Consider the following 116,196-nt stretch of genomic DNA (forward strand, 5'->3'; position numbering starts at 1 on the left):
GGAGATAACTTTTATCTCAGTTTTAAAGGATTGTTTAATTTATGGAAGGAAGACTGAAGAAAAATTGACTCCTTAGAATTATGGTGTTGGCAAAGAATATTGAATGTGTCATGGACTGCCAGAAGAAGGAAGAAGTAAGTCTGTCTTGGAAGAAGTACAACCAAAATGTGCCTTGGAAGTGAGGATGGTGAAACTTTGTCTCATGTACTTTAGACATGTTATCAGGAGGAACCAGTCCCTGGAGAAGGATATCGTGCTTGTTAAGGTAGAGCGTCAGTGAAAAAGAGGAAGACTTTGGATGATACAGATTGAGGCAATAGGCTGCAACAACAGGCTCAAACATAGCAAGAAGAATGGTGTAGGACTGGACAGTGTTCCGTTCTGTTGTATATAGGGTCGATATGAGTCAGAACCTACTCCCCGGCATCTAACAACAACACAGAGAAGGAGGAAGGATATTTCAGGGAGTGGGGAGAGTGCAAGATGTGAGCAAATAAATATTCTGAGACAGAATAGTGCAAGGCCTACTTGGAATGGTTTTAGATTTGCATGATTAGAGCAAGGGATTTATACAGGGCAGGGAAGAAAGTGAAACTGAATAATAGGTGAGGACTGAAATGTGGACAAATTAAATGAAAAGTAAGGAGATTGGACTTTCTCCTAAAAAAACATAAGGAATTATTCTGTTCAGTTAAATTTTAAAAAATTTAAAAAATATGTAGCTTCTGATATGTATAAAGCAGTGTGGGGTGTCCTGGTGGGGAGTGGGAGATACACATGTAGTATGGTTAAAATGTCCATATATTATAACAATAAAAAAAAAGAAAAAAGAAATTTTTTTTTACGTAAAAAAAATATAATTAGTATTTATTCAGTGTCTGCTATGGACAAGACTCTGTTCTAAGTGCTTTAATGGGTTATCTAATTTAACCCTCACAACTCTAGGAGATAGGCACTCTTATCTCCATTTTCTAAATGAGGAAATTGGGGCACAGGGAAGTTAAGTTACTTGTCCTTGGTTGTAGGGCTAGGAATGGTGGGGTCAAACTGGCTCCAGTGCCTGGGCTCTGAACCTATACATTGACTCCCCTGGAATATTTGATTTGGTGCTGCAGTCAGAGGTGGCTGTGTTCCAAAGATTCTCACTCTGGGGGTATTGGTATCTCTGGAGATGCCCTGGAGTTTACCAAGTTTGTGAAGTGACAAAAAAAAAAAAAAAAAAATTGCACATTTTTATAAACTAGTGATTTTATTTAAATATTAGAAAAAATACTTATGAAAATAGATGTGGCTATATGATGGACTAGGTTGTAAAAAATCACATAAATTTTTCATTAATTTATTTTTGTTGTTGAGAATATACACAGCAGAACATACACCAATTCAACAATTTCTACATGTACAATTCGGTGACGTTGATTACATTCTTCTAGTTGTTGCAAGCAATCTCATCCTCCTATTCAGAGTTGTTCCTCCCCCATTAACATAAACTCACTGCCCCCTGAGTTTTCTACCTAATCTTTCAAGTTGCTGTTGTCAGTTTGATCCCATATAGATAGATCTTACAAAAGCACAATGCTCAAGGCAGACATTCTTTACTAGTTAAGCTAAACCTTTGTTTGGTTTTAAGAAGACTTCAGGGGATAAAGTTCAAAGTTCAAAGATTATTTCAGGGCAGCAGTTTCAGGGGTTCATCCAGACTTCATGGTTCCAGAAAGTCTGGGTTCTATGAGAATTTGAAATTCTGTTCTGTGTTTACCCCCTTTTGAGCAGGACTCCTCTATAGAACCTTTGATCAAAATGTTTAGTAACGGTAGCTGGGTACCATATTTATTTTTTAATAAATATATTTGTATAACACGCTTATAGAAATATGTACAAAACATAAGCATACAGCTATGTAAGTTTTAACAGAATGAACGTGTCAATGTAACTACCACCCAGATGAAGACAGAAAACTACAGCACTCTAGAGCTCCCAAGTGCCCCTTCTCTAACACTATTTCTGAAAGTAACAACCTCTATCCTGACTTCAGCTACCATTAGTTAGTTTTTCCTGATTTAGATCCTTTTATAAACGGAATCATGTTCACTTTGCAGCTGGCTTCTTTTCTTTAACATTATATTTATGAGATTCATTCCTATTATTGCTTGTGGCAGTAGTTCATAAAATTCACATTCACTATTAAGGTAAAGCATCACACCATAAAGAAAGTATCTGCTTTTCTTGGGAAACATATCCCAATTTTTTTGAGAGTGTGAATTTACTTTTCTCTTTCCTTTTAGACATCTTGATGAAAAAGTTTGAAGAAGCCCTGAATTTAGGGCCAGGAGAATTAGATTCTGGTTACTCTTTCACTAAACATTAGCTGTATGACCTTGGGCAAGTCACTTAACTTCTCCAAACTTCAGTTCCCACGATTATAAAATGAGAAAGTTAAGCTAAAAGGCCTCTTTGGTCTATTTATTATGAATTGTCTTTGCTTCAACTTCAATCTGACCAAGCTTATCTTATGGAAAGTTTACAAAGAAAATGAAATTTTTCCAAAATAAAATTACTTTTTTCTATTATAAAAGAAAATCATATTTGTTGGAACAATTCAAACAGTGCCAGGTTGCTTAAAGGAAACTTTAACAACGTACCTGTCTTTTTGTTCAGTCTTACCATCCCTGCCACATAGACGAAAATAATGTCAGTTTGGTGTTTATACTTCCATAACATTTTCTATACTGTTAAAACTCTGTGTTCCTTAAATGATGTTTGTTATTGATGTCTTTTTAAAAAATGAAATCATACTAATATATTTTATTCTATGGTTTGATTTTCATGGAATTTTTCTCAAGGTTGGTACATCTGCTCCTCTTCATTTGAATTAATGTCTGCACAACAGTCTGTAGTATGCATGCGTTGTAATCAACCAGTCATTCTCTACTGATTGCTGTTTAGATAATTTCCAATTTTGGGCTATCACAAAATGCTGCAGTAAGCACCCCTGTACATATATTATTAAACTGTAACGTTTTTATCCTATATGATAGATTCTTAGAAGTTGTATGTACTTCAATTTTAATAGCTAGATTGTCTTCCAAAAAGTTGTTCTAATTTGCATGTTGGTAGTTAAGTTTTGAGTAGGTTTGAAGCAAAAGAAGAAATGAGATCTTAAATAATTTTCATGATTATTCAAAATATTCATAGAAAATAGAAAGCTGAAAGATCACTAATGTATTGAGTATATTTTTACAGGTTTGTGTTTGAAATTGCTGAAATTGAAATCAGATATGTGGGGAGAAGAAAAATTTCCAAAGTAAAACAATAACAGAAGCATGATTTTAGCTCCCAAAAATGCAGTACCAAGAATTAAAAGACAAAAAAAATGAAATCATCTCAAAATAACAGAAAAAGCCATTTATGTGATTCTATAGGCAGGCATCTGAGTTGGTTATTTAAATTCTGTTTCAACACCAATCTGGCAAAGCTTACAAAAAGTTGTTAAAGCCTAACGTGGCATCTTCTCTGTCCTGCACTACCAGGCTGGGGAGGCCCCCTTACCGACTCTTTCCTGTGGCTCTGCATCAAATGTGCTAGGATAGCAGACAGAGGTCTTCGGAAAGATGGGCAAAGATTTAGAGTTAGGCTGTTTGAAGTGGTCAGCATTATATAACAAAAGATATGCTTGTCTGAATGATGTTTCACTTTGAGGCTGGTTTGGGAAAGGTAATTTCCCTATATGCAGTAAGATCTGAAAATCCAAAACCCAACAACCTCCAAATTCCTCAAGAGCAAACCAGAGGGCGGCTATTGTCTGGGATTACAAACCAGTGGCCAAAAGAAAGAAGAAATAGATTGGGGTTGGAGTCAAGGAGGGTAAAAGATCTAAGAGAACATTCAGAGCAGAAGCAGAGTGAGGGAACCAGAGAGAAGTGACCCTTTGATATACATCCTGAATCAAGGGGAAAAGCAAAGACTATTTTCACCATGTCTGCTGTCTGCATGCATATTTAAGTTTCTGTTAGTGAAGTTTATTTCTGGTGGTGGACTGTTCTTTCCTGTCCTTGCAGGTTTTAAGGGCATAGCTAAGAGGTTGCATCTACAATGTGTGTGGCATGATTCTGCAATAACGTGCTGTTCTTTGCACAAGAAGATAATGCTACTTATTCATCCTCATGGGACATGCTGTTTTCTACTCACAGGGATTGTTATACACTAATCCTCCCACTCCATTTCCTTGGACTCCATGGTGACCAGCTGGTCCCGTGTGCAGGCAGCTGGTTGTGACTGTGGAATGGCTAACTGGCCAGCAGTGGGGATGACCCTCTGACCTCCACCTCATAGTCTGGAGGTCTTGAGTCACTCAGAAATGGGTTTCAGTCAGGGCTCCAGCACATATTGGTTGTCAGACATCATGCAGCCCACATGTCTTCATTCAGCCTCAATTTTTTTTTATCCATGAAATGGGAATAATAACTTCTCTCTCATGGTATTTCTGAGAGAATGAAATGAGCTAAAAATTTAAAACATTTCCTTCAGTAACTAAACAACTAGACACTCTTTGGCCCCCCAGCAGAAACGATAATACTATGCCTTTCCTTCATATGTAATTCTTTGTGTGCCTACTTGGGTCAGGAACAGAAACGGCTGGTCATATTCTAGTCATTCATTGGTCAGTGGCCAACAGAAAAGCTTCCTTCACTTCCATGTGTCTGAATATGTGTGCAGGTGTTTAGGGAAAGCCTTACATAAAGTTTAAGGTAATCAGAGAATATCCCTTTCCCATCCCATCCTAGAGAAACCTGAGAACGCCTCTGATAAATTCTTTGCCCGGCTCCATATTTCAGAGGAACTCGGAAATGGGAAGTTTAAATAACCTATCTAGTTTGAGTTTGAATTTAGAACTATCTCTTCATTTCCAGTCTAGTAGTTTATGTTTGATAATCTGCTCTTCCTTTTGAATGACCTATTTATTTGTTTAATGGCACTGTCAGAGGCACTAAATATAGCTATGTCCATTACCAGTTGATGGACAGTCTAGCTTTCATTCTTAATTACTTTAATCATGTTAAAGGTTTACATACTATGATACGTCTCACAAGACTTTAAGGGAATGATAAGAAACTTTCTCTGAGGAGATAAAAATAATGACACTGAATCATTTCCTTTGTTGCTCTTGGATTCCCATATAAAGTTATCAACTGAGCAGACCTTGCCTAGTATAACAAGTGTGCCTGCTTAACATTGGTTAATGCTGGTGACATTAGTCACTGTTAATTGCTCAAGAGTTGAGATCAACTAGGAAATCACTGAGCTCATCTGTAAAAAAAAAAAAAAAAATGACTGTAGTCATTAAGAAATAAAAGGCTCTACAGGTACTAAATGACTGCAAATTATTTTGACAGAAATGACAGTATCTCTTTTCATAGTAACATATTCTGATGCAGACTTTGAAAAAGCCAAAAGGCAGGCAGTTCGGGGTTCGTAATTGTTTGCTATACCCTACAATTGGTCATTATTTTTCCATTTGTGAGGGTTTTGTTTTTTCTTTTAATAGAGTCTGTCCTACACCAAATTCTAGATTTGTTTGAGTTTTAACTAGAAATTGTAGTTTGAGGTAAATCCAACTTTTTGGAAATTGATATTATTTGAAAAAGATTTCCCTTCAGAATTTAGCCTCCACTAGCATTCACTTAGTTTTAGCATTCACTTAGATAAAAGCGGTAAAGGAGCCAAATGGCTATTTTTTTGATATAAGTACCTCTTTCAGAAAAACCCTCTTTCTTTGCATCTTGGGGGCTTTGGTTATAGGAACTTGCTTCTGGGAGATCAAGGACTTTGAAGGTAGTTTTTCTGAACTTTAGGCATTAAGCAATTATGCTTCAACTACACTCAGGACACATGACCTTCCAATTTTGTAGTTTGTCAACTGCAGTGAGAAACTCTGCGGAAATCTGTTGAGGTGTCATGACAGACAGGGCCATATGGAAAGTGTTGGAAAAATTCCGCCTTAGACTAAAATTGCCTTGATGGGCAGAGACTCTACCTTCTTCAAATTCTATTCAGCTATGGGCTGTGTATGCTTCACAGTGTTCGAGGGTTTACTGTCCAAGGCACCATCAGTCTCAAAGCAAAATTAAAACGGGACACTCAAAATACTCTGCTTGCCTGTAGAGCCAACTGTATTTTGTTTCCTTTTGTTTATAGGGTCATTTCTTTAATCCCCAGGTATGTAACGTGTGCACAAGTCCATTATATAGGGAAAAAAAAATTGTTACTTGGTTGTTTGTGGTTATACAGATAAAATTGCTTAGTGGATAAGTTGCTTCTTTCTAGTTAGCCATCTGGGTGCCATGTGGACACAGTATTTGAGCGTGGGAGTCAGCAAGACAGCACAGTATACTGGTTAAGGTCCAAACTCTGGAGCAGACTGCTTGAGTTTGAATTCTGGCTCCATGATTTCTTATCATCTCTGGGCCTCAACTTTCCCATCTGAAAAATGAGTATAATTGTACCTAGCTTGTAAGACTGTTAAAAGGATTTAATAAATCAACACTCGCATGTTAAAAAGTGCCTTAGAATAGTACCTGCCACAGAGTAAGCACCATTTAAGTCTGAATTGTAGTTATTATCATTAAGAATCTAAAATTTCATGCCATTAAATATGATTCTCCATAACAAAAAAGTGGATTGCAAAGTTAGCATATTGGGAAATCTCTTTCTCTCCTTGTCATTTCATTCCCTTCCTCTCTCTCTCTCTCCCTACTTCTTTCTTTTTCCCTTTTTCTTTTGTACTCTTCACCTGGTTTTCTGGCTTTATACCCACATTTTGATTCTTGATATTTCCAGTCTTTCCTTATGTTGAGTTTCTAACAGTAGTGCTGTGGGGAGGAAGCAGTTGTGGGGAGGATAGCCGAGCTGTTCAGTCCGTATCCCAAATACAAGAAGGTAGATCCTTCAGCTTTTAGTGGGCTCCCACTCCATAGCTACCCACATGCATTTCAGAGGAAGGAAACATGTTTTCTGTGTGGGGGTGGCATTCATGTTGCAAGGGGATGGATAATGGTGTTATTTTTGTTCCCCACAAATGTGGATGTTTAAAATAGTGCTTTATTCAATGGCGTAAGTGACACATAGACTATGTATAGTGCTGGAATTGGGCCTGGCAGGTGATGAGGCCAGATCTCAACAAAATCAAGAGTCGTGGGTCCCCACTGAGACTGGGATCTGCTCTGAGGACGGCCAGTACAGAACCCCCATCTCGGGCTGCCTGGCAAATTCGCTTGCACAACTACTGAATTGTCTGAAATGGCTGTAGCTCAGAGCCAGTGAACGGAGATTTTGGCTTCCTTTCCATGGGGCATGCCAGCAGGTCACATTTCCTCTCTGAACCTCCCTCCAAGCCGCACTGTACTCATGAAGGGTAAGCGCATTCGTTGTTCTTTGGTGCCTTTGACTCGGTGCCCTGCAGGGCTGGAATTCAGCCAGGGAAACTGAACTGCGGGGCTGCAGCTGAGGCTATATTTACTTGGGGGTTTATTGTCTTGCCACGGTTTTACAAATTTAGGGAACTTTTTTTTTGAGATTTACTGGCTATTATAGGGATTGGAAGCAGTGTCATTTTTGCCTCAGATATGCTCCTTTTCAGTGACTATAAAAGTTTATTCAAAGTTTTAGGTTGCTAGTCTTTGAAAACTGCCCTTTGTTCTACTTTGAGTTGACACAGTAAGGATTCTAGAAGGGATTCTTCCTATTTTTGTAGCAAAGAGATTATGTTTCATAGAGTGTCACTTGGGGGGGGGCGGAGCTGAGATGGAATATTTTATTCCTATGAGAAGTTTTTGGAAACCCTGGTGGCAGTAGTGGTTAAGTGCTATGGCTGCTAACCAAAAGGTCAGCAGTTCGAATCTACCAGGAACTCCTTGGAAACTCTATGGGGCAGTTCTACTCTGTCCTATAGGGTTGCTATGAGTTGGAGTCAACTAGATAGCAATGGGCTTTTTTGGTATGAGAATTTTTATTGTCAGAACTCATCAAATTTGGTTTTCCATGGAGAAAGAAAATAGATTTCTGGGCGAACATAAAGCTACTACCTGTAAAAGGGAAACTTTAAAATATTTCCAGAGTATCCTTGATTTGAGATACAATGCAGAACTTAAATGCTACCTAAGAACAAGGGAAAAGACCCATTTAGTCAGAGAATTGGAAGTGCAAGATGTCAGGGAGTAAGGAGTAATTTCAGACTTCCTAGACATCTCTCCTATAGATTACATAAAGCATGTGGTTGATCTGAATCAAAACCCACATGCCTCCTCCACCCACAACCTTCTTTTTTCATCTCTTTAGAGCCTCCTCTCTCTACCCTCAAGTGTGGTTTTGGTATGACTAGGGAATGGACACTAAAAATATTTCTGGAATGACGTGACCCTCTCTCACCCCACCAGGAAAGGAGCAAGGCTGCACAAGAAACAGCATATGCTTTCCCTTCATTTCTGGGAATCCCAGGGTCGACCTGCAGATGCTGCTCCTTCCGTGGCCAATGGCATTCAGATTCATAGCTGCGGACAGTGCCAGGCAAACAACTGGGCAAGACAGCTCGGCTACCGGACGCTGGCTACAGTCTCGGCCACCGCAGCAGCCCCCCAGCCATATCCCACCTCTGCCACCCTATCCAGGAGCCTTCCCATCTCCCTCAGGCTTGTCCCGGCCCCGCCACAGGGGCTGAAGAACTTGGAGGTGGTGGCAGCGGCAGCTGTGGTGCCTACAGCCTTGGGGCCAGTCCAGGCACGTGGGACCCTGCTTCGGGCAACTCTGTGGCCCCTTCAGGGCCAGAGAAAGACCCAGGACAGCCCCAGCGCTCACCACTGCCTCTTCCTGTCGGTGAAACCTGGGCAGGGGCTCAGAATGCAAGCCGCTACTCCTGAACTGATGTCGCAGGTCAGACTGACGGAGGCGGGGGACCGGGTGAGCGGAGCTCCAGACAACCCAGAGCTAAAGCAGCAGCTGCGGCCACTTCCCGAACTTTCAGCTTCCTCCCAGCGAGAAGCGAAATATGTGGAAATGTGTGCTTCCGCTGGAGTGCAGAGGCAGAGTCCTCGGACCATGAAACTTACCCTGGAGCACCGTCCAGGGGATCAAAGGGCCTCTAGGAGCCCCAAGGAAAATGCCAGTGGAGCCCAAGATGAACCCGGGGACCAAGAGTCCAAAGCTCCAACCCCACAAAAGAATCTTGCTCTGGCCGAACTCTCCAGAGCTCAGCTCTCCAACACTGACGAGACCCGCAACCTCTCATCTTCTCCGTCCTCCTCCTCCCCGGTGGACAGAGCAGAAGAAGGTGGCCTTTCCAAAAGGGATGATACCATTACATCCCCGGAGGCTCTGGCCACCTCCTCTTCGTCCTTAGGCTTTGAGAGTGACAGTGGTGAGAGCGAAGTGAGCTGCCAGCCCAGGGAAGAAGGGGGGGAAAAAGCAGGAGGTGGGGGGGAAGGAGTAGGGGGAAGAAGGGGAGCAGGAGATGAAACAGAGTGCAGGAACATTATTGCCAAGTCCCAAGGCAGCAGGGACCCCCCCAAAAATGAAGAAGCTCACTACATCACCACCCACGAGATCCAGCTGAGTGAGGTGGAGCAAGACATGGATTTTGACGTGGGGCTGGCCTCCCGCTGGGATTTCGAGGACAACAACGTGATCTACTCGTTCGTGGACTATGCTTCCTTTGGTGGCAGTGACGAGACCCCAGGAGATGTCACCACCCCAACTGAAGAGGACGACGACAACAGCTGCTACCTCAGCACTACTCCCAGCACCAACGCCACCCGGACGCCCAGCCCCACCAGCAGTGATCAGGCCCGCCCCAGGCCAGACAGCAGCGGTAGAGACACGAGCAGCACGGAAGTGGGCAGCGGCCCCTTGGACAGTGATCCCACGCCCCCACCCACTGGGTCTGGCACTGCCATCCTGCGTGAGCCCTTGCCGGAGCCCCCGGAGGCAGCTTCAGGGGCAGCAGGCGCTGCGAGCAGCTGTGGGAGTGTAGCAAGCCAGATCCTCCTATCAATCAAACCGACTTCCCGGGCTATAAATGAGCCTAGCAACGTGCGTGCAAAGCAAAACATTATTTACGCTGCCAAGCATGAAGGCGACATGAGCCTCCGCGTCTCTACAGCTGCTGAACACAAGTCAAGTTCACAGAAGCAATTCCCGGCTGCAGCCGTGGCTCAGGACCATGCGAAGAAATTCATTGCTGTCCCTGCTCGCCTGCAAACCAGGTGCGGGGCCATCCGAGCGAAGGAGTTGGTGGACTACTCCAGTGGAGCCTCCAGTGCCGTGAGTGAGCTGGACGATGCTGACAAAGAGGTGCGTAACCTGACTTCCCGGGCCTTCCGGAGCCTTGCTTACCCCTACTTTGAGGCTCTGAACATCAGCTCCCGGGAATCCTCCACCACGCTCTCCGAAGTCGGCTTTGGACGCTGGTCGACTTTTCTGGACTTAAAATGTGGGGGTGTTGGAGCCAGGGTGGAACAGAGTCTGCTCAGGAGCAGTGCAGCCTCAGTGGCTGCAGGTCTGAGGAAGGGCAGTGGGGCCAGAACCACCGCAGACCAGCTCTACATCCAGTCCAAGAAGTCCCAGACCAAGGCCTTAGAGTTTGTGGTCAGCAAAGTGGAGGGGGAAATCAAACATGTGGAGACACCCCTGTGTTTCCAGAAGCCCATCCAGACTGGCTCACGTGTGGTCACCCTTCTCGAGCCTGTGAATTTATGCAGTGAGAGCAAAGCCAGTTCATCTGCTGGACCTTGCAGAGGCACCAAAGGTTCCAGCAAGGGCCAGGGGTCGGTGTACATGGATGATGGCTCTGAGACCTCTGAAAGCAGAAAGTCTGTCTCCCGGAATGAGGGCTCCCAGAAGAAGTCCAAGTTTGCTTCCAGCCTACTCAAAAATGTCATCTCCAAGAAGATGCAGCGGGAACACGAGTTCAAAATGGAGAGGGGGGAAGTGAGAGACACATCCCACAAGAGCCTTCCCAGCAGCTCTAGGGAGGCAGAGGGCCCTCCCGAGAAGCCACGGGAGACAGGCCTACAGAGGCAGAGTTCCCGCCACTCAGAGGCGGGCTCCGAGTACACAGTGGTCAGCGTGTCTGATGCAGCTGGGGAGGGGTCCGTGGTGGAGACCAAATCCCCCATTTTCAAAGCCAGTGCTCCCCGGGAGAGCAGTGTAGGCCCTGGCAGGAATTTTGCAGAGGGAAACACAGAAGTGTGTGAAATTAAAAAGAGCGCCTCAGAGACTGTCAAGGGTATCTTCCTCCGAAGTCAGAATAGCGCATTCCGATCATGGAAGGAGAAAGAGGCGGACAAACGAGAAGAGAAAGCCCCCATTGGCAAGCTGAAGTTGCCCAAGGGGGGTGACTGGAGGGCTGACCTCGGGGAGATCTCTGCCAGCAAGTCCACCATCATGTCTCGCCTCTTTGTCCCCAACATTCAGCAGACGCCCAGGGACAAGCAGCAGGGGAAGCAGGCCACCAAGTACCCTGCTGCCCAGGCCACCTCCACAGCAGTAATTAGGCCCAAGGCCCCTGAAATCAAGATCCGACTGGGGAGTGTGCAGCAGCCAAGCTCAGACTTCAACATTGCCAAGCTGCTCACGCCCAAGCTGGCCAGCAGCAGCACCTCCAACCTCTTTAAGACCATTGAGGACAACAGCAGGGTGCAGCACAAACTCTTCCGTGGGGACAACCTGGAAAAAGTGCCTCAGTTCCAGGTGAGAGATGTTAGAGACAAGTCCAAGGCTCAAGGCCCCCTCCACCAGGTGAGAGATGTCAGGAAACTAATCAAAGGGTCAGGGGACAGCAGTGACAAGGGCAGTGTTACCCCAGAACAGGGGCTGACTGGGCCAAAACCCAGACACCTGGCCGCTGCAGCTGGTGGGTCCAGATCTCTGTCCCCGATGGTGATTACATGCCAGGCTGTAGTGAACCAGAGGGAAGGCAGCATGGATGGAGAGCAAAGGGAGAGCGTGAGCAAAGGTGGCAGCAGCAGGGTCCTGAACTCCTCTTCCCCAGAAGGGACAGTCTTGGTTCATAGGGCATCTGGCAGACTGCCTGTGGCCACCATTGCACCGAACAAGTCAGAGCAGGGCTCCTACCTGCCTGTGCTCAAGATTGTCTCCAAGGCTTCTGCCCAGAAGACCCCAGAGAAGCCCAAAGAAGAGGAGGTCAGGGAGGAAGGGAAAGCCCCAAAGCCAGCCCGAAACGCCCTGGAGAAGCTGACCGCTGCCGTGAGGTCCATGGAGGAGCTGTATAGCTTCAACAGGAATGAGTGGAAGCGCAAAAGCGATCCTTTGCCCTTGATGACTGATAGCCATGTCCTGTCACTCATTGCCAGTGAGGAAAGGGAAGGGACAGGGGGTGCTGAGGGAGACACCGACAAGCTGGCCAAACGGCTGGGGGAGGTGGAAGAGCGGGGTGCAGGAAGCAAAAGCGGTGTGGTCCTGCGTGGGGCCCCCATAGAACGTCTGCAGCGGAGAAACTCCAACCCAAGTGCAGAGAGTGTATCTGCCCGAGCAGCTGCCTTTGAGAACCTCGCCAGAGAGAGGCCACGTTCCCTCTATATTCCCCCAGTCCACAAGGATGTGGAGAGAACACCACCCCTGCAGCCCCTCCCACCACTCCCCAGCAACCGGAACGTCTTCACAGTAAGTGCCAGCAGCACCCAGAAAACTGGGGGTGTCGCCGGCAAATTCCCACAAGGGCCTTCTCCGGAAAGTCCTTCAGCAGCAAAGGGCATCAAATCACAGGGACTCCGGTCCCTCAGGATCTCTCCAGCCACCAGGGCACCTCCTGATGAGTCAGCCAGCAGGAAAAGTGGCAGTAATTTGGAGAAGGGCAATAGTGACTGTGAGAATTACCTGACTATCCCTCTTAAGGGAAGCCCTGTGGTGGGGGAGCTTCCTGGCAGGCCTAGGGCTGGCAGGGAGGGGCCTCCAGCTTCCTCGGCTACCACTCTCTGCAGCTTGCCCCCACTGAGCGCACGCAGTCAGGTCCCTAGTAGCCCCAAAGGCTCCCAGGTCAGTGGAACCAGCCGGCCAGCTTGGCGTAGCAAACCTGACACCCCTCGGGAGACAGTAGCTGCCCCCACAGGGCCACAGAGCCCTGAGCATCCCCCTACCGCCATTTACCACCAGCAGACACTGCCCTTTGCCCTGCAGGGTACCCAGCCCCAGGTCATTTGCTTCTCCCCTCCTGGCATGCCTGCCCCAGCACCTGCAGGTCCAGCTCCAGTCCCCACAGACCCCTTCCAGCAGCCACAGCCTCAGCAGACCCAGCGCAAGATGCTCCTGGACGTGACAACCGGTCAGTACTATCTCGTGGACACACCAGTACAGCCCATGACCCGGAGACTGTTTGACCCTGAGACGGGGCAGTATGTGGATGTGCCCATAACCTCCCAGCAGCAGGCCATGGCTCCCATGACCCTCCCCATGCCCCCCTTGGCCTTAAGTCCCGGTGCCTATGGACCCACCTACATGATCTACCCTGGGTTTCTGCCCACGGTGCTGCCCACCAGTGCCCTGCAGCCTACCCCAATTGCTCACACTCCAGGGGGCAGTGAGCTCTCTCCCATCACAGCAGAACCCCCCGGCAAAGAGGCAGCTGTGACTTTAACGGAGGCCCCATACTTCATGGCCTCTGGTCAGTCTCCTGCCTCCTCTTCCTCTTTGGCTCCAGCAGCCACATCCCAGCTTGTGGGGGCCAAGGGCTTCGCCCAGCTGCATGGCAAACCTATCATCAGCATCACTTCACAGCCACTGGGGCCTCGGATCATTGCCCCGCCTTCCTTTGATGGCACTACCATGAGTTTTGTGGTGGAACATAGATGACTCGCAATCACCAGAGAGCAAAATGGAGCAGCTGCTGGTGAGTGGCTTTTACTTTGATAAAGTTTAAGGGATTAAGAGCAATCCTGTTGCTTCATGTTTGAAGTGGGGGATTTACAGCAAGGGTGGCTGGTCTCTAGAAATGGGCATTTTGGAAAACTAGAACAAAAACCCATTCAAATGATTAAGAAGCTAATTTTCTTAACAAGTTTCCTTCTCTTCCCACCCCTCAGTCCTCACAGCCAATCTTTCCCCTTTGACCTTTGCAAATTGCCTGAGTATTTTTTCCACCAGAGTATTTTTCCTAGGCAGTCAGTTTCACCTTTGGCGATAGGTTGGTGAGGAAAAAATGAAAAGCCGGTCTGGATTTTGTGGAGCCTCACTCCTTGTTCCAGGCCAGACCAGCGACAGGAGGCATTGAACATCCTAATAGATCATCGGAAACATGGCTAATCTGTTTGCTCCTCAGAAGTAAGGGAAGTCAAAGATAAACATTTTCTTGCTAAGGAGGTTTTCTAAAATCTGCAGAAATGCTTCTCTCTCTCCACCACCTCTCCTTCCTCTTGAAATGTCTTGTACAAAGAGACTGTATATTTTAAGCTCTCGTTTTTCAGTTTTCAGATGATCAGAATACTTTTTATTAGGGTGAGTCCAAGGTCTTTAATGTATTGTGTACACATACACACACACACACACACACACACACACAGCCTGACCTCTACTCCAAGGGTAGATACCTGAGCTGTAGCTGCTCCTTAGATGAGACGGCTATGTCTGACCCAGTCTGTTCACACTGAACCATTGCAGTCTGCTGCTAATCCCCTCTAAGAACTCATTTTCATATTTTCTCTCTTCCTTTTAGAAAGAATCAGCTTCTATTCTTGCCCTTCTCTAAAGGAAACCAGATAAAGTGGATTTCTGAGTTAGTCTATATTCACAGACAGGAACCTCTGCTATAAATATAGTCCATAGAACTTGATAGGAAAAGTGAGTTTGGCTTGTCTGAACCAGGACACATGAGGTCAACTGCACAGGACAAGGGGGAAGGTGGCACAAAGGTGTCAGTGCTGTGGGGACAAATCTGCTCCTCACACTCCTGATCTCTTCAGACTAGGAAAGGTTGAGATCACAAACACTTCTAGGGCCTTTTCCCTCCTTGTAAAATCATAATGAGCCAGGAAAGGAAACAGGGAGAAGAGAAACCCTTTCTATGCTTATATGAAAGAAAGAAGCTGTTTCTCTTGCCTATGAATTCCCTGAAAAGCAATAGACGAACTTTTTCTTTGTACAGCCCAGAGCCTTAAATTAGGAATTAGGATGATTGGATTAGAGTCACAGCTTCTTCTTACCAGCTGTGTGATCTCTAGTGACAAACTCTCTAGCAGCACTCATTGTGTCACCTCTAGTGGGGACAATCATATCTACCCTTCAAAGTTTATCTGAATGTCACATAATGTAATATATGTAAAAATATACTGCAAAAGATAAATATATTTTTTCAAATGTAAGGAATTGTTACTGGGTATTACATTTGTTGGACTGCAAGACAATGTTAGACCACTGTTCAAAAACCCTTCAATTCTTCTCTCAGAATTCAGATGAAAGCACAAACTTCATTTCACTCGCACTCTAGAAATGGGTTATTTCAACTCTTCCTCTCCGTAGTGCAACAGGCTCTGTGATGACGACGATGATAAAAGAGACAGAAAGAGAGCATGAATTAAGGATAAATAATACATCTTTTGTTTGGGGCAGAAAAATACAGAAAAAATTCAATGTGCGCATAAAGGAGACTCAGAGAATTCGTTTTTAGGGGGAAAATAGTAGTCTACAGGCAAAAGAGTTTTAATCTTCTTGACAGGTGGTATGCTTACCTAAAGCTATTTGGCACCAGCTAATCCTGTGGGGCCTCTGTGTAAGCTGGGGAAGGTGCAGAAGCAAGGTGAAGGGAGGACAGGGAGGAACCGGACACAGACTCCCTTAGTGTCCTCTTAGCAGCTGCCTTTGGCCTTTCTCTGGGCTGCTGAGTCTGGAGAGATTAGGCTTGGAGTAGTTTCCACCAGACACAAACATAAATCTGAGCTTTTAGCATTCAAATCTGCCTAGTTTTTTAAATAATTTTTCCCTTTTGAAGGCACAACCTTTATTTTAGTAAACAACCTTAAATGTGGATGGAAAGGGAAAAACTGGTTTCTGAATTTCAGGAGACTGGTCAGAAACTAAAGACTGTTTGTATGTAGGCAAAATTCTAGCTATCCAAACTCAGATAACTAATGAAAATCTTTTAAAACTCACTTTCCTAAAAACTCTATGCCACTTTCCAAAGAAAACCCAACATTCATAAAAAAGAAGTGTGTCGTTCTTTTCCTGGTGTGAAAATCTTTCTTCAACGCTGTTCAGATACATCGGAAAATTAAATTGTACACGCTCGTTAATCAATTGATGCTTCTGAGGACAGTCAATGTGAAAAGTCTTGGAAGATGGCTTCAGTTCAACAGTTCCTTGAAAACCAGACTTAACCCAGAGAATTCCCATGAGGTGGGGTAGGGTTTTATGTGCCACTTCAACTGAGAAGTCATATAAATAAATGATTCGGTCTAATCACATTTATTGGAGGAGAAAAGTGGAACTAAGAAAGAAACGGTTTTCCTGAGGGCCCACACCATGCTCCCTGTGGGCTACTTTTTATGCTTCTTAGTGGGATGCGTGGAGCAAAGGAAGGCTGGCTGGGAAGGCAGAATGGGCTCTAAACTGGCTGCCAGGTCACCTGGGATCTACTCCCTGGTTACAACTGGCTATTAACTATCAATATTTCAATTTACCTCTATGAACACTCACAAAATGAATGTTTGAACTGAATTTGAACCCGTTCATTCAACAAATATGAATTGCACACCTACACTGCGCTAGACACCGTGGACTCTGTAGTGGAACAATAAACCCAAATATGACCCGGCACGGTCCCACAAGCCAGGAGCCCACATTCTCGTAGGAGGAACAGAAAACTGAAAAACTAGCACTCAAGCCCTGTCATAACCTTTAAGATCCCTTCCATCATCTATTTTTAGCATACGGGGAGTTTTGCTTCCCCCCTCCGGTATATCCTTGTGTGTAAACAGCTACTGTGATCTCTTTCTGATCATTCTCTTATGAATTTTCATTTATTTTTTGCATTTATAGGTGATTCCAGCTTCTCTCTTCCTGTGTTCAGTATTCCAGTACTTTACGCATTTTGCTACATTACAACCCATCTAAAAAGATACTAGTGTCATTTTATTATTATTTAATAATGACATAGCATATCTCTATAAATGCAAAAGGCTGTTCATAGTCAGATGCCTAGTGACCCTTGGCCAGACAGCCACAACAGTAACCCATTTGCAACAAATTGGTGTGCTAGCCACCCAAGTTGCCAAATATCATTACTTTCCCCTTTTGTGAGATCCTACTCTGTTTAATTCATTAGGCCCCTTTTGTTTGCCTGTTTTTGTTTTGAAAGTCATTTCTCTACAAGATTATTGATGTCTTAAAAAAAATAAGTTATTTTAGTTTTGTTATTGTTGTTGAGAATATGCTCTGCAGGACATACACCAATCCAACAATTTCTATATGTACATTTCAGCGATATTGATTACATTCTTCAAGTTGTTCTAACCAATCTTACCCTCCTTTTCCAACTTGTTCCTCCTTCATTAACAAAAACTCACCACCCACTAAGTTTACTATCTAATCTTTCATGTTGCTGTTGTCCATTTGATCCATATAAGTAGATATTAAAAGAGCACAATGATCAAGGCAGACGTTCTTTACTAGTTAAGCTAAACTATTGTTTGGTTTTAAGAAGACTTCAGGGAATATTTTTGGTTTAAGGTTTAAGATTATCTCGGGGCAATAGTTTCAGGTGTTGGTCCAAACTTTATGGCTCCAGGATGTCTGAAGTCCATGAGAGTTTGAAATTCTGTTCTGTATTTCCCCCCATTTGATCGGAATTCTTCTATAGAATCTTTGATCAAAATGTTCAGTAATGGTAGCCGGGCATCATCCAATTCTTCTGCTCTCATGGCAAAGGAGGCAGTTGTGTACGGAGGCAATTAGGCTCACATTCCATTTCCTCTTCCTATTCCTCACCATTGGTGCCTTTTTAATGAGATTACTTTTGTTTTCGTTTTCTGTCATTCTAGGCGTGTGGCTTTATCTTTCCTTCCCTAACACAATTACTCTTGCTTTCTTCTTCCCATTTAGATGGCATATTTTTGTCCTAAAAGTTTGAGACTTGACACTAAATTCCACATACAGGTGTATAAAGAAAAAAATCAGTATGTAACAAACGAAAACAATAACCTTTAATTAGCATAGTATCTGCTACATAGCTGATACCAGCCTAGTAAGAGAACTGCCATTATTTTGTTCCATTTGTATGTGCACCCCCCTTTTTTTCTATAAGACCTTATACATTTGATTCTCAAATTTCTGAGTGTGCTTCATGTCGCTTCTACATCCGTGCTCTTTCTTTTCTCCTCACACCCCCATAGTTATTTCTAGCCCTGAACAGAGCCCCATACATCATCAACTCAAATGGAAAGAGAAAGGAGGCTGGATTCAGGGAAAGCTATTTTCACCTAAGAACCATAGCATGTTCTTGGGGGCCCTAGAGGGACCATAAGATCATTACACTCAGTCCCTCTTATTTAAATGGAGGAAACTGGGGCTCAGAGAGGCTAAATGACCATTCTTACATCACAGTGTCCCTTTGGAGCAGAATTGGAACTCAAAATCTGAGTTGTCCCATACCAGGGTCTTCTTTAAGTTTGTTTTTCTCCCCCTCTTTGGAGGTTCTACTTCTCTATGTCTCTCCATTAAGTCTACTTCTCCCTTTTTCTTCTTGCCATTTATTTGAGAATTTATTTTCTCTTTTTTTTTGGTGGTGGGGGAGGGGGCTTGTTTGTTTGCTTTTTTAGTGCAAATGGTTAATGTCCTCTGCCACTAATTGAAAGGTTGGAGATCCAAGAACACCCAGAGACATGTCAGAAGAAACGCCTGGCTCTACTTCAAAAAACAGCTATTGAAAGCCCTATGGAGCTTAGTTCTATTCTCACACACGGAGTCATCATGAATCAGAATACACTCCAAGGCAACCGGTTTGGTTGATTCCTTATTGTGTTTTCTCATTTCCCATTCACTTCAAGTTCATTTAGTTCAGTGCTCCCCTTATTTCTTCCCTTCTCCTCACCTTAGTTTTTTAGTTTGTTTTTATCACAGACTGAACAGCTTAAAAGGCAGGACTGGGAGGGTCCTGTCAGTTTCCCTACCTACAAGTTCTTTGAGCTTCATGCAGCCCTGGCAAGTCAGGGGACAGACAGGATCTGACTGCCCCTCCATGGCCCTGACTGGGGTAACTAGGTGGGGTAACTAAGCTGCGGGCTCTAACATTTCATTTCCATTACATAAGTACATCCCTAAAGCAATTATTTTATTTCTATTTTTTTCCTTGTTTGGTTGTGGTTTTTTCTTCCAATTACTGTAAATAATAATATATAGTATACTAAAAAAAAACATAAACCTAACTAGTTGCTGTCAAGTTGATGCCAACTCATGGGAACCCCACATGTGTCAGAGTAGAGGGTTTGGAAATAGATTGCCAGGCCTGTTTTCCAAGGTACTTCTGGGTGAACTCGAACCACCAATCTTTCAGTTAGCAACTGAGTGTTAACTGTGGCACCATCTATAGACGTTATATATAGTATAGCTATTTTATTTTATTATCTTTTTAATGTCTATTTTTGCCTTTCCTTTCTTGGCTGGTAGCTTTCCTCTAACTTACAAAATATTGTGCCTTTCTCCACAGTCTCATTGCCTTTACATTTTCTTCCCTACCCGGTCTAAAAGTAATTTAAAAATGAAAAAAGTAATACCTAACCTGTATTAATCACTTATCACATGCCAAAGCTTAACATCATGACATTTTGATTCTTAAAACAAAGAGGTACTTATTTTGATCCCTATTTGACAAAAATAACTTTTCGTATATCAACAGCTACTGAATAAGAGAGCAGGGACTGAATCCAGGCCCTCAAGTTCCATAACCCATGCTCTTAACCCCGATCCCCTTGTCCTGCTATTTCTTTTACTCTCTGCCCTCTGGTCTCAGTTCCTTGTTGTGAACTGGCCCTCTCCCCTCATCTGTCCTTTTTTGTGTCAGGCTTTCTTTGCTACCTAACTCCTCCAAACTTTTTCAGCAGTTGCCTTTTGCCTCTTGGCTACATTCAGCCTGGAGAAGAATTAATTTTATGATCCATTAATGTCCTTGTCGGGGGGAGAGAGCACAGCTGGGATTTGACTGCCTGCCCTGCTAATTTTCCTAACTTCTATTTTATTCAAAGGGAAATATAAATCTGATTCAAGAAGAAAAAAGCCTAGCCATTTTACTGCTCTAAGTGTGTGTGTGTGTGTGTGTGTGTGTGTGTGTGTGTGTGATTGATTGTGGAATGGTGGGAAGGGCAGGAGAAGGGACTAAGACAAAAAATTGGTCTTGAATCTGGCAATATCCAGTATATATTAAACTTCAATTTATGCTTTTTGTTTTTTTTAATTAAAAAAATTAGCTGTCTTTGGTCATTAGAACATGTTATGCCCCAAAGGGAAATCTGAGCCAGTTTCAGAGCTTTTAGGACTATGGCTGCCAGTGGTAGAGGTAATTCTGTGTGTATATGGAAAGGGGCAGGATGTGGGATGTCTTATTTGCAGGACAGTAGGAAGACAAGGTGAGAGTGGGATCCCTTAGATGCCAAAAGTTAATACATTTTAGGTGAAAGAGAACTACGTGTAACTACATGTCCTTTGAAATCTAGCAGACCTAGGCTCAAATCCTAATACTGCTACTACTCTAGGCAAGTTACTTGCCCTCTCTGAGCTTCAGTTTCCTCAACTGTAAAATGCGGATAACTTGCAAGACAGTTGTGAAGACTGAATTGTAAAACCATTACAAAGGACACAGCATAGTACATGGTATGTAGTAAATGTTCCATCTCCCCTGAAGGCTACCAATACCAGTCATCATGGAGCTGAGTCAGTTCCAACCCATGGAGACCCCATGAGTGTCAGAGAAGAACTGTGCTCCATAGGGTTTTCAATGGCTGATTTTTCATGAGTAGGTCACCAGACCTTTCTTTTGAGGTGTCTCTGGGTAGATTCGAACCTCCTATCTTTCAGTTAGCAGCCTAGTATGTTAACCATTTGCACTACCCAGGGACTAACCCCACCTTGGAGATTAGAATCTCATAAATGCCTAAGAACCCACTCATCTCAGAGGTCCTCTTCAGAGCAGATCTCCTAGGACAGCACCAAGGGGCCTGCACCCAGGGTTGTTCCATATGTCCCCAAACTAGAGGCAATGCTCACACTTCTGCTGTCCCCTTTGAGCTGGCTGATCTCTAAGGGCAGGCCAGTGGGCTTTGTGCCAGGGTATTCTAGTATACTCCAAGGGCTTCCAGAATGTTATACAACCCCGGACATAGTTTGCCAGCTACATGTGGTGATTTTCCCCTCTGTCTGGGCAAGGCCTGTGTAGAGCAAGGGAAAATCTGACCCTGTATCCCTGCTGAACTTTGTCATGTGTTTTGGTCCTGTAATCATGGGAAGTCATCCAGGCCAAACTCCCACATGATGTAGTCAACTCTTTCATCTTTACTGACTTTTTCATGATCCACTACACTAAATAAAATGTCTGTGGGGCCTCTGATAGGTTATACCAGCAATTTTAATATTTTATCCTTAATAGGAAATGGAACATCTTAATTACTTTTGAGATTTCAAACAAAATTTCTCTGAAGTGTAAGCAAAAGCAATATCTGAAGATCACTGTGAAAAAGGTGGTATCTCAACTATAAGCACCTAAAAAATGATTCCAGAAGATTGTATAAACAGGATTGCATAAACAGATTCTCCATTTCTCAGACTGCTTCCACCTGCTATATCCCCCTTGCCCTTTTCTCTCTCTTTGTCACTGTCGTTCTCGTTTTTACTCTCACTTTCTCTCTGTCTTGACTCTGCGTCTTCTCACTCTGCTTAGGGGGTCTTTACAAACGTTGTCTTGTAATGGGACTTAGCCTAGGTTGTTGTCAAATTTTTGCATCCACATTGGAGTTATTCTTCTCAGTCTCCTATTTTCTTCTGCTCCCCTATAATTAGCATATTTTCTTCACCTCTATGTGTACTAATGTAAAAAAAAAAAGGCAAAAATCTAAAATGTATTATGTCAAAGTCTTTAATATGCAGTACTTAAATGCAAAGCAAAACCTAATTAACCCCACACAGAGCAAGGAAAGAGTTCCTCCAAAAGTCCTTTTCATCTTGAAGGTCATTCTTCAATATGAATTATAAAAGAATAAAATAAACAAACATGAAATATATATATATATTCTTACAGACTTCTTTTTCTTAAACACATATTTAGACAGGTCAGTTTCTATATGGCAGGATTAAAATATCCCTTGTCTCAGGACTCTGATAACAAACATATAATTGGTTAAAAACTAGAGAGTTGTTATTTGATATGTCTTAGACATTGTTTTTTTACATGATAGTCTTCTTAATCCTTACCAAATATTACGTGTAAGCCTTTTTATTTCTGTCTTCATAATATTATTTTCAAATATCAACTCTAAAATGTTTTTAAAAAACTATTCTTTAGGCAAAGTTCTAGTAATTACACCAGATAGTATGTTACGCTAGTAATTATACTAGATAATAATTATGCTACCACTTTACATAGAGACCAACAGGAAAAAAGGGCTAATTTTCAGTAAGCTTTTGAACATGTGTCGATGTTTGTCTTAGATTGGATTTAAGTGGTTTAGAGCTAGCCTGCTAACCAAAAAGTGGGCAGTTCGAATCTACCAGGCACTCCTTGGAAACCCTGTGGGGCAGTTCTACTCTGTCCTGTAGGATTGCTATGAGTCAGAATTGACTCAACAGTAACATGTCTTTTTTTTTTTTTTTTGACTTATGCACTCTAATCGCTGTATCTCATTTTACACAAAACTTCAATATGTGAAATTACAGATCATTTTAGTGGTCATTTGCTTTACAAGAATTTTCAGATTAGAGTTTACTCATTTTTAATTACTAACTTATGGTAAATTCTAAATGTTTTACTTTAACTTAAATATCATTTCTACATGCTAATTTTAGGAACAGATCTATTACACAGTTTTGTCTCTGCTATGAATGATTTCAGTGAAACTAAGCATTTAACTAAGGAGCCCTGGTGGTACAGTGGTTAAAACAGCTTAGCTGCTAACTGAAAGATTGGTGGTTCAAACCCACCAGCTACTCTGTGGGAGAAAAGTGTGGCAGCCTGCTTCAGAAAAGATTACAGGCTTGGAAACCCTGTGGGGCACTTCTACTCTGTCCTATAGGGCTGCTATGAGTCACAATTAACTTAGTGGCAATGGGCTTTGGATTAAGCATTTAACTTTAAAGTAATTTTTGAGTAGTTGATTACATTTAATTCTGTTTTCAAAGAAATGTTCCAATTCGAGAACTTTCTTTAAGTCAGCACAATACCCAAATGTTCAGAAACTCGTTTGTTAACTAAACACATTTAAAATGTGAACTCATTATTATTAACAGTGAAATTAGCCAAATAGTTAAATATATTTTAACAATTTTCTTAATTCTTTAAAGATGAGATTTGCTTTTAGAACTAACAATCTTCTCTTTGACTATGTTCTTTCATAGGAGCAAGACAGAAAGATGGACTACTCTTCTTTAATCTAAAAGTTGCATTGTAACAACTTTAAAAATTCACCTGAAAAACTTCCTCTACATTTGTTACTTTTAGTTTGTGCTTCTTATAAACCAAGTGTGTGAGTTTCTAATATTTTCCTGAACAACCATATTAGGGCAGTTTGTGTTATTTTATTTTTACAAAGCTAATTGAATGGTTGCATTTTTCCCCTTGTAAAACTGCTTTTTATGCTTTAATACAGGATGTAAGCTATCTTTTTGCCTCTTTCCCTCCTGCACTTGTGACTAGGCAAAAGTCCCTTAAGCGTTCACATAGTTCAATCAAAACATACAACAGAATGAGATTGGTTCTGCTCTACTATTGTAAACCAAGTCAGCAAAAGGATAATTTGGATCACAACTCTTCTTATTGTTTCTTGAAGTATATCAGGACTAGTTGGCAGGGCTGTAGCACATATTTGGATTTTAAACATGATGAGCTTGCACTTTGAAATATATACCAGCCAAACCTAGTCATTCTGTTGGTTATGTTCTTCATGTTCTTTTATTGGGTTTGGCCTGATTTCGAATGTGATTGTGAAGAAGAGTGGTTTTGTCTTTTGTGCTTCGTTTTAATTTTCTCACTTGTTCAATGTCAAGACAGTGTTTGTTGCCTTAAAACAGAATGGCTCAAAATACTGGAAATCCAGTGGTTGCATTTAAATTTAATTTCTTAGTCTCAAAAAGGTACAAAATACCTATTCCCCTTTAAGCATCCAATCTTTGTTACAACTGTAGAGCATTTTTTTTCTTCCATAATTCGCTCCATAGCTGCATACTTTTATCTTTCAGATTGTTTGGAATCTCAGTAGTGAACTGTTTGAGGCAGGAGAGTGGAAGGTAAACATATTTCAGTGGCTCTGAATCACTCTAGCCCCACCGGTACCCATAGCAGTAGCCTGGAGTTACAAGCACTTGTTCCTCAAGAAGCAGGTCTTAATAGATGTAGAGAATCCAATTCATGGAGCTTTTCATTGACATTCAATTCTGCCTCACTTGTAACCCAATTCTGAAGGTTGTTTCGGTGAGTGTCCACAGTGGGTCTTGGAGAGTTGATTTAATGGGTAGATATTTAGTTTGTCATAATAAGTGCGTTAGTACATTTTCCACAAATGCTACATTGATATGTTTCTTAATTACTCTGTTAAATTAATAACTTGAAGGTTCTCCCAGGCTCTCTTTAAGGAATCCCCTTTTATTTACTTGTTCAAACAGAAAGCATTCTGGTGATTTTAAAAAGGGCATATCTTGATTTTAATGATAGCAGTATTTGGTTTCTGCTTAAAATTGCTTCTTGAAGCCATAGAATTACATGTAGTTCATGACAGAAGGTATGAGTATAAAACAATGAGGTTTATTTTTGTAAGATTTATGTACTCTCATTACTTTGAAGTTATGCTTCCCATTCAGTTAGACTCTTTACAAATAACTCAATTTCACTTTCGAGGCCTTCCTTAAAGGTTTCATACTCTAGAAAGAAGTTCTGTTGAGTAAAGGGAAAGGATTGAGGCAGGAATACAGCTCTGATCACAGTTCAGTCATTGGGCTGATGAACCATGAAATGCAATTATAGTCTGTATGAAACATGTGTGGAAAAGATTTCCTTGTGCTATATTGGAGAAGGAAAGAGTTGTACCTTTGTCATAGAGGTCTTCTTAGCCAGATTCATCAACTGATCTACCCCAGGAGTTACTTAATTTTTCACAACTGGGAAATTTCTCTCATGGCTGTAGTGCTTTCTCTACTCATATAACTGGACATAAGGCCACTTAATATTGAAACAAGAAAGTAGAATCCATTTCAAGGATCTCAAACCTGTAATACTCAAGTGCACCATGATATCTCAAGTACTCGAACTTGTCTGGTTAAATTTATGTAGGATTTGGAATGGACAGCACCAGAACTTATGAGACTGGTGTAAAACAACGTGTGACTTTTAGGAAAGCCTAGTGGTCATTTTACTTGGATTTCATTTTACTTGGATCCACATTCAACACCCATGGAAACAGTAGTCGAGAAATCAAATGATGTATTGCGTTGGTCAAATCTGCTGCAAGAGGCTTCTTTAAAGTGTTAAGAAGCAAAGATGTTACTTTAAGGACTAAGGTGTGCCTGACCCAAGTATTTTCAATTGCCTCGTATGCATGCAAAAGCTGAACAATGACTAAGGAAGACCAAAGAAGAATTGATGCTATGGAATTATGGTGTGAATGAAGAATATTGAACATACCATGGGCTGCCAGAAGAGCGAACAAATCTGTCTTGGAAGAAGTACAGCCAAAATGCTCCATAGAAGCAGGGAATGGCGAGACTTCGTCTCACCTACTTTCGGCATGTTATCAGGAGGGATCAGTGTCTGGAGAAGGACATCATGCTTGATAAAGTAGAAGGTCAGAGAAAGAAAGGAAGACCCTCAACAAGATGGATTGACATAGTGGCTACAAGGATGGGCTCAAGTACGACAATGACTGTGAGGATGGCACAGGACTGCACAGACTTTTGTTCTGTTGTACATGGGGTCACTATGACTTGGAACTGACTTGATGGCACCTAACAACCTAACAACAAGTTGTCAACTGCTTACCAACTCTTCAAAAACACAAACACCTCCTTTTGTAGAAAATTTGGTAGAGTTCTTATCTACCAAGACCCAGGTGGCCCCATAAGCTATTCATCAGTATTTATAACAGCAGATCTGAGGCTTAAATTCTCACAGTGAGGTCAGATAGGACAGAAACTGGGAAAAAGGGAGAACTTTCCATCTCAGAGAAGCCATATCCTCTGAGAAGCAGCCAAGGATGTAGTGAATGTCCAAGTGGTTAAAAACATAACTTAAAAGTAATGATCTATGAAAACCACATCATCTATTGATAATTTTATGGTTCTGTATTTCATCAAATCATACAAAGCTGCTAGGCCATTTACTACCTCAAGTGTTAGGGAGAACATTTTCATAGGAATGAGGTAAATCTAAATCTTTGTTTTTGTTGTTTTGTCATTTTTGAGGATGCACTTATATCTGAATGCAGTGGTTATGCCCTTCCTTCTTCAACCAAAGTTAAGTGGAATAAAAGAGTCTATGAAACCTTCTGACCCATTAAATTATTACTCTAACAATGTCTCTTTAGCTACTGAACTTCCCCCTTACGTTTTACGTGCATAAGTGAAGCATGGTGCCTTGAGCTAGAATCTAATCAGAATTGCAGAGTCTGGCTTTTGCCATTTCCTCTCAGGCTTATACCCGTGGCTCACTTTACCAGAGCAACCACACAGCATTGTGGGTAGAAACCTTGACCCATTTCCTTTTTTCTCTGTTGATAAAATGGTCAACTTGAAATACGCCCCCACTTGAATTGTTTCCGGAAAACCGAACATATTTGTAACCAACATGAATTTTTAATTCACCAGAATATATTTTTTAAAAACACTCACTGACATTGCCCTCGGGATTAAATGAGGCCCCCGATATACAGATGACTGAGTGAATAGGCTGTCTGTATTTCTGTTTGTCACTGAGTAAATAAGCTAAAAAGAATGACACTTTGACATCTTTATGATAAATCTCAAATGTTAACATACTTTTCAAATGCATCCTTATCTCAGTAGTAAATGTCTAGTGATATAAACTTCCTTTTTTTCTTAATTTCTGATTTGATTTTATCATTCTTGCCTCTGAAAGAGATTTAATGCATTTTAATTGTTTTCATACTTCATAGAAACGAAAGTCTGTGTTTGCTACAAACTGAATGCTCGTGCTACCTGAAATAAAATTTTGGACTGCAGGACAGTATTAATTCCTAAATAGATTGACTATAATCTCATCATAAGTATGTATATATGCATGGGAAAACACATATAATAATAGTCTCTGTGTTTAAAAACTATCATGGTATACATTTTCCTATGTGGTGCTTGAGGAGTTTCATTCTATAGTTTACAAGGTGTAGGTTTGCACCCCCCAAATTCTCAGGGTATACTATTTTACCCAAATACTTGAAAGAAAAAGGTGCCCTGTATTTTATCAGTACTGTTGAGGGGAGAATTTTTTGTGTAAGTTTGTTGTTTTAGAAAACTGCTTATAAAAATCAAGTTCCTAAAATGTTAGGCTTTTATATAATTTCTAGGGTGATATATACATACATGTGGTATATATTTTCAATAGATTGCTTATATATTCTTAACTAACTTCTGGGTCCTAAGCAGACTTCACATGTGCAAAACATCATTAGTAAAGCATGTAGCATTTCTTAAATGGTGCCTTGGGTTTGAATTTAGTCAGAATTTCAGAGTCTCATCTTTAGGGGGAAAAAATGTCCATCTATGACACATGTGATTACAAGGTGCAGGTGAGGATTCTGAAAACTGAACTTGTTTGTGCAGTGCCCCATGTTTCAGAACAAAACTAAACATTCATATTAGCGTTTGTAAGCTGTTAACATTTAGTGTTTCATGTTGCAACTACACCACGTCATTGGATTCCTATTTAATTCAGAATGGTGCAGAATTTAAAACACGCACACACAGATCTAATTTTATTTATTTTTTTCTTTTTTGAAGTTGCATAATTGCTTTCACAAGCTAGTATTAATGGCAAAAAGCCTTTCCCAGCGCTCCCTGAAAATACTACCATTCTTGGATCTATTTCCTAGCAGGTGGTCCTTTCTTTTCCTCCCCACTCTGAAGATGTGGGTTTCTATATTTACTTATAATTCATACTTTGTACAGTGAAGACAGTGGTGGTGAAAACAATGTAAAGACTGTGCAAGTCAGGTATGAGCATAGGAGAGAAAATTGTGTGATAAATGAGAAGGATGTTGAATAATGCTGAATTTTATCCCTGACTGCGGACAAATGTCAGAGGTAAATGAAAAGAATGTAAACACTTAAACTCTTCTCAATATAGAAATCTTGGTGGAAGTATTCCAACCTGGATCTGATGTGATTAAATTATAGAATGCAGTGAGCTTGGCCAAGGCGGATTTCGAATTCAGCTTAACAATTCAGAGAATCGCATTATCGGTCTATTGCATATGGAGAAAACCACTTAGACAAGGATTCTATGAGGCTAGCTTAAAACCAAAACCAAACTCACTGCCGTTGAGTCAATTGTGACTTGTAGCAACCCTATAGGACAGAGTGGAACTGCCCCATAGGGTTTTCAAGGCTGTAAATCTTTACAGAAACAGACTGCCACATCTTTCTCCCATGGAGCAGCTGGTGGGTTCAAACTGCCGACCGTTCAGTTAGCAGCTGAGAGCTTAACCATAATACCACCTACTTAGTTTAATCGCCAGCATTTGTAAATGATTGTGCAATCTTGTGTAATCGTCTTTTATTTTGACTGTTTTGAAAGAAATATTGTTGTTGTTTTTCCATTAAAAGTAACTGCAAAGAAAACATGCATTGTTTGTCATTATTTTAAATAATAAAAAAAAAAGCAAGCTTTGGACATTTTCACTTTCTTCTGGCTTCTAATATAAATGCTTCCTTTAACTAAAATACTGTTTATTGGAGGCATTGGTGGCTCAGTGGTAGAATTCTTTCTTTTCATGTGGGACCCCAGTTCGATTTGGGCAGACACCACTGGTTTCTCAGTGGAGGCTTGCATGAGATGTGATGCTGAATAGGTTTCACTGGAGCTTTCAGACTAAGACAGACTAGGAAGAAAGGCCTGGCAATCTACTTCAGAAATTCAACCAATAAAAAGCCTATAGATCATGATAGCTCTATCTGCACCCTATCATGGGGATAGCATAGAACTAAGCAGCATTTTGTCCTGTTGCGCATAAGGACATCTTGAGTTGTGGCTGACTTGGCAGCAGCTAATAACAACAACTCTTTGTTAATGTTTAGCATACAGGTTTTGTTAGTTTTCTATTGCTGCCATAACAAATTACCCCAAACTTAGTGGCTTAAAAAGACACAAACTTATGATCTTTTAGCTCTAGAGGTGAAAAGTCTGGTCTGGGTGTCATCGGGGTATTTTACCCAGTGAACTTAAGGAATCTGACCTTGCTGGTTTTCAACCTTCTAATTTCCTGTTAATTTTTTATGTGGAGCAATTTAATTAGCTAATGATGCCTTGCTAATGCAGACCCACTATGTCCAGAATGCAGACCCACTATGTCCTGAAGATCTCACCCTCATAACTAACCATGCCCATTGTTCCAGTCATGTGTTGCCTTGTAACAGTTCACCCCAACACTTGTTAGCTGCTGCCGAGTTGGCCCCTGACTCATTGTGATGCTATGTGTTATAGAACTGCTCCAGTGGGTTTTCTTGGCTATAATCTTTATGGCAGTGATTCACCAGGCCTAGGCCTTTCTTCTGCAGAACTGCTGGCTGGATTTCAATTGCCAGCATTTAGGTTAGTAGCTGATTGCCAACTGCTTGCACCACCCAGTCTCCTCCCCAAAACTTAGTGGCTTAAAACAACAAACATCATGTGTTTCGCTCATGAATCTGTAATTTGGGCGGGACTGGGGAACACTGGCTCTGCTTCATATAGCAGCTCAAGTGGGAACTGGAGGATCCACTTCCAAGATGGCTCACTCACATGACTAGCACATTGATGTTGGCTTTTGGCTGAGACTACAATCAGGAGCTTCAGGTCCTCTTCATGTGGGCCTCTCCATAGACTACTTGGGCTTCCTCAAAACATGGTGGCTGGGTTCTAACAGTGAATATTCTAAGAGACAGAATGAATATGCTGCCAGTTTCTTAAGACCTAGCTCAGAAACTGACAAAGCATCGCTTTCACCATACTCTATTTGACAAGGAATCACAGAGCCCAGATTCAACAGGCAGGGACTTAGACCCTGGCTGTCATTGGAAACACTGTCAAAGAATTTGGGGGGCATGTTTTAAAACCACCTTACTCATTAAGATATGTTTTTAAACAAATATATTTTTAAAGAGAATTTGGAAGTCATCTAGCTTACACTTCTTTAGGTAGGCGCAGTCAAACATTCCAGCAAGAATCTAGAATCTGGAATATACAAGGTTTGTTGGGAATGCTTTTTGTTGTATTGGCCAATATCTGGAACTCTGGTAGAGCAGAAATCACTGTTGAACTTCCAGTGTTGAGGGAACCAATTTTCTTCAGGAAAGAAAGAGTGGCTTTTATACGTCAGGTGCTCTGATTCATGAGAGGTTAGGATTTCAGGAAGCTTTAAATACGGTGGGAATGCCTGATATGCTGATGAAGCTATCTAGTCTAAGCCTTGCCAAAAGCAAGGAGATTGAAAGAGGAAACTGGCTAAGGGCCACAACAAAGATCCATGTCAACCACCCAGCATGTGGTAGGCAGAGGAGCAAAGAGAACTAGGTGTGAAGAGAACCAGGAAAAGCAGGACAACAGCAAGAGACTGAAAGGAAAGAAGCCATTCAGTTGTACAGGGTACGGGGAAGCTTCTGAAAGGCAAGAAGGGAGGAGTGTGGGGACAAGTGGCACGGTCAAAGCCCTTTGACAGGAAGGTGATCCAACAGAAGTGGGATGAAAAGACAGTCATTGAAAGACACAGCAAAAACTAATATTTTTTTTTTCTGCACCTTGAAGTTCTAACCACATTAGTGGATTGTCCATGAGTATGGTATTCTCTGAAATCTTACATACCTTCAGATTAATTCAAGCTGTATGTGCCTGGATTCAAAATTCACTTCTACCCCTTACCATCGAGCAACTTTGTTTCTCTAAGCCTCCACCATTTTTTCCTGTAAAATTGGTTTAATAATAATAGAAAAAAAATTTTTTTATTATACATTAGAGTATTATCATATGTATAATACACATCCGATCAAGTATGTGCAGTATTACGTATATATGCTATATTATTGGAGCCCTGGTGGTGCAGTGGTTAAGCACGTGGCTGCTGATAGGTCAGCGGTTCAAACCCACCAGCTGCTCCACAGGAGAAAGATGTGGCAGTCTGTTTCCACAAAGATTTCAGCCTACCCTATGGGGCGGTTCTGCTCTGTCCTATACAGTCTCTACGAGTTGGAATTGACTTGACAGCCATGGGCTTGGGCTTGGGCATACTATGTTATTAGGCATTATATAAGTTATATTATTAGAACGTGAGAATTATAATGAGGTAATATGTATTAAACTCCTAGTCTGTACTTAGCATTCAAGAAATATTGGCTCCTACTATATGCCTCTCTATTACAGCATTTCTGCATCTGAAAAACTCAAATTCACTGCTTTATAGGTTGTTTAAAAACACTCAATCCATTTTTTGAGATACCTTCTATTTATAACAATAATACAAACTCATTTAAAGAAATTAGGAAAATGTTGATATTTTAAAAATTGAAAAATATGAAAAAGAAAAAAATTCTTAATCACTCAGAGATACCCACTACACAAATTGCTTCTGGAAAATAAATGTTCGTAAATATATTTAATACTTCACGTGATACTTTGTAGCCTAATTTTTTTGCTTCACCATATCCTAAACCTAGCTGTTTATCTTCTAATATTCTTAGAGAACTTTGTTTTTAATGACTTCATTTCATTTTTTCATATGGCCATATCATAACATGTTTAACCAATCCCATAGTTCTAAGTATTTGGTCTTTATACTTTTGAGCTATTGAAATAATGCCGTCACGAACTTTTTTAATATAAGTCTTTGAAAGCATCACTGATTATTTCCCTGAGATAGCCTTCTTAAGTAGAATTGCTGAATAAATGACATGTGCATTCTTGAGGCTTTCATCGTATGGGATTCTGAGACATCTCTTGTCTCCGCCTGTTCCTTCCCCTCCCCCTCACTCCAGCACACCTAAATTGTCCATTCTAAATTGTCTAATCTAATGAGGAGCTACCAAGAAAATACCCCACTTAGAAGCCTCATATTTTAGCACTTCATTTGTTTCAAATTAACCTAATGATGGAGGAATGAGAAGCTCCTTGTGATTTCACAATTTATATTTCACAGCAGACAGTACAAACTTACTCTCATACCTTATAGGGATTTTTCCCAGTTTACCTAAACTTTCACCTGAACCACACACACACACACACACACACACACACACAAAGATGGGGCTTAAGAAATATCACTTCTCACAGTTTTCCTATGATTTTAAAGTCTTTTTTTAAGTCAAATTTAACTCCCAACTGTTTACTATATACAGACAGTACGCAGCATTAATGTACATATCATTACATCTTCATTTTGAAAAAAAACTTTACAAAGTTTTTTTTATTATTTTTATTTTTTACTGTACTTTAGATGAAGGTTTAGAGAACAAACTAGTTTCTCATTAAACATTTAGTACATATATTGTTTTACGACTTTGGTTAACAACCCCACAACATGTCAACACTCCCTCTTCTCAATCTTGGGTTCCCTATTACCAGCTTTCCTGTACCATCCTGCCTTCTAGTCCTTGCCCCTGGGCTGGTGTGGCCCTTAAGTCTTGTTTTGTTTCATGGGCCTGTCAATCTTTGGCTGAAGGGTGAACCTCATGGAATCTTTCTTATTCCTTCTTACTCTTATTGTTATAGAGTCGGACTCTTGAAGTGTGGGACCCAGACCAGCAGCGTCAGCTTCATGTGGGAAAATTTTTTTTAATGCAAATTCTCAGCCTACCTCTGCCAAATTAGAAATTTGGGGGGGAGTGAAGAGAGGGGCAGCAATCTGGGTTTTAACAAACCCTCTGGGTGGTCCCGGTACATATTCAAATTTGAGAGCCACTACTCTGGACTAGAAAGCACAATAATCACTGGTTGGCTGCTTTTCCGGAGGGAAGCAGAAGACAGATGGTCTTGAAGAGAGAATTTGCTCGTGATCCATCACGTTAGGGCACAAGTCCCCAAAGAAATATTCCATCAGCAACCCTCATTTTCCTCAACGATAAGATAATGGAGACAATGAATGCCTGTCTCTCAGGGGTTTTGTTAGCATTTTAAAAAGATGGTGTTTGTGCTCAATTTGGCAACACATATGCTAAAATTGGATCCATACAGAGAAGACAAGCAAGGCCCCTGTGCAAGGATGACACTCAAATTCATGAAGTATTCCATATTTTTTTCCTGAATGAGAAACTAATTTGCTCTGTAAACTTTCACCTAAATCACACACACACACACACACACATACACACAAATATGGTGCTTAAGAAATATCACTTCTCTTCCCTTTTGGCAAAGTTAATCTACCCTGAATTTTGATCCTTTGTTTTCTTCTTTTGAGCAAAGTGTAACAGCACTGTACCAAGAAGGGAGAATAAATTGCTTTGCTATAGAAACCCGGACTGAAATCTTTTCCCTTCAAATATCCCTTGGCCACTCTGAAAGCAGTTCAAGTTGTAAACACCCTGGCAATCATAGAGAGTAGCTCAATAGTGCTGCATGGAGGATACAAAGAACATGCCCTGTGCTTGAGAAGCTCACACTTCATTTGGAATGATAAGATAGTTACATAAGAAAAACAAATTTAGAAACAAACAAAAGAAAGCAACAGAGAAGGACACTCTTCAAAGCTGATACGGTTAATTCCCAAGTAGGTGGTTGTTACGGATTGAATTGTGTTCCCCCAAAATGTGTATCGACTTGTGTACCCCATGATTCCCAGTATTGTGTGGTTGTCCACCATTTTGTGATCTGATATGATTATCCTATGTGTTGTAAATCCTAAACTCTATAATGTTAACAAGGCAGGATTAGAGGCAGTTATGTTAATCAGGTAGGACTCAATCTACAGGATTAGGTTTTATCTTGAGTCAATTTCTTTTGAGACATAAAAGAGAGTTGAATAAAAGAGCCAGGAGTGGAGCATGTCCTCTGGACCTGGGGTCCCTGCATTGAGAAGCTCCTAGACAAGGGGAAGATTGATGACAAAGATCTTCCCCTAGAGCCAACAGAGAGAGAAAGCCTTCCCCTAGAGCTGGCACCTGAATTCAGACTCCTAGGCTCCTAAACTGTGAGAGAATAAATTTCTGTTTGTTAATGCCATCCACTTGTGGTATTTCTGTTATAGCAGCACTAGATAACTAAGAGTGGTCTGTGTAATAAGAATACCTCAGAAGCAGGCATCTCAACAGATGGTAGCTTCTATGTGGAGGAAATATGATGGGAGCTGGGAGGAATGAGAGCAGATGAACTGAAACACAGAGTGCAAGTCTGTTTGGGAGCCTACGCTGCAGGGGCAGGAAAGGGTGTCTATGTAGAGTAGTGCATACAGGGCTGGAATGCAACATTGAGACTGACTGTGGAAAGAGTATTGAATTCCAGGTTTAGGAGCTCAGACTTGATCTTGGACAGGTAACACAATACAATGGTTAAGCACTTGAATTTAGTCAGATTTCTAGGTTAAATCCTGGCTCTGCCTTTTACCATCTGTGAGAGCTTGGACCAGTCACTTAATCTGTGTTTCAGTTCTCCATACAAAAAAGATGTATAATAGTAGTTCCTATTTTTTTTTTTTTACCTTATAGGGTGTTATGAGAATTAAATTATTTAATACCCTCAACATGCCTAGAGCAGTGCATGGCACCTAAACAAGTGCAGAATAAAGTGTTTGATAAATAATTAAGGTCGAGGGATACTTTGGAAGACTCTGGTTAAGCAGCAACAATTTTAATTCTTGGAAATTATCTACTCACCCAAGTGCTTTATATTCAATTCACCACACCCCCTCAGATTTCATTAAAAGGCTAATGTCTTCTTTCCTAATTGAGGAATATAGCAGAACTGCTCCACCTTTAAGCATGTGTATCTCAACAACTTTGAAATCTTCATCTCACACTGAAATTTTACTCTGTGATTATGTTTACATGATTAATCTTCAGACAAACTGAGCGTCAGAAGAATAAATAAAAGTGGAAATAGAGTACCCAGAAATAGAATGGAGGTACCTGACTTTCACTAACAAAAGGAACCAGGTAATTAAAGCCTAAAATCTATTCTGGAAAGAGAATGCCCAAACTTTTATATGTAATCCTAGAAGATTATGGCAGGAATCTTTCCAGTAAAAATAGAAGGGTGAAAATAGCTTACAGGTTTCTGTGATGTTCCAAGTCAACTGTGAATAAATTAAACTTTTATTAATAGGAGGGTAGCAAAGGATTACTAATGTCATCCTAGATAAAAAATAATCCCAGGATGGAAGGCAAATGATTAGCTAAGTTATCTCAAATGGTTTCATTTTATTGACCTAAATTTTGATATTCTTTTCTAATCTCATCAGATAGTATTTGCAATTGCACAGAAGCTCTCTGAGAATGCTACTGCACCCTCAAGCTGAAGGCAAACACCAAACTCCACCTAAGGGTTTCAGATGTCATGAACATAAAGGAAGCTGACACATAGCCAAGAAAAGAGGCTGATTCTGGCTAAGTAGTTATACCAAAAAAAAAAAAAAAACAGGTGCTGTTGAGTCAACTCCAACTCGTGGCAACCCTGTGGACAGAGTAGAACAGCCCCATAGTGTTTCCAAGGAGGGGCTGGTGAATTCGAAGTGCTGTCAACAGTTAACTACCGTGGCCACCAGGGCCCCAGTTAAGTAGTAAAACCAAAACACTAAACCTGTTGCCATCAAGTTGATTCCAAATCATAGTGACCCTATAGGACAGAGTAGAACTGCCTCTTAGGATTTGCAAGAAGTGGCTGGTGGTAGCTGGGGTACACCCAAAACAAAAAGAGGTAAAGAAATCATTTGGCTAGGCTCAAATGATGACATTTGATGAAGTTTTATCTGCGCTCCCATTACGCTCCTTTAGGACTTTGAAAACATTTCTTTTACAGCATTTATACCCTATGTCCACACAAAAATTTACGCCTGAATGTTCATAGCAGCGTTATTCATAATAGCTAAAATATGCAAACTATTAAAATGTTCATCAGCTGTAAATGGATAAAATGAGGTATATCCATCCAATGGAGTATCATTCAGGCATAAGAAAGAATAAAGTACTGATACATGGTACAGTATAGATGAATCTTGAAAACATTGTTAAGTAAAGGAGGCCAGTCACAAAAGACCACTTATTATATTGTTCTATTTGCATGAAATGTACAGAATAGGCAAATATATAGAAATAGAAAGCAAGTTAGTGGTTGCCTAGGGCTGGGAGACGGGGAGATTTGGAAGTGATTGCTATGGGGTTTTTTGGGGAAGGGGTGATACAAATGCTCTAAAATTGATTGTGGTGATAGTTGTGCAACTCTGAATATACTAAAAAACATTGAATTGCACAGTTTAAATGGATGAATTGTATGACACGTAAATTATACCTCATTAAAGCTGTTACGACAACAACAACAAAAACTTATATTTTGTTATCGCACATTCAGGCCTGCCTCCAAGAATGAAGAATCCTGTATGGAGGAAGGGGTTCTCGGAGTAGAGAAAAACAGGAGTCTATGAGTGGGCAAGAGCTTCTGATAGCATCAGAGAAAGAAGATCAAGAACCACAGAGAAAGGGCAATGACTCCCACAACATTGTAATATAGCTTAAAGTTTGTAGCTGCTGTCTCAATGTTTTGTCATTTTCATTACTTGTTGTCTGTATTCTCTTAGCAGCAAAATCTTTAAAACCAAAAAAATCTGGGAAATATGGTACAGTAGGTGTAGAAAGTAGGTTCTGGAGTGAGACTACCTATATTTGACTCGTGGTTCTAACATTTTCTAGCTTAGAAAACCTTAGGTAAGTTAAATGTCTTCTGTGCCTCAGTTTCTCCATCTGTAATTGTACTGCACAATACTGTAGCCATTAGCCATCTGTGGCTACTAAGCACTTGAAATGTAGCTAGTTCAAATTGAGATGTACCATATGTATAAAATGCATATATGACTTTGAAGACCTAATCCTTCACTCAAATATAATATACCTCATTAATTGTTTATATTAGTTGCATGTTAATATGATAACATTTTCGATATCTTGGGTTAAATAAAATATATTAAGTTAATTTCATCTATTTCAGTTTACTTTTTTAAAGAGATTACTAGAAATTTAAAGTTACTGTGTGGCTCATATATTTCTATTGAACAGTGCTGACCTGTAATATAGGGATAATAATTCTACCTACTAAACATGGCAGTTGTGAGAATTAAATGATTAAATACCTGGTACATAATAAGCAGTCAGTGGGTGTTAGCTCTAACAATATTTTTTATTGGTCAGGTTCAGAGGGTGGTCAGGCTCAAAGAAGAAGAGTTTGTCATGGGCAGAACACCAACAAGTGTCAGAGAGTGACAGTGCACTTCACAGAAGAAAGCAAGCCATGGCTTCCCTCATGGCTTGAGGGAAGGAACTGACTGGGGAGTGGTGTGGTCCATGCTTTAAGGTCAGAGGACCCAAGCAGTTCCCAGACAGACAGCTTTGCAGAAGACAAAGCCGGTTTGGAAACCGTTTCCAATAGTGAAATGGACGGTCAGAGCCAGAGGATTTCAAGTGAGGTTTACAATTCTATTTCTGGCTCCAATGTCTCATTTAAAAATGTGGACTACTACTCCATCCCTCTTAAATTTCTATCTTATTTGTCTATGAAGGAGTTAATATTTGTCCTACGCTTCAGGTTTCTTGTTCCTTTGGAACATGCAAAAATTGCTAAGTACTGTTTATTGATCTATATTCTCTAAATAGGAGTCCCTGGGTGGCACAAATGTTTAAGCACTTGACTACTAGCCAAAAGGTTGGTAGTTCAAAGTCAGCCACAGGCACCTTGGAAGGTAGGCCTGACAATCTGCTTCTAAAAGGTCACACCTTGAAAATCTTCTGAAGCAGTTCTACTCTAGAACACACGGGGTTGCCATGAGTTGAAGTTGACTTGATGTCAACTAACAACAGTAATATTCTCCAAAAGAGTAGCAGATAATGCCACCACGTGTGATTTTTCTCGCCACTCTGGTTTTTGACTCCTCCCTGCCTTTGCACTAACTTAACCGTAAGTGTGCTGGTCCAGGGCTTTATGAAAATGGATTTAAAGCTTGTTTTCCAGGTCACAGATCCTTAGACATCCTGGCTATTGTTATTTTCAGCGACCCCTTTTTGGGTTTTTTTCATTTTCCAGAAGGCCCTGGGCGTTGACCTCCCATTGAGGGAATTGGGCCTGTTCTGCAGAGCTGCAGAGGCTTACATGTGTCTAAGCTCAGAAAGTGGCAGGAAAAGAGAAATATGGCACTTGAATTAATGAAAGACAAAACGAATACAATAGGATTTCCACGTATTTATTTCATCGCATTTCATTTTCAATTTATAACCAATGGTGTGTTACCTAAATTTTATATTTTATGTATGTGGACAAATGAGAACCTGTTATTGGATTTATCCCTATAAACACACGTGTCTGTTTAATGATAAATATTTGAAAATGTTTGAAATGGCTCCTTTAACTTGTACAAATAAAGTTATTCTTTTCCTGATTTTTTTTTTTTTTTTCCAGAAATCCACATCTATCAGTTTCTTGAAGTACTATTAAGTTATCTAAGTGATTCTGGCTATTCTGCAGATGGTAGTCAAGTAGACTAGAGCTTCCACCACAAAATAAATGAGGCAGAGATAAAATGATGACTACATGGAGATGTCCCTCCCTTATAAAGGACAATGTACCACATCACAGTCTCAAAGAGACACAGAACAAGAGAAATCAAATGGCGTTCCTGAAATTAATTTTTTAACACCTATGTGTTAAGTCCAGTATTTTTTAGGGCTGGAGGAAGAGGATGGAATGACTTCCTTCTAGAAACCTGACAACATGTCCCTAGAAAAACGAGACCATATGTCTTAATTCTGAGTGTCTTCTACCTTAATGTTTAATGAAATTAACAATAACAGAAAATATAAATATTAATTATTGAAGCTGACTGACAGAAGTCTTTAAAAATTCTTGTCCTCCCCATCCTCCCAAAAGAAGAAAAAAAATAGCCTGTTTTTTCCTGATGAGGCAACATGTTTGGTAGAAAGCAAGTCACATTTAACGTTCCATCACAAAGGGTCTTCATATACATTGAAAACTGGTGAAACAAAATTGGCTTCTCCTGAGTGTTTTTTTGTTTTTTGTTTTTACAAATAGTATTTTGTTTTTAGAGCAGAACTAGTCTGGCTGTACCAAATGGGATTTGAGACCAGTACAAGAAAACTACAAATGTTGCTAAAAGTGTTGCACATGTTAACTCAAAATGACACCCGAGGTAGTATACTGAATAGGCCCAAATTTTATCATTTGAAGTTTTTCATAGCTTTTTACAAAAATCTTAAATACAGGTAAATATGTAAACACTGTGCTCTCAGAGAGCAAGTACTGAGACGTGTCCCATAGCATCCCTTCCAGGGAGACAGATTCAAGTGAAACGTCACCGATCAGGTTCAAAACCAACTGTTGGAAGTACTCTCTGGTTCAGGGGCAAACACCACCTTACACATCTCAGAGTTCTCTTGATGGAGTGGGAGTTCGGATCCTGCTAACAGCTTTTCTTTTCTTCTCTGAGAGACATAACCTTTGCCTGTGGACAGCCTTTCATATTTTGTCTCCAATTGCCTGTATAAGAACAACAATAAAAAAAAAAAAATAGAAGAACAACAATAGCAACAGCAAAATTGCACACATATTAAAGTGACCCCACACTTGTCTGATTCAAGTCAAAGCTTCTTTTTCAAATCAATTTGAGATGAGATATAAGTGCCAAAGATTACCAGCTTCCATTCCCACGAATGAGGTGATTTTCTTTTTCCCATTCCTTTTATACTAACAGACACACATCAAATGCCTGGAATATCAAAGTCCATTTTTCTTTAATGGAGGGCTGAATTCCTTTCAGCTCTTTGGAGATGCCGTTAAGCTTTGCAGGCCTTGCTATGTCTCCCACCCTTCATTCCAGGAGCCCCGCCTTGGGAGCACTTCCCTTTTGAGCAAGTCCAAGTCCAACTGGACTGAAGCTGAGAATGCTGACAGGGAAACATTCCCAGAATTCTGGCCCAAGTAAAATTTGGATCCTAACCAGATAGCCATGTGGCTGGGTTGGTGTTCACAGCATTTTGATCATGGGGAGTTCGTTTTTTTAATACTTTTTTAATGTTTTCCTCAGCATTATTAGTAGAAGTTAGTGACAGCTTAATATTCTAACTACAGCCCACAGTCTCTTATGCTATAAAAACATAACTTACTCATACTTGTAGGTGTGTGTGTGGATGTGTGTGTGTGTGTGACATTCTTTATATGGATCATGAAATATCAGGAAAATAAAGAAAGTGCTCGACTCTGGCCTACTTGTCAAAGGAAAGGCTGTAACAACAAGGCAGCTTGTTATTTTAAGTCTACGGTGTGCCTTCTTGGATAGATAGTGTGTGTCAAGGGGGCCTCTACAGTGATTATTTGCTACCTAGAACTAAAGCATTCTAATAGTCATCATAGCTTCATGCAATAGCACTCTTGTAAATAATGGTTACAAGATTCAAAGAATACTGTTTAAATGAGAGTTAGGCTCTAAAGTAGAAGAGATGACGGGAAAGTTACGTGCATGATTATATATCTGTTTTTAGAACATTAAGAATTCTACTGCAGCTTTTTTTTTTTTTTTAATTCAAAATTCCAAGCTCTCAAGGTTGAACCAAAACTTAAACGAGGTCAAGTTCCAGATTTATGCAATACCTGGAAATTATAAATTCACCTGGGCCCTTAAAGCATGGTAAATGGATTGCCGGGTGTGTTGTTTTGAAATTCCTGTCCAGAAAACAGTAAATGTGCATTGGCGTTTTTGCTGAAACCATGTGGCAACTCCCTTGGTAAATGAAATCCATGTGTTTCCTTGATAAGCTATTTCTGGATTAGAAAAGGATATTATCTCCAGAAGCACATGAATAAGTCACGAGTTTCTTTGTATCATAGAATCTGACTTTCTTTAGCCTTACCAATACGCTTTTGCTTATTTAAAGAAAGTTTATATTTCACTGAGTTATTACCATTTTCTTTCAATACGAAAATTCAATGCTCATAACTGAGTGCATGTTCCTGGTGAAGGACGGATGGCCCTGGGACTTTCCATGAGAACTTTTTTTTTTTTACCTGAATGGAGCTCCGTCCTTGTCCATTTGCATGCAAACTAAGAATGGGTACTGAGAAAACTGTACTGTGGAGATGAACTCCAGTCCTGCTTCCGTTTCTGCACTGATTTCCAGGCCCACATTCACAAAAGAGGAGTCCACTGTGATGTCACCAGTTACTACCGCGACCACCCTAAAGATTAGGAGGGGAAAAAAAAAAACAAAAACCTGTTAACATCATATTTTAATTGAGCTGGGCTAACAGCTATAATTTCACAGGATTTGAACTCATGATGCTGATAACTTGAAGGAAACGAACGACTCATAGGTGACCTAAACATGCTTAGAGTTCTGGTGGTCACCAAGGCCTGGTTAGTCCCTGGGATTGGGCAGCAAGACTTTGTCCATCCCTGTCCCCTTCCTCAGCCTTCAAACTCTAGATGTAGGAATGAAGTGTTTCTCAGGTACTGTTTGATATGGAGATACCAAGTATCTAGATAAAGACACACCTAGAACCCAATCCTCTCGGAGGTCAGAGTTATCTTAAAAGAAAGTCTAAACTCACCAAGAAGACGGCTGATGTTTATAACAATTTTCTTGGTAAGTATCACTTTGTTGGCAGTTCTATGTAGCTATTTCAATTCCATAATCACTACTTTCCCCAAAGGGTCTCTAGAGACATAAATCTGTGGTTTCCAAAAATTTTGAAAAATATCATGTTGCAAAGAATGATTCCTACAGTGGGCATGAACAGGAAGGACAAATATGGTGGATACTCCCGTGACAGTCTAGAGAAAGAACGGAATAGTCAGATTAGATTGGCTAGGAAATACAGCTTGGATGATAATGAAGAGGATAAACAATCCCAGTAGAAGACCGACCTCCAGAACCACTCTAATTCAGTTATACCCACCAAATCCACTGCCATCGAATTGATTCTGACTCATAGCAACCCTATTGGACAGAGTAGGACTGTCCCCATAGGGTTTCCAAGGCTATAAATCTTTATGGAAGCAGGCTGCTACATCTTTGTCCTGTGGAGCTGTTGGTGGGTTAGAGCCGTCAACCTTTTGGTTAGCAGCTGAGCACTTAACAACTGCGCTACCAAGGCTCCTTAATTTAATTATAGACTTTAAGTAGGACTGTGGGAAATTGCTCCCACGATTATACCAGAGTCCTATGCCCACGCTTTTTGATAGAGGTACTAAATTTTGCTGTGCAATTTAAAAACTCCTTATTGTACAAGCAGGTCAGAGATCAGAGGCGGTGTCTTTTCAATTCCTACATCCCTTATGTTCTCTCAAATGTCTTATACTCAGCAAAAGTTTAAGACGTACTTTTTAAATGAATGAATGAATTTATGAAAAATAGAAGACAGACTCATTAAAATGTGGCTACTGATAGATTCTTAACAATATTGTGCCCTTTTTAAAAAACCCATTCTTTTGTCATTGCTATTGTTAATGCTTCGTGCAAAGAATTCAATTCAGTTTAACTTGGGGGAAACTTCCGTCTAGAAAACACTTCAAAAAGAAGAGGAAGATGATCCATTCAGTGGAGCACTCTGAACTACATTGTTGGACCCTCTGAGGTCTAGTTCTATTTCTTCTCTATGGTTCCTTCCAGTAACACTGTGGGTCATCCTTCATAGTAAAGGTGCCATCTTTTGATTACTTTCAATTCTTGTATTTACAGTTCAAAATTAATCAAAGTTTTAATTTTATCACTTATCTCACTTTGGCCCCACTATACTTTTAAATATCTAAAAAGAATGAATTGTATTTCCATTTCCTTTTCTTTAATTCTATAGCAAACAGGAGAAAACTATTCTGATTATTACACTGGTTCAGAGACATTGTTTTATGTTCAAAATAAATAAAATACTTCCTTTTGATTTCCATAGGGTGTTGTTGTTGTTGTTAGGTGCAGTTGAGTCGGCTCCGACTTACAGCGACCCTATGCACAACAGAATGAAACACTGCCCAGTCCTGCGCCATCCTTAAACAATCCTTGTTATGCTTGAGCCCATTGTTGCAGCCACTGTGTCAATCCACCTTGTTGAGGGTCTTCCTCTTTTCTGCTGACCCTGTAGTTTGCTAAGCATGATGTCCTTCTGCAGAGACTGATCCGTCCTGACAACATGTCCAAAGCATGTAAGATGCAGTCTCGCCATCCTTGCTTCTAAGGGGCACTCTGGTTGTACTTCTTCCAAGACAGATTTATTTGTTCTTCTGGCAGTCCACAGTATATCCAATATTCTTAGCCAACATCACAATTCAAAGGCATCAATTCTTCTTCAGTCTTCCTTATTCATTGTCCAGCTTTCACATGCATATGATGTGATTGAAAATACCATGGCTTGGGGGTCTTCAAGGTGACATCTTTGCTCTTCAACACTTTGAAGAGGTCCTTTGCAGCAGATTTACCCAATGTAATGTGTCTTTTGATTTCTTGACTGCTGCTTCCATGGCTGTTGATAAAATAAAATGAAATCCTTGACAACTTCAATATTTTCTCCGTTTATCATGGTGTTGCTCATTGGTCCAGTTGTGAGGATTTTTGTTTTTTTTATGTTGAGGTATAATCCATACTGAAGGCTGTGGTCTTTGATCTTCATTAGTAAGTGCTTCAAGTCCTCTTCACTTTCAACAAGCAAGGTTGTGTCATCGGCATAACACAGGTTGTTAATGAGTCTTCCTCCAATCCTGATGCCCCGTTCTTCTTCATATAGTCCAGCTTCTCGGATTATTTGCTCAGCATACAGGTTGAATAGGCATAGTGAAAGAATACAACCCTGGCACAAACCTTTCCTGACTTTAAACCAATCAGTATCCCCTTGTTCTGTCTGAACAACTGCCTCTTGATCTATATAAAGATTCCTCATGAGCACAATTAAGTGTTCTGGAATTCCCATTCTTTGCAACATTATCCATAATTTGTTATGAGCCACATAGTCGAATGCCTTTGCATAGTCAATAAAACAAAGGTAAATATCCTTCTGGTATTCTCTGCATTCAGCCAGGATCCATCTGACATCAGCAATGATATCCCTGGTCCCACATCCTCTTCTGAAACCAGCCTGAATTTCTGGCAGTACCCTGTCGATATACTGCTGCAGCCATATTTTTTTTTTAATAATTTTTATTGTGCTTTAAGTGAAAGTTTACAAATCAAGTCAGTCTCTCACACAAAAACCCATATACACCTTGCTACATACTCCCAATTACTCTCCTCCTAATGAGACAGCCAGCTCTCTCTCTCCACTCTCTCTTTTTGTGTCCATTTCGCCAGCTTCTAACCCCCTCCACCCTCTCATCTCCCCTCCAGGCAGGAGATGCCAACATAGTCTCAAGTGTCCACCTGATCCAAGAAGCTTACTCCTCACCAGCATCCCTCACCAAACCATTGTCCAGTCCAATCCATGTCTGAAGAGTTGGCTTTGGGAATGGTTCCGGTCCTGGGCCAACAGAAGGTCTGGGGGCCATGACCACCAGGGTCCTTCTAGTCTCAGACCATTAAGTCTAGCCTTATGAGAATTTGGGGTCTACATCCCATTGCTTTCCTGCTCCCTCAGGGGTTCTCTGTTGTGTTCCCTGTCAGGGCAGTCATCAGTTTTAGCCGGGCACCATCTAGTTCTTCTGGTCTCAGGATGATGTAGTCGCTGGTTCACGTGGCCGTTTCTGTCTCTTGGGCTCATAATCGCCTTGTGTCCTTGGTGTTCTTCATTCTCCTTTGATCCAGGTGGGTTGAGACCAATTGATGCATCTTAGATGTCTGCTTGCTAGCATTTAAGACCCCAGGTGCCACTCTTCAAAGTGGGATGCAGAATGTTTTCTTCACAGATTTTATTATGCCAGTTGATTAGATGTCCCCTGAAATCATGGTCCCCAGACCCCTGCCCCTGCTACATTGGCCTTCAAAGTATTCAGTTTATTCAGGAAACTGCTTTTGGTTTAGACCAATTGTGCTGACCTCCAGTGTATTGTGTGCTGCCTTTCCCTTCACCTAAAGTAGTTCTTATCTACTATCTAATTAGTGAATGCCCCTCTCCCATCTTCCCTTCCTGCTCCCTCTAGTAACCACAAAAGAATGTTTTCTTCTCAGTTTAAACTATTTCTCAAGTTCTCATAATAGCGGTCTTGTACAATATTTGTCCTTTTGCAACTGACTAATTTCACTCGCATAATGCCTTCCAGGTTCCTCCATGTTATGAAATGTTTCATAGATCCGTCACTGTTCTTTATCGATGCGTAGTATTCCATCGTCTGAATATACCATAATTTATTTATCCATTCATCCATTGATGGGCACCTTGGTTGCTTCCATCTTTTTGCTATTGTAAACAGTGCTGCAATAAACATGGGTGTGCTTATATCTGTTCGTGTAAAGGCTCTTATTTCTCTAGGATATATTCCGAGGAGTGGGATTGCTGGATCGTATGGTAGTTCTATTTCTAGCTGTTGAAGGAAGCGCCAAATCGATTTCCAAAGTGGTTGTACCATTTTACATTCCCACCAGCAGTGTAAAAGTGTTCCAATCTCTCCACAGCCTCTCCAACATTTATTATTTTGTGTTTTTTGGATTAATGCCAGCCTTGTTGGAGTGAGATGAAACCTCATTGTAGTTTTGATCTGCATTTCTCTAATGGCTAATGATCTTGAACATTTCCTCCTATATCTGTTAGCTACCTGAATGTCTTCTTTAGTGAAGTGGCTATTCATATCTTTTGCCCATTTTTTAATTCGGTTATTTGTCTTTTTGCAGTTGAGTTTTTGCAGTATCATGTAGATTTTAGAGATCAGGCGCTGATCAGAAATGTCATAGCTAAAAACTTTTTCCCAGTCTGTAGGTAGACTGGGTTGTTTTTTTAGGCAGTCTTTTTACTCTTTTGGTGAAGTCTGTGGATGAGCATAGGTGTTTGATTTTTAGGAGCTCCCAGTTATCTAGTTTTTCTCGTACATTCTTTATAATGTTTTGTACACTGTTTATGTCATGTATTAGGGCTCCTAACGTTGTCCCTATTTTTTTTTTCCATGATCCTTATTATTTTAGATTTTATATTTAGGTCTTTGATCCATTTTGAGTTAGTTTTTGTGCATGGAGTGAGGTATGAGTCTTGTTTCATTTTTTTTCCAGATGGATATCCAGTTATGCCAGCATCATTTGTTAAAAAGACTGTCTTTTCCCTATTTAACTGTTTTGGGACCTTTGTCAAATATCAACTGCTCATATGTGGATGGATTTATGTCTGGATTCTCAACTGTGTTCCATTGGTCCATGTATCTGTTGTTGTACCAGTACCAGGCTGTTTTAACTACAGTGGCGGTGTACTAGGTTCTAAAATCAGGTAAAGTAAGGCCTCCCACTTTGTTCTTCTTTTTCAGTAATGCCTTATTTATCCGGGGCCTCTTTCCGTTCCATGTGAAGTTGGTGATTTTTTTCTCCATCTCATTAAAGAATGTCTTTGGGATTTGGATCAGAATTGCATTAAATGTATAGATCGCTTTTGGTAGAATAGACATTTTTATAATGTTAAGTCTTCCTATCCATGAGCAAGGTATGTTCTTCCACTTTTGTAAGTCTCTTTTGGTTTCTTGCAGAAGTGTACTGTAGTTTTCTTTGTATAAGGCTTTTACATCTCTGGTAAGATTTATGCTTAAGTATTTTATCTCCTTGGGGGCTACAGTAAATGGCATTGATTTGGTGATTTCGTCTTCGATGTTCTTTTTGTTGGTGTAGAGGAATCCAAATGATTTTTGTATGTTTATCTTGTATCCCGATACTCTGCTGAACTCTTCTATTAGTCTCAGTAGTTTTCTGGAGGATTCCTTAGGGTTTTCTGTGTATAAGATCATGTCTGCAAATACAGATACTTTTACTTCTTCCTTGCCAATCTGGATGCCCTTTGTTTCTTTATCTAGCCTAATTGCTCTGGCTAGGACTTCCAGCACAATGCTGAATAAGAGTGGTGATAAAGGGTATCCTTGTCTGGTTCCCAATCTCAATGGGAATGTTTTCAGGCTCTCTCCGTTTAGGGTGATGTGGGCTGTTGGCTTTGCATAAAGGCCCGTAATTATGTTGAGGAATTTTCCTTCTATTCCTATTTTGCTGAGAGCTTTTATCACGAATGAGTGTTGAACTTTGTCGAATGCGTTTTCTGCATCAATTGATAAAATCATGTGATTCGTGTCTTTTGTTTTATTTATGCGGTAGATTACATTGTTTTTCTAATGTTGAACCATCCCTGCATACCTGGTATGAATCCCACTTGGTCATGGTGAATTATTTTTTTTTGATAGGTTGTTGAATTCTGTTGGCTAGAATTTTGTTGAGGATTTTTACATCTACATTCATGAGGGATATAGGTCCATAATTTTCTTTTCTTGTGGTGTCTTTACCTGGTTTTGGTATCAGATATACGGTGGCTTCATAGAATGAGTTTGGTAGTATTCCGTCCTTTTCTATGCTCTGAAATACCTTCAGTAGTAGTGGTGTTAACTCTTCTCTGAAAGCTTGGTAGAACTGTGCAGTGAAGCCATCTGGACCAGGGCTTTTTTTTTGTTGTTGGGAGTTTTTTGATTACCTTTACAATCTCTTCTTTTGTTATGGGTCTATTTAGTCGTTCTACCTCTGTGTTAGTTTAGGTAGGTGGTGTGTTTCTAGGAATTCATCTATTTCTTCTAGGCTTTCCAATTTGAGTATAGTTTTTCATAGTAATGTGATATGATTCTTTTAATTTCAGTTGGATCTGTTGTAACATCATGCCTCTCATTTCTTATTTGGGTTATTTGCTTCCTCTCCTTTTTTTCTTTTGTCAGTTTGGCCAGTGGTTTATGAATTTTGTTGATTTTTTCAAAAAACCAGCTTTTGGTCTTGTTAATTCTTTCAATTGTTTTTCTGTTTTCTATTTCATTTAGTTCAGCTCTAATTTTTATTATTTGCTTTCTTCTGGTGCCTGTGGGTTTCTTTTGTTGCTCTCTTTCTATTTGTCCAAGTTGTAGGGATAATTCTTTGATTTTGGCCTTTTCTTCTTTTTGGATGCAGCCATTTTTGAAGGATCTTCAGCAAAATTTTGCTTGCGTATGATATTGTTCTATAATTTCCACATTTCGTTGAATCACCTTTCTTGGGAATAGGCATAAGTATGGATCTCTTCCAGTCAGTTGGCTAGGAAGGTGTCTTCCATATTTCTTGGCATAGATGAATGAGCACCTCCGGCACTGCATCCATTTGTTGAAACATCTCAATTTATATTCCATCAATTCCTGGAGCCTTGTTTTTTATCAATGCTTTCAGAGCAGCTTGGACTTCTTTCTTCAGTACCATTGGTTCCTGATCATATGCTACCTCTTGGAATGTTTGAACATCGACTAATTCTTTTTGGTATAATGACCCTGTGTATTCCTTCCATCTTCTTTTGATGCTTTCTGCATCGTTTAATATTTTCCCCATAGAATCCTTCACTATCGCAACTCGAGGCTTGAATTTTTTCTTCAGTTCTTTCTGCTTGAGAAACACTGGGCATGTTCTTCCTTTTTGGTTTTCCATTTTCAGCTCTTTGCACATGTCATTATAATACTTTACTTTGTCTTCTTAAACCACCCTTTGAAATCTTATGTTCAGTTCTTTTACTTCATCAATTCTTCCTTTTGTTTTAGCTGCTCAACGTTCGCAAGCAAGTTTCAGAGTCTCCTCCGACATCCACCTTGGTCTTTTCTTTCTTTCCTGTCTTTTCAGTGGCCTCTTGCTTTCTTCATGTATGATGTCCTTGATGTCATAGATGAGGAAAAATGAAAGGACCTGAGAACACTTTGTTTAGAAAAAGAAATGTTGATGAAAACTTAAGGACTTCTAATATTTAAGACTAAGCTTCTGCACAGAAGCAATTGTCTTTTTTTTTCCTCCACTGAAGACAGCACAAGAGGCAAGGTTTTAAACTCCAACAATAGGAATAAGCAAAAAGTTGGCTTCAATGTAAAATTCCCTGACAGCATTGACAACTACTAAAGTACAATATCAAGAGGAGAGGAACCCCTCACTGGCGGGGTGTGCAGTCTGTCATGTCTTTAAGAGCAAGAAGACTCTCGGCTCTCTGAACTCTAATAGGTACTGTCCAGCCCATAGGAAGCTATGGATAGAATGACTTCTTATGGTCACTTTTAATCCTACAATTTAATGATTACAAATAAAAAGCATAGATTTTGAAAAGTCAGAATGTGAAAAAACTTTCTAATACAGGATGCACTGTTATCCCAGAACTGAAACCATTTCTGGAGCCCACTCTTCAAAGATGAGACAGGACTATAAAACAAAAAATAATACACATGACACATGAGGAATGTGCTTCTTAGTTCAATTAGATATAGGAGACCAAATGGGCAGCTCCTGTCCAAAACCAGGATGAGAAGGCAGGAAGGGACAGTAATGGGATGAATGGACACAGGGAACCTGGGGTGGAAAGGAGGGTGTGCTGTCACATTGTGGAGATTACAACTTATGTCACAAAACAATGTGTATAAATTTTTGAATGAGAAATTAACTTGAGATGTAAACTTTCACCCAAAGCACAATAAAAAAGAAAGGAAACAGTTAAAAAAAAAAATTCCAATATATATTGCTGCAGCTCTTTGTATAGAGTATTGTACGTATAATGCTTACCGATTTTTCACCCGTGTTTTGGACTCACGGTACCACAGACTAAACTCCATTGAACCTGAAATATCAATAGCTAGACCACCCTGAACTTCTGTGTTGGCCTTTAGTCCAGATTGCAATTGAATCTCCTAGAAGCAATAATAATAATAACAATTAGCAGCAGCAACACTAGTTAGCCAACCCCCTTTCCAAAGGCACATTCAACCTCCTGCTGAAGATAATATGATTTGAGTTGTTTTGATGTTACTCATTAAAAAGAAAAAAACCCGTTGCCATCAAGTCGATTCTGACTCATAGTGAGCCTTAGGTCAGAGTAGAACTACCCCATAGAGTTTCCAAGGAGCACCTGGCAGATTTGAACTGCTGACCTTTTGATTAGCAGCCGTAGCAGTTAACCATTACACCACCAGGGTTTCCATTTTGATGTTAGAGCCTTGGAAAGACCCCGTCCTAATCTTGATGGCAGCTGACAACAACAACAATCTTGATTACTGGAAGCAGACTGTGCTGATTTGCTAAATTATTTGTCAGTTAAAATTATAGAGAAGTGAAGTGCCAATTGAAAAAGGAGTTTTCTCTTCAGTCATTGCCTGATTTTGGAAGGGGCAATGGTTCTCAAAGTGTGATCCCCAAACTGGGAATCTGTCATATATGCAAATACTTGCCTCTCCTCACCCAGACCCACTGAGTCAGAAACTCTGAGGGAGGGTTCCTAGCAGTCTGTTTTAATAAACTCCCTTTCACCGCTTCTCCAGTTAGGTGCTGTATTAAATATAGACAACTGTATCCTAAAATAAAAGGCAGGATAGAAACTGCTGGCATAATTTAAAAGCTCCAGGAATTGTTTAGTTCAAACTAGGAAAGTAAGGTAAGGTAAATTAATTAAGCCTTAACACCCTGCTGTTTGACATTTGAAATGACATCAAATTAACCGTCAAGTCCAACGAGAACTCAACAGCATTTTTCAGAGGGACAGTAATCATTTACAAACATAGTCTACGGTGAGCAATTTTGTGGTTATCTAAAACCCATTTCTTTGCCTGCATTTAGTCTTTAAATCTTGCATTTTCAGTGTACATTGGCCAGGGTGATGTTGGCTGAAAACTTTTTCCCTGGATTAGAATCAGATTGCGTGGGGACAGTGTTGGAAGTGATAATGGTTCTGGGAGGAAGGCTCAGTATCCTTAATTTTAATATTCTTCCCAAAACCTTAAATTCATGGCAACTGGCAGCATGACTAATTTCTTTATGCAACTGCCCTACTCAGACTAAACAAGTCACAATCTCCCCAACTATAAATGCTGTGATTTCACCAACCAGAAAGGATAGTGTTGATAGCTGTGAATTTTCTCTACTTTCCAAAACTTGTGGCAGGAAATTTTAATCAAAGGTCTAAGTTTCCTATCAGGTGTAATCAGGGGTGGATTAACCAATAATGACAGTATGCACCAGAGTATGTTGAGCAAGGTACGCATGGGCTTAATTGTATTTACTTGGTAATCTGTGGTGAGCAATTTCACATGGGTCTCACCACATCTTTGACATGGTAGGGAACAGGTGAAATTGTGCACTGCAGATTGGTGGGAAGACACAGTTGGGCCCGTGTGTACCTTGCTTATTGGGTAATCCAGCCCTGGGTGTAATAAAAAACTATGATTGTGCCATAAGCTTAATTTCAGCTTGAAAGATACAACTGAAGGCATGAGAATCTTGGTGCAATAAGAGCACTCTAGGAGATAGCCCCAAAAAACAAAAACCAAAGTCGTTGTTGTGAAGTTGATTCCAACTCATAGTGACCCTATGGGACAGAGTAGAAATGCCCCATAGGGTTTTCAAGGAGTGGCTGGTGGATTTAAAGTGTCCACCTTTTGGTTAGCAGCTGAACTCTCAACCACTGTGCCACCAGAGCCCAAGGACCCTTAAAGCTACATTCAATCTAGAACAAAATGTAGTGGGGTTACAATGTAATACTTGTCTCATGCATCATTAGTAATAATGTGAAGGAACACAAATTATCCTGAGAAAACCACAATTATTATGCCCAAATTTTAACTCATGCCTATGAATTATAGGCCAAGATACAAGAGCTCTGCATTTGTGTTGTAATTGTGATTGTTCCCAAAGAGGCCCTATTGTATGCCCTGGCTTAGAGTATTCCTTTCTTTGGACATGTTCCTTTCTTCCCAAGTTTGAAAATCACAGTCTTGTTAGACCACCCAGCAGAAGTCTGTGATGAGGAACTTGGCCTTCCCACTGACCGTACGTTAGATGGAAGTCAAAACACACTAAGTGTCATGGAAAAGAATATTTCATGGCTATTAGATAATCTGCCTTTTGTGGGGAGAGAGAATTTCCAGTGCAGTGTGGGTTTTGAGAAGTGGCTTGGGATTCTGGAAAGACTCCATCTCTCTCATGCAAAGGGGCTGTGGAAAAGCTCTTACATGTGGTCATGGAGGAATTTTCCACTGGCCCCCTAGAAGGACAAACCATGGTTTTCTTTGCTAAAGAAACTAAACCACATAGTGCTGTGATTCTGATTTTGAGGGGTAAAAAATAACTGCAACTAACAGTTCTGGAGTACCCACTGTGTGCCAAAATCTTTATATTTGGTATCTCATTTAATTCCCATACCAGTCTTCCATGGTATGCATTATATCTTCAAATTGAAAGAAAAAGTTGGGTTCGGAAGCTACACATGGAGCCAGAATGAAAACTCAGGCTTCCTCCAGGGTGGGTATTTTTCTATTACAATAACACAGCTGTTAAGAATTCATAACTCACTCTCATCTCCTGGTGTGCAAGGGAGTCTGTTCTTAGAAACAGTGCAAAAAACGTAGAGCAAAGGTTTATGTCCTTGTTTGACCTGGAATGCATATTTATTCAAATTCTCGCCTATGAACTAGAGGAACAAGATATTGGAACTTTGTATTTGTATCTAGACCCCCTTGATCTTTTACCTTTGGTCCTAAAGGTGCTTCTTACAACTCAAATACTGATATTTTGACAACTCATCCCATTGCTTCCATTCAGGAAAATATGTTATTTGCTGGCTAAAGAGAATCCCCTTATTAAGCTGACTTTAACAGACACCATCCTCTGAAGAGTAAATCCAATTAGCCGAAGAGTGAGTGTGAGCACAGAGTAATTCCATCTGCCCTGGCGGCTTTGAGTGACAGGCCACCCACTGCCAAAATTTCCTTCAGTGTCAGCACTTGACCTAGAGTGGTATGTGCCTCTGAAGCTGGGATGGCATTATTGGAGTGCTCTGCAGAGCCAGGGGGCCTCAAACAGATTATTTATATAATAACCCCAGATCTGTCAAATATCCCAACCTGAAACACTCAGACATTGGGTTATGTTTAATAGCTGGGGAATAATTTTTCTCTTAGAATATGCCTTGGGTGCCCTAGTTTACTGAATAGAAAAGCCCTTCCAGATAATCTAGATCAGGAGTTAGCAAACTACGGCCTGCAGGTGAATCTGGCCCACTGGCTGTTTTGGTAAATAAAATTTTATTGAAACACAGCCACACTCATTTGTTAATGTATTGCTGATGGCTGCATGCACACTGTAACAGCAGAGTTGAGTAGGTGCGGCAGAGACCATATGGCCCACAAAGCCTAAAATACCTACTTTCTAGCCCTTTCCAGAAAACATCTGCTGACCTTGATCTAGATTACTACATATGTCTGCATAGAGTTTTACACTTAGATTCAGGTCATCAGGCACTGCTAATAGGCAGCTCCTTGCATACAAGTGGGTTTGACCTGTTATTATCCCTGTATCTTAAAATCTGGATCACTTCCTCAGCACTCTTATGCCTTTTTAGAGGATTCTTTCATTAAGAATGCATCTTATTAGAGATGAAATTTGTAATGTAAAATTCTGTTGTAATCTAACTTTTTTTCATGTGTAACCCTAAGGATTAAGGGATATGACAGTCAGTACTGGTTGTCCATTTGTCTCTTCACACATGTTAGCAGAAACAGTTTTGTTCAGTGTCAAAATATTCATTCAAAAACTTTATTTACCAGCTTCTCTTGCAACTAGGATATTCCATATGACAGAGTTCTTGTCAATAATATTCTAGGCAGGGCTTCCAAGAAAGCTCTTAAAAAGTAGGCAGACTCTACCGCCTTTTGTCCTTCCTTTCTTACTTCCTGTAAGAGGAAGTAGTGCTGGAAATGGAGCAGCCATTTTATAACCATGGAAGTGAAAAGCATAAAGACAAAAGCCACAACTAAGGATGGCTGAGCTCAAGGAAAAATAGCCTAGATCTCTATGATATCTTAAGGTTCCATATCAGCCATGGACTACCTACTTCAATTACATAATAAATACAAAACCATTTGGTTAAGCCACTCTAAACTAGGTATTTTCTTTTATACAGCTATCTTCAACCGATATGAGGAATAATAAAGATAAGTAATTCACACTATTTATCTCCAACTAATGTTGTTTTTGGAAACCCTGGTGGCGTAGTGGTTAAGTGCTACAGCTGCTAACCAAAGGGTCGGCAGTTCAAATCCACCAGGCACTCCTTGGAAACTCTATGGGGCAGTTCTACTCTGTTCAATAGGGTCGCTATGAGTCAGAATCGACTCCATGGCACTGGGTTTGGTTTTTGTTTTTTTTTTAATGTTGTTTTAAGGAGTCCTGGTGGTACAGTGGTTAAAGTGCTTGGCTGCTAACTGAAAGGTCAGTGGTTCGGACCCACCAGCCACTCCACAGAAGAAAGATGTGGCAGTTGGCTTCCGTAAAAATCACAGCTTTAGAAACCCTAGGAGGCAGTTCTACTCTGTTATATAGGGTTGCTATGAGTCAGAATCAACACCATAGCAGTGGGTTTGGTTCAGTTAATGGCATTTTGGAGGAGTTGTATTAAAATCTGATATCTAAAGTCTCTCTCAGTTCTTAAAGTTTATGATTTTATAACTAAAACTTAATAAATTAAAATTCTCAAATTATCTGGCAAAGAACAACAAAGCTGGTAGAATCTCTGGATCATCTGTTCCAAATGCCTCACTTTATTAGCAGGAAATTGTGGTTTAAGGCTATTAGGTAACTGCCCAAGATCACACAGCAAGGACGTAGTAGAGGCAAAATTCAAACCTATGAGTCTGTGGTTTGTGGTTTAATAAATGCTATTTCCCCTTGCATTCATTGAACCACAAATGCAAATCTCCCAAGTATTTCTTGGAGTTTGAAATTTTAAATACAATCTACTTTATATCTTCAATATCTTAAATATGATTTAGAGCACACAGCAATAATTTTGATTTCCCATAAGATCCTTATTTAGCAAATTTTTTTTTTCGTACTGCTGTGCTTAGTAAAATACAAAATAAATCAAGCTATTATAAAGAAAAAGATTTTCAGGAGCAAATGTTCAAACTTAAACCCAAAGGATAGTCTGATTAACCCCCTTCTGTTTCTCAGAAAATCCAATCAGACCATTCCACCCCATAGTATCTTGGTCACTTAAATATTACTGCGAAGGAGATAGTATTGTCAGATTTTGGCACACTGTTTTAAGATTTGGGGCCAAGGAAAATTAAAAAAACATTCTGAATGAAAATACTCTTATTCTCTAAGAATGAAAGAGCCATTCCAAGATTCTGTGAACATTAGACTTTTGAGACAAGAGTCTCCACGAAACATGTGCCTGGTGTCAATGGCTGCTTGTGCCTCTACTAATTTGGCAGGGATCAAAATGATACAAATACAGATCTTCATCACCATTGCCATTATAAATATTATCAGTAATTTACGACAGCATCTAGTTCAGCTTCTGCCTTCAGGATAAATATCATCTAAGACAATGCTGGAGCCTTGGTGGTACAGTGGTTAAAGTGCTCAATGGCTAATCTATATGTCTGCGGTTCAAGCCCACCAGCTGCTTCTTGGGAGAAAATGTGGCAGGCTGCTTCCATAAGGATTTATAGCCTTGGAAACCCTATGGGGCAATTCTACTTTGTCTTATATGTTTGCTATGAGTAAGAATCGACTCAACTGCAATGGGTTTGGTTTTTTGGTTGGAAGGTAATGCTGAGGGGGCAGTGATAGTTCAATGGTAGAATTCTCAACTTACATGTGGAAGATGCAGATTCGATTTCCAGCCAATGTACCTTAAGCACAGCTACAATCTGTCTGTCAGTGGAGGCTTTATGATGCCATGATGCTGAACAGATTTCAGTGGCACTTTCAGACAAAGATGGACTAGGAAGAAAGGTCTGGCCACATACTTCCAAAATTCAGCCAGTGAAAACCCTGCAGGTTGCAGCAGTCCAATCTGCAACTGATCACAGGGATGGCACAGGACTGGGCAGCATTTTGTTCTGCTGTGCATGGGATTACCATGAGTTGGGAGCTGACTTGATGGCAGCTAACAGCAATAGTCAGGCAATACCATTTCTGCTCTCTTTTATATCCTAGGCCATTCTCTCCATAATTGCTTGCTTCTATCAGCATCAGTATTTTCTCTTTTGCCTCAACAGTGAGCAGAGCCCTTAATTAGCTAATAAATGCAAAAGAAAACCTCGTTCACCTATAACCCCAAAACCAAATCCACTGCCGTTGAGTCGATTCTGACTCATAGCGACCCTACAGGACAGAGTAGAACTGCCCTACAGAGTTTCCAAGGAGCGCCTGCTGGATTCGAACTGGTGAGCTTTTGGTTAGCAGCTGTAGCACTTAACCACTACACCACCAGGGCTTACCTATAGCAAAGGAGAAAAGGAAGGAAGGGCAACAATATCAGGAGGGCTGAATGATCAGAACATGAGCTTTGAGGTGGCCAAAACTTCATCTTGTATCCCCCAAGCATAAAGCACATTTAGAATGTGCCTGGCATATTGCAGGGACTCAATTAATACTTGCAGAATGAATAAATTACCTGGGAATGATCTATTAGCAGAATAAGTCCTTTCACCACACTGACAGGGTCTCCAGATACTGATAGCATTTTGGACATCAAATCACTGTATCCATTGAAAAAAGTGACAGGTCTAAGCTGAACATCAAAGAGGATGGCTGACAGGCCAGCATAGGAGTCAAGGTTCTCCTCCCCCTCATCAGGAGTGGCTGCAATTAAGGCCTCCAGGCCTTGAGCTTCAATGACAACCTAGGGAGAAATCAATATAACATATAAAACACAAGCCATGGTACTTGAGAGTGAGGTTCTGAGCTACAGCTAGAACTTCCCTAGGGGTCACAAATGCAAATATCTGAAGGATCTAGGAAAATAAAAACATAAAGTGAAGAGGCTTTCTCCATTTAATCCTCACAAACATTCTTTGAGGAACAAAATGATTTTCTCCATTTTGCAGATGAGGAAACAAAGGCTCAAGTTCACCCAACTAGTAAACAGCAGAGGTAGGATCCAAACCGCTTCTGTCTGACTCCAAAGCCCATGTATTTTTCCATTTTATTATGTCATCCTCGAGACTCTTAGTCTCTCCAGGACTGTCATAAAATGGACCAGGGAAGGCAGGAAATCAATCAAGCCATTTAAGTGCAATTCTCACCACACTGAGCTTGTGTGCACGAAGCCTGGATCTAGGCCTAAGGATCAAATGTTCAAGCCCAAACCCAAAGGATATTTTTGTAGAACCTCAAAAAAAGGAATGAGGAGGTATTGGAATGGGAGGACCTGAAGTTCACTTATGTCAGAGAGTACGGAACTCTTTAGGCTATGAATCACACCATTCTGTGTCAAACTTTTCTCTCTCTAGTTAAAAACAAAAAGATGATGAACTCCATGAGGGGGCTCACACCCTGATCACTACCATACATAGGAATCCTACATATTTTCTGTCCTCCATACCCAGCCCCTTAACCAATGGGTGTTTTGCATTCTAGAGTGCATATCAGAAAACAGATGCTGATTCCTCAAGACAGAACTGCATAGTATTGTGACTATGGTCCTACCAAAGGGTAGAGGCATGTAATATGGCTAAGGACTCTAATTACATAGCACTGGATCATTTTTAGAGCTTATGTATAACCTTATTTACAAGATTATAATTCAATAAGCATAAAAACTACAAAGGTAGTATGTTTCATGAATAGGAAGTCTTTATAGATTATCACCTAACTTTGGATAAAACTAAAGGGATTGAAGTCAGCCATTTGTCAAAGGTCTGTACTTCTTTTCTTTTCTAGCAGTATTAGAAAAAAAAAATATACAGATTGACTCTTCAAAGAGCCATATTCTATTTTGAAGGTTTTCGTTATTGAGAGTCTCAATCTCTTCACAGGAATACCCAGAGAAGGAAAACATATTCTAGAATTAAATACCTGGGGTTCTAAGGAATATATGTGAGAATAAAATAAAATAAAATATTATGTACAATCTATGTGAGGAATACTGGCACAAATTCAATGTTTTGAATATGTGTACCTTTGAAAAGACAAATGTATGTTTGGCAAGTCCAGTGAATTAAATTTATTAGGTTTCAAGTTCATATTTGAAACTTTCTCTGAGACTATAAACCATGATGGAATCATAGATGATCTGACAGTTAATTCTGTATGTCAACTTGGCTAGGGAATGGTGCCCAGCTGCTCAGTCCATAACTAGTCTAGATGCTGTTATAAAGTAGTTGCATGTGGTTAAGTCAATTGATGTAAATTACGTAAAGCAGATCACCCTCCATAATGTGGGTGGGCCTCATCCAATCAGTTGAAGACCTTAAGAGCAAAAAGGGAGTGTTCTTTACGGTATATTCCACCTCCAGACTACCAGTACACATTTGGACAAAGTCTTCACTCTTCATTCTTCCTGTGACCTGATCTACAGATTTTGGGACACAAGACTGCACAAATCCCCAGTCTGTCACCCAACCTACAGATCTTGGACTTGCCAGCCCCTCATAATGAGCCAATACATTAAAATAAATTACTCTCTTTAGGGAGATAAGGAGAGAAAAGACTGAGAGATCTATATATCTCACTGGTTCTGTTTCTCTAGAGAGCTCTGACTAAGACTGGTGAGGTACGATAGAAGGCATCATAAACTTCTCCATTTTATAGTGCTTATCATCAGTATACATTTTATAAAAAAAAAAAAAATTTTTTTATATATTTTATTTTACCTGACTAATTTCTTATATAAGGGGCCCTGGTGGCACAAACAGTAACAAGATCAGCTGCTACCCAAAGGCTGGCTGTTTGAACACACCCAGTGGCTTCTCAGGAGAAAGACCTGGCGATCTGCTCCCATAAAGATTACACCAAGAAAACTCAATGGGGCAGTTCTACTCTGTCATATGGGGTCACTACGAGTCGAAAACAACTTGTGGCACTTAGCAACAACAAGTTTCCTACATACTTTATTAAAACAAACTTCAGGGAAAATGAGTTACCTGGCTAGCTTGAAGATGAGCCTTCCCAATGTACTGAAAGATGTTCAGGTTGCTTCTCCTTAGAATACCAGAACCAGAGTAAAGAATATCAAGGCTGTACATGGATGCTGAGTAGGGATCACCTAATGACAACAAAATCAACAACTATAACTTAGTACGAGCTCCAACAGTACCAATTTGGGTTGGGTCATGGAGGCAGAATCCCTTTTTGGGTTACATACGTGCTATGTAGCCAGTATAGGCAGAAGAGGATCCACTCTTAGAGAAACGGTCATAATTGTGAACAACCATTTCCTTCAGAACTCGACGGACCATTTTGCTGTAACATATAAAAAGAAAAAGCTGCACATTCATTGTAATGACTGTTTCCCAAGTCAGATTTGGAAAAATACCAAATCCTCAGTGGAAAAAAAAAAGGGAGCCAAATTTTCCTCATGCCACACCACGATGGGGGAAAGCGCCAGCTGGAGAGCTTCAAGATCAGGGCTTTCCCCTTCATTCCTTAGTTATCTGGAATTTAGTGTGGTATCAAAATGAAAACAAGGCAGGGGTGCCCCGCTATAATATGGCTTCAGCTGACCGGTGGACGCACACCAGGAGTAGCAGAGATATTTTATTTGAATCATCATGGTCCTGTTGTTAAATACTACATGCTTTTAAGGAAAGCTGTACCAAAGTGGGGAGGTTGTACAATATTTCTTTAAATGTTTTTCTATGCCCTCTAATATTATCACTGGCTAATGATATATAAGAATAAATTTTCAAGGATTTCCTCTGTATTTATGTAGTTTTCAAATAAACAACTCACTAAAACTCATATGGAAGAAAGACTTGGCAATCTACTTCTGAGAATCAGCCAGTGGAAACTCTATGGATCACAAGGGTCTGATCAACAACTAATCATGGGGATGGTGCAGGACTGGGCAGCATTTTGTTCTGTTGTGCATGGTGTTGCCATGAGTTGGGGGCCCATAGGCAGCAGCTAAGAACAACAAAAACCCATATATGAATCTATCTCCTCTATAGACAGTCATAATTTTTGCCCGTGCCTCTATTTTATCTACCTAATTAGTGTGGAGATCTTTCTATTTCTGACTACTTAATACTAATTTTTTTTAATACTAATTATTTCAATAATAATAAAATTATGACCACATAGCAAAAATATCAAACTAATCAACCAAATAAGTCTAGATCTAGGTCTGAGGTAGAAAATTATTGAGAGGGAAGAAATGGTAACCTTATTGTTCCCCTCCTCCCCCCAAAATCACTAGTTATAAGATTTCAGCTTGGAAGGAAGAAAATATTTAAAGAGCCTTGGAGTGGATGGAAGAAAGATTAGATGTATTTTGCCTTGCTCCAAGGATAAAACCAGAGACAATGGGCAGAAGTTATGGAGAAGATTTCAGTTTATACAAAGAAGTAATGATTACAGTGTCTGAACAATGATACAAGTTGCCTCAGAGGTGGTATGCTTCCTGCCACTGGAGAAGTGCTAGCAAAATATGGACAACCTCCTGCCAGCAGAGTAGAGCCCTACACTGGAGACATACACCAAGTGAGGTTACCTTTAATGTATCTCCAACTCTAATATCTTTGGTTCTGAGACTTGGATCTGCAATGTTTGTGCTTACTTCCTCACATTTCCTAGGGTGCCCCTAGCCCACTGCCACCTTTTTAACCTTCCCTGAATCCAGATTCAAAAAACAAAAGCAATAAATACACCACAGAGTCTCACAAAGGCAACAAGGAAACAGGAGAGCTCAAATTCATTCAACTAGAAATACATGGATCCGGACAGGCTTAGTTTCTTTTCTCCCTCCTTCTCCAACTCCTCCTTTCCTCTTTTTGTCCTGTTGTTTTCCTGGTTCTACTCATCTGCTTGTGTCTTGTTCCTTCCATCCTCTTGTTCCTTGTTTCCCTTTCTTTCAATCTTTAATTGCCCTCTTTTCTCATTTCTTTCCCTTTATCTACTCTCCACCCTCCCTCCATCTCTGGTTTCCTTTTCTACTGGGTATGCTCAAATTTGATGCAAATTTGTTCTGGATGTAACTCAGGGGAAACAAATTGTTTTTCTGGCTCTCTGATTGCAGTGAGGAATAGCAGACAGTTTTAAGGAAATCACATTGAAGACCGACATCAGTGAATTGGGCAAGGAGAGACTGGGGAACTAGAAGAAAGATGAATCCACTGAGAGTAACTGAGGGCAATGAAATCTACCGATCTCTCTCTTCGTATCTTAAATAGTCTTAAAATATGGACCACTCCTAAGATTTTAAACTTAAATGGTAAATTCATTTGATCGGTGATAAATGAGGCTTCAAAGATCCTTAAAATTTGGAAAGTTAAGGGGAAAGGCTATTTGATGAGGACTTAGGTCATTTTATTCTGCTATCTATAAAAATAGTCCCATTTTTTAAACATTACTAACACTTGGCAATATATCTTTACCATATTGAACAGAATACTCACAGTAAAAAGGATAATTTCTAAATTATAGGGCCAAAGTAAAGTTCGTGTTTGTTCATTTATTTTTAAAGTAAAGTTGTTTTATCTGGCTCTCTAAATAGTTCTCTTACGGGAAACTGGGCAAACTCTTTAGTTTTATGCAACATAACCCAGCACAACAACCACACACTTATTATTAGTCACACATGTACCCCAGCAATACAGACATAAGCTTAAATAAGCCGAGAGGCGTGTCCCCCATTTCATTACCTTGCAGGCATTTCAAAACGTATGATGTCATGGACAACGGTGAGCATGTATTTGCTCATTTCCTTGGGAAGCTCCCCAATAGAAAGCAAGAGGTTTTTTACTTCCATGTAGGATGGGTTGTTATTTAAAATGATGGCAGCCGCAGCAGTACGCACAGTCTTCTCATGGACTTTACGGTTCTGGTGGTATATCCTGTTCAAAGTCTTCTTCACCTGTTCATAAGGTGTTCAAGCTCAGTTAGTGCACATTTAGATTTTTAGAATTTACATTGCAGCAGATACTGTGATTGTTCATAAAAATATGTGTGTGCTCCTACATTTCCCAGGTCGCTTTGCAATTGCATTGTTCTTCATGGACTAGTTCTGGTTAACGGACTGTGCAGAGAATCAGTGTGTGTTACTTGTGGACTGAGGCAGTTAAGCATTGGTGTGCCTTCTCCTTCTACATGTTTAGGTCCTTTGGTGGCTCAAACGGTTAAGTAATCGACCACTAGCCAAGAGTTTGATGGTTTGAACCTACCCAGAGGTGCCTAGGAAGGAAAAGCTTGACAATCTGCTTCCAAAAGGTCACAGCTTTGAAAACCCTGAAGGCCAGTTCTACTTTGATATACATGATGTCAGAATCCACTGGATGCAACTAACAACCACCACAACAACGTTGCAAATATTCTTGGGGATTTTACCTCATCAGTTATGAAAGGGACATCGTATCTCTGGAGAGTGGTGGTAGCAAGGTGGCTGACTGGCCCCTCTCCTGCCTCTGCGTACTTCAGAAGCAGGGGGATGCCTTCTGGAAGGAGGGCATTCTTCAGAGCCAGCAGGTGCATCATGGTGTCCTCCTTTTTCTCTGGTTTTTCAAGTCCTCCCAGAATTAACTTCTTGGCTTCGACCACTGCCTAAAAAAATAACATAGTCACTATCTCAGACATATGCATGACCATACACTAAACAGACTTGGGCACAATTGGCTTCATTCTTGAGTCCACGAAAACAACCTAAAGTTTTAGAAAGTGTTGCATCAATTGCCTTGCTGAAGCACACAAGGAAAATTAGCAAGTAAAACTTGATAAAGGTATTGTGCTTAAAATAAAACAGACTAACATATTCTTTAAAAACAGTGAGTATAATTAATATCAGACATATAAACTTTTGAACCCATTCTGAAATTGTAAAGCTATTTTTTAATTCCCTTGTGATTATTTATAAAACTGCCCATTGGTTGAATTTCTAAAATGACAATTAGATGGCACCCAAGTGGTGCCATATACCTTTTCTTAAGTAACAACTTTGACGAAAGCACTTAGAGATCATATTTAAAGTGTTTTGAAAGTACCATTTACACTCAATTTCAAATTTGATTAATATTGCTATATAGTTCAAAAATTATTTCCTGAGTGCCTCCTATGTGGCAGGTACTTTTCTAGGTACTTTTCAAATATGCTCTTTAATCAGGAAAGGTCTTTTCTTTGGCCTGTTAAAAAAAAGGAATGAAGCTCAAATTAATGGTTTAATGAAAAACTAATTAGAAATAGGAGCATCTGGGTTCTGGTCTTATCTTTGCCACTGCCCATGTTTTAGGGGCCTTGGTTTCATTTTGAAAATAAGATTCTATTTTAGGGATCTCTAGGATCCCTAAGATCTAATTCAGCGATAGGATTCATGAATTCTGAACTCAGGATGCGAGCACACGCACATACACAAGAGCTATACAAAGGCTACAAAAAGAAGAAAAAAAGGCTAAACTTCATGTGTAATCAGAGAAGTGCTGTTTCTCAACAATCAGATTGGTAAAAAAAATACAAATGTTTGACGACATGCTTTGTTGATGAGGCTGTGGGGAAATAGACATTCTGGTACATTGCTGGTGGAAGTGTAAAATGGTACAATTGCTATGGAAGATAATTTGGCAAAAGCTAACAAAACTTAAATTTTGATGCAGTAATCCTAGCCCTGAATATACATCTCCAATGATATAAAAAAGTATGTACCTAAGGATATTCATTTCATCATTATTTGCAATGACAAGTAGTTTAAATCACTTACATGACCATATATAGGAGGCTGGTTGATATAACTGTGGTACATTGAAACAATGGAGTACTAGGAAGTTGTGAAAAGAAATGAGGAAAATCTCTGTGAAACAGGATGGAGCAATTTCTAGGATGTATTGTTAAGCGGAGAAAGCAAGGTAAGAAAAAAGTATATATAGAATGTTATCTTTTGTGTAAGAAAAAAAGGAAATAAGAACGCATGTGTATATGTATGTTCACATCTGCTTACTGTTGCAAAAAGAAACGTACCCCACTGCCATGGAGTTGATTCTGACTCTCAGCAACCCTGTATGACAGAGTAGCACTGCATACAGGGTTTCCAAGGGTGTAATCTTTACAAAAGCAGACTGCCACATCTTTCTCCCACGGAGAGGCTGGTGGGTTCAAACAGCTGACCTTTTGGTTAGCAGCCAAGCAACTTAACCACTGAGCCACCAGGGCTCCTTTTAAGGAACATACCCATTGCCATCAAGTTGATTCTGCCTTAGCGACCCTCTAGGACAGAGTAGAACTACTCCACAGAGTTTCCAAGGAGCACCTGGTGGATTCAAACTGCCAGCCTTTTGGTTAGCAGCCATAGCTATTAACCACTACACCACCAGGGTTTCCAAAAAGAAACACAGGAAGGATAAATCTGAAAATACCAAAATTGCTTCCCACAGGAGGTAGGTGGCAACTGGGTAGAAGGTATAGGAAAGGGAATGAGATCTTCTTGAGAATACTTATAAAATATAGTTTTGACTTTTGAATCATGTTAATGTTTTACATATTCAAACAATAAAATTAATCAACAAAGATGGAAAAATGCTAAAATTAAATTCAAACAGAAACAAATGAAAGTAAATGCGTATCAAACTGATAACACTAAACAGAAAAAAAAAAAGAATGTTAAAAAGAATTAATCCAAGTAACTTTTAAACACAGTATACTCTGTATGAAATGTATTCTAAGGACAAAAAGAACACAATCAAGTCTTGAACTTCTTTTAGTCAGTCTGTTTTTTGTGGTGGTATTGGTGTAGCAATTTCAGATCTATTTTGTGTGCATTTTATAGTTGAGTAAATGAATCAATATATTGATGTTCTTGGAACGGGGATTCTCACTGTGGGAAAAAGAAGACAAAATTAGGGAACGAGGAGAGGAGAGAAAGAACCTCGTGGTGTTGTATAGCAATATGAGCTCACATTTTAATAAATATAAATATATATAGCTTGTCCATGGTAAAGGCCTAGTCCAATGGCACTCAAATAGTAAGGAGTAAAAGCATTTACGGGTAAAGTGTCAGATATCTGAAACTCATTTGCAAATGGCTCAATCTCAATCTCAATACTTCCCCCAAAATAAATAAATAAATAAATAAAAACGCAAGAAAGCAGAATGAGATAAAGCAAACATGGTAAAATGTTAACAGTCGGTGAAGCTAGGTTAAGGGCTTATAGATGTTTATAGAATTGTACTTGCCACTTTTCTGTAAGTTTGAATATTTTCAAATACAAATGTGGAGAAAAAAACAGGCAACAAAAAAACCAAAAACCAAGCTCAGTGCCGTGTAGTCAATTCCGACTGATAGTGACCCTATAGGACAGAGTAGAACTGCCCCATAGAGTTTCCAAGGACCGCCTGGCGGATTCAAACTGCCGACCCTTTGGTTTGCAGCTGTAGCACTTAACCACTATGCCGCCAGGGTTTCCAAACAGGGAGGTCAAAAGGTAAAGAAAAAACAAATTAAAAAATATGGGGCGAGGCTTAATACTAGTTGTGAACTTGTCCAGCTGCTAATCAGCCTTTTACATGGCAGTAGCTTTCAGGACAGCAGCTGCTAAAAAGCCATAACTAAACTAAACCAAACCTGTTGACTTCTAGTCATAGCAACCCTAAAGGACAGGGTGGAACTGCCTCGTAGTTTCCAAGGAGTGCCTGTTGAATTGGAACTGCCCTTTGGGTTGGCAGCTGTAGCTCTTAACCACTGAGCCACGAGGTTTTTTTTTTTTTTTTTTTTAAAGCCAGAGCAGTCGATAAAATGTCAAGTACCTTTGGGGCAGTATAAATACTGCATGACTGGTACCAAAAAAGAAAAAACCTCATTGCCGTCAAGTCGATTCCGACTCACAGCCACCCTATAGGACAGAGTGGAACTGCCCCATAGGGTTTCCAAGAAGCAGGTGGTAGATTTGAATTACCAACCTTTTGGTTAGCAGCCTAAAACTTAACCACTGTGCCACAGGGCTTCAATTTAGTATGACTAATAGATCCTTTAAATCTGTATTTAAAATACAACATTTTCTTTCTATTCAAGTGTCTTTGATTCAGCAAATGGTAGATGAATGTTCCACAGCAGTCAATTGAAAAGAAAATTTGGACATTTACTACAGTCCATTTGATGGTCAAGTCTCATTACCGCCAAAAATGCATTTTTAAAAAGGTTGCCCAAAAACATTAATAAAATTGCAATGACAGTTGATAGTCTACAGCTACCTATCAAATAACTCTAAAAATGTAATGAGAACTAGGCTATCCCATTATCAGAAGAAATTTAAAGTTAACCCTTTGCTCAGTTTCCTTCTCCTGTCTTATGCCTCCCCTGGGTGAGTCCATTCTCTTCCAAAGTGTCACTCACTCTCTATTTCTGGCCCTAACACATCCTGAACTGCAGATGGGTGCAACCCTCTGCCCGTTGGACAACTCCACCTGACACAAAAGATTTCAAACTTAACCTGGCCAAAACAAATTAATATCTCTTCCTTCTTCCCACACTCAAACCAGGCTTTATAAACCTTGCTTAGGCAGTTGGCATCACCATATTCCTAGTATCCTAACCTGGAAGCTTTAGAGTGACCGGAATCCTTACCTATTTCTCATTCTCCACACCCCAAGGGACACCAAATGCTATTGGCTCTACTTCCTTGAATCTGTTTCCTTCTCTTCCACTACCAGTTAACTGTTGTCATCAAGTCAATTCTGACTCATGGTGACCCCGTGTGTGTCAGAGGAGAACTATGCTGCATAGGGTTTTCAGTGACTGATGTTCCTGGAAGTAGATTGCCAGGCCTTTCTTCTGAGGTACCACTGGGTTAACTTGTGCCTCCAACCTTTCCAACCTTTCAGTTAATCTCCAAGCGCTTAACTACTTGCACCACCCAGGGACTCCTGTTCACCCACTGCCCCTACAGTAATTCAGACCTTTACTCAGTCTTGCCTGCGTTATTACAAATGTTTCCAATCTGATCTCACTGACTGTAATTCAGTCAACACTCAGTCCTTACACCACCTTGGTCCTCCCTAATTAAAAAATCTAACATGTCATTCGCCTGCCTAAAAACCTCATTGGTCTTCCTTCTTTCTACAGAATGAAGGCCAGACTCCTTGTCATTAATGAAAATCCAGCCTATCTCTCTTCTGTCATCCACTCTTTCCTGCTTCTCCGTCCCCACCCATCTGTTCCACAGTCATACGTATTTTGTACTATAGCCTGTTATGGATTAAACTGTGCTCCTCTCCCTACCACCCCCCCAAAATAATACATATATGTTGTAATACCAACCCCTATACATGTGAATGTAATCCTGTCTGTTTTCTTTGCTATGTTAGTGATGCCCTATCAGTGCAGGGTGTGTCTTAAACCTAATCACTGCAGAGTTATAAGGAGCAGCATAGACACAGAGACAAGCAAGCACAAATGGGGGAAGACTGGTGCTATCCCATGACGACTCATGCATTCAATCTATGAGTCCAGGGACTCCAAGGATTGCAAGTTACTAGAAGCTGAAATAGACAAAGCAGTACATCCCCTGAGAGCCACACTCTGAATTCAGACTTCTAGCCTCTACACTGTGAGAAAATAAATTTTTATTTTTTAAAGCAACCCACTTGTGGTACTTTTGTTATAGAAGCACTAGGTAACTAAAACAAGCCTCATAGAATTTCTCACTGCTCTCGTCTACCAGGCTCTTTTTGTCTTTGGGCTTTTTTGTACGTTGTTGTATTTCTTCTGGAATGTACTTCCTTCCATATTACCATCTCCTCACCTAACAAGTTCTTCCAGACTGAGTAAACTCAAACGCTACCGTTTTGCTGAAACTTCCCCAGCATCCCCAAACAGAATAATTTTCTGCATCTTCTGTATTCTCAGAAGAGCACTCTGTTCATATTTCAATATTATTTATCTGTTCATATTAGGTAAACAGAGTATGAGTTCTTTGGGGATGGTAGAATATCTTATTTATCTTTATGTTCAACGATCAGCATCGTTGTTAGCAGAGTAGATGCTCGGTAAATGACACTGAATGGATGTTTTATATATGGGTTTTGAGCCTTTAGCCAAAATATTTAATATGTTAATTGCTGAAGTAAATCAGATATTAAATGGATATTGAAAAATATAAACAATCATAGTTCTGTGATGTCATAAAAATAATAATAAATTTGATTTCTTCCAGCTGATAGTCAAACATTTTCAGCACCATAGTTTTTTAGTAGTCATTTTCATTCTTAGTTTACATTCTATTTATGGGTTGCCTCTTTTAGACCACTTGGTTTAGCAAACATTAGTAAGCTGAATAATAAAGTGATGTCTGTCTGTGCTGGGAAAAAAAATGCTGACTGGACGCTGGATGTGTAATAAATGTGGACTGAAAAAAAGACTGTTTTCATATATGCAGCATCTTTAATCTGTTTGCATTATAGAAAGATGGGTTGTGTTAGATGTTAACCCATCTGGACTTTCCACATTTAGTTATGCTTACAAAAGGAGCATTTTTGCCTTTCTTCGTAAATGAGAAGGATGTGAAAATTCATAGTTTTTCCAGGCAACTGAAGAAGTGTCGAGCAAATAAATAAATGCAATGTAAATTTCTAAGTAATTAGAAGTACTAAATTTCCTCCATCTAAACTGCAAGCCACACTTTTATAAACACATTTATGCTCTAGGACGCAATTGTAGAGTTTACTATTTTTCTGAGAAGAAGAATTACACTGTATATACCATACAAAGTTGAATACATAGCAGACACTCAATAAAGAAATATCAATAGGTGGATTAATGAGTATTCACCTTCTAACAAGTATTTATTAAGCATTAGCTATGTGCCAGGTACTGTTTTAAGCAGTTGATGTTCAATAAAGCAAAACTCTATTTCTGCATCGAGTTTACCTTCTAGTGGAGGGAGACAAAAATAAACAATAAACATAATAAATAAGTAATTTCTAAAATATGTTAGAGAGTAATAATCACTATGAAGAATAAGAAAAGAGGAGCGGGGTACAGGGGACTAGCAGCACCCATGGTAGGCAACATGGTGAGTATTAGATAGAATGGTCTAGGGTATATAATACAGGAGACTGGATTCTCACTTTGCGTTTGCAGCCTTCATTCTGACACAGCTTCCTGACCAGGGCCCCGATGATGATCATCACAGTTTCTCTGATGTCATTGCTCCCAAAAGAACCTTTGAACTTACTCTGTTAGCAAAACAGGGATAAAAGAGATTACCAAAACATTTAAACATTTCCAAGGGACACTTTCAGTTGAGGAATAAAGTAACCAATGCCTGAGAGAAACGTTCTTATCCTCCTAGGTCGCATATTCAGAATTTTGCTTTGGGGTACTTACAAATTCACTATCGGTCTCGGAACTGAAGAGTCCATAGTATCTCTCCTTCTCAAGAATTCCTAACCTAGGATCTATGAATTCACTTGAGGCTTATGGATTGGATTGACTGGATCACTGAACCTACAAAATTTTGTGTGTGGGTAAAGGGGGACTCCATTGCTTTTATCCAATGCTAAAAAAAAAAAAAAAAATTTTTTTCAATGCTAAAGTGTGCCTAATTTCCAAAGAAGGTTATGAACTATTTCTCTAGATCATTTATAGTAACACAAATTATACTTAAAAAAAAAAAGTTAGCTTTTGTTTCCAAAATACACTTTTTAATCTTGGAAGAATTGTATCTGTTCAATATACTGTGTATTGAATACCATGAGAATTCTTGAAGTCAAAACAAATCTGTTAAAATTGATTACTGAAGCATAACTAAGGCTTTTCCTCTCTGACATTTGGTCTTAACTATGTCATGTTATATGATAGCTGAACACAATCTTTCAATTCCTATATAGTTTGTTATTTAGAGGAATGGTCAAGATGGTAATTTAACTGAAAGTGTTTATTGTCCAGCTAATGATTAATGGATTGAAAACAGTTCAACAGAATTCAAATACAAATAATCAGAAGGCTGTACTTTGCAGCCTCATTCTCACCAGAACAACTTTCAATTACTGCCTAGATTCTTGAGGTTTTTAGCAGCTGAGAATTTTTCGAGTGTCCATTTGACTTACCATGAGGGCTTTCAGGAGTGCTTCATTGGGGTGGGAGGCAAACCCGCAGGCGTAGAGAAACCTCTCTTGAAGGATAATGCTACTGTCACTTTTGAAATCTAAAAAGTCCAAAATGGCTTCTAATGAGTCTGGAGTCTGGGCAGAGGTGACAGCATCCACCAGCTGGGGTCTGTAAGAAAGGGATAGTCACAAATATCAATGTTTAGGATGCTTAAGGAATTATTAAAAATGCCTGCCACACTCACAGACTCCTTATTGATTTTATTTTCCCAAGGAAGTAAAATTTTATTATTAGAAAAAAAATAACAATGAGTAGACCTTCTTAAAAAGACCCCAACCCTTCTCTCTCACTCAAACAATGTATACTCAGAAAATGCAAGCTAATTTTACTGTATTTGTAAGCCAAATAAATTTGGAAGTAAATAAAAATTATATAAATAACATTCTAAATTAAGTTTAATTCTTTTCTAGATCTAAATACATGGGTCCCCAAAATTGATTCTCTTTTTCTAGTCAGCTTTGCAGATGCACACATTTCTCAAATGCCTTAATATTCAACTACCCCCAGTGCCGTCGAGTCAATTCTGAACTACAGCAGCATTATTTAAAGGAAGAGATGAAAAATTCTTTTAACTTTATAGCCAAGTGAGAATTTTTTGCTTATTTAAAATAAAAAACACCATGGTATAGTTGTGTCCACCCATAATATGTGTTAACCCAGAAACCCAGTGCCATCAAGTCGATTCTGACTCATAGCGACCCTATAGGGCAGAGCAGAACTGCCCCATAGAGTTTCCAAGGAGCACCTGGCAGATTCAAACTGCCAACCCTTTGGTTAGCAGCCGTAGCACTTAACCACTACACCACCAGGGTTTCCATAATATGTGTTAGCAGGATGGAAATCCCACAGAAACTTTCTAGTTACATATTCTAGTTATCAAAAATCTTTGGTTTAGAAGAACTGGATGGTGCCCGGCTACCATTACTTATCATTTTGACCAAAGATTCTAGAGAAGAATCCTGATCAAAAAGGGGAAGAATACAGAATAGAATGTCAAATTCTCAGTGGAATCCAGACTTCTGGAGCCATTGAGGCTGGATAAACCCCCAAAACTATTGTCTTCAAATAATCTTTAAACTTTAAACCTTAAATCAAAACTATCCCTTGAAGTCTTCCTTGAACCAAAAATAGCTTATCTTAATAAGTAAAGTATGTCTACCTTGAGCATTGTGCTCTTTTAAAGAATTATTTATGTGAAACCAAATTGACAATAGCGACTCAAAAGGTTAAAGGAAAAGCTTAGGGGGCAGTGAGTTTAAGTCAATGGTGGTGGAACAATTTGCAGAAGGATGGCAAGAATGTTCACGCAACTTGAAGAATGCAATCAATGTCACTGAGTTGTACATGTAGAAATTGCCAAAATGGTGTGTGACTGCGTATTTTCACCAAAATAAAGAGCCAAAAAAAAAAAACCAAACTTTGGTTAAATGAGTTTGGAATGGTAAAATTTCTGAAATGGTTGTCATACTAATGAATATGTTATGATTGTAAATATTATATACCAAACCTGTTGCCATCGAGTCAATTGTGATTCATAGCAACCCTATAGGACAGAATAGAACTGCCCCATAGGGTTTCCAAGGAGCAGCTGGTGGATTTGAACGGCCAACCTTTTGGTTAGCAGCTGAGCTCCTAACCACTGCACCACTCTATACCATATCCATATAAACACATCATACATGTGTTCAGCACTTTAAATTTCTCACAAATGATATACTTGCACTATTATCATTTTGATTCTAACAAAAACCTAATGAAGTTGGAGGCGAAGGAGGCAGAGGTTTAGAGAGATATGACATTTATTGTCTATCATGCAAGCACTGCATTAGAAATTTTACATGCGCAGTCTTGCTTTGCTTTAATTTTTTATCTAGAAAACGGGGCTAAAAATAATAGTTACCTCAGGATTGTTGAGAGGATTAAATAATCTATGTAAAACACTTAAACTAATGTCTGGCAGATAGCAAGTGATCAATAAATATTAGCTTTTATTTAATACTATCATCTCATTTAATCCTCTGAGCATCCTTGTCAGGTTAATACTAATATTCCTACTTATATCTGTGGGAACAGATTCAGAACTATTCAGTCATTTATTCAAGGTCACATAGCTAGTACATGGTATAGATAGGATTAGAACCCAGGTTTTTCTGACTCAGGAGTCCATGATCTTTTAATTATATTGGTGTTTCCCAAAGTATTTTCCATGTAATACTAGCCCTACACAATGTTATAAGAAAAGAGGTTTTCAAGGTCATGTAATTTGAGAAAATATTCAAGGAAATTTGTAAAGAATATTATCAGATTAAAGGTGCTGAAAATTTCTGAAGCAAAGAGAACTATTTAATTTGGTTTAACCCAGTGGTCTTCAAACTCAGTTGTTCACAGAATCCTTTCCTCTTGGCAAACCTAATAACATCCTGCAATTTACAGAATATGCACAATAGCTACTTTGGAAAATGGCGCATTCTCCCGTGCTGCCTTTCACTATCCTACAATAAAGACAAAGGATTGTTATTCCTATTTTACAGATGTTGAAAGTGAGGCTCAAAGAGGCTAAATGTAAATGGCTTGCTTAAATGTTATTCTGCTAATTGGAAGTCAGAATTTAAAACGAGGTCTTCTGATGTGCAGTATCCTTTCTACTGCATCATGCAGACACATAAATTATTGGTGTCATAAGAATTTTAGGATACAGATAAGGCCAAGGTTTTATGAAATCTCTATTCTAAATTACTAGCTAATATTTGCTTTTTCCTTCTCAGAATATTTTGGCTTTGATATTAAGACAAAGGAACTCTGGTGGAGCAGTGATTAAGCACTCAGCTGCTAACCCAAAGGTCGGCAGTTTGAACCCACCAGCCACTCCATGGAAGAAAGATGTGGCAGTCTGCTTCCGTTAAGATTTATAGCCTTGGAACCCTACGGGGCAGTTCTATTCTGTCTTACAGGGTCACTATGAGTTGGAACCTACTCAACAGCAGTGGTTTGAGTTTGGTTTTGGGTTTGATATTAAGATAAATCACTTTACCAATACATTTTAGAGCTCTAGATTAAAACAGAACCTGAGAATTTATGATTTTGCACATATTTTACTTTAACTGGTTCTTGTGGTTGGAGTCCCTGGGTGGCCCAAATGGTTAAGCACTCTACTACGAGCTGAAAGATTGGCAGTTCAAACCCATCTAGAGACACCTCAGAAAACAGGCCTGGCAATCTGCTTCTGAAAAATAACAGCCTTGAAAACCCTATGCAGCAATTCTACTCTGCACATGTGGGGGCTCCATGAGTTGGAATTAGCTAGATGGCAACTAACAACAACAACAACCAACTTTTGGTTAGTCATACAGAATTCCTGTCAATTAGTTTTTAATGTCCTCAAGACAAATAACAAATACAATAAAAAATAAATAGACTTCTCAGGGGGAAAAAAAGGTAAATTCTCTTTTTGGGGAATTGAGTTCTCATAATCCAGTGATTTCTGCTGCTACTGTGTGTGTGTGTGTGTGTGTGTGTGTGTGTGTGTGTGTTTGCCACTTGGCCAATTTCCACTTTGGGGTTATGTTAATGGCTAGTTTCCACTTTTTGTAAAATGAATTGAACAATCTATAGCATCAGTTAGGATAGTTGGCCACACACAACTAACTGAATCAATTTGGTAATTTTGTATAAAAACCAAAACCATGGAGTCAATTCTGACTCATAATGACCCTACAGGACTGAGTAGAACTGCCACATAGGGTTTCCAAGGAGCACCTGGTAGATTCAACCTGCTGACCTTTTGGTTAGCAGCTGTAGCTCTTAATCACTATGCCACCAGGGTTTTCTTTTGTTGTATAGTAACTTGTATTTATAAACAAAGTGAAGTTGAAAATTGTCATGTAAAGTCAATAGCACTTTCACCAAATATTCAAATAATGTAGGGATTTCCTTTTTTTTCTTTTGGTTATTTACTTCAGTTCTCAATTTTTCTATATATAAAACATGGCTTCAATGGGGACAACACCTGGATGTTTAATGAAAGGACATTTTTCAGTTGAAGAAGTCATACTCTTTTATTTTATTATTATTATTACTTTGCTTGCTTAATCAACTCTGAAATCTTTTCAAGTGTAAATTAGTAACTTCAGGAACACAATTTTAAACCAGCAAGGAGGAAGCACATGTACCAAAGTGTCACAAGGAAGCCCTGCCCTGTCCTATCTATGTACCAATCTAGTTCCTATCTAAACTCATAAACTCTCAAAAAAATGTGCCTTCTGAATCACTGCTGAAAACTTGCCCTTGTATTTCTGGTCACCTGACAGCGAAATTACAGCATTGTGGCATTGCTGTTTGAAGAAAGTGGAGAATAACTAAATAATTGACTTGGAGGTGGGGCAAATTGCTTGATAAACACTGATAGCCTAAAAGAGATTTCCTACAGATGACCCCTCTCGATGTTAGGGGAACTTACAGTACTTCCTTGTCTTCACTCTTTAGAATTTGGAGGATCTCTTCTTTCTTTGCTGTCCTGAGGTGCTGAATGAAGGCTAGGAAGCTTCTGACCGCCTCAGCCTTGGAGAGGTTTTCGGGCAGTAGGTGCTTTCTGGTGGATTGCCAGCGCTCCAAGAGCTGTAAGACAGGGCTGCCGCTCACAATCCATACGTAACTCTGAACATCCACATTTACAAAGGCTGTGCTCCCCCAAAATAAAGCTTTCCTTACATCCAACAAGAAACAGAGGCTTTGTGAATCTTACCTCAATAAACCTGGTCCTTTCCACCCTTACCCATATATATCACCTGTGACTCTCAGAGGTGTATATAGACCTTGCGTATAGTTCGTCTGTAGGTGGACCGTACTTATCTACTACTATTGAGCTCAGTGGCAATAGTTAACTGGTTCTGGGCACATAGGTCATGCTATGGTAACACCAGGGAAATAGGTCTGGGGCCAGGCTTTGTCTACCACAGTGAACTCATGCAGAATTTCAATGAACAGCAAGATATCTTGGAAGGAAAAATCCTTGCTGAAAAATTGCCTCAGGCACATCCCTGAAAATAAGTTTGTTATAATTTGAGTTCCCTATCCTATCTCTTTATTGTATTTTTTTCTATGAAGTACAACACTTAACTACTGCCGAAGTATGAATTGTTTGTTACTTACATAATATCAGTGTTAAGTGGGACCTCAGAGTAGTATTCAATAGATAAAGGTAATTCTCACACACACAGTTGTTACTCTACTGTTGTCTTAAAAACAGTAAGTAGTTCTACTTAATGACCTCTTTTGGCTTTGAAAAATGTTAAAGAACTTATTTTCATAGTTAACCTTTTTTTTCCCTAGTTGTAAAGAACATCAGTGGCCTTCAACTCTGTTTTTTTTTTTAATTATTTTTTAAAAAGTACTCATTCCTCCTAATAATCCACCAAAAAGCCAAACCCACTGCTGTCGAGTCGATTCTGACTCATAGTGACCCAGACACTTATTTTTTTCTCTTTTCCAACTTCCCCTTGTTAGCTAATCTTAAGAGGATATTCCAAAGCAAAATTCCAGCTGTTCTTAGCTAAAGATTTACTGGGTCGTTTCTGAGGTCAGAGAGCATATTAATGTGATTTTTTTTTTTTTGCTTTAAAGAGTTGCAACAGTGACATGTTGATGTTAGAAAAGCAAATTCTCTAATGATTTAAACCTTTTCTATAACAATTAAGAAATAATTAATAAATATCTTAGGTGGCTTATAATGTTTAATAACTATGTAGGGAGAAATTAATAGTTCACAGCATAAGAAAAGATGGTTTGTTTCATCAGTCATGTACCTAAATAATTCCCATCTCATATGCCATTGGAAAATTACATTGGAACATTAATGACATTTGGAAGAAAAGCAAGTAAAAGAAAAAAACAAACCTTAAGAATAATGAGACTGCTGTTTCATCTGGTTTTCTTCTGATTTTAATTTGGTAAAATTGAGACACTAGTAAGGAATTACTGCCTTGTGTTTTAAGCAAATTTTGATATTAGTTCTTGATAATTCCACTTTTCTAAACACCAATAATGCCCAAAGGGAAGGGCTTTTTCTAGTTGCTATACATAGAGCATGAAGCCAAGGGTTTGCTCTCCTGATAAGAAATTAAATATTAAGAAATGCTGAACCTTAAAGTCATTTCTGGTGCCATACGCCATGATTGATGCATGCAATATATGAAATTGTTCTTTGTTGAATTAAATGCTATAAGATGATCTACACTTTGCCTGGGGGATACGATACCTCATTTCTGCCTGTAATTGTAGGGGAGGTTGGGGTGCGGTAAAGAAATGTTTCCGGATGTAGACAGAGCACAGTATCCCTTTAGTCCTCACGGTGATAGAATACTGAGCTCACTAATATATCTCACCTGTGAACATATTGCTACTCAGTGGTAAAATTTCAGGATTCAGACCCATAGCCATGCTCTTGACACCATATGTTGCAGCTAGCTTCAACAGTCCCTTTAACCTCCTGTATCCGGGGAGTTGCTTTTAAAAAGTTGCCCTTAAGTCATAACATTTTTGGTTTGTGATGAGTTGGTGGTAATTACTTGTTAACTATTGTTGTATTATACATCATAGCCAACTGTTGTTACAATTCAGTGGTGGCTGGTATTTCTTTACAAAGTTTCTTCATAGCATAAAGCTAAAGCTTCCACTGGAGATCCAAGGACAATATAGAGTTTTAAGCTGTGGTTTTTCCCATATTTGTCTACTCAGTGCAGTTGTGCACACTTACAGATGGGCATCCTTTACACTTGCTCTGGAAGACCTGCCCCACAATGGGAATGGCTGCATACTTTGAATCAACGGCTTTAATTATGGCTGCGACCTGCTTTCCAGGCATCAGTCTTGGTCCTGCTTCAGTCGTCTTCAGCTCCAATTTCTGCCTGCATAACCATGGAAGAGAAATTTCATCTTACTAGCACTCTTTTGGGTGAACAAGATGCTAGTTGCCATTCTTTTGGCAAACAATACACTAATTTATTTCAGTTGTGAAAGGCCACATTTTTCAATCTGGGCTATCTCGAGAGGTACCTGCAGTCTCAAGATAGTTATGTTGTCTTTCTGGAACAAAAATTTTATTCAAAGATTTGGAATGGTAAATCTGGATTTTTTAAATATATGAAAAGAGAATACAGGGAAGAAAATTTGCCTGGATGCTGAACAAGATAGGTGGTATCAGCTCTTTCTCATTTAGCCCAGTTTTCTGAAAATAATGTCCTCAGTGCAACCACATGTCACTCATTAACCAAAGCAGTTAGAAAATCTTATTTTCCAAAAATAGTCTCAACAATATTTTTGTCCCACATGCTCTTCTTGAGCCTTGTCACTTTCCCATCAATAAGTAGAAGTCTATGTCTCTGTCCTTGAACCTAGGCAGGACTCTGTGACTGCTTTGACTGATGGACGTGACACTATGTGATTTCCAAGGCTAGGTCATAAAAAAGAATTCAGCTTTCATCTGGCACAGTGTCAGCACACATGTCTTTAGAGCCTTGAGCTGTCATGTGAGAAGTCTGGCTACTTGGAGCTTCTATGCCGAGAAGCCATATAGAGACAAAGAGAGATGCGCGAGGAGTCACTTGTTTGAGTCCTTGTTGGAGTCCAGGCACCAGACAGGGGAGGGAGCAACCCTCAAATAATTTCAGCTCTGGACAATGACTGTCTGCAACTATCTCATAGGCACCAGGCAAGGCATGCATAGCTGGGCGAAGTCATAACCCAGAATTATAAGACAGAATATAATAAAATGATTTTTGTTGTTTCATACCATTAAATTTGAGGTGGTTTGTTACACAGCAATGGAAAACTGACAGACCCGATAAGTAATTAGGACTACATAATTTATATGAAAACAATATAGATATAATATAGAGCAGAATGTAAAATTCTACTCCATGAGCCGAACCCCACTCCATGAGAGACTTCAATAAAACTCCTAGCATTTGTAACATGGGGCAATCTCCCAAGATTTTGCATCCATTCACCTCTGACATTAGAGCTACTTCAGAGGAAACATTTTAGAAGTAGTGGCATAATTTGGCAACAATTAATGCTAGAAGATTTTTCTTTTCTGAATTAAAATCTAAAAATAGTACAGTCTTACATTTGAAATTCTAGTTCTTAATCCTGTGAGAACTATTCTGACCAGAGAAATTTTCTCAAATTGAAATAACAGCCTTAAATATTTGTGTTATAAGTCACATAAAAAAATTCTGTCACATTTCTTTACCATGGAACTTTTTATGTACTTTGTTAAAAAATAATCATGCAAACATCATCATTTTTTAGCCTTAATATTAAAAACATTTGACAGAGAAACTAGAAAATAAACTAGAATGAATCAAGTAGTTTGGCTTTTTAAATTTTTAAATTGTATTCAATAAACAATTAATTTTCAATGAAATTCTATTTTTGAAAAAAGCTATGTGTTTACTATGTGCTTGGTATTATTGTCAATGATGTGAAAAATAAAGGTGAAAAAGATATAATTACCGTTTTCAAGGAGCTAACAATTGAAATAAGGAAGCACTTATATGGGTACGATAATATATTAAAGGATAGCAAAGAAAATCAAAATTTTAGTATTATCTTACTTTGAAGCTATTTTGCCTGTAACAGTTCGTAGGAAATTCAGCCCAAAAGTGTGTATCTCTTCTGCAGTCACAGCTATAACAAAGCTATCTTCTATCTTATAGGTAGTAAGAGATGTGGCTTTTGAACTGACACCTAAGACCTATAAAAGAAAGTCAGTAAATAAATAATAAATACTTATTTGTTACAAGTAATAAATGGTTTTTTAAATCAAGTTGAATAACAAACTTTTGATCTTCAAAATAGCTTCCCTCTCAAATCTTCCCCATGACCCACACCTACAACATATTTAAGTAACAATTTATTCATTTCATTTGTGTGAAACTACAGCCTAAACTAAAAATTATGTGTTCCCAAATAATATTTTCTTACCTTATTCTTCTATCATTTTAAATAAACCTCTACAAAATGTAATTGTTGGAATGTCTCAAAGAAAGAGCTATTGTTCATACCTGATTTTGGGTAGTAAATCCAGATCTTGATATTTTGCATGACTCCAAGGCCTTGATTTTGGTCACTTTGTCTCGATGAGCTTGGTAGGTCACTTTACAGTCCCCAGAGATATCTACCTAAAAAGAAAAGTAAGAGCATAATGCTTGGGATTCTTCTGTGGTCTATTTGAATTCTAACGGGAAATGGCTTGAAAATTGGGAATGTCACTGGGACAGCCTTTTTTTCTAGGTTGACCAGATTAAGAAAACAGGAAAAATTCAATATGTTTCTGTATCATATAGATTTCCTTTTCCATTCTCCTTGGCTGAATCTTACTAGCACCTTCTTACTGTCCCTAGAATAACACAGAATTTCCTACTTCTCTGTAATGTCCAATAAGAGTTGGACAAATGACCTGGTCATAACTGAAACCTCTGGTGAGTTGTGATCATGCAGCAATGGGAGTCTATTTCCAATGTGGAATTCAGGGTGTGTGTGTATGTGTGTTTACCTTTGACTAATTGAGCATGATTAGAAATTCTTAGAAAACTGTGGAATTAATTCAACTCATTATTAATCACACCAACAAGATGAGTTTAGGCAAACATATCTCAGTACAGACACTGTTTAACTTCTCTGAGCTTTTCCTCAGACCTCTGCCAGCACCACAGCCAGCCTCTATTCTAGCAACCTAACCAACATTCTCTTGGCCCAGCTCTGTGGGAAGATGTTCTCACCCACTCATGAATTCAGACTATGAAACTTAGACTCTAGCCTCAGATCTGCCTTGCCTACAGGTGTGATGCTGGGTGAGCCACCTAACTCAACCAGTTTAACCCCAGTTTCTCTATCTGTAAAATAAAAGGAGTTGGCATGAACCAGTGGTTTCCCAGACTGACAATGGATGCAAATTATCCAAGAAGACTGTCAAAATACAGACACTCAGGCCCTCACTAATCTGAGTCAGAATCTCTGGGGGTGAGTTCAAAGAATCTACATTCTTAATAAGCACCTCATGGGAGAATGGTGCACTGTGATAAATGGGAACACTGGAATAGTCCCCAAGGTTTTCTGCATCTCTAACATCCAGTTATTCTGTAAGTCCCCTTAGTATAACTGAGTCAAATCCCCTTAGTTTGTATTCAAATAACAAAATGTTAGATTAAATAGCAATTACTTCATTCATAAATGAAACTTGACCACCCAACTCATCTTTTCAGATCATTGCCATGGTAGTAACTCTTTCACTGAACAAATAAAAATCCATCTAAACAATCTCGTTACCCCATTGTTAAAGAAGATGTTGTTAGGTGCCGTCCAGTCTATTTCGACTTATAGCAACCCCACGTGACAGAGTAGAACTGCCCCATAGGGTTTTCCAGGCTACGTCTTTCTCCCGCAGAGCAGTTGCGTGAGTTCAAATTGCCTTTCTGTTAGTAGCTGAGCACTTAACCTTTGTGCCACCAGTGCTCCTTGTTAAAGAAGATGCTCAATCATTAATAATATTAGTAAGTACCTCATTGGTGGTTCCAGAGCTTAACTGCATCTGAAATAGGCTAGCCAGGCCTCTCTTGAGATTTTCTATGGCCACAGGCTCATTTTGATAGGAGTAGAACTCTTTGACCTAGGAGAAAATAGGACAAACACAAATGAAGCAAAAATACATCATTTTTAAGATTGGGTTAAATGAGTGGTAGGAAAGGTCAGATTCTCACCCTTGTTAATTTTGAGAGGAAGAGCTCTGCTATTCCAAAGCTGGGATTTCATTTTGTGAGAAGAAGCAATTTCAATGTCTAAGAAGCTAGATCATCTGAATATGAAATTAGGGAGGCTGATAATGGAGGCTCTGAATATGGTGGGTATAGTATAGGGAAGGGAACAGAGCACTGAGACAAGCTGGGATTTCTGTGAAAGCAAGAAGGACTGCCCAAAAAGGGAAATGAGGACCATTCTTTTGGAACATGTCAATCTGTAACTCTGCTTGAAACAAAAACTAGCCAAGGTTTAAAATAACAGTGAAGAAAAAGGTCTTGGAAGAGAGTGGAACCAGCCTTGAGACTCATGAGCTGGCACAGCCTATAAAGGCTATGACAACGGCCCAGGCATGACCATATGCCTGTAGACAAAATTCCACATGGATGATGTTTTCTTGCCCTCTACATAAGCAGTCATGTTGGCTTTGGGTACAAGGAGATACAGAAGGTTGTAAGATTTGAGATTGAGATTGCTACCACCTTACCACCTGCTTTAAGATTCCTTTTTGAAATCAAGGAATAGAGGTTGGAATGAGGAGGGTAACTGTGATTTGGAAGCAATAGGGATGTAAATAGCTTGTCTTAGCTTTGTTTCATCCTTGATATTTATAGGCACAGGGATAATAACACCATTTTGATAACTTAGCTCATGTTTAAGGGTAAAAATACAAAGAACTTTTTGGAAAGCAACTTGCTGTTTTTCACTTTGTATTAACTCCAAATGTATCACACAAATTAGAAATAGAGCATAGATGGATATCATCCATGTAAAATTTTCCTGTAAAAATTCCCAAGGTCTATGATAATTATAGCTGAGCATTTCTGTCAGAAATATCATGTCTTCCTGTTTCTCTTTAAAACCAACCATGTTGTCTCAAAGTAAACAGAAGCTGGGTAATTGTCCAATGAACTTAATAGCCAATCTGAATAAAACTGCATAAAACTCATGTCTCAGAAGCAGAAAATATTTTACCTGAATTATCCAAATAACTGCCACAAATCCCTATTTTACTTTTGGGTAAAAATAGGGATTTGAGGCCTGGTGATGTATTTACTAGATACCTTAACAGCTGAGTACGTTAGACATTTGCACTACCCAGGAACTCCACAGTGACTATTAGAGGTTCATAACTGGGTTGCTTGAGCTTGGAAACAGTAGGAATTGTTCACATGGTGGCAGTGCAGTCATGCCCGTGGCCCAGGCCTCCTTGGCCTGCGTATTAAAACACTTTCGAATGTAGGAGGTGCCATTAGGTGGGAAAAACATCCGTAGAATCATCCTTACCCAGATTTCCAGTCTACAAAATTTGTCTGTACTACTGAGACAGCTTTTCGTAAAATCTTAGTACTCCCAGGTCTCAGATTTAGTCTTTGGCTCATACATATGGTCAAGTGCTCTTCAACTACTGGATCTTGATCTCTAGGTCACTAAGGAAAAGATATTGAGCCTTTTTTTTTTTTTTTCCTGGCAGTTTGAACAATGTAAACTGTGAGACAAAAAGAGAAATCGTATTTTTTTTCTTCATTCTTTCTATCAGCATTTATTGTTTTTTGTTTTTTTTTTCTAGCATAAAGAAGTGGGTACTTCTCTTTGTCATTTTTATGACAGCTACCTCTGGGACTTAATTTCTTTCTTTCATGCCTACCAACAAGATCCAAAGTAGATCTTGGAATTAGCTGGCTTGCAATTAAAAGAAGAAAACAGTCAGAACTTTGCAGTTCAGTCCACATGGCTGTCACAGCAATAATCTTAAATTCATTATTTCACAACAGGAACTGAGTAAGCTTTATTATATCCAGGCCATAAAGCTGATTGCTTCATTCAGTATTGAAATAAATTCTGAACATCTGAGAGCATAGGACTCTTATCTAAATTCACAGTCCCCAGTGCCTCCAGAGAGCTGCAGCAGGTGCAACCTGGTCACAAGCTAAGCCTTTAACCCAAGGAAACCATGTAGAGGGAGATGAGAGGGTTGTGGAGAAGGAGAAGTAGGGCTTCTTCCCCTCAAATTTCTAAGGCACATTTCTCCTTAAAGTTAGTAGGCATAATTCATTATGTTTTATCAGGAAGAATATTCCTCTCTCTATGTCATCGTTGTTGTTAGATGCTGTCAAGTCGGTATACACAGAGACACCATGCACAACAAAATGAAACACTGCCCAGTCCAGTGCCATCCTCACAACTGTTACTATGTTTGAGCCCATCGTTGCAGCCACCGTGTCAATCCATCTCGTTGAGTGTCTTCTTCTTTCTCGTTCTCCCTCTGCCTTACCAAGCATGATGTTCTTCTCCAGGGACTGGTCCGTCTGATAACATGCCTGAGGTACGTGAGATGAAGTCTTGCCATCCTCATTTCTAAGGAGCATTCTGGCTGTACTTCTTCTAAGACAGATTTGTTTGTTCTTCTGGCGGTCTATGGCATATTCTTTGCCACACCATACTTCCAAGGCATCAATTCTTCTTTGGTCTTCATTATTCACTGTCCAGCTTTCACATGCATATGGGGCGATTGAAAATACCATGGCTTGAGTAAGGGGCACCTTAGCCCTCAAAGTGACATCTTTGCTTTTTTAACACTTAAAAGAGGTCTTTTACAACCAATTTGACCAACGCAATATGTTGTTTGATTTCTTGACTGCAGCCCCCATGGGTGTTGATTATGGATCCAAGTAAAATGAAATTCTTGATAACTTTAAGGATCTCTATTAAAAAAAAAAAAAAACCTTTGCCGTCGAGTCGATTCCAACTCATACTGACCCTATAGGACAGAATAGAACTGCTCCATAGAGTTTCCAAGGAGTGCCTGGTGAATTTGAACTGCCGGCCTTTTGGTTAGCAGCCATAGCTCTTAACCACTACGCCACTAGGGTTTCCAAAGATCTTAGATTCCATTAATTTGTATATATTTTTTAAGAATAAGGGGAGGCAAAATTCCATCAACTGGCCAAAGAGTACAATTAAACAAAAAGGATCCCAGAAAACAGAGATTACTCATGCTATCTGTTCTACTTAGCTGGAACTATGTCACAAAATGTATCTTCAATAGGGATCTAAGAGCCTAGCTAGGAAATGTCACACTGGAAAACAAACAAGTGAAATAGAGGAGAAATTAGAAGGCTTTCAAGGTGTCATATTTCTTTTGACGGCTCAGAGTGTGTACAGTCACGCTGCCAGATTCAAAAAAGCAAATCAATGCCTAGAAACAACAGAAAATAAAGGGCAGGCTCAGCTGCTAGGTGGTTAATTTAATCAAAGCAGACAGTCAAAACCAGAAATGGAAATCTGGTAATTATTCAGTTAATTGGATTAACATTTCAGGCTAGAAAACAATTCACACTATAGCTTGAGGCATCTTTCCCCTGTCAGTGTTAATCAACGTAGCCAGATAACTGTCATGCTCCCAACTTGGTTTATGGTTTGTAGATAAAACTAGAGTTATGTTGGGAAGATGATAGGGTATGGAGAAAAGAAGCTGTTTCATGAATACTAATCTACGGATTTTGAGGGGCACTCATTTGTAATGCAAAAAAATGCAAACACGGGAGCTTAAATCAGGGCCTTTGCAAGGAGGAAAAATATTTGCTGACAAGCATCCTTAAAATTTCTGGGAGTAAAACTAAATTAGAGCGTGTGGTAGGGTAGAAAAAACCCTCTAAGAAAATTGCCTATCAGCAGTTTAGCCAGTTTTCTGGTAATTTCTCACAGTAAACTAAAATTTTTGTTAAGTAATGCTCTTTCTGACAGTGATGTGGCTAAAAATTCCACATGGTTTCTTAGTCTCCAGGGTCATTGTTTTCTTCCCCCCCTACAAGTACTTGATCACGTAAGTGAAAGATATCATGATGTCCTTTAACCTGTGGTTTCAGTAAATCGTCACAGCTCTAGAACTGACACGTTGGAGTCACTGAAATGATGTGGCAGCTCCGTCTCAGCCTTTGAACAGTGAGGGCACTGTGTCCTTTAATATGTGTAACAAAGACTTTGTACTCAGCTGCTACCCAAGGAGCTATAAAGTGGTTGGCGGTCATTAAGATTATAAATGCAATTAATATTTTATGGGCACAGTCTCTTGCTACATTAGAGGCCCAGAGAAGAAAATAGCAGTATTTCATGCTGTTAACAAAGTTGTACCATACACAAGTAAATAAGTTAACAGATAGAGTAAAGAATGAAATAAGGAATACTACAAGTCAGCCAAAAGGCAGGTATTTTCCCAAATACTTTCCAGCTAGAAGACAGTATAACATGGAGGCTTTGAGCATGGACTCTCAAATTACACCCTCTGTTTCAAACCCCATAGCCCTGGTGGCTCAGTTTTTGAGAGCTCGGCCGCTAACCAAAGGGCCGGCAGTTCAAATCCACCAGCCAATCCTTGGAAACCCTAGGGGGCAGTTCTACTCTATCCTATAGGGTCACTAAGAGTCAGAATCAACTCGATAGCAATGGGTTTGGTTTTGTTTCAAATCCCAGCTCCATCACTTGCTACTTGTCTGATCCTAGGGAAGTTTCTTAACTTCTCTTACCTTTGATTTTCTTGTCTATTATAATGGGATGATAATACAATACCTGCTTCATATGGCTGTTATGAGAGAAAAGAGATAATTCATGTAATACTTTCCATCTCAGCCTGGCACGTAGTAAGTGCTAAGTATTTTTAGCTATTATTAAGCAACAATAAGCAAAATTTTTCTCAAAGTCCAACTCATTTTACCCTTGTATAACGTTAGTTCATTTATTTTACAAAACATTCCCATTGTGAGCAAGGTGCTGAATAAAACATTCCCATTATGAGCAAGGTGCTGAATATACAGAGATAAAGACACATTTGCTGCCCAGAAGAAGCTTACTCTGAATGCGAATGGCTACAGATAGGGAGGAATATAATACACTGTGATAAAGGCTCCATAGAATAATATCTACTGGATTAAAGAAAAATATAAACTTGAAAAAAAAAAGATGTAGGACTCTGAGGCTAGGGAAGACATTGGGAAAGTCTTCGGGGAATACCAAGTCAGCCAGTGCAAGACATAGCTCCAGGCTCTGTGGGTAGAGAAGGAGTGGAAGGGGGCGGAAGGAGGGGTGTCAGGATGGAATATAAAGAGGAATCTTCCTCTACCAAACCACAATCAAGCAATGAACATAAATGACCCAAAGGAGTGAGAAGGGCCACAAGTGAACTACAAAAGGCTCAGAGAGTTTTAAAGAGAGAGAGTTATTTCCAGCTGGCTGGAATAGTGTGAAATTTATAAAACAAAGGGTCTATGAGCAAAGCCTGAAGCATGGTGAATATTTTTGACTAGTGGCAAAGGAAGAGAAAGCATTCCTGAAGCTGGTGATTCATATTTGATTTTGGGAGACATGATGACACAAGGTCCTTTCTTGTGAGTCCCTTTTTAATGCTTTATAAAAATGTGCGTCATGATTTGCAGTATATTAACCTGTTGCCATTGAGTTGATTCTGACTCACAGTGACCCTATAGGACAGAGTAGAACTGCCCCGACAGGGTTTCCGAGGAGCGCCTGGTGGATTCGAACTGCCAACCTTTTGGTTAGCAGCCAAATGCTATGCTACCAGCCACTGTGCTACCAGCATTTCCATGCAGTATATTAGATATCTGAAATACATATTTTAAAGTATTTGTTTTCATCTTTATTTTAAATCTTAACTAAAGGTTTAGTTTTAACTGAAGGTGTCTCTGCTGTGGTTCCTAAAATCGAGCCCTTGTTTTTACTGATGTACTTTTGTATATGTTGGTACAATATTTATATGTTATTAAACCCAAATACATAATGCCTAATTATTCACTGGTTGCTATTGGTTTTCAATTCCAAATAGATTAAGACTGTCTTAATAGACTAGAATCAAAACATAAGTAAAGCACACTTAAAGAATTGTCTGAGCAGAAGATTTCCAAAGGGATATAAGAGAGTATTCATTCACCACTTTAGTACATAGAGTGCTTTTCAAAGTCATACCATTTTTTTAATAATCTCTAAATACTTTTCTAAAAATTCAACACTACGTTATAAATGTCACACCCTTTCAAAGGCTTTAGCTTCATACTTTAATCAGATATTGATAATCTCGTGGCAAGTTGCTATCTCTTATCTAATTACATCCTTTCATTCTCGTCATTTGTCAATTTCCTGAATTTATGCAATCATGCTGTAAGGATTTTCTGTGCTATACTATCTTAGTAATTCAATTTGATACAGAATGCACCTTTAATAATGCCTGCCATCAGTAAATAAATATTTGAATCTACTACAAAGTTTTGCATAAAAACCGGAAATACAAATGGCTAGAAAATGTAATGAATTCAGTGTCTTCATTTACTTCTGAAATATTTAATTTGCAACCTCTGTTTATTAGTTCCTGAAAAAAAATCCAGTTAGCATAAAAGTAATGACAACATTACCACCTCAAAATAATATCTACTGGATTAAAGAAAAATATAAACTTGAAAAAAAAAAGATGTAGGACTCCAAAAATCACGTTTACCTTTCCATGGATTAAATGAAGGAGCACAGGTCTTCGCAGAGCTTCCAAGTTTTCCTTTCCCATGATTTTGAGTGTATTTTTTCCTTTGAAAATGCTTTTCTCTCCCCTCCGCTGATTGACATTTTCCATGTTTACGTCATTTATCTGGAGTCATGGAAAGAAACCTTTTAGAAAAACGTCTCATGTCTGTTTCCATAGAAGTCTCTTAGAAAATAAACTGGCAAAGTAATAGACAGAGTGAGCCCATAATTTTTTTCTGTCATTTTTCTATCCATGCTTCCAAGGACCTAGCCAAACCTTAAAAGAATGGAGAAGATCTTCGAAAGATAAATATTTGAATTAGGTAAAAACACTGATAATTAAGGAAATCTGTGACTTCAGACTTAAAACAACTATGACTCTTCTGTGTCATTGTCTCTCTCTCTCCATTTATTCTGATCCGTTATTGTCTGCCTGATCTTCTTTTCATTATCTGTACAATTTGGCTGGAAAGAATCTTGCCCCATTCTACTTCATCTATATAGAGAGATGATAGATGGATAGTAGATAGATAGATAGATAGATCATAGATTAGATAGATAGAGAGATAGACGGAGAGATAGAGAGATAGATAGACAGAGATAGACAGATAGATAGATAGAGAGATAAAATTAGAAATAACAAGTCTAATTATTGAACAAAGAAGAACACAATGTTTTCTGTAGAATGGTTTACTCTTTTGTTGAGAAATGACTCAGAGAGACAGATGATAAATTTTTGACCCAACTTGGAAGATACAACAACTATTAGAGATATCCAGAGCAGCAAGGATTGCTTGGTAGATGTATTGCCATAACACCTCACTATAAATATACATTGGTTACAATGCAGCAAATCTTCCTGTATACCTGTTTCACAGTAATATGCAGTATAACCAACTTTACTGAAGGAATCTATTGCCTTTAAAAAAAAAAATTGCCTTTAGGTTCTTGAAAATCAAATATGAAATCACAAAATCTTAAAATTGGCAGAGATCCCAGAGGCCATCAAATTCAACTTTCTTTCTCAACACAAATTCTAAACCATTGTGACCGACCGACCAAACACTTCCGGTTGGGGGAACGCCTGGTTCCTTCTTCAGGATGAATACAGAATAGGTTTACTCCCTCATTGATAATTCCACATGTTATATCAAGGAACTCAGGCACCTCTTAATTTTTTCTTCTCTTTCAGTAGGAGTTGGCTCAATTGTTTTTCATATGACATGGGCTCTAGACTCCTCACTCCTAGAACACTTTGAGTGAATTCTAGTTTAATGTTCCTATTTATGCAACATATAAAGCAGGTTATTATATCCAATTACCAGGGACGAATTGCCCAATAAGCAAGGTACTCACAGGCTTACTTGTGCCTTCTCACTAACCTGTAATGTGCAATTTCACCTGTTTTTTCATCACATTGAAGATATGATGAAACCCTTGTGAACTTATGTGCTACAGATTAGCGAGTAAACACAATTACTGTTTAGTTTGTGCTCACCCTGCTTACTGGTGAATCCCACACTGCCAATTACTTAACAGCATATGGCTTCTCCTAAGATTTTAAAAAGATTAGATCACTTTTGATTAGCAAAAACCAAAATTGTAAATCTATTAATTTTAGTAATAGATAACAAACCAAATGTGCATATAGCCAAGAGCACAAAACAAATGATATTGAATGATACACTTCTCAAAGACTTCGCTGACATCAAATGTTTACATCTTTCTGGTAAAAAATGCCCACCGTGATTTTGATCAGTTGGTCGTCATCACCATCAGGATTCCTCCACAATAAGGCAACATCGACATTGGATGAGATTCGGTATCCCACAGTGTCTTGCAGTTTTTCTTTGCCTCGATTAAGAAAAACTTCAGTGGAGTATGCGAGTTTGTACAGTCGGTCATTATTTAATGAAAGACCAGTTGTGTGACCTGCAGAAAGTTGGTAACATGAGTAAAGCTTCAGTTGTGAGGTATCTTGCTATCAGTGCATTCCTCTTTGTCTAGCACATTGGTGCCCAGCAGGAACTTAGCAAATATTTGCTGAATGTAAAAATTAGGCTCTGTTTCAACTTTTCCAACTGTTCAAATCATTGACTTGAAAAACAAGCAAACAAATAATCTCCCATTTCAGAACACTCTAGTTTGTATCTCTAATAATCAAATTATCCAACTAAATATTGCCTTGGTTAAGCTATAGAATTTTTTTTTTAATGCCACTGCATTCTTTTTTAGTTATGTGAGCATAATTACACAGTAGAGGTCCTGCCAGGGATTGCTTTATAAAATTAATAATAATAAAAAAAAACCCAGTGCCATCGAGTCGATTCCGACTCACGGGGACCCTATAAGACAGAGTAGAACTGCCGCATAGAGTTTCCAAGGAGCGCCTGGAGGATTTGGACTGCCAACCCTTTGGTTAGCAGCCGTAGCACTTAACCACTACGCCACCAGGGTTTCCTGAATTAATTAATAAGAACCATTTATAATTCACATGTTATTTAAATGCAAAAAGATCAATGCCAAGGTGATTTTAAAGGTTAGAAGATAGTCCCCTTGCTTAATTTTTGTTAAAGAATAACCCTCCAAAACAATTTATTAGCAACCATAGCTTTTAACCACTACGACACCAGGGTTTCCAATTAATTTATTTAGCATACCTTAATTACAAAGATATATTCTAGGGCTAAATATATCTAAATTTAAATTAGCTGTGCCTGGATAGTAGCCCTGGTGGCACAGTGGTAACAGCCTGGATGCTAACCAAAAGGTCAGCAGTTTAAATCCAACACTCGCTCCTTGGAAGCCCTCTGGGGCAGTTCTACTCTGTCCCACAGGGCTGCTATGAGTCGGAATTAACGACAACTGGTTTGGTTTGTTTTTGGGGCCTGGATAGAATGATGTTTTACCATGTAAAATCTTGGCACAGGTTTAAATTTGGCAGTGGCACTTGAATACCAGATAATATGCAATTCAATATTGTGAGCCAAGAAAATTGATACGCGGACTAGGTCACACCCTCTCCAATTAAGTCTAACTTATCCAAAGAAATGTAAAAGAGTAGGACCAAGTCTTTCCCAAAGATGAAGTTCATGGTCATGCAAACTGTTTTGGTATACTTTCTATCTATGGCTTTCAAGAGAGTAAAAAACAATTTCAGTATACATTTTTCCTCAGTGCTATTTTTTTAACAGGTTGCATTGTCTAGTTAACTATAAAAACAAAAAACGTTGCCATCAAGTCTGACTCATAGTTAACTGTAATAGGCAATCATAACTTTTTTCCCCCTCAGGAAATATGTATACGAAAGGGGGCTGGGATAACTAGGTGGGAAGTAAATTAGTTTGTAAAGCCAAAAAATAAGACACTCGCTGTAATGCCTTTGCCATCTACACAGAAACAATCTCCTTCACCGTCTCCACCACCTACAGCAGAATCTACTGCCCAGAGAAAAAAATAGTCAAAACGCATTGCCTCTAATAGTTAACTCTTCTACATGTTTTACATGTTTTAACTCATTTAATCCCCACAAAAACCTTATTGGCTAGGCGCTATTATAACTCTCATTTTATAGATGAGAAAACTCAGAGGATCACAGAGGCTCTACAATTTACCGAGATCACCCAGGTCGTCAGTGGTGGAGCCACGATTTAAATCCAGACTGTCTGGATCTAGAGACCAAGCTCTTACCAGTCCTATAGCTCGTTGCTGTCAAATTGATTCTGACTCACAGCAACCCTATATAGGACAGAGTAGAATTGTCCCTTAGGGTTTCCAAGGAAAGGCTTGTGGATTCAAACTGCCAATCTTTTGATTAGCAGTAGGGCTCTTAAACACTGTGCCACCAGGGCTTCCCCTACCTGTCCTATACTGCTCCAAAGCTTTAGGTTGAATTATTTTTCATTCCTAGGTAGTGACCTAGGAATCCATTCATTCATTGAGCAAAGATACACTCAGCACCCAAGCACCTTCTGGATGGTATGCACTGTCCTTTGCTCTGGAGTTACATCTATTAACAGACAAAATCTCTACACTCATACAAAAACATACAGCTTACATTTAAATGAGGAGAGATGGACAAAAAAAAAAGTAAGTAAGCAAACTATATAGTATGTTACAAGCGACAATGAAGAAAAATAAAACAAGGAAGGGACATGGGGATGCTGAAAAAAAGGCTTCTATGAGAAGGTGACATTCTGAGCAAAGCCTTTAGGCTAGCCAAGAGGATATTTATGGGAAGAGCATTCCAGACAGAGGGAACAGCAGTAAGTGCGAGGGCCCTGAGGAAGGCACACACAGGAGGTAGTGGAGGAACAACGAGATGGCCAGAGAGGCTGGAATTGAGTAAGTGAGAGACACAGCAATAGAAGATGAGGTTAAATCGATATATACAGGCATCAAGAGGTGTGAGGACATTTATATAAAGTTGGGGTTTGTCTCTAAGTGAAATGGGAGGCCACCAAGGAGTTTTGGGTGGTGGAGTGAAATGATACGGCAAGCCTTCCAAAAAGGGGATTTAATAGGAATTAAGAAGAGCCCAGGAGTGGGCAGTGTGGGAGTGGGTATCTAAGTATGTACACCCAAAAACAGACTGTACCCAAGCAGCATATCAGGCAGAACCTGAGAGATGAGATACGAAAAGCAGAGGTCTGAGAAAACACCTTGAAAGAGATGAAGTCTGTGAACCTCTCCAGCCCCCCTATCTCCACCTCTTTTGCCTTTTAACTGGGAAATCTGCTACTATCTCAAACACTGGATATCTGGCCGGGGAAGATATTTTGACCAAGAAGGGCTTCTTTTTATGGCACTCCTCAAATTATAAAGGAAATATGTATTGCCTTATCTAACCCTCACAACGATCTTGAAATGTAAGCATTATTAAGACATCTGATGGAAGCTGACTGAATTAGGCTCCATGTTCAACCCAATGGCAGCCATAGCATGGAATTTGATTTTTAAATTTACTGAAATCCAGGTTTTTTGGACTACATGAAGGTGTCTCCTGTTTTTTTGAGTAGAATTTTTTTCTGTATGAAAATATACATAACAAAACACAATTTTTGCATGTGCAATTCAGTGACATTGGTTATATTCTTCAAGTTGTGCCACCTTTCTTTCTTATTTATTTTTTTTATTGTGCTTTAGGTGAAAGTTTACAGTTCAAGTTAGTTTCCCATACAAAAATTTATACACACATTGTTATGGGACCCTAGTTGCTCTCCCTATAATATGGCAGCACACTCCTCCTTTCCACCCCATATTTTCTATGCCCATTCAACAAGCTCCTGTCCCTTTTTGCCTTCTTCTTTTTTTTTTAATTAATTTTTATTAAGCTTCAAGTGAACATTTACCATTCCAATCAGTCTGTCACCTGTAGGTTTACATACATCTTACTCCCTTCTCCCACTTGCTCTCCCCCTATTGAGTCAGCCCTTTCAGTCTCTCGTTTCGTGCCAATTTTGCCATCTTCCCTCTCTCTCTATCTTCCCATCCCCCCTCCAGTCAAGAGTTGCCAACACACTCTCCAGTGTCCACCTAATTTAATTGGCTCACTCTTCATCAGCATCTCTCTCCCCCCTGCTGACCAGTCCTTTTCATGCCTGATGAGTTGTCTTCGGGGATGGTTCCTGTCCTGTGCCATCAGAAATTCTGGGGAGCATTGTCTCTGGGATTCCTCTAGTCACAATCATATCATTAGGTATGGTCTTTTTATGAGAATTTGGGGTCTGTATCCATTTGGCCTCCTGCTCCCTCAGGAGTTGTCTGTTGTGCTCCCTAGCAGGGCAGACATCGATTGTGGCCGGGCACCAACTAGTTCTTCTGGTCTCAGGATAATGTAGGTCTCTGGTTCATGTGGCCCTTTCTGTCTCTTGGGTTCTTAGTTGTCATGTGGCCTTGGTGTTCTTCCTTTGCCTTTGCTCCAGGTGGGTTGAGACCAATTGATGTATCTTAGATGGCCGCTTGTTGGCATTTAGGACCCCAGGCGCCACAATTCCAAGTGGGATGCAGAATGTTTTCATAATAGAATTATTTTGCCCGTTGACTTAGAAGTCTCCTCAAACCATGTTCCCCAGACCCCAGCCCCTGCTCCGCTGACCTTTGAAGCTTTCATTTTATCCCGGAAACCTCTTTGCTTTTAGTCCAGTCCAATTAGGCTGGCCTTCCTTGTATTGTGTGTTGTCTTTCCCTTCACCCAAAGCAGTTCTTATCTACTGATTGATCAATAAAAAACCCTCTCCCTCCCTTCCTCCCTCCCTGCTTTGTAACCACAAAAGTATGTGTTCTTCTCCGTTTTTTCTATTTCTCAAGATCTTATAATAGTGGTCTTATACAATATTTGTCTTTTTGCCTCTGACTCATTTCGCTCAGCATAATGTTTTCCAGATTCCTCCATGTTATGAAACGTTTCAGAGATTCGTCACTGTTCTTTATCGATGCGTAGTATTCCATTGTGTGAATATACCACAATTTATTTACCCATTCATCCATTGACGGACATCTTGGTTGCTTCCAGCTTTTTGCTATTGTAAACAGAGCTGCAGTAAACATGGGTGTGCATATGTCTGTTTGTGTGAAGGCTCTTGTATCTCTAGGGTATATTCCGAGGAGTGGGATTTCTGGGTTGTATGGTAGTTCTATCTCTAACTGTTTAAGATAACGCCAGATGGATTTCCAAAGTGGTTGTACCATTTTACAATCCCACCAGCAGTGTATGAGAGTTCCAATCTCTCCGCAGCCTCTGCAACATTTATTATTTTGTGTTTTTTGGATTAATGCCAGTCTAGTTGGTGTGAGATGGAAGCTCATCGTAGTTTTAATTTGCATTTCTCTAATGGCTAATGATCAAGAGCATTTTCTCATGTATGAGTTGGCTGCCTGAATATCTTCTTTAGTGAAATGTGTGTTCATATCCTTTGCCCACTTCTTGATTGGGTTGCTTGTCTTTTTGTGGTTGAGTTTTGACAGAATCATGTAGATTTTAGAGATAGGCGCTGGTCTGAGATGTCATAGCTGAATATTCTTTCCCAGTCTGTAGGTGGTCTTTTTACTCTTTTGGTGAAGTCCTTAGATGAGCATAGGTGTTTGATTTTTAGGAGCTCCCAGTTATCTGGTTTCTCTTCATCATTTTTGGTAATGTTTTGTATTCTGTTTATGCCCTGTATTAGGGCTCCTAGGGTTGTCCCTATTTTTTCTTCCATGGTCTTTATCGTTTTAGTCTTTATGTTTAGGTCTTTGATCCACTTGGAGTTAGTTTTTGTGCATGGTGTGAGGTATGGGTCCTGTTTCATTCTTTTGCAAATGGATATCCAGTTATGCCAGCACCATTTGTTAAAAAGACTATCATTTCCCCAATTGACTGACACTGGTCCTTTGTCAAATATCAGCTGCTCATACATGGATGGATTTATATCTGGGTTCTCAATTCTGTTCCATTGGTCTATGTGCCTGTTGTTGTACCAGTACCAGGCTGTTTTGACTACTGTAGCTGTATAATAGGTTCTGAAATCAGGTAGAGTGAGGCCTCCCACTTTCTTCTTCTTTTTCAGTAATGCTTTGCTTATCCGGGGGTTCTTTCCCTTCCATATGAAATTAGTGATTTGTTTCTCTATCCCCTTAAAATATGACATTGGTATTTGGATTGGAAGTGCGTTATATGTATAGATGGCTTTTGGTAGAATAGACATTTTTACTATGTTAAGTCTTCCTATCCATGAGCAGGGTATGTTTTTCCACTTAAGTATGTCCTTTTGAATTTCTTGTAGCAGAGTTTTATAGTTTTCTTTGTATAGGTCTTCTACATTCTTGGTAAGATTTATTCCTAAGTATTTTACCTTCTTGGGGGCTACTGTGAATGGTATTGATTTGGTTATTTCCTCTTCGGTGTACTTTTTGTTGATGTAGAGGAATCCAAGTGATTTTTGTATGTTTATTTTATAACCTGAGACTCTGCCAAACTCTTCTATTAGTTTCAGTAGTTTTCTGGAGGATTCCTTAGGGTTTTCCATGTATACGATCACGTCATCTGCAAATAGTGATAGCTATACTTCCTTCTTGCCAATCTGGATACCCTTTATTTCTTTGTCTAGCCTAATTGCCCTGGCTAGGACTTCAAGTACGATGTTGAATAAGAGTGGTGATAAAGGGCATCCTTGTCTGGTTCCTGTTCTCAGGGGAAATGCTTTCAGGTTCTCTCCATTTAGAGTGATATTGGCTGTTGACTTTGCATAGATGCCCTTTATTATGTTGAGGAATTTTCCTTCAATTCCTATTTTGGTAAGAGTTTTTATCATAAATGGGTGTTGAACTTTGTCAAATGCCTTTTCTGCATCTATTGATAAGATCATGTGGTTTTTATCTTTTGTTTTATTTATGTGATGGATTACATTAATGGTTTTTCTGATATTAAACCAGCCTTGCATACCTGGTATAAATCCCACTTGATCAGGGTGAATTATTTTTTTGATGTGTTGTTGGATTCTATTGGCTAGAATTTTGTTGAGGATTTTTGCATCAATGTTCATGAGGGATATAGGTCTAAAATTTTCTTTTTTTGTAATGTCTTTACCTGGTTTTGGTATCAGGGAGATGGTAGCTTCATAGAATGAGTTGGGTAGTATTCTGTCCTTTTCTATGCTTTGGAATACCTTCAGTAGTAGTGGTGTTAAGTCTTCTCTGAAGGTTTGGTAGAACTCTGCAGTGAAGCCGTCTGGGCCAGGACTCTTTTTTGTTGGAAGTTTTTTGGTTACCGTTTCAATCTCTTTTTTTGTTATGGGTCCATTTAGTTGTTCTACTTCTGAATGTGTTAGTTTAGGTAGGTAGTATTTTTCCAAGAATTTATCCATTTCTTCTAGGTTTTCAAATTTGTTAGAGTACAATTTTACGTAGTAATCTGAAATGATTCTTTTAATTTCATTTGGCTCTGTTGTGATGTGGTCCTTCTCGTTTCTTATTCGGGTTATTTGTTTCCTTTACTGTTTTTCTTTAGTCAGTCTGGCCAATGGTTTATCAATTTTGTTAATTTTTTCAAAAAACCAGCTTTTGGCTTTGTTAATTTTTTCAATTGTTTTTCTGTTCTCTAATTCATTTAGTTCAGCTCTAATTTTTAGTATTTGTTTTCTTCTGGTGCCTGATGGATTCTTTTGTTGCTCACTTTCTATTTGTTCAAGTTGTAGGGACAGTTCTCTGATTTTGGCTCTTTCTTCTTTTTGTATGTGTGCATTTATCGATATAAATTGGCCTCTGAGCACTGCTTTTGCTGTATCCCAGAGGTTTTGATAGGAAGTATTTTCATTCTCTTTGCTTTCTAAGAATTTCCTTATTCCCTCCTTGATGTCTTCTATAACCCAGTCTTTTTTCAGGAGGGTATTGTTCATTTTCCAAGTATTTGATTTCTTTTCCCTAGTTTTTCTGTTATTGATTTCTAGCTTCATTGCCTTGTGGTCTGAGAAGATGCTTTGTAATATTTCGATGTTTTGGATTCTACCAAGATTTGTTTTGTGACCTAATATGTGATCTATTCTAGAGAATGTTCCATGTGCACTAGAAAAAAAAGTATATTTTGCAGCAGTTGGGTGGAGAGTTCTGTATAAGTCTATGAGGTCAAGTTGGTTGATTGTTGTAATTAGGTCTTCCGTGTCTCTGTTGAGCTCCTTACTGGATGTCCTGTCCTTCTCCGAAAGTGGTGTGTTGAAGTCCCCTACTATAAATGTGGAGGTGTCTATCTCGCTTTTCAATTCTGTTAAAATTTGATTTATGTATCTTGCAGCCCTGTCATTGGGTGCGTAAATATTTAATATGGTTATGTCTTCCTGATCAATTGTCCCTTTTATCATTATATAGTGTCCTTCTTTATCCTTTGTGGCGGATTTAAGTCTAAAGTCTATTTTGTCAGAAATTAATATTGCTACTCCTCTTCTTTTTTGCTTATTATTTGCTTGATATGTTTTTTTCCTTCCTTTGAGTTTTAGTTTGTTTGTGTCTCTAAGTCTAAGGTGTGTCTCTTGTAGGCAGCATATAGATGGATCGTGTTTGTTTATCCAGTCCGTGACTCTCTGTCTCTTTACTGGTGCATTTAGTCCATTTACATTCAGCGTAATTATAGATAAATAAGTTTTTAGTGCTGTCATTTTGATGCCTTTTCATGCGTGTTGTTGGCCTTTTCATTTTTCCACATACTTTTTTGTGCTGAGACGTTTTTCTTAGTAGATTGTGAGATCCTCATTTTCATAATGTTTAACTTTATGTTTGTTGAGTCGTTACGTTTTTCTTGAGTTATGGAATTGATATTCCTTTTTGTGGTTACCTTATTATTTACTCCTTTTTTTCTAAGTAAAAACCTAACTTGTATCGCTCTATATCGTCTTGTATCACTCTCCATCTGGCAGTTCAATGCCTCCTATATTTAGTCCCTCTTTTTGATTATTGTGATCTTTTATCTATTGATTTCCATGATTTCCTGTTATGTGTATTATTTTGTCTATTTATTTTTTAGAATTAATCTTACTTTGTTTGTTTTTGTGCTTTCCCTATTTGAGTTGCGTTGATATCAGGACGTTCTGTTTTGTGACCTTGTATTGTGCTGGTACCTGATATTATTGGTCATCAGGCCAAACAATCTCCTTAAGCATTTCTTGCAGTTGTGGTTTAGTTTTTGCAAATTCTCTAAACTTGTGTTTATCTGTAAATATCTTAATTTCTCCTTTGTATTTCAGAGAGAGTTTTGCTGGATATATGATCCTTGGTTGGCAGTTTTTCTCCTTCAGTGCTCTATATACGTCGTCCCATTCCCTTCTTGCTTGCATAGTTTCTGCTGAGTAGTCTGAACTTATTCTTATTGATTCTCCCTTGAAGGAAACCTTTCTTTTCTCCCTGGCTGCTTTTAAAATTTTCTGTTTGTCTTTGGTTTTGGCAAGTTTGATGATAATATGTCTTGGTGTTTTTCTTTTTGGATCAATCTTAAATGGGGTTCGATGAGCATCTTGGATAGATATCCTTTCCTCTTTCATGATGTCAGGGAAATTTTGTGTCAGGAGTTCTTCAACTATTTTCTCTGTGTTTTCTGTCCCCCCTCCCTGTTCTGGGACTCCAATCACTCGCAAGTTATCCTTCTTGATAGAGTCCCACATGATTCTTAGGGTTTCTTCATTTTTTTTTAATTCTTTTATCTGATTTTTTTCCAGCTATGTTGGAGTTGATTCCCTGGTCCTCCAGAAGTCCCAGTCTACATTCTAATTGCTCGAGTCTGCTCCTCTGACTTTCTATTGCATTGTCTAATTCTGTAATTTTATTGTTAATCTTTTGGATTTCTACATGCTGTCTCTCTATGGATTCTTGCAACTTATTAATTTTTCCACTATGTTCTTGAATAACCTTTTTGAGTTCTTCAACAGTTTTATCAGTGTGTTCCATGGCTTTTTCTGCAGTTATCCTAATTTCATTTGTGATATCTTTAAGCATTCTGTAAATTAGTTTTTTATATTCTGTATCTGATAATTCCAGGATTGTATCTTCATTTGGGAAAGATTTTGATTCCTTTGTTTGGGGGGTTGGAGAAGCTGTCATGGTCTGTTTCTTTAAGTGGCTTGATATGGACTGCTCTCTCCGAGCCATCACTGGGAAACTAGATTTTCCAGGTAATCAGCTAAAAAAAAATGCAGTCAGATCCCTATCTGAATTATCCTTCTGGCTCAGGGTATTCGGATGTTAATGGAGCCACCTCGGGAGGGTGGGGGGGGGATCAGAGAGCTAGGCATGTAGCACCACAGAATATAGAGCTGATCCCCACGTTCACGCTCCGCCCCCATCTGCCTGAATCGCGGCAGGACGGCTCCCCGGCTGGGACCCTACTCTCCCCGCTCCAAGATTTGTCACTTCCTCCCAGGGATTTCTCCCTCCGGTGCGCCGCACCGCTCGCGCGTACTGAGTGGGCGTGTCCCTCACGAACAGCTGGGCCCGCCCCTGGGGTCTATTCAGGGGAATGCACTCACACCCCGCTGGCTCTCGCCAAGATCCCAGTGGGACGGCTCCCCGGATGGGACGCTGTTCTCCCCGCTCCAAGACCAGTCACTTCCTCCCGGGGGTTTCTCCCTCCGGCTTGCGCGAACTGGGTGGGCGTGGCCCTCACGAACAGCTGGGCCCGTCCCCGGGGTCTATTCAGGGGAATGTGCTCACACCCCCCCCCGCTCTCGCCAAGATCCCAGCGGGACGGCTCCCTGGCTGGGACGCTGCTTTCCCCGCTCCAAGATCAGTCACTGCCTCCTGGGTGTTTCTCCCACCAGCTGCGCCACTACGCCGCCCACGCCAACCAGCTAGACTCCCTCCTGGGATGGGTTTGGGGGGGGTAAGGCTGGGCCCCTTGTCTGTGCCGTCTGCCCCCCTGGGCTCTGCCCCAGCCCAGGCTCCTAAGGTCACCTGCCTGGTACGCTGGCTGTTAGTTCTGAAAAGATTGCTGTCTGCCCATATTTGTTCGTTCTCCGTCTCTAAGTCTGTGTTTGTTGTTCAGGGTTCATAGATTGTTATATATGTGATCGATTCACTTGTTTTTCCAAGTCTTTGTTGCAAGAGGGATCCGCGGTAGCATCCACCTAGTCCGCCATCTTCTAGGGTTCCCCTTTTTGCCTTCTTGTCCCACCTCCGGACAGGAGCTGCCCATTTAGTCTCATGTATCATCTTCTCTTCTATCCACTTGAGCTAAGAAGCACTCTCTTCATGAGTGTCATTTTATGTCTGATAGCCCAGTCTAATCTTTGTCTGAAGAGTTGGCTAAGACAATGGTTTCAGTTCTGAGCTAACAGGTAGTCTTGGGGCCATGTCTTCGGGGTCCTTCCAGTATGCCACCTTTCTTGACAACCTTTTCCAAGCTAATTCACCATCATCAACACAAACTCACTATCCCCTAAGCTTCTTATCTATCTTTTCAAGTGCCTGTTGTCAATTTGGTGACATATAGATTGAAGGTGTCTTTTGATTAAAATAAATATGAAAAAAAATTGTGGGAGGGTAGCTTTTCTTAAATTCCAAAGCCTTCCAAACTATCATGTTGTTCATTTTGTACTACTTTTACTTTACTAGACAAAAAAAAAAAAACCCAAAGAATATGAAAAACAACCACGTAACAGTTCAGCTCTTGACTATCACTTTGAAGTGATAAAGTATAAGAAAGAAAAGCCTTGTTCTTCCAGAATGTTCTCCTACTTCTTTCCACAAGAGATATAGCCTAAAATTGTTCAAATAAATGGATTGTACTTTAATGTTGACCCTGTCATTCTTTCTTTTTAGATGAGTATTTCTCTGTTTATGTTATTCAGATCTGGCAACCCTGAGGATGGAGGCATAGATTTAACTTAATTCTGTTTCATTTATGTTGTTGATCTTTTTTAGGAGGTTGTTCTTTAGGATACATATAAAGACAATTTTTGGAACCACTATTAGATAAAACAAAAAGAAATTAATTTTAGCCAAAAAGAACTCAGTACCTCTTCAGTTTGCCCCCAAGTGCATTTAGAATTTTCAAGTGACTTAAAATCAACCATACTCTTAGTTTTTAATCTTTTAAGAAATGTCTTAAAATATTCATTGATCAAACTTAGATGAATTCAATAAACCAACCAATTGCTGTTGAGTTGATTCCAACTCATAGTAACTCTATAGGACAAAGTAGAACTGTCCCATAGGGTTTCCAAGGCTGTAAATCTTTACAGAAGCAAATTGCCTCATCTTTCTTCCGGAGTGGTTGGTGGGTTTTGAACTGCCAGCCTTTCTGTTAGTAGCCAAGTGCTTTTAACCACTGCATCACCAGTGCTCCATGATGAATTCAAAAGCACAGTTAATTGACAAGAAAACAAAGCAGAGATAAGTTAAAGGTGAAGTTTGAAGAGATGTGCAATTATGATAGGGTGATAGGAAACGGAGCTTAAGAATTCAACAGAAAACTATCTAAACTAAGAAGTAAGAGTAGGATGAAGAGTCTTTTAAAAAAAGAAGAAGAAAGAACTGAAAGGTGATTAATATGAATGAACTGAAAAGTAATGGTAGGGCCAGAAACTGAGAGAAAGACTAGAAGTGAAGGAATAGTTTAAATTTAAGGGTGACAAGTTTAAATAGAAAGTTTACATGTATGGGCTATCAAAAGTAAAAGCACTACAAAGAAAACTGGAAGAATACACTGAGAATAGATGCATGATCACAAAGTATAATTAAGAAAAAGTAGGAAAAATATGGAGGGCAGTGGTACTCCAGTGGTAGAACTCTTGCCTTCCACGTGGGAGACCCAGGTTGAATTTCCCCCCATTGCACCTCAAGTGTAGCCACCACTCATCTCTCAGTGGAGGCTTGTGTGTTTCTGTAATGCTTAAGAGGTTTCAGTGAAACTTTCAGACTAAGACAGACTAGGAAGAAAGACCCGGCTATCTACTTCCAAAAATGGATCTCAAAGGCCCAATCCCATTATCTATGGACTCTCGTGGCGTAGTGGTTAAGTGCTACAGCTGCTAACCAAGAGGTCTGCAGTTCAAATCCGCCAGGCGCTCCTTGGAAACTCTATGGGGCAGTTCTACTCTGTCCTATAGGGTCGCTATGAGTCGGAATTGACTCAACGGCAGTGGGTTTGGTTTTTGATTATGGACTCTCCATGAGTTGGTGGCCTACTCAACGGCAACTAACAACAGCAGGGAAAGCTTGACTCTTTAAAGCATTCAAACTCATTGTATTGCTTCCAAATACTAATTTTAGAATTTAGAATCCTAACCCCTCCTCCATTCCCTTCACATTCCAACCTGCCCTCACATCGACCCACATCTGGGGATTTGCTAAATAGGTGCAGTGGTAATTTAAATTAGAGGTTAGTTTTGAGGTGGTACCTTGGTAATTTAAATTAGAGGTGAGTTTTGAGATGGTACATGGATCCCTAAATTTAGAATGGCCTGATTTTAAGGTGGACTCTTCACAGTACTTTGCTAGTTAAATGTCTATCGTTATAAAGGTCAAAAAGTCTATCATTACATCATGACGCTATGTAATACAAATGCATATCAGGTCTAGATTGATAGACAGCTGTTAAATCCTACACTTTTTATTTATTACATTTGGCATAAGCGTCTTGTACCTTGGAGGCAATGACCTGTAAGCTTTAGGCTCCCTTACTTGCCCAGGCTCCTTCCAAGACAATATATACTCAGATCATATCTTTTTTCAGTAAAATTTTCAAAAGTAAGCTGTTTTTGTAATCTTTTCTCAAAGACAGCCCCTAAATTGCATAAGCTTCAAGTTCTGAAAATTTGGATTTCCCTCTGAGCTTGTACACAGCAAACTGTAGCTGTTTGTCACATTCCAAGATATATTTTTCTGTATGTCATTGCCTTATGTGTGTATGTGTATATATATCTATATATACACATGTAATTTTATATATATATGATTTTTTAAACCTTTATAAATGAATTTATTTGAAAGCTTCATAGTGTCACATTTACTATTATGTTGTTAAAATCACCCACATTTCAAATTCTGAACAGCTTATTTAACAGGTAATAAAATAGTAAGCTCTCCATGAGACAATTCTCAGCCAGATATCAAGTACTCAGCAGCAGCTAACAACAAGTAGTTTTTAAAGTTAGACCCCAACATACTAAGTTATATGCTAGAACAATTGTTTTTGACAGTGTGTCTCCTTAAGAGACTCTAAAAAGTGATTATTTCACAAGGTGCAATACTTAGAAACCCAAAGAGTTTATACAAGATTTCGCTATTGATTTTATAGAGCTTTCCAAACCATTCCTCATAAAGTACATTTTTTTTTTGCATGCTTTCTCTGAAAGGTATCAATTCATATCTTTTTAAAATCAGTTTTGTCTTACGATAGAAACTATAGCAACACTATTTTTCAAATATTGTGTGTCTTCTTTAAGTCTTTATCATGCAGTTTTATTTTTTTGACTTCACCAACTATCATAATTCTATTGCTTTTAAATGGCAGTGGAATTAAATGCATTGTTTCATCATTTCATTCATAATTATTTGGCAAATCGAATGCCTTTTTCATTGAGTCTAATTCCTTCTGATGTCACATTGCTAAGCAACCAGAAGAAATTTAGGAACATTTTTTTAATCTTCTTTTACAATTCAAATAAGGGAGCAGCATTCAGTGAACGACCAGCAGAAATAGGTAACAATAGCTGGCATCTTTTTTCTCCCTCTTTTAAAAATAGAACGCGAATGAGGAACTGAAGCAAGGAACACACTGGGCTGAGGAAAACTCAAAGGAACCTCTGTTTTCCTTAATGTATGTAAGAATTTGAATTTGATTTTCATTCCAACCCAGTCATGCCTTCACAAACACACTTAACTTACATGGCTTGGAAAATGGTTTAGTTAGGAACACTTTCATTGTAAATGCACACACACACACACACACACACACACACTTTTCCCCCCAAAGACTGAAATTAAAGTTTAGCAAAAGGCAACACAAACTAACCTTTAACGGAAGCTGAATATGAGGAAATGAAGCAGAGAAAAAGAACAGCAAGAAGAATCATGTTGACTAGCTACCCTCTCGAGCATCCAGTTCCCAGCTGAGAGTCACTGAGAAGTGGACTCTTCAGAAGGCAGCCCCTGGAGTGAGCCGCCTCAGAACCTGCAACAATAATGTTTATCTTTGGAGAAAGGTCAGATTCCAAACTCCAAAATCAGGACCTAAGTTCACTGAAGTGCTCACTATTAATGATTAAACTTAGCTTTCAGTTTTTCACTCTTTCTAATTTTTTTTTCACTCATTTAAGGAAAATCAAGAATATTTTCATTTTGGGGAGCTAATCCAAACCAGTCTGCCTTTCTCTAAATGCAGAAGTACTGAGGGACATTTCAAGAAAAACTGATAGTGAGGCCCTTCTACCCAGTACATAATCATCGTTATGCCTAACTGCTTATCTTCAGATTTCACCAATTTATGTTGAAGGGTTAAGGATGGGCATTCTCAAGCTCAGCTAAATTTAATCAAATTTTACTATTTCTTCTATGGTTGCCTTTGAACTTTTATACTATTTGTATGCTATTATAAAAAGTCAATCTGAATTGTAGAATTTAAATTTAAATTAAATCATACCACAATCAATTATATCAAAATAATAATAAAAAGAGCTTTCATTCCTGGAACCTAGAAGATTCTCCTCTTATATGGGATCCTAACTATATGGGGTCATAACACATCAGCATTGTTTATGATTAATGTGAGAGCAACGGTAGTTCAGTGGTAAAATTCTCACCTTCTATGTGGGAGACTCAGGTTCGATTCCAGGCCAATGTACTTCAAGTGCAGCTACCATTTGTCTGTCAGTGGAGGCTTATGTCACTATGATGCTGAACAGGTTTCAGCAGAGATTCCAAACTCAGAAGAAAGGCCTGGCAATCTACTTTGGAAAATCAGCCAATGAAAACCCTATGGATCACAATGATCCAATCCCTTTGTGCATGGGGTTGCCATGAATCGGGGGCCGACTCAATGGCAACTAACAACAACATCATTAATGTGCTACCATTTTAAAGTACCTTTGGGTGTATCATGGTAGAACTATCATAGTATACCTCTAGCTGTATCTATGACAAGAAACACTCGTCTGAGCCCCCAAACTGACTAGATGGAGTCCCATGCCTTCTGAGTCCCATTGCTAGGAAGAGGTTCAGAGGGGAAATCCCAGCCCATAGAACTTTTGCTACAGAAAATTAATTAGGATACTTCTCTAGAACTAAAGTGAATACCATAGTACAGCTAAGGCCATGCTGATTGAACCAACTCTTATTCCTTGAAACTCCTGCGAGAGAGGCTTGACATAAAAAAAAAAAACCTTACTATAATGAGATAGCTTGAGGGGCATGTGGAAATGTTTGGACAAGGAAGTGAATAAAGTGCTGGCGAAGGGCAATTTTAATGTACTTGAAAATATTTACTGCCTTGTTCTAATCCAAAATTATTCCCTGAATATACACTGGTTTCTCTCAAAACCCTTTTTCTAAAATTCTAACCTGAAATGTAAATCTTCTAGATGACCCAGATAAAAAATGATAGACTTGACAGGCAGGGCTACAAAATGAAATTAAAAATTTTCCAAAGTTAAGCATATTTTCTCTTGAGATATATTTTTATATAAAGAACTGAAAGATGAAAATTGTCACTATTTTCTGTTCAGATTAGAAACTTGATTTGCTATCCTAAGTTTTGTATACAAGTCATGACCAAAGTAGCTAAACAAAAATAAATTGTGTTGTTGAGAATACTAAGTTTTCCTGGGGTTAAACTTTTGTTTTCTTTTTTTAGAAAAATACCTTTGCTGGAGGAATATACAATTTTATGAACAGGTGTTGTTGTTGTGTGTCCTCGAGTCAATGCCAACTCCTACTGATCATATAGGATAGAGTAGAAGTATCCCATAGGGTTTCCTAGGCTGCAATCTTTAGAGAAGCAGATCACCAGGTCTTTTCTCCCAGCTGAGCAAACGGCTAATGGGTTCCAACTGCCAACCTTTTGTTAGCAGTTGAGCACTTAACCATTGTGCCACCAGAGCTCTTTTATGAACAGTAGGCATGAATACAAGGTAGTGTCAAATAGTTTTATTAATTTACTTTTGAATAGATTTCTGTGTTCCCACAATTTCTGCATTATATACATAGGAATAAGAGCCATTAAAAAAAACATTATAGTCATTTAAATCTTACGCATGTATTTATTGAAATCAAAGACTAGTTTGCATCTTATTTGATTCTATGAGAACAGTCTTTTGTATTTCCATGTGAAGCTCGTAGTTCCATAGACCTTAAATATTTGTGGTTAGACCCTGTGGTACATGACACGTGTCTCTTCGGGTAAAGTACTATTCATTGTCAGGTGTTTACCAGAGTCCAACCAATAAAAGACATGTCACTATTGCCTAAAAAAACAAATGCTCTTTCGTTTGAGCATTTGCTTTCCACTAGAAGGCTCTTTATCAGTCACTATACTAAGTAGTTATTTCAATCTAGGATGTTCAAATAAGGCTGTTTCTGTCAGTAATAAATGACATGATCATTTTATATTTTATTTGTAACTTTTTCTTTTTACAAAAATATTTGAGAGAAGACATCTTGACCTTGTTTCACCAGAGATAAAACAGAATACCAAGCCCTTTTGATATTCAGTGAATTCTCTGTAACAAAGAGGCATTCTCCTCTTGTTGATCAAGACTTTATAGAAACGTACATGCCAAAAAAAGGAGCAGAGCAAACACAGTATAATATATGTGGGAGATATCTTCCAAATCTCTCAGTTCTTTTACATGGCATGTGAAGCAGGACAGAAAACAGAGTATATTTTATAATAATAGAGTTACCATCTATGCAAAAATTACTCTATGTTAAGCACTTTCCTTTTTATTTTTAAGTAAATCCTCATGATAATCATTTAACATACTAGAAAAATGAAGCACAGATTAAGTGAAGTGATTTAAGGAATACGTTGTTGCTGTTAGATGCCGTCAAGTCAGTTCTTTCTCATAGCAACCCTGTGCGCAACAAAACAAAACACTGCCTAGTCCTGAGCCATCCTCACAATCATTGTTATGCTTGAGGCCATTGTTGCAGCCACTGTGTCAATTCATCTCTTTGAGAATCTTCCTCTTTTTTACTAACCCTCTATTTTATCAAGCACGATGTCTGTCCTTCTCCAGGGACTTATCCCTCCTGATAACATGTCCAAAGTACATGAGACCAAGTCTCGCCATCCTTGTTTCTAATGAGGATTCTGGCTGTACGTCCTCCAGTACAGATTTGTTCATTCTTCTGGTAGTCCATGGTATAGTGAATATTCTTTGCAAACACCATAATCCTAAGGCATCAATTCTTTGGTCGACTTTATTCATTTTCTGGCTTTCACATGCATATTAGGTGATTGAAAATACTATGCCTTGGTATTTAAAGAGTATAGAAAACATAAACTTCAACCCTAGATCCAATGTTGCCCTTTGCTTATTAGAGATGAGAAGTGGGGAAAATTGATTTCTTGTGGATTATATGAAATTATTAATTTGAACTGTCCTTTTTTTTTTTAATATACAACTTTATATGGCAGTTGATAGAACACCTAATTTTTGTGGTTAGATGTTCCAGGCTGAATATTCAGGTCAAAACTAAATAATAGTTTTAATACACTGATATTCCTTTTGAAAGTGGAGGGCACTGTGTGATAATTGCTGTATTACCATTTTGCAGTGATAAATAAGGAGACTATGAAATAAAAATGGATGACTAATTCCAAAGTACAGGTGTGTTTCCATTGAGTATCAGAGGTTGTTAGGAGTTAAGGCATTTTCCTAGATTAGAAAATAAATGAACTTCACCCCATTTAAATGTTGGAAGGAAATGTATTGTCTTGTTATATATGTAGTAAGTCAGGATGTATGATAGCTATAGAAAAAAATCTATAACATCAGGACTCTTCACCTTGTTCTGGTGAAGCTTGACATTGATAAAAATTTCTTTCTTAGGAAGACACCTAAAGCTATCTCTATATAACCATAATAATTTAAAGTCTAGTAGTATTTTCAATTCAATGACGGAGTTAGCATTCTCAAGGAACCCTGCAAAAAATGTATTTGTAGGTTAAGAATGTTCTTAAGTGATAATCTCTTTTATACCACGGCAAGACTATAGAAGAATACATGTGGTATTGAAAAAAGTATTGTTTATGGTTTCTCTTTCAGAAAATAAAGGCTCATTAAATGGCTTGCCTTAACAAAAATCAATTTTAGGTTTGACACATTTGAAATCTGACCCAAAAAAGGACAGTAAATTCCTCCAAATAGAGTTATTAACCCAAATATACTTCCCCCCAACAAATCTGACAACCAAAAAAAAAAATCCTTATTGATCATATTAAACCAAAAACAAACAAACAAAACAAAACACCAAACCCATTGCCGTCAAGTCAATTCCGATTCACAGTGACCCTATAGGACAGATTAGAACTGCCCCATAGGGTTTCCACGGAGTGCCTGGTGGATTTGAACTGCTGACCTTTTGGTTGCCAGCTAAATGCTTAATCTCTATGCCACCAGGGTTTCCACTGTTCTTATTAGTCACCCTAAAAGAATTCTAACTTTATGTTATCTATGGCCATACCAAACTGAGTTTTTATCATCTAAAGGAGAGAATTAATGAATTTATTATTATTATTTTATTGTGTTTTAGGTGAACTTCTGCCGTGCAAAATAATTTCTCATTCAGAAATTTATACACAAACTGTTTTGTGACATTGGTTGCAATCCCCATAATGTATCAGCACTCCACCCCCCCCCTCCGCTCCCTTTCCTCCCCGGATTCTCCTTGTCCATTCATCTAGTTTTCCTGTCTTCTCATCTTTTCCCTTGGGCAGGTGTTGCCCATTTGATCTCCTATATTTTATTGAACTGAGAAACATGTTCCTCACATGTATTATTTTTTGTTTTGTAGGCCTGTCTAATCTTTGGCTGAAAGGTAGAAATGAAGCTCTTTTAGTAGACTATTGTAAAGAGAACAAAATTGTTAATTGTATTTGACTCTTTTTTTAAAAAAGAAGAAAATTTCTGAATTTAAAATAAAACAATACACAGATACAAAAACAATTTTAAAATTGTATACACTACCATACAATTAAATTTAGGGACTACCTCTCAAAACATAAATATAAAAATCTGAGTGTAGCCAAAGTAGAATCAGAAGTAAAGTGTTTTAAGTAACCATCGACATAAGCAGATGGAAAATATCAAAAAGAGGTCAAGGGATGTGCATGATACATTGTGAATGAGGCAAAAGCAATATTTGAAGAGAATCTATGAAGAATTTTCCAGAACTACGGAAAGGTATTATAGTAGTTTTCTGTAGTTGACATAACAAATTACCACAAACTTGGTGCCTGAAAACAAATTTATTATTTTCCAGTTCTGATGATCAAAGACTACAGCCTTTAGTACGGATTATGTCTCAACATAAAGAAAACAAAATTCCTCACAACTGGACCAACAAACAACATCATGATAAACGGAGAAAAGAGTGAAGTTGTCAAAGATTTCATTTTAGTTGGATCCACAATCAACACGCATGGAAGCAGCAGTCAGGGAGTCAAAAGATGCATTGCAGTGGGCAAGTCTGCTGCAAAAGACTTCTTTAAAGCTTTAAAAAGCAAGGGTGTCACTTTGAGGACTAATGTGCACCTGATTGAAGCCATGGTTTTCTCAATTGCCTCATATGTATTCAAAAGCTGCACAATGAATTAGGAAGATCAAAAAAGAATCGATGCCTTTGAATTATGGTGTTGGCCAAGAATACTGAATATACCATAGACTGCCAGAAGAACGAACAAATCTGTCTTGGAAGAAGTACAGACAGAATGCTCCTTAGAAGCAAAGATGGTGAGACTTCGTCTCATATATTTTGGTCATGTTATCAGGGGGAGCCAGTGCCTGGAGAAGGAAATCATGCTTCGTAAAGTAGACGGTCAGCAAAAAAGAGGAAGACCCTCAACCAGGTAGATTGACACAGTGTTGCAACAATGGGCTCAGGCATAACAACAATTGTGAGGACGGCACAGGGACTGGACAATGTTTCCGTTCTGTTGTACGTAGGGGTCATTATGAGTCGGAACAGCAGCAGTTCTGGAGGTCAGATATCTGACATGGATCTCACTGGGTTAAAATCAAGATGCGGGCAGGGTTGAATTTTTTGGTGGGGGGGCGGGGACTCTAAGGAAGAATCTGTTTCCTTGCCTTTTCCAGCTTCTAGAAACCCCGGTAGTGTAGTGGTTAAGTGCTACGGCTGCTAACCAAAAGGTTGGCAGTTCAAATCCATCAGGCACTCCTTGGAAACTCTATGGGGCAGTACTACTCTGTCCTGTAGGGTTGCTATGAGTCGGAATCAACTCAACGGCACTGGGTTAGAGGTCACAAAAAGCCCTGGTGGTGCAGAGGTTAAAAGCTGGGCTGCTAACCAACAGGTCAGCAGTTCGAATCTACCAGCAGCTCCTTGGAAACCCTAAGGAGCAGTTCTACTCTGTCCTATAGGGTTGCTATGAATCAGAATCAACTCTGCAGCAACAGGTTTTAGAGGTCACAAGCTTTCCTTGGCTTTTGGTTCCTTTCCTCTGCCTTCAAAGCCAGCAATGATGGGTAGACTCCTTTTCATGTTACATCACTCTGACTGCACCTTCTGTCTCCCTTCTCCAGTTTTCAAGAACCCTTGTGATAACGTAGGGGCTGCCTGCATAATCCAAAATAATCTTCCTATTTTAAGATCAGGTGATTAGCAATCTCATTTCCATTTGCAACCTGAATTCCCCTTTTCCATGGAACATGACAAATTCACAGATTCCAGAGTTTAGAACATGAACATCTTTGGGAGTTATCATTCTGTCTTACTACAGGAACCAATCAACAGATTTAAGGAGCACAATGAACTGCAAGCAAGACAAGTACAAAGAAACCTACACATAGACACATCATGTTGAAACTGCAGAATACCTAGGAGCGTGATCACTGGATTCTGTGACAGACAACGCATGGTAAAGACTTAACTTTGTACATAACTACAAACTGTCTTCCAAAGTAGCTGTACCGTTTTTCACTCCCACCAGAAATGAATGAGAGTTCCTGTGCTCTGCACTCTTGCTAGCATCTGGCATGGTCAGGTTTTGCTTGTTTTTCATTTTAACCATCCTAATAGAGGTGTATCAGTTGCTGTCAAGTTGATTCCAACTCATGGCGGCCCCGCGTGTGTCAGAGCAGAACTGTACTGCACAGGTTTGTCATGGAGATGGCACAGGACCGTCAGCCTTTTTTTCTGTCGTGCATGGGATTGTCATGAGTCAGGAACAACTTGATGGCAGCTAACAACAATAGATATTTAGTAGTATCTCAATGTTGTTTTACTTTTCAATATCCTAATGACATATGATATTGAGCATCTTTTCATATGGTTCTTTGCCATCTATGTATCTTCATTGGTGAGGTATCTGTTCAGATATTTTATGCGTGTTTTAATTAGGTTGTTTGATTTTCTTATTGTTGAGCTTTAAATGTTCTTTATATATTTTGGATACAAGTTTTTTTTTTTTCTTCCTTTTTTCAGATATGAGTTTTGCAAATATTTTTTCCAAGTCTTTGGCTTGTCTTTTCATTCTCTTCGCAGTGTTTTCCATAAAGCAAAAAATTTCAATTTTAATAAAGTTGACTTATCAATTTTTCTCTCATGGGTCATGCTTTTGGTGTTGTATCTAAAAATATTCCACCAAACCAAAGATCATCTAGATTTCTCATATGTATTCTTCTAGAAGATTTATAGTTTTATGTTTCACGTTAAACTCCATGATCCATTTTGAGCCCTTTTTTTGTGTGTGTGTGTGAACTTGTAAGGCCTGCGTCTGGATTGATTATTTCTTTTTTTTTTTTTTGCATCTGGACATCCAATTGTTCCAGCACCATTTGTTGAAGTCTTTCCTTTCTCCTCTGAATTGCTCTGTTCTCCTGCTGAAGATTAGTTGGCTATATTTGTGTGGGTCTATTTCTGAGCTCTATTCTGTTCCATTGACCTATGTGTTTATTCTTTCACCAATACCGTGCTGTCTTGATTAGTGTAGCTTTAAAGTAAGTTTTGAAGTTACATAATGTTAGTTCTCTTTTTTCTTCTTTCAAAGAAGACCTATTCTAGATCTTTTGTATTTTCATATAACCTGTTAGAAACAGTTTGTCAGTATTCACAAAATAGCTTGAACGGATTTTTGTTGCTGTCGTTGAGAATAAACATAGCAAAACATACACCAATTCGAGAGTTTCTACATGTACAATTCGGTGACATTGATTACATTCTTAGAGTTGTATAACCATTCTTACCCTTCTTTTCTGAGTTGTTCCTTCCCCACTAACATAAATTCACTGCCCCCTAAGGTTCCTATATAATCTTTCAAGTTGCTGTTGTCAGTTTGATTCCACGTAGATAGTTCTTAAAAGAGCATAATGCTCAAGGAAGACATTTTTAACTAGTTAAGCTGAACAAACTACTATTTGATTTTAAGAACATCTCCGGGGATATTTTGGGTTTAAGGCTTAAAGACTATTTCAGGGCACTAGTTTTGGGGTTCATCCACCCTTCACAGCTCCAGGATGTCTGAAGTCCATAAGAATTTGAAATTCTGTTCTGCATTTTCCCCCTCCTCCTAATATTCCTGACTGTTCTTCCTCTGTTGCTCCAGGCAAATAAAGACTAATCGTTGTGCCTTGGACGGCTGCTACTTGCAGGGATTTTGATAGAGATTGTGTTGAATCTACAAATCAATTGGAAAGAACTGACATCTTCCCAATACTGAGTCTTACAATTCAGAACATAGAATATCTTTCCACTGATTTAGATTTTCTTTGATTTCATTAGTTTTGTAGTTTTCCACATACAGATCATGTACATATTCTGTTAGATTTATACCTAAGTACTCCTTTTTTTTTCTTTGGAGTCCTAGGGTGGTACAAACAATGCACTCAGTTGCTAACTGAAAGGTGAGTCCACCCAGGGGTGCCTTAGAAGAAAGGCCTGGTGATCTACTTCTGAAAAATCAACCATCAGAAATCCTATAGAGCACAGTTCTACTCTGATACACACGGGGTTGCATGATTTTATGAAAACCGGAGGAAGGATTTCATTTTTGGGGTGGGATGCTATTGTAAATTTTTTTTTTTCCAAATTCTAATTGTTCATTGCTGGTGTGTAGGAAAGCAATTGACTTTTGTATAGTAGTCTTGCATCCTGGGACTTTGCTGTAGCTTATTAGTTCCAGGAGGGCTTTTTTTTTGTTGTTGTTGTCAATTATTTGGGGTTTTCTACAATCATCTCGACTGAAAACATACACAGTCTTATCTCTTCCTTTCCAATCTGTATACATTTTATGTCTTATCTTACTGCACTAGCCAAGACTTCCAGTATAATGTTAAACGTTTACTTTTCATATTTTTTACTCTCTTCTGAGGCCAATCACTCTTCTTTCCTCCAATTACTGTTTTCTGAGTTTTTTCTTAAATTGTTGTTTTATGTTGTTCTTTCACATACTATCTTTTTTTAAGTTCTCAAAAATATTGGGTTATAGTTTTCTTTTTCTTCTTCCTTCATATTCTTTTGTATTACAATAACTTTAAATGAGATTCAACCAGGACCTTTTTCTATGGTATAATTTTAGGTTAAACAATTTATTCTGTGCTTTTAAAAAGAGTGGCTAGGATAGCTTTTCTAGCATCATGGTTCTAGACTTCCTTCTCTGTTGTTTGTGTAAAATGACATATATGTATACCTGTATTTCTGAGCTCTTTCTCTTCTGTTCCCCTCTCAGCATAAAAGTTTAGCTGGACCTGCTTTCTCTTTGCTCTATTGTCACTGTCTTGTTTGAGTTCTACTCCTAGCAGTTTCTCCTTAGTGCTGGGCTTTGTCCAAGAAAGGAGCTGCAGTTTGTAAGTTGTGAGTTCATAGACCCCACACCCCTCCAACACCTTCAGACCTTCAAGCTTATCACCACCTTTGCACTCATCCTGAAATTAGTCTGTTGAACCTCACACCAGTCTCATTACTCATCTCAGATTGATCTTCCCTGTTTTTCAGTGAATCCCTTTTGGCAGTTTGGGGTGCTTCCATTCTCAGAACCTTCAGATTCTCTCTTGTCTTTCTACCATTTCCTCCTACACAATGCTGATACTAAGTTGGTGATTTGTTCCCACCTACTCACATTTTTGCAGTTTGTGGGGATTCTTTTTCACCTAATTATGTTGTAGCTATGATCTGTGCTCCTTATTCTTGTTATGTTTGTTTTGCTATCCTAACTATTCTGTGTTTATGAGGAGATTCAGAAGGTTTCAAGGCTATATACTGACTGTACTCCATAATCATCTTCCTTTACTTGGGATGAAAGGAGTATTTGTAAAAATATTTTTAAAGTAGACTTCTACATTTTTGAGGCCATTCAAAATGCCTGTGGAAATAGAGATCATAGATGAGAGGTTCAATCTTCCTTTCAGATCTTTTCAAGACTTTTTTTTTTTTAACTGATTTCTTTTTGGCTTGCTTAGCTTGAAATTACTCAAGTGTTACCCTCCTTTCATCTCAAGCACATTGTATGTTGTGTGGTATTTATTTACCATTGGCTCTCCACTAGACTAGATTGTGATCTAGTCATCTTTGTATCCCAGTATCAAAACAATAAGCATGGAGCTTGATAAATTTGTATCAAGTAAATACACAAATTTTAAAAATCAATGAAAATGATTCTTTCCTATCATATGATGCTGACGTCCCAAACTTGGGTACAAGGTTCAACATTTGGTTAAATTGCCGTTTTTTGGTGGTAATTATTTTGGTGCTCATTTTGGATGCTACAATCATTTAAAAATTTTAAAATCATTTTAAAATAGCATCATATGATGCTAGACTTGTATGACTACCAAGTTAAATGCTATTCAAATTATTGTGACTCCACTATTAAAATATAAGGATTTTCTTTTGTCATTTAAAAACTTCAGTTTAAATATATCTTCAAGGATGCCAAGTATTAACTCATAAAAAATGATAATTATTCATAAAACGGATCCCATAGTGGCAACTGAACAGCTGTTAAAAGATTTGGCACATCACTATGCCAGCTTGAATGTAATGACCTACATGTGAAGGGCTACATATCCGATTACTAATCCTCCCTCAGCTACTCTTTGCCCTGATATGGAGGCAGCTGAAAAAAGATGCCCTACTAACAGATCAGAAATGGATCCAAATTTCATTGCCAATGCTCAGATAACAGAGATCTTCTTTTAGATTTGAGATTAAGAAACAGAGAGTGACCCACAACAGTTTTACTGCTGATATAATTTTTCAACTAAAATTTGAGTATTTAAGCCAAGAGTGACTTCAATTTTGTGACTAAAAACTCACATTTTCTTTTAGAGAACCCAACATCATGAATTTTCTATTGCACTGAAGCCTTCAAACAAAAATATTTACTTCAGGATTCTTTCCACATTGAGATGACATTTTTCTAAAAAATT

At 39.1% G+C, this 116,196-nt stretch overlaps 2 protein-coding genes and 1 non-coding gene across 3 annotated transcripts; 2 read left to right on the forward strand and 1 right to left on the reverse strand.

The window, feature by feature from the left end:
• The first annotated feature begins 8,463 nt into the window (after positions 1-8,463).
• On the forward strand, positions 8,464-13,857 carry C5H4orf54 (chromosome 5 C4orf54 homolog). Its single transcript, XM_049887076.1, has one exon. The coding sequence runs from the start codon at positions 8,464-8,466 to the stop codon at positions 13,855-13,857; it is 5,394 nt and encodes a 1,797-aa protein (XP_049743033.1).
• Positions 13,858-33,572: 19,715 nt separating this feature from the next.
• On the forward strand, positions 33,573-33,679 carry LOC126077602 (U6 spliceosomal RNA). The gene has a single exon (XR_007517778.1). It is a non-coding gene; the product is annotated as a U6 spliceosomal RNA (small nuclear RNA).
• Positions 33,680-38,821: 5,142 nt separating this feature from the next.
• On the reverse strand, positions 38,822-104,754 carry MTTP (microsomal triglyceride transfer protein). Its single transcript, XM_049885650.1, has 18 exons — positions 104,607-104,754; positions 89,877-90,064; positions 88,113-88,256; positions 81,372-81,479; positions 79,876-79,992; positions 79,426-79,565; positions 77,565-77,715; positions 75,270-75,427; positions 70,753-70,921; positions 69,772-69,879; positions 63,055-63,267; positions 62,373-62,584; positions 59,876-59,973; positions 59,655-59,776; positions 57,185-57,412; positions 50,293-50,417; positions 41,657-41,827; positions 38,822-40,132 (listed from the first exon to the last, which is right to left on the reverse strand). The coding sequence occupies exons 1-18, from the start codon at positions 104,665-104,667 to the stop codon at positions 39,961-39,963; spliced, it is 2,685 nt and encodes an 894-aa protein (XP_049741607.1). The 5' UTR covers positions 104,668-104,754; the 3' UTR covers positions 38,822-39,960.
• Positions 104,755-116,196: the final 11,442 nt, after the last annotated feature.

This window comes from Elephas maximus, chromosome 5 (genome assembly GCF_024166365.1).
Source record: "Elephas maximus indicus isolate mEleMax1 chromosome 5, mEleMax1 primary haplotype, whole genome shotgun sequence".
Taxonomy (NCBI): domain Eukaryota; kingdom Metazoa; phylum Chordata; class Mammalia; order Proboscidea; family Elephantidae; genus Elephas; species Elephas maximus.

Coding starts and splice junctions, on each gene's coding strand:
- C5H4orf54 (XM_049887076.1), top strand. CDS start 8,464: ATGCTTTCCCTTCATTTCTGGGAATCCCAGGGTCGACCTGCAGATGCT.
- MTTP (XM_049885650.1), bottom strand. CDS start 104,667: ATGATTCTTCTTGCTGTTCTTTTTCTCTGCTTCATTTCCTCATATTCA. Junction 70,922..75,269: donor AGTGAAGACAAGGAAGTACT/GTAAGTTCCCCT, acceptor CCTTTCTTACAG/ACCCCAGCTGGTGGATGCTG. Junction 69,880..70,752: donor CACTCCTGAAAGCCCTCATG/GTAAGTCAAATG, acceptor TTTTGCTAACAG/AGTAAGTTCAAAGGTTCTTT.